General features: G+C 40.1%; 2 protein-coding genes across 17 annotated transcripts; both read right to left on the reverse strand.

Moving 5' to 3' along the window:
- Positions 1-20,793: 20,793 nt before the first annotated feature.
- Positions 20,794-36,545, reverse strand: RRM2B (ribonucleotide reductase regulatory TP53 inducible subunit M2B). Its single transcript, XM_085221520.1, has 9 exons — positions 36,387-36,545; positions 32,601-32,750; positions 30,886-31,002; positions 29,864-29,997; positions 28,776-28,870; positions 26,715-26,848; positions 24,465-24,569; positions 23,365-23,478; positions 20,794-22,918 (listed from the first exon to the last, which is right to left on the reverse strand). The coding sequence occupies exons 1-9, from the start codon at positions 36,438-36,440 to the stop codon at positions 22,766-22,768; spliced, it is 1,056 nt and encodes a 351-aa protein (XP_085077646.1). The 5' UTR covers positions 36,441-36,545; the 3' UTR covers positions 20,794-22,765.
- A 5,757-nt stretch (positions 36,546-42,302) lies between these two features.
- On the reverse strand, positions 42,303-121,253 carry UBR5 (ubiquitin protein ligase E3 component n-recognin 5). Of its 16 annotated transcripts, none has more exons than XM_085221514.1 (60): positions 120,898-121,253; positions 108,079-108,123; positions 107,475-107,556; positions 107,215-107,291; positions 106,326-106,445; positions 102,896-103,085; positions 100,702-100,861; positions 94,630-94,779; positions 92,445-92,656; positions 88,466-88,582; positions 88,274-88,384; positions 87,381-87,535; positions 85,138-85,255; positions 84,047-84,231; positions 83,191-83,300; positions 81,680-81,792; positions 78,523-78,666; positions 78,318-78,429; positions 77,973-78,127; positions 76,920-77,117; positions 75,352-75,562; positions 74,668-74,712; positions 71,957-72,083; positions 71,200-71,351; positions 70,717-70,812; positions 70,211-70,334; positions 69,762-69,859; positions 68,465-68,613; positions 67,982-68,073; positions 66,820-66,966; positions 66,604-66,722; positions 66,385-66,511; positions 66,156-66,285; positions 65,453-65,613; positions 64,709-64,948; positions 63,776-63,899; positions 62,963-63,074; positions 61,727-61,858; positions 60,575-60,832; positions 59,929-60,197; positions 57,672-57,883; positions 57,089-57,319; positions 55,835-55,908; positions 55,153-55,325; positions 54,940-55,053; positions 54,182-54,402; positions 52,313-52,433; positions 52,130-52,228; positions 51,595-51,838; positions 50,936-51,047; positions 50,275-50,419; positions 49,859-49,989; positions 49,566-49,626; positions 49,071-49,246; positions 48,641-48,725; positions 47,170-47,325; positions 46,669-46,782; positions 45,366-45,510; positions 44,692-44,777; positions 42,303-43,497 (listed from the first exon to the last, which is right to left on the reverse strand). In XM_085221514.1, exons 1-60 carry the CDS (start codon positions 120,957-120,959, stop codon positions 43,285-43,287), a joined length of 8,442 nt encoding a protein of 2,813 aa, XP_085077640.1. In that variant the 5' UTR covers positions 120,960-121,253; the 3' UTR covers positions 42,303-43,284. The 16 variants fall into 16 exon arrangements, with proteins under 16 accessions (XP_085077640.1, XP_085077639.1, XP_085077633.1 ...); XM_085221513.1 differs by having other exon boundaries at positions 54,940-55,074; XM_085221507.1 differs by lacking the exon at positions 120,898-121,253 and adding an exon at positions 120,396-120,544 and having other exon boundaries at positions 54,940-55,074; positions 92,445-92,638.
- Between the last annotated feature and the right edge of the window lie 15,867 nt (positions 121,254-137,120).

The raw sequence follows: 137,120 nt of genomic DNA on the forward strand, positions 1-137,120 counted from the left end.
GTCTGAGAAGATCATGCAACAGATCCTCCTGGAAGAGATGTTACAGCATATGAGGGATGAGCAGGTGATCTGAGACAGCCAGCATGGCTTCATCAAGGGAAGGTCATGCCTGACCAATCTGGTTGTCTTCTATGATGGAATGACAGCAGTATTGGACAAAGGAGGGGCAACTGCTGTCATCCACCTGGACTTGTGTGAGGCCTTTGACATGGTCCTGCACCATATCCTTATCTCTCTAAATTGGAGGGAAACATGAATTTGAAGGGTGAACTATTTGTTGGATAAGGAACTGATTGGAAGGTAACATACAGAGGACTGTGGTCAATAGCTCTGTGTTCACATGGTGATGAGTGGTGTCCGCTAGGGATCTGTCTTGGAACTGGTACTCTTTAACATCTTTATCAGTGACTTAGACGATAAGACTGAGAGCACCCTCAGCAAGTTTGCTGATGACATCAAGCTGAGCAGTGCAGTTGATACAGCAAAAGGAAGGGATGCCATTCAGAGGGACCTTGACAAACTCAAAAGCTGGGCCCACATGAACCTAATGAGGTTCAACAGAGCCAAGTACAAGGTTTTGAACTTGGGTCGGGATAATCCCAAGTATCTATACAGACAGGGAAAAGAACTCCTTGAGAATAGCCCTGCTGAGAAGGACTTAGGGTAGATGAAGAACTTAACATGATTGAGCTGTGTGCACTCTCAGCCTGGAGGACCAATGGTATCCTGGGCTGCATCAAAATGCATGTTAGGTGGCCAACAGTAAGAAGAAGGGGATTATCCCTCTCTACTCTGCCCTCTGTATGTGTTCAAATTTGGGGGCTCCAACTCAGGAAAGATGTCGAGCTTTTGAAGAGGGTCCAGAGTAGGTCACAAGATGCTCAGAGTGCTGGAGCACCTCTCCTATGAAGATGGCTGAAGAGGCTGGGCTTGTTCAGTCTGGAAAAGAGAAGGCTGCAGGGAGAGCTCATTATGGCATCTCAGTATATAAACAGAAGGTTAACCAATTTTTTAGACTGGTAGATAGTAATAGGACAAGGAGGAATGGTTTTAAACTAAAGGAGGGGTGATTTAGTATAGATGTGAGGGGGAAGTTTTCACTGAGTGCATGGCGAGGCACTGGCACAGGCTGCCCAGAGAGGCTGCAGATGCCCCATCCCTGGAAGTGTTTAAGGCAAGGCTTGATGGGGCACTGAGCAATATGATCTAGTACTTGTTCCAGCGGTTGGCAACCCTGTCTGCAGCAGGGAGGTTAGAATTTGATGGTCCCATCCAACCCAAGCCATTCTATGATTCTATGATTTACAGCATAGAGAATATTGACATGTCAAGATCAGAGCACAAATGAAGAAGCTCCAGGGCATTTTAATTAAAAAATCACTGAAATTATTACAGTTTGATGACATTTTGAAGTAAAACTGTAAATATGTCTTACACAGTTGACTAACCCCAGCGATGAATGCCTTGAAATCTTATTTAATTCATGGCAGTTTAGACTTCTTAGCATGATTCAGGATCACTTCGTACTTTGGCCTAGAAACACGAGGCCAATTTTCATACAAAACAGCTGGAGCAATGCTAATGACTGTTCCTGTACTGAGCATTGGAAGAGTACTGTCAAAGGTTTAATGAAAAGCAGTGGGAACAAGTAAAATATCATACTCAAATATAGCATTACTTTTTGAGAACAAACAAATCCAAAAATCAATACAAAGTAGCAAATAGCTATAATCAGAAAAAGGAAATCTAAAAACCACCTTTCTGTGCTAAAATGTTAAAAAAGCAGATGCACCCATCAGTCTGGATTAGCCACACACTGCTAGGGACAGGACTGAAATACTAATGAAGACAGCTTTCTCTTGCTTTGATTTAAGTTTAATAGCAGTTTATCCACAGGATTTGGTAAGATCTGCGACCACATGCTGAAAACAGTTTTCACCATTGCCAGGTACAGCTCTACATTCACTGCAGTTTAGAGAAAAGAATCCCCAAATTTGAAAGCACATTGAAATCTTCCAGTAGATTCTGTTTCTAGATTTGTCCTGGAGCCAATAATATATTTTTTCCCTCTTTTTTTTTTTTTTTTCATCAGGGAGCTCTGCAGTTTTCCACAAGCACTAAATTCTACTGAAATTGCCACCAAGGCTTCATTTCCTGGTATTTCCACTCCATCTGAAGACAACAACCAAAAGGGAAAATAATACAAGGCTCTTGTAGAGGCTGGCATAAAATAGCATTTCATCTTCTGTGAGCAAGATGAGATATAAGAAAGAGACGCTGAGGGAGGAAGTCAAAGCAAGTTGAGAAGAGGTGAAGGAAAGCAGCATTAGTCAGGATCTGAAGGAAGAAGCTGCCCTGCACAGTGGGCAGACTGTTTGCAGGTGTCTTCCTCTGAGGAGCGCAGATCTCCAAGGCAAGCCCTGTGAGCCCCAAACCACACTGTTGAATATTTCTGCACTTCTCTTACTTCTTGATTTCCCATTCTAACTGCATCAAATTGACTTTTTCATACAAACACCGACAGAGATGTGCTTTGATTTTTCTGTTGGTCTGAAGAAGCACTCAAGAACAGCCTATTCACTCCTGCAGCAGGAGCCTTCCTCCACCCTCCCTTCTCCCTACATCCTCTATCCACCTCCCACAGCCTCTTCTCTCCCCTCAACCTGCCTCTTGGCAATACATCACTCGCCACATCACTTCATGAACCTGCTGTGCAATGGCTAAGCAGGGCTGGCAGTGCCACATGCTGTTGCGAAGCGCTAATGAGCATCGCCAGTTCCTGCTGACATCAAGGACGATGGCAAAAGGCTGATGTGCACTGGGCAGGTGGCACGGGGTGGTTTGCTCTTCCCCTCCTCACTTTGTGTTGTGGTGTCCTCAGCAGCCCCTTCACTGTGGCAGCTGGCTGCCCACCTACAGGCCGAAGGTTTTGTTCCATTCTGGTGGGAGGTTTCTATAAACCAGCAGTCAATGGCCAGTCTTTAAAACTTGCTGGAGGAGATGTGGATGGGAAGGAAGGGGCAGCCAGAAAGACATCACAGCGTGTGTGAAAAACTGAGCCATGACCAAAGAAAAGAAAAATGGATGAGGGAAGGATGATAACACTGATGGACTGTGTGAAGTGAAAGACACCAAGGCAAACAAAATGAACATTAATTTGCTCAAGGAAGGTAAGGACTGAAAGAGAAATTGTTGGGAAGAAACGGAAAAGAGCAGATCAAAAGATGACACAAAAATAAGGACTGAGAGATAATGCAGGAAACCATGAGTGGGCAAGCATGTGGTGCAAAGAGAAAACAATCCACGTGCAGGAACCAGGCACCAGAACAGTATGAAAACTGGTGCTCCAGCTGAGATAATCTTAGAGCTTTCCCAGAGACCATATGAACTGTCACGAATGGGAGGAGGAAAGATGTGTAACAGGTAAGTCGGCCTTGTTGGTTGGAAAGCACTCTGCCTCATGGCACAATAGCATCAAGAAGCATACTGGAGTAAAAAATAGTGTGGAGCATAGAAAAGGAATAACACGGCCAACCAGGTAGCACAAGAAGCAGCTTATCTGTGTAGATGTCAGCCTGTTTAACACTTACACTGCTCTGCCAGATACCAAGGGAAATGGAGACTGATCCCTTCTGGCCACCACAGTGCAGAACACTCTGACTTCATTAATCATCCGGATTTTTTTCAGTTATTAAGCAATATCAATCCTCCTTCAATTATAATATTTTTCAGACAGTCAAGAAAATGGATCAGCTGAACAGAAGCGACAACCCAGGTCCCATAATTTTTGGGACTGGGAAGATAACTTAAACAGACATCTCTTAAGTAGCATGAAAATCTGTCACAGGGAAATATCACACAAGAGGACTTTGATAAACTTTGGCACCAAATATGAGAGCACAACTGTACTGCAAGATGGCGAGTGAGAGCTATCAGCAGCTTGGCCTGATCTGGGTGCAACAAATAGAAACAGATTTTTGCCATCAACCTCCACCTTGGTCCATGTCGTGCTTGTTCATCAATGCTAGAGAGATCTTAGGGCCTGGGCAGGTGGGCTTGGGGCAGAAGGGCCATGACAGCACTCAGCCATGACACCTTCGGACACACTACATCATGTGTTTGTAGAGCTTGCCAAAACCACATCAGTAACAGAGGATAGTTTGGATAGTTTGGGGGTTGGTCTCGATGATCTCTAGAGGTCCCTTCCAACCCCTACAATTCTGTGATTCTGTGATTCTGTGTAATGGTCTTGCTTAATCATCGCAGCTCTCCTTTGGATCAGTGCACTTTGGACCTTCGTTCAAGGGAAGAGCCCAATAACGCCAGCAGAGTTTCTGATCTTTGCAATGGAGTCAGTGGAAATGAGATCGATTATTGCTCTATGACAGATCTCTGCTTTACCAGTTATGGGCCCAAGGAGCTCTCTCTCCGATATATTTCCAGATCTCCGTGTTTGCCAGGTAGATAAGGCAGGCCTGCATATCTTTGCTTATCAAGCACAGTGTTGCTCATCAGGGTGTGGATTTCAGATAATGTTTTCACAAGTTCTGATGGCTCCGAGGCATTTAAGTTCTGCCTGTGTCAGATTTACTGCCTTTTTTCTCTCTTTTCACAACCCGAGCCCAGTCTCAGAGATGGATGTATCTACCTCACAGCAATGAACAGTGCTGAGCTTACTTTGGTCTTGCTGTTACATGCACAGCAGGGTGCAAATAGGCAGCACCTTAAATCAAACTCTCCTCACTCTACAGCAGCTTTAGCTGTTCACTCAGCCATATTCAAGTAAAGGTGTTCAAAATGAAAGTGGTGCAAAAAAAGGAGAATTGTTGGAGAAGCTGAGAGTGAAGCCTTGCTTAGCCTAAATGAGCAAAAGCCAAAAGGTGAGAGGATACCTTTCTTTAAATATCACTGGAGGAAGAGGAATATCAGGGAATAAAAGTTCAGACTAAAAGATAGCTTTATCACAAGAGAAAAAAAATGATAGAAACTGGTCCCAAGTGTATCTTGGATGAAAATTATTTCTTTCTCTGCTGCAGCAATGAGGTTCTGGGACCAGCAAGTCTATGAGCTATGGACTGAGGTGAACCACTTGCTGCCTGTGTGGTAGTAACATCCCTTCTGTCCTTAACTCCTTCTGACAATTTAGATTCAAGGAAACTGGGGTGGAAAGGAGAGGAAAGGATAAGAGGAATCTCTTCCCTAAGTCAGCTAGGAAAAAAAGCCACTGTGGTCCTCAAACAACAAAAATGAAACTACTCTATGATTTCTTCTTCAGACACCCACTCTTCCCAAAATCAAATATGCTGAAAGAGTAACATCGACTAATATGACTACCGATCCAGAACTCATTTAGCACTTACTGGGTTAAATATTTTTTCCTCTTACTTACATTCATAATTTCAGAATTAATGTTTAATACAAAGTCTTCTTTCACCCCAAGAATAATAATCTTACCCAAAGATGCTAACTGCTGCTTCCAATCCTTCTGCCAACTTGAATTTGCCTTCATTTTTTGTAAATATTTGAAGGGCAGCTATCTCCCTGTAAATAAAACACAAGGCTTCCCCTGTTTGTCTTGGCTAGGATAATTGTGTTTTTGAACGTGGTTAATCCCCTGCTTTATGACTAAATAATATCCTTAGTTTTAATCTTTCTGCTGATAAACAAATTTTTTTTTGCATTTGGAAGGACAACAGGAAGACACTGCCAAAAAATAAAAAAATTCCAAAGAAGCATCTTCTGCAATTTCCCTGAATTTTTTTTTTTTTATCACTTCTACATTGCTTCTATTCATTTCTAAGACAACTCTGTGTAATTCTGAAGTTGGCAGGGAATGTGCTTGAAAGGTCACAATATGTCTTTCTAAACTAGAGATGACTCTTGATTTACAGCCCTTCACCCACATTCCAGAAAAAGAGACTTGCACGGCTGGGAATTGCTCTTAAAAGTCAAGTCTGAAAGCTTACGTGTGTTCTTCCCTCTCTCCCCCATAGACTCTGACAATACCCTGACTGTTCCAGGAGCTACTGTGCTCTATCAGGAATTGTGAAGTTACTTGCAACATTGTTATGCAGTGATCACTGCCTGCAGAAAAGCACCACAATTAAGCAACCTACATCAACATCGCTATGTTCATCAAACCACCCTAAATCCAACCATACACAGAAGCCAGAGCTTTGCCTCATCGGTTACACCATGGCATAGCATTAGGGGCAAGTACTGTGGCCTGAAATCAGAGCAAAGTCCCTGTGAAGACCAGGCTGATGGCTCTGCTCTCTGGGAGAAGTACAGCATCTGTGTGTGATGGAGAAGAACACAAGGGATACAGATGAAATAACCATCTTTGGGAAAGCTCCTGGTTTCAGGCTGGTGCACCTCAAACCACCAAGCCCTGTGTGGCCACCTCATGCTCCTCTAGCTTCAGCTGCTTAGGCCATGTAGACAAGTGGATATCATGAGCATCTTTTAAAGATGCTTCTTTGTGTGCCTCTCCATATATCCGTGAACAAGATCAAAACAGAGGCATTCTTAGGAGGTTGGAACTAGATGATCTTCGAGGTCCCTTCCAACCCAAGACATTCAAAATGTCATCATAGCCAGACTGTCTTTTTCTATGAACAACATATCTACACAAAGGTGAGCCTGGTTCATTTCTGAATGCTTACTGGGGAAGTTGTGCATCTGTGTGCTATTGACATGTTCAGCAATAGGAAGAGTCCCTGACTGGCCAGACAAAGAATGGGTAGGAGTCATTCACATGTGCAGTGTGGTATCTGTGCTTCTCCCACTTACAGCGACCCTTTCCCTGCAGGCGCCAGGCTGGGGACATCACCTCCAAAATCCTCCCTAGGGCAGAGCACCGCCACGTCATTACAGAGTAGAAATTTAATGACTCTCTGATGATTTACTGTACCAAGTGAGATTTAAAAAGTGTTCCTTGGAAGCTATCATCACATTATTAATACAGTTCAGACGGGTAATTCATTAAATCATTTCTGTCACTTCCTGTCACCTTTAATAGCTTTCTACTGCTCCAGACCTTAGCAGCTTGAACAGCCACAATCATCTGATCAGAGGTTTGAAAAATATAAGTGCATCTGATGAACATGCTGTGTTCAGCCTGTGATGAACTTCGGGGTCTTCTTAGTATTTATTCTGCATTCTACATTCAGCAAATCCAGTAGTATCTGTAGCCAATACCCACTGGGGTCATTCCCTACATCTGCAAGTAGTTTCTTGGGCAGTTTTCCACCAAAAATTCTTCACATAAAATGTTACTGTAAATATTTTAAGAGGGAAAAAATAAAGTTTGTACAAACAGATCTGTAGAAACAAAGTTTGGGGTTTTTTTTGTGTGTGTGTGTGTGTGTGTGTGTGTTGTTTTGTTCTATTTTGTTTTTTTGTTTTTGTTTTTGTTTTTGTTTTTGTTTTGCTTAAACAGTACAATTAGAATTTATAAGCGATGTTACTGCCAACACTGGAAGCTACTTTTGTACAGAAAGAAATTTAACTAATAGTTCTGGTTTTACTTGTCCAAATTTCACTCCATTTTTGCTAGCAACCAAATATCCATAAACTAAAGAAAAAAAATCACAGTGCTGCAGCCATTAAATTTTATTATAGCAGTTTTGAGTAGTTGCCATCTAGGGAAGGGGAGATGCTTAATCTAAGAACTGAAATTAATTTATTTTACATTATCCTTCAAACCAGAAAACTACTTTGGCATACTAAGATTATTTTCATGTTCCCAGAGTGCATATAAATGTCACTTTCTGAAAGTCAAAATTGGAAATGTAAACCACAAAAATCCAATAGTGCTACCACAACTTTTATTACGGCCACATATCTTTATACTGCAGTTATGGCTGTTACGCTGTTATTCCCTTACTTCCTAAACATCTGCTGAGTGCTGGAGGTACAAAGGAAGATGAGGTGTCTGCCTCGGGGCAGCCATGCGTTTAGACAGATACCAAATCCCACCAGGAATGCAGAGGAAGCACATTCTGAGTCCCGTGATTATAGAATCATAAAATCATTAAGGTTGGAAAAGACAACTAAGATCAGTTAGTCCAACCATCGACCCATCCCCACCATGCCCACTGAACCATGTCCTTAAGTACCACATCTGCACTTCTTGAACACCTCCAGGGATGGTGACTCCGCCGCAACTCTGGCAGCCCTGTGCCAATTCCCAGAAAGTCACCAGGGGAAAGTCCGCCCTGCTGCATTGTAGCTGTTCTGCTGTAACCTGCCGGCATAAACATTGGTGTGAAATGAAAGCTTACGTGGGGAATTATTCCAAAATCTCTTTGAGAAATGGTTATTAATAAATGGTTGGCTTGTTAGTTCAGCTCTGCATACTGCCTCTTAGTGCATGTGCATATATATGTGCTTAGGAAAGGAGAGTGATTCTTCACTACTGACCCAGGATATCCTGAGAATAGGGAATGAGACTGGGAGCCAAGACCTGAATGTTGACGGCAATTAATGCTCTTCAAGTTCTTTAACTAAAATCTGAAACATAAATTCTAATTCCTGCACCAGATATCAAGGCTAATAGATGGCAGGGGACTTAAGATTCTGAGCTTAAAGTATGGAAATGTCACCAGGGCTTTAAATGTGCTGCTCCTCTTTAAAAGACGGGCAACAGTAAAAAGGGTTTTTCATGCAGTGATTAAGACTTTTCTGTCATCTCTTTACGTAACCCTATTGCCAGGCAGGGTGGGCTGTTCACACAGGAATGTGCATAATCATTTCCGCACTGCTGCAAGAGTACATCTGATGTGTGTGGGAAGTGGTGCCATGGGAAGCTATCACAGTCACTGCTGAGCCGGGCACTGCAGCGCGGTGGGGACAGGCTAACTCTGAGAGGCTGCAAAGCACTGAGATGTGTGATAGCATCGCATCCTCTCCTCTACAGGGAGGGGACGAGGAGGGTCTGCAATGTCATCTCCTGCTTCATGTCTCGGGGCTGCTTTTGGTAACAGCTCTTTGCTTTGGCTATATTTGTCAAGCCAAAAGGAAAGTAAATTGCAAGTAATTTGCATTAGGACAGAGCTATGAGAAAACTTTCACCTACCCAGGCAGAGTTATGTAAGCCTTGTTTTTCTTCAAATCATTTGCCAGAAAAACAAACCATTTGGAAAAGGCTTGGGCTCTTTCTTCATGGGCTGCAATCTGCACTGAATCCACACTTCCTACCATTATTCCCTGCTGTGTTTTCTCAGCCTGGCAGAAGACAGGAATTAACTTCTGCCCTGGCTGGAAAGTAGAATGCATGGCTGTGCCAGGGGCTCAGTACTGGCTTGGGCAGCTCCTGGGGGCAGCTGCAATGCTTTGGCTGGTGAGATTTCAGCAGGAGGGAGTCGGGCTCCTGCTCCAACTGGCACTGGTGGGAGAGAATGTGCCTTGGTGGAACTCAGAGATGCCCAGCAGGGGAAGGGAGCAGGAAGGAGTTTGCCTTGCAGGAGCACAACAATGTGCATCCTTATAAACCTTCCACGCACCTGTCAGGTAGGTTTCCAGCATCACACTTGCTGTACAGAGAAGAAAGGTGTCCTCCCATCCACGCCCATGTCAGTGCCCACATCCATATTCATGCCCGTGTCCACGCCCACGACTATGACCGTCCCCAAGCCCATATTCCAGTCGATGTCCATGCCCATGCCCAGGTGAACCCCAAGCCCTCCAGTACAGACAATTCAGGCTCAGGCAGGGAAAGGCTTCTACCTGTACAGGTTTTATCACAGCACGGAGACATCTTTGAGAAGACAGCAGTGTGGTAACTCTCGCTTCCCACCTTTCTAAACATTCTCCCTGATCAAGGGACATTTTAAACCTGGAGCCAAATCTGACTTGTAAAGGCTCTGCTGTAGAGCAAGGTGTAGCCAGCAGTCTCCAGGACATCATGGGAACTTCTCTGGTGGTTTGTCCAGCCTGCTCCTCATGTTAAGTTGGTGGAGGCCAGATAATATAAATTCAAAGAAGGCAATTTTCACTCCTTAAAATGTTATTACACAAAATGTAAATACTGTTAACATTTTCACTGTTAGATTAGAGATTTTGCTATGCATTGTACGCATTCAGAGACCTAGTTCTGGCCAATATCATTAATTTCTTCTGTGAAAATTGCTGGGCTGGGGAATGTCCCTGTTTGTAGGCTGAAAGGGATGACTGCCTGATGAGAGCAATGGCTGATCCTTGGGCCCTGTAGTGCTAACTGACGTACATCATCTTGGGGAAATCAAGCTGGGAGGGCTGTATTTGGGCAGTGAAGAAGGGTAACAGGAAAAGGGAAACCTTTTCCTGAAAACACGGAAAGAATTGAGGGATGGCCAAAGCTGCCTTGCAGGCAAGATTCTTTTCTGGTTCTGCGAGAATAATTTGGTCAAGGAGTGTTCCAGGCTGTGGGGACTATGCAGGTGGAAATTACATGTACAGGTGTCACTCATCAGCTGATTTATGTTCCTAGGTCTGAGACTTGTCATTTTGATTTTGTTCATGACAGCTCCCTCAAAAACTAAAAATAAAAAAAAAAAGAAAAAATGGGAAAAAAAAAAGAGAGAGAGAGAAAGAAAGGGAGAGAAAATGAGTATTTATACTCTTTCATGTGAAAAAAAAATTTCTGGCTAAAGGTCAGTACTGCTAATGACTAACACCAGACATGTATGATGCACGCAGTGTGCCTGTCTGTAAGCAACTGCATTGCATTAGTTAGCAGACCCCTGGTAAAATAGCAGCATCCTGGCATCTGAGGTCATGGCTGAGCCTTCTTCATCAACTTCAGTATTTGCTCTGATAATACAAATTTCTGCGTGGACCCCTAGGCATCAGATGTTTCTGAGGATGCTTTCACAAGAGGAACATTGTAGGTGTGCTGAGAAGATGCAAGGTGAAGGTCCTACCGATTTTGGATAGAGTCCTGTTGACTGCCCTCTCCTCATGTACTCTGAGTCAAAAGCTGGAGAGGAGTCCATGGCACTGTGCAGCCCATAATGCCCTCTACACCTGTCCCCACTGCACCCCCCCAAACCCTGCAGTCAGTGGGGAAGGACGCTGAAAGCAAAAAACGAGCAGCATTAGTATGAGAAATAATGATACGGGGAATCCTGGACAGCATGAAGTAAACAACACAAAGAAGGAGCAGCCTCCCACTCCCAGAGACTGTATCTCACACTGCATTGTCTTCAATCATTACCCAGCAGCTATGACATGCAGTAATCTACTTCTTCAGCTTCATTTAGGATTTACATGACAACGTCTTATCAAAATAGAACTACAGGGAACGCAAAACAAACACTTAATTAAAGTAGAGTGTTTCTAATTAAATCCAGGAGGATGAGCACATTACATGAATGTCATTTCCCATGGTGTCCCAAGAAGTGACAAAGCAAAGTGGCTGTGAGGTGCACACCCTGTGGAGCACCACCACGCTCTGGTTTCTATCAGAGATGTCTCCAGAAGCTGCTGGCAAACCACAGCTGGCAGTGACCTCTGAGAGCAACACTTCCCTGGGTTTTCACTGTCACGGCCAGCTTCGTTCTGTGAGAGAAGCTGGCTGAAGGGAGGGATGAATGGGAAAGTAACCCACAGATTTCTTGCAGCAGTGGCTGAATGTGAGTTAAAGTGGCCAATTTCAGTGCACAGACCTGGAATGATATACACCTTGTTCTTGGAAAATGTGTGTTCATAGACTAAGAAAAGGGAGATTAGCTGCAGAGACAGGAACTGAGGCAAACTTCTGGGGAGAATCCTTCAGACATCCTTCCAGAAAAATACCTGAAATTATGTTTTTTCAAAAAAATTCTCTTGGTGAGGAGCCAGAGGCTGAGTAGGTCCAGAAGAATTAAGTCAGTTGTGTTTGTGTAGTCTATGACAATGGAGTGGTAATTTCTTTCAAAAATAATCCCCACCACCTCAAAAGAAGATCTTAGCAAAGGGCACTGGAAGCTGTACTTCTTTCCCAGCAAAGCACACATTTCAAAGAAAACCAGCCCAGGGTGCAGCCAGGGACCAGCTTTAGGACACTTGTAGTCATACAGAAAAACTTATTCTGGGAGATACATGTTTCAGAAGTTTTGTTCTGTCTCTCTGTTCATTTTTTTTGTGTTTTCCACTGTTTAAGGGATCTGGTGCTGGAGGCTGGGTTACCCTCAGGGAACAATGGTTGGCATATAGGAACAGCAGGAGTGCTCCTCACCCTGCCTTACTCCAAAAGAAGGATGGGGGAGGTCACAAGGCCCCACGAAATCCTATTTTTCTATGCCTCACAGTTGTTGTTTTTTTACTCCTTGTGCCCAGATGCAAGAAGACAACATCTTTCACTGCTGTTCATCTTATGCTGCTGTGTTTCTCCACACTGCATGTGAACTGCACTAAAATCAAGTCTTTGCTGATGACAGACTTGCCAATGGGACTTGAAGACTCCATACTGCTTTATTTGTACTGTAGAAAAGACTTGCAGCAAGATATTTATAGTAAATCTGTATGTAGAAGAATATTGTAATGCAGTGGAAATAGATTGCTGACAGAGAAATAGCCTTTATTCACATATTCTCTATCATAATCTTCACAAAACTGTCAAATGAGACCAACCTCTTTATTGTATTTGGCCATCAGCAGGCAGCGATGCTGTGCATCCTGACCAGGAAGATGGGATTGGAGCCACCATGGAGCCCGGGATCAGCACGGGACGAGCCATTTTTTGTTAAGTCTGAGTGAGGTATCAAACCAGCCACAATGTCTGGGGGAAATGCATGGTGAAGACTTCACAAGATTAAAGAGAGAAGACCATAACTACCGCTTCTGATCTTGGTTATCTGCAAGACACTAAGAAGTGTCTGATAGGTGGTAAATTAAACAAAAAAGGCACAAACAGATGCAACTAGATCTTGGAGAAAACAGCCCTGGGTATCTTTAAGGAGTGTAGATATAGTTTGAAAGCCTAAGCTGGAATGAATGAACTTTACGAAGTCAACAGGACTTACACATCAGCACAAGGAAAGAGGTCAGTCCCAGGGACAAGAAAGGTGGGAATTTCTGTCTTGGTAGCACTTATGCTGAGCAATTAATCACAGCATTTTGCTAAAAAGGTAAATGTGGCTTTCAAGGCAGGAGTTCATGCAATAACCAGGTTTTGTGGGACCCAACACAAAGTAAAAATTAAAGGTGTCAAAAACCATTCTTCATGCCACAAAGACCTTGTATACTAATTATTTACTTTGTGCTGAGATCTTCTGTGACCAAATGAAGAAGTGTTTGGACAACGGTCTCAGGTGCAGGGTTTGAATTTCGGATGGTCCTGTGTGGAGCCTGAAGTTGAACTCAATGATTCTTGGAGGTCTTGTCCAACTCGGGCTATGCTATAGTTCTCTCTGGGGCCTGAAGACCTTCCCGTTGGCAATTGGAAAGGACCACTACCAGTCGCGATGTGGTACAACGTGCTCTCAGCTCAATAGCTCCAGCTTTGCACCACCATCCTGCAACACCAAGGATGGGCCTGGGCTGCATGCACACAAGTTGGCACTGTAGACAAACCCAAATCTGACTCATTGTATAATTACTTCTAGGAGGTAAAAATCTGCTCTTAATGCAAAATTAATCTTCAGTGACTCACAACTCCATTGAACCTTATAGAAATCTTTGTGGTGGTGACATTTATTACTGAAGTAACAGATAGCACCTTGATTATTTAGTTAGAATAATCTTAATGAGTGCTCTTGTGTGCATTTCTTGGATAAACTTCTCTTCTCTGCACAAGAGCACTTCACACTTGCAGACCAAAATAGATCTCCACCAACCCACAGATTCCAATTATAGGCTTATGGTTTTGGACACTGCCTTGAGGCTGAGCTATCAACAGTTTTATTAGCAAATAGCGACGATAAACCTACACCTGTGTTAAAAATTTTTCTTTATGTATTTTTCTTTTCTACCATGTTATTTTCTTCAAAATAAAAGCTATCATTTTCCCTGTTCTTTCACAGCACATTGTTCTAGTCAACGCTGTTTACCTTTCCTTTCATCTATTTGCACCTTAGAAGATTGATGAAAACAAAAACTGTACTTTGCCAGATAACAATTGACAGAGAATAGTTTTAATTTAATAGAACCATGGCTTTATTAGTTCTGGACAGGATAGTTTAGCACCGGCACGTTCTTACCCAGAAGGGTTATTATGGACCCAGCAAAAACTTCACATATAATGGGGTAGATTGGATTTAATCCTATGAAGTTGTGCTCCAGTTGGAGCAACACTTCTTACTAACCTCTCTGATATCACTGCAGGAAACTCATGTTCAGACCAACACTAAACAGTTAATTGTATTTGGGCATTTTAAAAAACAAAAAACAAAAAACAGGCTATCTGTGCCACATTTTATCCAGAAAGTTATGTTCCAATTAAGAGTTTTAAGCAATAAATAAATAAATAAATAAATAGATAATCTCTAGTAGTCTGTTAGTAAGATAGTTCAGAAACATCTTAGGAGAAAGGAAAAACATAAATAAACATTTTTTTGATCCAGTTATATAAAATATTTTCCTTTTGGCATATGTTTTTTTACAAATAAGTAAAAATTCTATGGGTCTCCAAGAAAGACACCAAAGGGGATTATTCCCTGCTTGCCTTGTCCCATGGTTTGTGCAATGTATTTTTACCTTAACCTCGAAAAGAGGGAACATTTGGAAGATGAACTATAACAACTTTGAAATTTGTTACGCATGAGTAGAAAATTCATTTGAAGTCTAATGAGAAATTAAATTATGACTTGTTAATGCAATTTCATCTTGTTATCCAGCACACACAGTTCTTCAAAATTTAATCAAATACAGGTATTGAATTTTTAAAATGAATGCTACTTATAAGAGCTAATTTGAGGTTTCACTTTAAATTGTAGCAGCTTTGCAACCTTAAAAGCCACCAAAAAAGGAACAGTAGATCTTAGATGCACTTTATTTTCATTTTCCATTGTTTACATGGCTTGAGCTATTGTCAGTGATAATGAGGATGACTCTAAAAGCAGAAGCAGATAGCCTTGTCCCTTAGCCTGCAGGCAGTGACGTAACAGGAAGCCAAAGCTGAGGCAGTCAAAGCCTCACTGTTAGGTGCTCCTCTGTTGCTCAGCAGCTTATGCTTACCTGAGATCCTTTTCAGCTTACTGAAGCAAATATACTTCTGCAAATATCAAAACATTCAGAATCACTGCCTTGCTGTCCTCCTCACGCTTGTCTTCTCAAGTAGCTGCACCAGGAAGAGAAAATGGAACTGGAAAGGAAAAGAGATGCAGATATAGAAAATTATTTAGAAAAAGGATGTTTTGGAGGAAAGAATGTCCCTCAGTATCATAATAACAACCATCTTAGATTTCAAAAATGTATGAGGTGCAGCGTTATAGTCTTGTAAAATTACATACAATCTAGTTCAGTGATGCATACAATAAAAATCCTTGGATTTGATTATGATGGTGAATGGAAGCTCTGCATGGAAGAAATAAAGGTCTCCTGGTATTCCACAACATCTTACAGCTTATGGTGCTGTAGACAGAAGTGGAGAGGTTTGATAGCCAAGTATTTGATACATTTTTTCTCCCTCTACAGCACACCAATATCTTCACTTTCCAGAAGAATATGAGAATTTGGAGTTTTCTTCTCTACATGGAAGTGATTGCTCAGAATAGTGGCAGGTGACACATCACATGCAGAGGGAACTGCCAGCTCTCCTGTGAGCTCCAGCCCCAAGGAGCAACACAGGAGCTGCTGAAGTCACTGGGCTAAAAGGTAAGGGAATCACGAAGCTCAGGAAGAGCTGACAATTCACCATGATAAACAGTTGAAAGGATCAGACAGATAGTAGATTCCTTGTGTGAAAATCTATACAATCCAAAATAAGTTCCCTGAGCACTTTCTCTGTGCAGAGACAAGTCTTTGCCACGCAGCACATCTAACAGACCAGATGAGGCTGATGTGACAGAGCTAATGAGTTGAGATATGCAGCAGGAAACTGGGGAAAAAGGCATTGCCTTGAATGACCCAGGGTAGAGCTGTACTGTAAGAAGAGATTTGGGGCTTTTTTTTCTTTTTTTTTTTTTTCCCTTCTTCTTAAAGAACATTGTTTGCTGTGCAGAGGGGTCAAACCCACCTCCTTCCAAGCAAAGCCAGGAGACACACAGAGCTGAAAGTGAATTACTCCATGTACAATGCCCTGACTGCACTCAAGCCACTAAGACCTGGGGGAACCCATCAGGGGGTCACTGAAAGTTAAGCTGAGTCAGCCTTGAAATCATCATCATCATGAGACGTTTCTGTTTATGGAGGTTCTTGATCATGGACTGATACATTTTTAAACCAAATGCTGACCATCTGCTCTGATTTCCAGTATGACTTAGGTTCAAAAATGCATACAAGACATTTCAAGCCCAGTCCATCAGGTCATGATTAAACCCAGGTTGTTCTGCAGGAATCCATTCTCATCACTGGCTTGATGCAGAGCCAGTGCCAGGCATACAGGCTGTATACCTCTATGTACATAGGGAGTTGAACAGTTCCAAGCACTGACCTGAGTGTTTAACCACCAGCACAGATCCAACCCCTGCCCAGTAACAGCACTGAGCTGACCTACTTCTGGTGAGGAACATGGGCACAGCCCTACTGTGGTTGCGGGACTGGAGAAGGGAAGAGTTTGGCCATTCAGGCATGAGCCATGTTTTCTCATGCCCATGGAAGAATATAAACAATGTGTTAAACAGATAATGGCAATGTAATGTCTACAGAGCAACCATGGCTGGTATACTTGATACCTACAGCTCCTGGTTGATGTAGCACTCGGCAAACATTTTGTGATTCCTTCTGGATCTTCTAACACAATAAATGATTGATTGAACTGCTTCCTCATGCCGCTTTCAGGAATGGCAAAGTTCTGCCAGTGAACATCAAAGATTCTGTCAGAAAGATCGAAAAATGCAACAGCTTCTCCTCAGTGGTGAACAGCACCAGTCTTTCAGCATACCCAGGAAATACATATCAAATGTTCTGCATACCCACTGGTGCCCCAGCTTCCATCAGGCTCTTGCAGGATCCCTCAACCTGGAAACAGAGCCCACACACCATGCAGTGCTAGAGCTGTGCGCTGGATGTTGTCCACAAATGTGAGAGGAGGATACTGCACACCTCAAGAAAACAAGAGTTAATGAGCTGTAACTTCACCCTCATCTCTGTGTTGCGAGTTCCATAAATTGTATTCATCAATGGATGTGATTTACAGCAAGATCTTACTGCATCTTACTGACACTCCTGAGCTTGGAAGAACTGCGAGGATGTGAGCAAGGTGCCAAATACAGCAGGTCACATTGGGATTCCTCTCATTCACCTCTCCTGATGCTTGCAGAGCCAGCTTCCACTGCAGCTCCTGGCCCAGAGCTCACACTAATTAGGCTCCCAGAACAAGATTCACGTTATCAAGTGGGTACGAATACAGATGCAGCACGACTTTGTCCACTGGCCAGCCCCACCTCCGCCCCACTGCTCTCCATAGCTGCACCCTCCCCCCCGCAGCCCCACCTCTGGCTGCTGCCACCCTGATCAGGATCCCTCCTCGCCCCAAGCAGCTGGTGACTGTGTCCCCAGGAAAAAACAACGAAAAAATAACCACCCGTCAGCGGCAGGACCACTGAGACGCTGCTGCTGCGTGGGAGCAGATGCCAAGGAACAGCTGAGCAGGGGGCTGGGGTTTATTTTTAATTGGTAAATTTGCCTTCTGCATGATTCTCTCTTTTTTTTCTTGCAGGAGATGTAAGCAGAGTCAGTGAAAGGCACAGAATGAGCCCTAGCACAGAGCTGCTGCAAACCGCAGTGCTTGCCATCCCCACCTCACCCACAGACAGCAGCTGCCTTCATGCCACCCCCTAGGCTGACACCACGGCCCCCTCAGTCCTGCTCTGCCCATAGGTCTGTGCTTACTCTGTAGTGCTCAGACCACAGGGCATGGCCCCACACCACTATGTGCTTGGCCAGAGGGAACCCTCGGAATGCAACCCTTTACCTGACAGAACCACATCTGCGAGAGCCTTGGAAAGTTTATTGGCTAATCTAAAAATCCTTCAGATACATTTATGAGCCTGTAAATTTCCTGCCATGGAAGCGGCCCCAGGAGCCAAGAGCAATGTATGTGGGGTTTCCTGCCAGCATGCTCTGCAGGGCTGCGTGCCGGCAGCGGGCAGCCCCACGGGATGGACATGGCCCCAGTCATCCCCAGTCAAAGGCCCTCTTTTATGGCCTCATGTTTCTCCCTTTCATCCCAACCACCATAAAATCAGGACAGCTGCTGCTGACAATTCATCAGCTGCAGATGAGGTCTTGAGGATAGCCACTGGGAAATAAAGGAACCCCCTCCCAGCTGCCCTTTGGTAGCTGCCTGCCCTGTGGGGGCAGGGCCCACACGGCCTGGCATGGCTCAGCAGGGCCCAGGGCCGCTCACAGACTGCAGGCCTCCTCATGGGCTTCCGCTTCAAAAAAAATTCACACCTGTGCTCTGAAATACTGCTGAGACTTTGGAAGGGCAAACACAGGCCAGCGTGGTGCAAACCATGCTGCCATCCTAGCTTTGGTAGAGTGGGAAGTTCTGCTGATTGTGCCGTGGTGGCAGATTCCAGGTGGAAAGGTTTGCTGAGCGGGCACTGTGCTGCTCCTGCACCCCAGTCACTGCCTGACAGAGGATCCCCTCCTCATAACACAACTCGAAGGCAGTCCCTCCTGAGGCTCAGCTGTGCCCAACACTGAGCATCACAGGGAAGTACTTGGGCAGTAAAAAATCTGGAGTTGCACTAAGAAATTTCTCTGGGCAGCCAAAACATCTCCTGCAGCTCTGAAGTTCAAGTTGACTCCAGTGCCAGAAGCTTTCAGCAAACGAATAAAAACTATTTGCCCATTAACGCTTCTCCTGGATCTGCCAACTGCAAAGAAGAGAAAAAAATTCCAACTGCTCTGCTGCTCCCCCGCGGCCTGCTTTTTCCCCAGCTCTCACTTCAGATATATGCACTGTGCTTCCCTACCTGTACATACTGACATGTGCTTTATGCATGTGCTGTTTCTGCAGAACACAACGCAGGGCAGAGAGCCACCCCCATCACACAAGCAGCCCGCTGGCTAACATACTAGGCTATGGGTAATGTTATCACGTGGGCATCTTCAGCCGATGTTTCTCTCCCAGAACCAGCCCTGGAGAACTTAGCAGCTGATAAATGAGTATTTGCTGACTCGAGGGCTCCACCAGGAGGAAAACCAGCCCTGGTCAGCCCTTAGCCTACCTACCACGATGTACGGGAATGGTGTCAGCTTGCCAGGGCTGGCTGCACCTCCAGGTACGGCTATGCATATGGTCCTCACTCTGTTTTTCACTATTTTTCTTTCCAGCAAGAGCTGAGAATTATCACCCACCTACTGAACTCCACAGCAGTTTCATGATGGCTGGGAGTATGCCATCAGCTTGTATTAAGCATCTGTGGTTTATCTGTTTTTCCTCAGACCCATGTTCCTCTGCTTGAAAGAAAACGTGAGGAGTTGCAAAGGTGGCTGCAGATATTATAAAAGCAGGGGTTGTCCTTACTCAAGGCTTCTGAACAGCTGCACTTCAGCCCACAGAAAGTGACTAGTGTGGGACAAGCAGCGAGGCCTAGTGGAATGGCAGGGCAGAAGGTGATGCCCTAGGACTGCGTGGCGCCACGCAGCGCTAACCCATCCCACCAGCACAGGATGGAGCCCACAGCTCTCCTTTAGGTACCCTTTCACAGCTGGCAAGGCATAATGCTGCTTTTCTCCTGGCATCTTCTTGTAGCAGCAGCATGATATTTATCCTGTTGAGCTTCGGTTCCTTTCCATAGCGCTGCTATTGAGCCCAGCAGATCCCAACACTCCTGGATCACGCCATCCCAGGCACAGGCTCCAATGCTCGTCTTTGCTGACCTTCATATGGTTCTTGTTAGCTCACTCCCTCAACCTGTCAAGATGTTGCTGTAGGATGGCTCTCCTTTCAGAAGTGTCTGCTTCCCTACTTAATTTAGTGTCACCGGCAAACTTCATTGGGGCACATTCAATCCCACCATCCAGATAGTTTATGAAGACACTGAATAGCACAGGGACTTATATCAATCACTTGGGCACCCCACTCCTAACGGGCTGCCAGCTTGAAGAGAAGACACTGCGATCACAACCTCAGTCAACATCTCCATTTCCATGATATTCAGGTATTTTTCCCCCAACAAACACTTTTCCAGCCACTAAACAGGGGAGGAGTAGCCAACCACGCTAAAAGGTAGAGGGCTGCTCCCCTCCAGCTCCAGGTCTCAGATACAGCACAGTGAAATTACTTTCCTGGAGTGTTTCTTCTTTGAATCTGAAGGATTCCCAAGAGGTTTCTCCTTAATACAGAAAATTCCAGGACAAAAAATGTTCTCTGTTCCCTAAACTGCATACTCTGGAACAAGAAACAGCAAGTCAAGAGCTCACAAAGCACAAGACAGCATACAGACACGTTTAGCTTTCTCCCAGAAACCATCAGCTAAGAACAACAAGTTTCTCTGGCACAGCCTAATTATATCCTTTTAGACCACAATAAAGCACACAACTAGCAAATAAAGGCATGTTCCTGTCCATGTTCAAGTGTTATTGAAACTACACAGATATTTTACACACAGAGTATGAGCTGTGATCACTTTGGTATCTCGTGTACATTTAGAAAATCTGAGCACAGAATGGTTTCATCTTTAAACCATCTTTAAACCAACTCCCAATTGACAGCACTCAAAACAAATGCTTTTTATTTCTTTCAGTGACATCAAAACATTTTCCATTCCTCCAACAACTGAACCATTTACAGCATATTTTCCAACATCAATACAGTATTTGCAAAAGGTGCTGGATTTTAATTCTGGATTCCACAGTTCTCTTGCAGTTATAGAGCATTACTTATAGAACATTAGCGACAGCAGATCTATTTTTGTCTCTGCATTTTCCAGGTCTCCCTCTATCCCCACAAGTACTTTATGTCAAATGATGCAAGCTCTTCTCTAGGAAAAAACAAAAAGCTGTCCTGTTCATATGCTCACTACGTATTCCATGATCTTACTGCGGCCAAACAAAAAGTCAGTTTTGCTGCTAATGAACAGCTTTCTCTGCTGTGAACACTAGGAACTATGCTACTGCAGTGAACTCACTTCATGGAGCGCAGCTACCTGGGGCTGTGGCTAATCTAGGCTGCTGGAGAAACAGCCCTGTACCACCCCACCACCACTAAACGCTGCCAGCTCATCTCATGCCAGGTATATTTAGAGCAGCACAAGATGTTTGCAACAACAGAAAGGACTTATAAAAGCTCTTATACAAATTGCTTAATCTTGTGAAAAAATGCTTGGGTTTAATAAAGCAGAACTCTTTGTCTAGCTCATTCACACTTATGTCATCCTGGGGGAAAAAAAACCTCTCTATTTGCAAACAATCCACCTGTACATGAATAATATTCCTTCCACCCTATCACTGCCGTATTTTAATGTCTTCTTCAAATGCTCCATTCTCAGCAAGCAGTGTAAAGGGACTTCAAATCTTGGGGGCGCAAACCCAACAGCAGTCCTCTGTAAGATGCTGCCAATCCATGCTACTTCAAGATTTGTTTCTGTAAGATTTAATACCTTATTGCAGAAGTTCCACTGTGACAATGCTTTTAGTGGTTCACAATAAACACACAAGTTGAAGTGCCTCAGTACGTTACTGGTGCTTCTCCACAGCTCAAGTAGCATGTTTGTAGCACCTCAAGGAACCACCCCTTGCAGCAATATGCCTTCTCCCTCTCATCAGTGTACAATGAAATGGAGAAGGAGAGAACATCCACCTAACACAACAGAGAAAGTACAGACAACACCCAGTGCTTGCTGTTCCAGCTGTGCAGCACGGCAGAACCACAAACTGTTATAAGGCACTTGTTCATAGAAGCAGTGAAAAACAGCACAAGCCAGAGAACTACAGGATGTATTTTTTCTCCACTATTAACAGGCTTGCTTTGTCAAGGACCACTCAAGGTCTGCTGACATGCTTCACAACAGTTGCAATGCAAAATTCGTATGTATTTGTTTCATACTCCTACTGACAGCCAACTAAGTAAAACTTGCAAACTGAGTAAAAACTGTTCCAGATAGAACCCAGGTTAATGCAGAGATCAAACTGTATTCCTGGGTGTAACAAGTCCTACCTTATTGAACTCGTGTCTTCTCAGAATGCCCTATTACTCTATCTGCAGCAGGACAAAAGGGAAGAGCTTTTACTGTCGATCAGATTTATAAACATGAAAATAGTAACCATGAAAATAATTTAAAGCAACATATATACAGAGTGATACATCATCTGGTTTTTCAGACTAAAGTACTACAATAGGAGGTAAGTAAGCTGATTGCTTTCTTAAAACAGTACAGAAGTCTTTAAAAAAGTAGCAGTACCAAGATCATCTTTAAAGACAGCAATTACAGCAGATTAACCACATGAATATTAAAAAGGCTGTCCTTTTAAAAGCCCTACAATTTTTTTAAAAAGAATTCCTTTTTTTTTTTCTTTTTTTCTTAGTGACACAGAGCAAAATGCATTTACTCTTCAAAAAAAAAACCAACATGAAAACCCAGGAAAAAAATCCCAGTAGACTCCAACTCCAGCAGAGGAAATGGAGACAACTTCACGGCAGAAAGTGAGATGGGGAGAGGGAGACAGTCAGTGCTAATTTGCCAAGGCATCAAAAATCTGCATCCAGAGTGAAAACATTGTCCATTGTTTCTGCCATAACAGCAAAACGCTGATACTCCGAAACCCGCTTCTCAAAGAAATTTGTTTTTCCTTCCAGAGAAATATTCTCCATGAAATCAAAAGGATTTTCTGCATGAAAAACCTGGGGAAAATAAACATTATTACACTGCTGATTTTGAAAAGGTAACAATGTGTAACAAATATATGTGTATATATATATATTTCAGATTAGATTATCCCTCACTGTAATATGCTGTAGAATTTATGGGTGCAATGTAAGCAAGTTCAATACTGTGTGCCCCCAGAAGTTTGAAGCTCCTCTGTGTGAGATGTTTGTCAGCCTTCTAAGAGCACAGCATAATTTCCCAACACAAACCTGCAGAGCAACTGAAGAGAAACAATGGCCTGAACTATTCTTGCTTTTTTAAATATGGAAGCACATATATTAATGTTGTGGTTTCATCTGTCACTCACAGAAGTACAAGCACTAAAAGCAACCTGCTTGCAGGTACATCAGGAAAGCACTTTTGCTGACAGCTTTCCTGGGCTGCTCCAGCAGGCCAGCATTTCTGCAGTTTCATCTCTTACCTTTGAGAATCCAAGCTCCATTAGTAACCGATCTGCAACAAATTCAATATACTGCTTCATCAAAGTGCAATTCATTCCAATCAGACCTACAGGTAATGCCTCTGTGAGAAACTCCTGGAAGTTAAAATACAGATGACATTTAGAGAAATGAAATTTAAGAGGAGAAAAGGAGAGAAGACACCTGTGTTTCACAGTAACACAATTTGTGATATTCCAGGCTCCCCAGGCAGTTGTCTGAATAAATAACTTGCATCACTAAATTCAACAAGTATCTCCTGCTTCCAGTAGTTGCTTTTATCTTCCTTTATTTTTAGCACATTTTTCTGGAAAAGATACAAGAATTTTTATGAGTGCTCCCCTCCTTTTTTTTTCCCCACTAGATCCCAAGCTTCAGTAAAACCTACAGACCAGAGGAGTGGGAGAAGGAATAGACCCAGAAATCTCCAGTTCTCCTTGGCTTCCAGCCATTCCAGAACAACAAACCAGAGGACAGTGATACACAAGCACTGAGTTCAACCATATGCATGTTTAGGCACTGATGCAAGACCTTTCATGGCTGTAAGGCAAGACCAGGGCATGTGTTATCATCATAGCAGTTAGATGACAACAGAAAAGAAAGGGTAAACTACAGTCCTGCAAAACACTCCGCAATGCAGAAACACGTAGCTGAAGTTGGGTACCACTTCCTATGAAAGAACAGCAATTTTTTTTTAAAGTTGGAACACACTAACCCACTGTACCCACACCCAGAACAGACCCTGGGCTCTCACAGAGGACAAACAGGTATGCGTATATGAGTAGGGAGAAACAAAGATCCTAAAGGTCAGAAGTAAACAACTCTTCTCCAAGAGAGAATGTTTTCTTCTTTTTGGCTTTTGAGGAAGAAAGCAGCTTGCCAGCTTCAGCTTCTCACAGTTACTTGACAGCTGTATCAGAAAGTGTCTGCTTTTTATTGTCACAGTTAAGGAAGAGGGAAAGAATGGTACAACGCATCAGGGATCCAAGCATTAAATATGAAATTCCAAAAGTTAGAAGTTAATTTATTTTTGCACATACATTTCCTGCTGTGCTGCTCATGATATTGCCCTGGCCAGACTTACCTGTTCAATTTCAACAGCATTAACAATGATCTCCCGGACCCTCTCTTCTGATGGTCTGTTCACTAAATAATGGAACATCAGACAAGCAAAATCACAGTGTAGACCCTGAAATAACAGAGAACAACAACAACTAAGAGAGTTTTTCCCTACTGCACACAGTTTGCTCTTAATTAGAGGCAGCCTCAATTTAGGTTTAAGCTTCCTAAGTTGTTCTACTGCTAAGTAGAGTAGAGTAGAGAGCCATGCTGGGTTCCTGCCTCCTATCAGAGATGCTTTTGTGGAAAGACTCCTACACATGGACCTGCAGAAATATGTCAGTCAGCATAAACTCGCTAGCCATTCTTGATTTTGAGATATCTACGCATCAATCTTTATTTTCTCAGTAGCCTTTCTTCCCTTGCTTTTCCTTACAGCATTTTCAAGAGTAGATTCAGATTAGAGTCATCAAATCAGAGATAAGTCATCTCTCTCTCCACACAAAATGCAGTTAGTGTGAATGCAGTTAGTGTGAAGGACTTGCTACCAGGCCATCTATAGATTTGTAATATTTGTTTCCACATCTCAATTCAACCCACCAAACATAAGCCTGTACATTTTACCCAGCTAACCAACACAGAGCCCAACAAATTGCACTCATTCCAAATGAGCACTGTGATACCATGCCTCTCCTCTTGACAACGCAGTGATTAAAGCACAACGAGTACCATGAGGGCACATTCAGAGTGCAAACTAGTCAGCATAATCTGGCAGGCTGTGGGTAAAAAAGACAACCCACTGTCACCATGAACGAGGGTTAAATCAAAATCTGGAAGCAAAAGGTTTTTCAAAAAGGCTATGAAATCTGCATGCTTCAGGTCATGAAAGAGTCCTGAAACCATATTATCTGGCACACACACTCCTGCCATGGACACATCAGTTGTCTGCTGCAGGGCAGGACCACCAGCAGGAAGTGAATGGCTTCTTGGTCAAACCAGTGTGCTCTGCTATGAATGAGAGTTCTTTGCAGCTCAAGGAGTCTGCAGCTCAAAACCATTCTGAGCATCATTTATCTGCTCAGATGCATCAGAAAACGTTCATGTTGTAGTTTTCCAGTGTAGATTCTTTAACTGTCACTGCTTTTTAACAGTATTTCCTGTTTTTTGATGCAGGTGCAGTGTGGACAGTGCCTTACTCTTCATAATCAACAGCTTTGCTGTTGGAAATATGCCAGAAAATCCTACACCTTTCTGTGTTCAACACTGCAGAGAAGCAGTTATACCGCTGTAGTGGGAACCTGCATTCCATTCATCTGCAAGTCATCTTTCTAACAAAGAAATATTTCCTTATTTGAATGGATCAGCTCATGATGACTCACAGAAACAAAAGACACAAGGAAATCAAGGCTGAAGAATTGTTTGGCCTTATTTACCAGTTGTAGCAGTTTCTTCAACAAAAGTCTTTCAAATTAAAGACATCTCACAAGATGTCTCCTTTCAAATCGGTTTAATCTAACCCACAGAGATTACTTCCATTATGATAAAGCTCTTTATTCTTTTAGACCTTTAGAACTCTGATAAGTTCAATTGTTAGCAGATTTATCTTGCAAATAACACTGATCTTGCTGCTTTTTCAGTGCTGATAGTGCCATAAATTGTGTGCTGCCTTACAGACAAGCCTCAGCCATAGGGAACTGCTGCCAACTAGTAGGCAACAGTGAAAAGAAAGGGCACTCATGAGGACACAGTCTCACAGCCCACCTTCAGTGCACTGACATGCACCCCTCAGACACTTCACATCTGCAGCTTAAAGGCACCCCGCTGTAACGCGGATCTGCAGCTGCTTCCTCCCAGGAGATTTTATTCCTGTGTAGTAGGGTAAGGACACAGAGAGGACCAATATCTGCTGATTCTGCAGCAGCTCATCCACAGCTGGCCAGGTGGCTGTTTGCAAACTGTGGGATCCTTAACTGGGGGGACTTTGGGGTGGGATAAGAGACCTCGACCTCCAGTACTATCAGCTGAGTTTCACACTCCCAGACATGCATCCCCTACTCACTGCTGGATTCGCTCTTTCACCCATCCCTGCCCAGATGCTACTTCTGCACCCATTCACCTGCTTTGTTCCCTTTCTGCTTTTCAGCTTGCTCCAAGCTTACCCACCTCCACAGAGTTGACTTGCTCTAGCAAAACTATAGGATATTTATAAATGCAATTCTGCCCTTCTTGAAACTCACTTTTCTTCAAAGACAGTATGTAGGACACAATACATTACCTCATCTCTGCTGATGAGTTCATTGGAGAAAGTCAATCCAGGCATCAGGCCCCTCTTCTTCAGCCAAAATATAGCAGCAAATGAACCCGAAAAGAAGATGCCTTCAACTGCAGCAAAGGCAACCACTCTCTCACCTGTTTAACATAACACATTTTCCGTTAGACATGAAAGAGTGTATTGCCAGTCAGCACAGTGCACCGTTTGCATCAAACAGACTGATGCTGGAGGGGAAGTATCTGCTGCCACACCAGGTGCTGTAGCTGACCACATCTTTCAGCAGATCCTATGGCACAGAAGGTCAACATGTGCAACAGAACTTAGCCACAGGCAACCCCAAGCAGAAGAGAAACAGAGTACCCACTGAAACTGCTGCAGGAAAATGAGAAGTGAAAAGCCACAAGTGTCAGAAGCAGGTAAGGTATTAGTACAGCTTTATCTCTTTCTCTAAAGAGGCAGAAAAATGGCTGTGTAGCTAATATACAGAACGGGGAAAAGCTCCTATAAAATAAACAAAAAACCTCCACCATGTCACAAATATTTATGTTATTCCATCTTTCATCCAAGAAAATCAAAGCATTAACAGTTCTTTCTGTTCTCTACAGGAATGTGTTTCTTCAGACTACAAGACTATCTGATTGCATATGCTCTATTTTAAACAACTCCAGAAGATTCTTGAGTATATTTCAATATGCAGAACTTTTGCATTAAATGCTGCTGTCTTTTTCACCACTGAGAACTGCACAGACTTTTGTTTTTAAAAAATAAAAACAATGAACTCCAAATTCCATCTGTTCTGCTTCCTCAAATGAGATGCAAATGCCACCTGCTGGCTTATCTGAAGAAATTCAACATGTACTTAAAAGTATCACAGAAGTTACTAAGAAAGGATTTATCTGACAACACTAAAATTTGCAAGGTTAGCTCTAGACAGAGGGGAGATATGCTGCATAAACATCTCCTGGACACCAATGTTTTTTACTGCATTCCACCTGACTATCATTCATATAAATGAGTTATGCTGAAACCAAATCTCCTGTCAGCAGCACCACATGACGTCTGCGCACACTGGGAGGCTGAGAGTCCACAGAATAAACATAGCAACTAATCCCTCAGTGTAAGAAATCAAACACAGCTACCCTGTTGAAGGCCAGCCTTCCAGTCTGGAAGGAAGCACTAACACTAACTAAGCATGCCTCTTTCAGATAACATATCTCACAATCCATATGAATAAGGTCCAGGCCCCCAGAATCTTTTAAGATTGGGTAACTTTTCTCAGTAAGGTGAAAAAAGGAGAAGAATAGAAACACACTTTACAAAATTAGGAAGAGAAGAATTAAAAATAAAGAGAAAGAAAGAAAAAGGACACTGCTTTTACAGTCAGGAAACCTGATTCCTTGCACGCCCCATGCTGACAGGAGCTGAATGAAGGAGATGAGGAGACTCAACATAAAGCAAGCAAAGCCAGACTAAGGAGGCAGAAAGACACTTCAGGACAACAGAATCTACTGTTCTGAAAAGAACTACGCCCAGAACAAAAGCTGTGAACAATGGATGGTGCAAAACAATGATATGCAGAATGACATTCATTTTCTTAGTCTTGCCAAATCTCACCATCTCCTATACTTTCGTCAAGCATAGAGGATATTTCTTTCAGAAAATTCACCTGTCTGCCCACCATTCATTTCAGATACAACACATACTTTAAAGTTAACATTACAAGCTGAACATTAGCACGGATGTCCTGCACCCATTCTGATGGAAACTGACCTAGTGACCCAGCTCTGAGATGACACACAGTAGCTGGAAATCTAGTCACAACAGTGAGCCAGAAAAGAGAGAGAGAGATGACTCCTGAATCTTTTTTTTTTTCCAAGTTCATTCATAATGTTGCAAAAAAAGAAAAAAACGATAATATCACACACAAATTTGTCTATCTGAACGTGCACACAAAGAAAGCCTGGACTTACAAGGCTTCAGCTGTTCAGTTCTTAACAGTGGAGTACAAAATAGGAACCAACTTCATGATGTGCAAGAGAAACAAGTTTTTAAGAAGATACACACCAAAAGTGGAATGTCTGTCTTCAATCCACTTCAGAGCCCAGTCTGCTTTTTTCTTGACACAAGGCATTGTTTCAATAGCATTAAATAAGAAATCCCTACAAAAGAAAAAAAAGAGAACACCAGAATAATAAAGCAAAGAATGGATTTATGTATATCTGTCCTGATTGTCTACACCAGAAAGTGGAACCCATTACGTATAAGCTTGGAAATTACCCAAGTTCCTGCCCTGAAGGGATGATGATGTCTGACAAGAAGCAGAATAAGGAGGCAGATGTGCAGAAAGTGGTGTACCCAAGGTCTCAGAAGAGCTGCAGAGATGGGAAGGGAACACAAACCTTCAATACCAGTGGGACCATCCACCAGACTCTGCTGGCTCTCAGACCAAGACAGACAGCAGCCTGACCCTGCTCAAGGAGATAACCCTTACCTCTCCCTGTTCCACAAAAGGAATCGGACAAGTCCCACAAGCACAAGATCAGTTCCCATGCTAAGCACCTCAAAGAAAACCTCCTGCCAGCCCTGAACTGTGGGGTTGCAGGACACTATTTCAACACATAGGATGCCACCGTGGGAACTGAGCTCTGTCTGACCATCACCACAATTTGGAAAGTGCTTTTTTCCAAATGTATTATCTTTTCAACTAGGCACATCTGCAGACCACAAAGGTGTGGGGGCTCTCCTAACAAACCAGTTCTTTAAAAATAAGTCGCTCTTGTTGCATGGAAAAGCAACTGATGATAAAAAAGCTGAAAGGATGCAAGGCATTGATCAACATATGTTACAAACGGCAGTTGCAAGTACCCCTGGAGCACAATAACCACAAGGAGGCTGTTTAATGCTTAACAGAGTTTCACAGACTGCACTGCCTGCAATCACAAATATTAACCAGCCTTTTGAACACTCCTGTGGAAGGTCATTGGTCAGTAATACTTCCCTTCGTTTTGGGGGCCAGGAGTGATGGCCCAGAAAGCTCTAAGGAAGCTCTCCAGTAACTGTGAAACAGAAAATTAGCTGTTACCACCCAGCCACAGTGCCACCAGACTAGCTAAAAGATTTCCCTTGGCTCTGCAGCACATTCAGAAACTGACCTTTTCTCAGGATCTTTGATGTAAGTGTCTATAAGCAAGCTGTACATCTCTGAGTGAACGTTCTCAATGAGAATCTGGAAGCCATAGAAACAACGAGCTTCTGGGATCTGCACCTCCTGACTAAAGCGTGCCACCTACCAAAACCAAAAAGCATGACAGTGAGTACAGCAAAACTGGTCCTGCTTGAGCTGAATAAGAGAGACAACACACCTGTGCAACAGAGAAGGGAAGGGAGAAATTCAGCCCTACTTTATTAACAAATATGTCAGTAGGATAGGTGTGGCAAATAGAGAAAGCCAGCTAGAAGTAAAGACACCTGCTATGCACACTGTGTAAGAACAGCAGTGATGTGTGATGGCACTCACAGGAAGAAAAGAGCAAAACGATGCAACAGTAAAAGCTTCATAGCAAACAAAGCCTCATACTTTCTGTTCACCATTAAAAAGTAAATAGTATGACATGTTCATGCAATATACAAAAATTTATTGTCATATAATCTACGTTACAGATACTCAAGATCTACAATGAGCATTTCTGGTCTAACAATAACCTGCAGTGAGACATTCTGCAGCCCAGAAGTGATTTCAGCAGAAAGGTTTCCCCATCATTTTGACAGCACCCACCCATATGCCTGAAATATTCCAGGATGCCATTTAGTGAGAGCAACATGAGTTTCACCTAAATAAAGAACACAGAGCACGGCACAGCACAATCAGCTGCTACTTCTCATCTAATGCAGGTATGTGAAGAAGCATGGGTTCTATTAATTCACCACTAACTGCAGACGAACACAGTCAGGCAGAAGTCTGAGCTTCAAAACAGTGTTCAAGAGGCATCATTTGGAGTCCTGCTGACAACAGCGGCTCCAGTGTATCTCAGACAATGAGCAGAACAAGCTGCTTACTTCCTTTGGCAAAGGTGAGAAGATGGGAAGAAAATACACTCATTTAATAATCTTATGCATTAATATGAGAAAACCAAAAGCTAATAAAGTAAGTATTCAAACTGTAAGGTTTTCTCACCAGATTCTCATTTACAATTCCATCACTGGCTGCAAAGAAGGCGAGAATATGAGAGATAAAGTACTTTTCATCTGGTTTTAGCTTGTTCCAGTGAGGAAGGTCCTTTGATAAATCAACCTAATGAAAAGAGAGAAAAAAAAGAAAAAAAAAGTTACCATCCCTTTGTGCTTGTTATTCTGTAGGAACAAAAGTGGCCTCGTCAAATAACTGAGACAGAGCTTTGGCACTGGCTTTCACAATCTTTGCATGTACAGGATTTAAATATGTGCGAATATCAACTGCACTACTGCTGTCTCTCTGCAACAGCAACATCCTGTGTTTGCTTTGCAGTTTACGCTATTGTAATTCAATATACATTGTTTTTATTCCATGTTATGAATAAAGCAGATTCCAAAAAGCATCAGTATCTTAGTGGCATGAGTATGAACATGCAACAACAAGCAGATCTCTCTCTGAGACATTTACAAACCTACTTGAAATAAATGCTGGTACTGCAAGAAACCTGTGCCTAAGTGTGCCAAAAGATGCATGGAAGGCAATGTTGCCTTTGACAGGTGTTCAGCCTCCAGGACACCCCAGAAGAGCTTGTGTAGATACTGTGGAACTGCACTGCCACTTGGTTCTCACCATGGCAGAAAACCACAAGCTCCTTAGCATTGGCCACCTTTCTTTGTCTGTTTGTTTCTGAGGGATTTCTGAGCCGCAGCAGCAGTTACGCAGGGCCAGATGGGAAAACTGCAGCAAGGCCTAAAAAAGCTTTTAGAATTGTGTGCGTGCATACAATTTATGTATGTATATATATATGCATGCTCATGCATAAATACACACAAACCAATTTTACATCTAACTTTCCAATCCATTTGGAAATGTGATGACAGATGGGAGGACAGTGGAAGAAGGAACCAGTGATAAGTAAGAGTAGTGCTATTCAGGCAGGAGTTTCAGTGTTTCATAACTGTTTAAATCAACTTCTACTGACATCAGACAGCAACCTCCCCAGCAGACAGTGGAATGAAGTCTACACAGTATTGCCATCCCAGGATGCTTTCTGGACTATTTAGAGTCTGTCAGTCCTTAGCAATTGCAGAATTCTGCTCACAGATGAAAAAAGACTACAGAAACTTTGAGCTGCAACAAGCTGCTCACCTGGCACGTAATCCATGCAAATCCAGAAGTCTCCATTGCTGCAAGTGCAGTGAGCTAAGTACTGCTCAAGTCTGGCTAATCAGCAATCTCAAGGAAAATGACATGTCCTAACTCACAGTCAGTTCCAGCATGGTGACGAGCATCTAACCAGGGCACTCACCAGCAAATTACATGCACTGTTAGCAAGTATTTCTGATTATCACCACCTTTCTGAAAAATAAGTGCCTAATATTAAAGAGCAGCATTCTCATGAAATTGCTCAGAACCTTTTACATGAGCGAGGAGGTAGCTGCAGGCACAGTGACCACAGCAGATCACAGCCTGACACAGGCTCCCTCTATACCCAGAGAAGTGCCCCAGGATACAATCCCACCTGATCCTAAACCAAACACTCAAACCAGGCAGCTGAACCACCTGATGGAAGCAGCTTTCCTTCCACCGACCCTGAAGAGGGTCCTACTCTGGTGCAGGCGCCTCATGTTCAATAAAATTAACCCCCAACCCATACAAAACACAAGCCAGTAGCAGAGCTAAGAATGACACTCCAGGCTCCATATCCCAGAGCTCACCTCTTCTGCCGTCCAAAAGGAGGCCTGGGCCTGTTTGTACATTTTCCATATGTCTGGGTGCTGGATGGGGAAGATGACAAACCGACGAGGATTTTTTCTGAGAAGAGGTTCCTCGTGAAGTTTCAAGCCATTTTCACTTGGAGAGGAGCTCTGAAGATAAAGCACAGTCCTGGTTAAGGCTGCTGTTACTATTCCCTACTTTTCCCTCTGTCACAAAAATACAGCCCAAAAGTCCACTGTCTCAGGCAGACACTCACCCACTCCCCACAGGCAGCTGCATCACCCTTCCCTGGGGTGCTCAACCCTTCGCCCTCCATTCGTGCCCTGCTCAGGCGGCAGCACTGCCTTCCTGCCCTGCTCTGTCCTGCACTTCTCACATCAACCAGTTCCTGAGCAGCTGCACCTCTCAAATGCCAAAGCAAACACTTCTCTGCAGAACGAGGAGGAAACTGCAGCTGCACTTGCACTGCGCCCTCAAAAGATGCCATCAAACATGGTGGGGACGCATGCAAGGTGACAGTGCTGCCCAACAGCTCCTCAAGGACAGCCTGCACCTGGCATCACACATCCCCATTCCGCTTCCTAACCCCAGTGTGCTGTTCCTGCACCATTCAAAAAGCAGCACACAGGGCCCATCATGTAGAAAGATAACCTGGAAAATACTTCTGGTGTATAGAAGTGGAGGGAAGGCACAGCAAGAAAACTGGAGATTAACACTGAGGCAAGAGTGTGTGTCTTTCCCAGTGGCCTCTAACAGCATGCCAGTAGTGCTGTCAGCACACAGCACAAAAAGGTAACAGAAGAAGCAGGCCAGGAAGACTGGAGAGCCCCAGTGGCAGGGAAATGGAGCATGGCTTCCAGGAGTTAAAGGCTCACAGTGAGAGCTCCCCGAGAAGGACCACTCTGCAGAACTAGAAAGTGATAACAGTTTAAAAAATAGCTATAATTTTTAAAAATGTAAGAATGGGATGTGGCTCTGGGGAGCCTGGCATAGTTGGTCCCCATGGCAGGGGAGTCGAAACTAGATGATCTTTGAGGTCCTTTTCAATCCAGGCCATTCTATGATTCTATGAACAAGGAAGAATTGGTCCACAGAGAACACACCGTGCTGGGGACTCCCTCTCTGTGCACCCTCAATATCATCTAAGCTCTTCTGAGGATGGAGTACTGCACACATGCTCTGTCTCTGCGTTCACGGGAGGCAAATCCTGCTGTGACATGGTGCTGTCTCTCAGTTCTGAACTTCATTCCTACAAGCAAAAACTTTATCAGAGTAATACTTCCCACCAAGCCTGTTTGTTAACTCGGTACATCCCCTGGTACAACCCAGCTGAACAAACACAGATGACTCTCCGATTTCTACTTCTGTGGTACAGTAGAAGCTGATCACTGCCAGGGCTCCCTTTGCTGTCCCCTTGTGCAACAAGGGCATGACACAGTCCCAGTCCTGCCTTTCTGACCCCAAGAAAGCAGTAGGGGAACACAGAGCTGGGGAGGTAATCTTCGCACAGCCCGTACACCTCCTGCTTCCATTCAGCACCCTGGGTTTTTTCCTTAATCTCATGGTGTTGTACAAAGTACAGTCAGTAGGTTGTTCAAGGCAATGTCCAGTTGGCAGTCTGAGCATCTCCACTGATGAGATCTCCACAACCCCACTGTGCAACCTGTGCCAGTGTTTGACCCCCTGAACAGCAAGAAAGTGAGATTTTAATGCATAAGTGGAACCTTCAGTCACTGCCTCCTGCCCTGTCACTGGCACCAGCACCACTGAGAAGTCTGGCTCCATTTCCTCTATTTTCTCCAAGCAGACTGAGCTCTCCCAGCCTCATGGCGTATGAAAGAGGTTCCACTCTACATTCCCAGCCTTTCACCAAACAAACTCCAGTTATTCTGCAACTGCTGCAGGTTAAGTGCTGCTAGTGAAGTCAATAAACCCAACATATAAAGAAGATTGCCTAGTGGTACTGAAATTCTTTCCATGAATTTCATATTCAGCATACTAGGAAAATATTACTATATATATACAGAAAATCACTGCCCTACAGCAGTGCCTGCTGGACTATACATGCAAGTATCTCATAGAATGGCTTTGGTTGGAAGGGACATTGAAGATCATACAGTTCCAACTCCCTGCTATAGACAGGGACACCTCCCATTAGACCAGGCTGCTCACAGCCCCATTCAGTCCGGTCTTGAGTGCTTCCAGGGAGGGGACAACCTGTTCCAGTGTCTCACCACACTCACAGTGAAGAATTTCTTCCTAACATCTAGTCTAAATCTGTCCTCTTCCAGTTTAAAGTCATTTCCCCTCACTGTGTCGCTATATGCCCATATAGAAAGTCCTTCCCCAGCTTTCCTGTAGGCCCCCTTCAGGTACTGGAAGGCCGCTATAATGTCTCCTCAGAGCCTTTTCTAGGCTAAAAAGCCCCAGCTCTCTCAGCCTGTCCCCATCGAGGAGGTGCTCCAGCCCTCCGATCATCTCTGTGGCCCTTCTCTGGACCTATTCCAACAGCTCCATGTTTATTGTGTTAGGGGCCCCAGAACTGGACACAGTGCTCCAGGTGGGGTCTCACAAAAGCAAAGAAGAGGGGCAGAATCACCTTCCTCGACCTGCTGGTCACGCTTCTCTTGATGAAACCCAGGATATGGTTGGCCTTCAGGGCTACAAGTGCACATTGCTGGCACATATTAAATCTTTCATCAACCAGGACCCCCAAATCCTTCTCCTCAGGGCTTCTCTCAAGGCATTCTCCACCCAGCCTGTACCTGTGCTTGAGATTGCCCTGACCCAGGTGCAGGACCTTGCACTTTGCTTTGTTGAACTTCATGAGGTTGGCATGGGCCCACCTCTCAAGCCTGTCCAGCTCCCTCTGGATGACATCCCTTCTCTCTGGTGTGTCAACTGCACCACTCAGCTTGGTGTCATCTGCAAACCTGCTGAGGATGCACTCAATCCCACTGTCCGCGTTGCCTACAAAGACATGAAAAAGCACCAGTCCCAGCACCAATTTTAGCTATGTGCCTTCCATTAGTTACAGCAAAGAGAAAGAAGAGCACCGGCAGGGCTGGCACTGTGATACAACAGGCCCATGTCTAAAAAATCCCTTGGGATGCACAAGGAAACATGCCTTCCATGCTGCTGTATAAGCCACAGGCTCCCAAAGGCCTGGGGCAGCGCTGGGCAGCGGAGGCACCATGTGCAGCAGATGGGTTTACCTGACCAGGGAGATCCCCTGCACCCCAGAGGGAAGAACATAGCTCTGCTAATTGTTTCTGGCACGCTAGAGTAAGCCAACTGCATTAGGGGAATAGCACAATACTGATTAAAGAAATAAGTGTGCGTGTACAGATGCGTATTTCAGGCTTGTATTTAATACAGCACATCCCAGTTTCCATCAGCTCGGGTACGGCCAGAACGCAGCCTTTGGAAGGACCAGGTATATTCCTGCCCACACACCGGCAGCTTCACGCTCTCAGGCCCGGCTGTGCAGACCGTGCCCCGAGGACGCAGAAAGGGCCTCGGGCAGCTCCCCAGCAGAGTCCTTCAGGCCCGCAGCGGTAAGGAGAGGACTCTCCCCGCCCTCTCCTTCCGGCTCACACTTCCCTACACGGAGGCCAGCCGCGCGGGCAGCCCACCGAACCCCGAGGCCGGGCCGGAGCCTGGGGCCGAATCCCGTGCAGCCGCACACCGAGCAGCTGCGTACGCAGCCCGCAGCCACGCAGCGCACAAGGCAGCCTGCCGCAGCCCTCCCGCCCGACAGGGCTCAGCGCCCCGCCCGCCCTTACCCGCTCCGGCCCGGCCGCCTCCCGCAGGGCCGCTCGCCCCCGGCGCTCCCCCATGGCCCGCGGTGACTGGGCCGCACGAGCGCCGGCTGAAGGCTGAACGGCCGCGGCCGCCCCTCCTCTGCGAGGCGGAGCCCGGCAGGCGGCGGCGCAGCCTGGGCCCGGCCCGGCCCTTACCCGGCGCGGCGTTCCCCGGCCGAGCCGAGCCCTGCCTCCAACAGGAGCGCTGCAGCCAGCGGGCTTCGGTGGCGCGACAGCACTGACAGCCCGCTGGAAGACGGTATTCTTAGCTGGCGCCGGTACATCTCCTGAAAGCGTCAGCTAGTGGATAAACGCTAAAAAGCACGTGGCAGAACCCAACCAACCCGTGCAACAACGAAACCTACATTTTTTTTTTATCTTGATACAGACCTCAGAATACATTTAAGCAATCGTGTAACAGACGTAGTTGCTCCCAGCTGTAGAACTCTCGGCCCTTGCCCTGGACTTGCTTGCAGGGGCTGTGAGAGAAAGCAGCAAAAGTGAAAGCACTGCTAAAATGTTTCTGTCATTTATTGCAAGTCACTTCTTATGAACAGAGATTTCTGCAAGAGACTGTAATTGCCAGAGTTTGTTCGTTTCCTCATCCTTGTCTCCAGGCTGGCTAGGCCCTTGGGCTCCAGTTCCTGTGGATGCACGGGGCATTTGTCAACACAATTCCAGGAAGGTGAGAGAGAGAAAAAAGAAAAGCCTTGCTCCATACCGCAAGGAGTGGTTTGGTACAACGGTTTGAAATTGGACAAATATGAAAGCAAACACCAGTGAGAAAGAAAAATAGTTGACGAGCACCCAAGACAGTTAGCTGACACAGATCCAGGACTGAGCCACTTTGTAAAAGTAGAGAGGAGCACTTAAAGTGCCAGGAATAGACACTTGAGGAGGAGGAAGTGGAGGTCTGATGTTCCTCATGGGGAAGAGTCCGCACTCACCGCACCATCCCCATCACTGCTGCCTGGAGCTCTTGAGTCCGAGTGACTGCTGGTCCCAAGCATAGAACAGGTTTGGTTTCCTTAAATGGAGTTTTCTAACAAGAAACACATACCTAAGTGTCACATCACTAAACAGCGCACCAGAATATGTAACAGGCATAAAATGAGAAAATACAGTCTTATACAAACATTTGCTGTTATCCGACTACTGCTCTTTTTGAGTCAGTTTTAAAGTTTCATTGCCCAAACGTACCCATACATGCTGTCTAATGTCTGTGTTCAGCTATAGCTCCATTCTTTCACATACTGAGTACCAGGGATTCCATTTCTTCATCCAGAGCAAATGATGAGAGGAACTCTGAGTTGGAGCAAGCCCAAATGACCCATCAACACCAACAAATTTCATTGGTGCACCCAATACAGTGCTGATTTCCCAGGAACTCATGCTTCCCCCTCGACAAGGACAAGCACCAAAACTCAAGTACCAATCATACTATTCAGTAACACTGACCTGCCTATTGATAGTTCCAGCTCTCTGCCCCTAAATCCAGTCACCTCCAAATGAGGTACTGTCCTTGAAAAACCTTAGGTTTTTTAAACCTAACCAAACCAACAATTCATGTAATTAAAAACAGAAAGGACTTTGAATATTTAGGGATAATTTCTTAAAGACACACTTCTCCTTCTACAGATGCACAGTAAACATCTATTTACACAGTGCCTGAAGAATAATACAGAGGAAAAACGTGGCAAAGGACTTGTACCGTGAAAGAGAGGGTTAAAAAACAGCAGCTGGCTCTTCTCACATCTCCACAAGAATCCACCAACTTCTGTCAACTTCATAGAAATTAATTACATAATGTACATGGTAATGAAATATAGGAAAGCACTTGTGGAATAGTAAAATAGTTTACATCCAGATTAAATACACGTATTATTATGCACGGTTTTGCAAGACACAGATTACTGAGGAGAACCTGTATTGTTCTATTGAAAACATCATCGGGTGAATGGGATGTTTTCTTCCTTCTTCAGCTCCTAACCTACTTGGTGGCACAGCAGCTGAACTCAGGGTCATACCTGCTCTTTCTCAGGACAGCATACAAGCGCCAACTCAGTGTTCCTCTCATCACTGCACTGGACCAAGAAATGGAATCTCTGGTACTCGCGTTCACCAAACTTTCATAGATGTCTCCTTAAAGTGCAGGGGCATTATCCAGAGGAGCAGGATGTCCCTGAAATTTGTCAACAATAACATCCAAAATGCAGATCACAATTTGAGTGTCTCTTCCCTCCCTCCACCTAGTGATACTATTTACTTTGAGAATATTTGTCTGTATTTAAAAAATACATTTATAGAGACCACATTTTATATAAAGAATGCTATTTTTGGTAGGTTGAAGAATTTTCATTTATAAATCAAAGTCAAATCAATCTTCCTAGCTGAAAACTGTTCACTGTGTGCAAATCAGTATGTGAATAATTTCAGCACGTCCAAAATAAGCATTTCCTGGAAAACCACCTTAGAAGTCTCCTTGCACAGAAGCTAACGCGGGTTGTGGCAGCAATGTGTTTTCCAGTAAGTTCATATTGACTACTGTATTCAAACATACGCTGTGTTAGATGCTGTCATGGATGAAGGATACTGAAGTTTCAACATTATGGAGAAGAAAAGTTCTGAAAGACTGGGTAGCAACTAACTGCTTCTTACTAAACAGTGTATCACAATGGTAACTTGTGATTAATGACAAAAATGAGCATTACATTCAGAAAATCCTGGACAAAGAGACACTGTGATGCACGTCACCTTTAGAACAGATTTTGATTACAAAGTTCTCCATACAGAGCACACGCAAACTTCTAGCACTGAGGGGTCGAGATGCTCAGTGAAGCTTTTGCAGGACTAATCCGCACCCAGATTTGTGTGCGTGGACGGTCAGAGCTTAAGATAAGTGAACACTACACATGCTGAAATCCAGTTCTTTGGATTTGCAAAGTTTTATATTTCAGTTTGGCAGACTACGTACTAAAAAGAATTAGGCCAACTGAAGAGTTTCGATTAAAAGGTCAAATTATCCAGTTTAAAAAGAGAAAGCAGAACAAAGCCAGTAAGCTAGGCAGCTGCTTGCCATAGGAAGCTAGAGAAATGAAAGAGTCAGTGAGCGCAGAAAGTTTTAGAATGCCATTTACATAAACTCATGCACTGAGACATGATCTACAGCTTATAAGATGAAAGAGGAGAAGATAAGATTCCTGAAATTAGAATCACAGAAGGAACACTGAAGATTATCCAGGTCCAGCTCCTTGCTGTAGCAGGGCTGCCAGCCCCCAGCTCAGGCTGCCCAGGGCCCATCTAACCTGGCCCTGGGATGCAGTACCCACAGCTCTCTGGGCAGCCTGTGCCAAAGCCTCACTAAGGCCCCAATGTACTGAGCAATCTGACAAAGGCCCTAATATACTGAGCAATCTGTCACAGCGTTAGAAACAACCAAGTTGTGCTAAACTAGGCCTCTAAAAAGAGCACTGTGTGAAACAGACCTGCTAGGTACAAGGTGGTGTGACTCGTACGTTTCTGCCATCCAGAAAGCTGAAATCAGAAGCTCCTATGTGTTATTCTCTGTGCACTTCTATTTGGACACATGGTGAAGCAAACTTCTTTTAAAACAGTAGATCTGTGCACAACTGCACACATCTTTTAAAAGATAAACTAAATTTTTTATACCTCCCTGAATGACTGATTCTGTACAAGACGAGTAGCACTTTTGAGTCACAAGATCACCAGTTCACTTTTTTTCCAATAAATGCTACCTATAGCCAGTAACTTACTTGCAGGGAAGAAAAGCGACTCCCAAACCAAGTGGAAAGAAAAGGCCACTCCATAAGAAAAGTCCGTGTAATTTTTCATTTCAGGTAAGGTAACCAATCTGAAGCAACCAGTCTACCTTCTGGACTGGACAGAGTAAACTAGTCAATAGAATCTATCACTGAGGACTAACTATGGGAAGACCACGCTAAGGAGCCAGTTCTCTTTAGCTTAGAATAGGAACTGGCATGCTGGTAGCAACATTTTGTTAGTTGCTACCTCTATCTCCTATTTCAGCAGTTACAAATATAGGTAATTATCTGGACTATATAGAAAGTATTAGAGATTTTTGCTTTAACTTGTTTCTCTACCACATCTTGGAAGTGAACTAATAGAAGGGCTTAAGTCAAAGGGAGACGAGGTGTATGATTTTAATAAACATTTTTTCTTATTAAAATCTTGATATAGTTTAAATATACCATACAGAGGAAAAAAAGCTATTTATACACATTTCAAGTCAATGACCACAGCATAAATCAAACTAGATTCCCTCTCCACTTCTGTCATCAGAATGCCTTGTGTGTATATATGGTGAGCTACTATGAGTTATCTGCATAATTTTTGTCTAGCTATACATTACAGGACTTTAAAAAAGTTTAATCTATATACAGAAATATATATACATATAACATATATTTATATGTTATACATACACATACACTTATATACATATACACACAATACATATATATACACACAGTACTTTACATTTATATATGGCCTTTTATCCAAGGACCTTGAATACTTTTTAATACATCAAGTCTCACAAAGCTTTGTGAGGGAGGGAGCTTTAGTTTTACAGACTGTAGAACTGAGGCCTATTCTTAACAGGTTCCTGTTGTTTGCTTTTGTTTATTCCTGCTTTCTACTAACTTCACAACATTCCCATTAGAGGCATTTTTGATAATGAAATAATTAGACTGGTTCGAAACCCAGGCAAAAGACACACAATGCTTTGTACCTCTCTAACTGTATTCCTTAGTATATGAGAACAGTCATGCCAGTACAAATTTTCTCTGTACTGCTCCTTAAATTTAGACTTGCATAGCTCTACTGGGTTTTCTCTTTTTTTAAAAAAAAAAGCATTAGCATAGTGAAATCAGATATAATTTTGAATTTAAGATACACTGAAGATCACAAAAGAAAATCCAGAACAGACTCCAATCCTCAAACACTGAAACAATTCTTTTCTAGAATGAGTGATTTAGGAAGTGTCAGTAAATACAGAAATAATTCTACAGCTGTGTATTGATTTATCTGCAGATTAACTACAAAAGCCTGAAACAGTCAGTTTTATCTAGAAAATAAGATTTTCAGCATCAGTTTGGCAACTGGTGATTGTAACTTCTGATCTCAACCATGTTCCACACCTGTAGGTACTAAATAATGAAAACTGAGGGGAAAAAAAAAATCAAAAAAAAAAAAAAATCACAGACATAGGTAACTTCTGGCCATCCTCAACTAGTTGACCCAAAGGAAAATCTAGTGGAACTACAGAATTGAATTCCACTCAGATTTTAATGAAACATCAATTAACTCTCTCCAGAAAAACAAAACAAAACAAAAAATTTACTAACAGACTCATGGCATTGAAAAAGCAGGAAAGAGCCCTGTAAGCCCTTAAGCTTCAATTCTTCAGTCCGCTAAGCTTTCAGAAATCTATGACACAGAAAAAAGCAGCTCTTGCCTTTAGTTATCACCCCAAGTCTCCAAAGTCACGCATGCATTGGGAAAACCAAGACCTAGGTCATGTTCAGTGACTACCCTCCCCAAAGCAACCACTTCAAAAGTGAAAATACAGTAGAACCCACTACAACACAGTTTGAAAACTTTATTCTAAACTAATAACCTTGAGATTTTTCAGAACAAGCCACCTTCCCTTCAAACCAATACTGTCAGAAGAAGGGGTTGCCTGGCCCATTTGATTCAAGATTCTCTGCTAACTGTAAAATGTGGGTTGAATATCTTCTGCATGTCAATTTTTCAGTTACAAAATTCAGATTTGGATGAACAACTGTGCTTGGTGCATGCTGTTAGCTAAAATATAAATGGCTAAATAAATAAAAACTATTGTTTCTTCAGTATGACTTGGTATTTTGTCTGTAATTTCTTTATTAAAAAACTGTAACAAGATACTTAAAAAAATGCTAGATACAAAAGAAGTTAAGCTGCTCACGAACATTAAAGTTTTCCAAAAAAGTATCTTCGATAATCATGATCTTATAAACATTTTACAGTTACCAGAAAGTGCCCAGGCTGAGTTTACATAGTTAGACAATGTAGTACAAGTGTTGGGTTAGAACTGGTAGTGGAACAATCTCCTGACTGTCTGTTCACTGAAAAAGGGATACAAAATGTTGATTGTGAACTATGAAATACTGTGCATTGGCCTCAGCATATGTACAAAAAAAAAAACCCAAAACGCTGGAGGTACAGATTACATGCAAAATATTAGTGGTGGCATCTGATGTGCCAGAGTTCAATGCAGCTAGAGCAAAAATTGCAGTGAAAGTGGTTTCAAAAGTGAACGATCACAACTCTGGGATCTGAGCTGTCAGGAACTTTTTTCTTTCTTTTTTTTTTTTTTTTTTTTTTTTACAAGTTCAATATACATGGTACACAACCGCAGCCAACCACAAATTAAACACCATAAAAAAGTTAAAATAAACCACAGAACATACTTAATTTTTTATTTTGAAATTCCCTACTCCCTCTATACAAGAACCTTTGCTGAAACACTTTCCACAAAGGCAGCAGTGAATTTTCAGAACATTTTACATATTTTCCCTCAGCAAAAAGATAAATCACAGTGTAAATTATATTGTTCTGCTGTCATCTTTGGCTGGGGTTAGTCCAAGGAGTTATTGACTAGCAAACTGTTGCAATCAGATATTGCCAGTGCTCCTTAGGCCTTTACATTACAAATTTAGTACAGGAATGTCTGCATTTAAATCTTTAAAGTACCACCAGGGGTATGACAGCATTAGCTTTCATAAACTTTTATAGACAAATGGAAAAATCTACAAAACTTAGCTAGTAATATTACACAGCAATACACACTTTTTATACTCTACACAAAACCAAAATTCTTGGTCTTAATGGCGAGTAACAACTTCTGTTTCAAAATCTGCTTAGAGGAATAGAGTGGGACATAAAGGCGAGAAATGCAAGTGTTTGCTGTAGGAAGGTGTTGGTCATCTGGTGGTCTTATTGTGATTGATGGCATGGGCTGGAATCCCTCCTCACTGGCTGGCAATGATGGACTTGATGTCCAGAAGTAAACCTGATAAAAAGAAGACAGCATTTAAAGTTGTGATGGGCAAGGCTACAAGTCACACTGCATACAAATGACTGTTGTGACATAGGTTTAAAAAAAAAAAAACTGCACAGAATATTCGCAGTAGTTTGATCACAGTACAGTCCTGTCAGTATGCCAACTCAACTCAGTGCTCATGCTGTATACTTCTGTAATAGCTTCCTTCATTCCCTTTCCTGTGCTGCTCATTATATTATACCCTCCTGCTAAAACTAATGAAAGCAGCGCTCAAGATGATCCTGCATCAAGAAATCCTCAGTAAATATGATGCCCTCAGCTCCATTTGGGAAGATTTTAACTGTCAACAATATGAAACTCAAAAAAAAAAAAACCCAAAAAAAACCTCTCACATCAAAAATTGCTCCCTAGCTGGTTCATGACCAGGTGATATAGCACTTGTATAGACAGAAATCAACAATGGAGACTATTTCTCAAGGGTCAAATAATGACTTGCAGAGTAGAGTCACTACTAAAGTATAATTAGAGATATTCCTTAACAATTATGCTCCAGATTTTCCACTTTTCAGATTAGTCCTTGTTTCCTGTTAGCAAATCGTAAAGGAAAGATAGTACCTTAAGTAGTAAGTTAAATGCAAGGAGTTTTAAGAAGCGAATGGATACAATGTACAGGCAAGTTTTCCAAAGTGAAACAGAATCTTTTTCTTTCATGCTTCTCATCAGCTATTCTGAAAGGGCTTTGAGAAAAAGGAGATGATATCATTACTGACATCTTAGAGACAGGACACATGCATTGCCCTCAGGATACACAGAAGTTAAGAGAGCAACCAATCCAGGGAAAGAAAAAAAAAAAAAAAAAAAAAATCAATCAATGTCAAGAAATCTAGTATACCAGCCCACAAAACAGTTGACTAACAACAGTAACTTAGCTTAAGAACTACTTCGCAAAGAACGTGAGCATGCTTCCACATAACAGATTTGTAAATAAGGGCATGGAAACACCACATTTACTTCCAGCTGCAAGGTCTAGGATTCACACCTCATGTTTCCAGAACCCAAAGTTTAACCAATTCTTACTACTATAGTCTGCCACCTTACTGTTAGCATACAAAGTCTTTGTAGGTATACACACCGAATGAACAGTAATGATACAAAAGTAATCCCAGCTGTTCTGCACGTTTCCACTAAGAATGAACAACTTACCAGATCTTGTCTTTCTGTCATACTCATCTTCTCAACTATGGACCAAAACCAACGCTTGAACTGCAAAAGCTTCTCAGCATTTTCTCCTATGAGAAAAAACAATACACGTTGTGTATTTAGGTAATTCAGTTGGTGCACCAAACAATAAATATTAAGAGATCTGTTCTAAATATACTGCATGCAAGTTGAATCTCAGCCAGTCTCTGATACTGGAGACAGACTCATTTCAAAACTAATACACACACTTTTGAGTATAAAGGCTAAGTCTGTCATACCTCAGTGTATCACATCCTCCCAACCAAAAAGTCCAGTACAAGCTAAGTAGAGTTTAAAAAACTTAAGACATTAGACTGCATACATCACACTTATAGTTCTAGCATTAGCTCAGAACTTCCAGAAGGAAAGACGTGCTACCAGTAACATAATTCTTTTATCTCACACCAAGTGACAGCGAAGTTGGAAAAACGTGCCTTTTTTTTTTTTTTTGCCTTGACTCAAAGTAAATACTCTAAAAGGTATATGAAAGACCACAGAAATTTTGTCATCAATTTGAGTGACTTAGCAACTGATGACAAATTTTAAGAGGTAGTTTCAGCTTAAAGCTGGGAACTTCATGTAGAACAGACAGCATTAAAGTTACTGAAACAGAGTTGCAGAGATAAGTTGTTTCATACCTGACTCATCATTGAAAGAGGTAAAGCTGATAAGCATTTGCACATTTACTTCACCACAGCCATTTACCAAAAGTCTGAAATCTTCTGCTGTCAAATCTTCTAATGAATTCTTTGGAAGTACATCCAGAAGACCCTTCCTCATTGCCTTAAGTGAAAACCACAAGATTCACATTACAGTCATATCATTTACTGGACAAGTTCCATGTCCAATTCCCTATCAACTTAAATGTATTATACTCTTGGCTCTTCTTTTCTGTCAAAGCTTTACAATCTGACATGCCAATCTTCAGAAACAAAGAACTGCAGCAAATTAAGCAGCAGAGCAGTACAAGTATATGATTGCAAAAGAAAATAGTAATGGTTTGAGCTACTATTGCACTAATTACAGGAGCAGAAGCAAATTATATTCTATCATTGAAAATATCAGATATTTTACTGACCTATACTGAATCTAATGAGAGTTACAAAATGCACATCGCATCTTAATTCCACTTTGCTTCCCCAGTCACTCACATGGCTCTCCTGCTCTAAAAATGTAATACACATGCATGTGTGTGTACACATACATCCATGTTTCAATGTAAGTGTTACAATTTTCAACTCTTATAATAAAGAGAGTGTTGAAATACTTATTAATTCATGCAGACACGGAGACCGAGTGATTTAATTCCTGGAACACTTTTTTTTTTTGTAGAATTTTTGACCTAATCTGCACAGAAGTAATCTAGAATCTGCTAGCCTCAGAACTGCAGCAGAAATTACCACATTTAGGTGTAGTATGCCATTCTTATAAAAGAGCTTCAAAACTCAATGTTTTTAATATATTTTTACAGTCATTAAATTAATAGGTTTTTTGCTACACCAGTAAAACAGAACAAAGTTGTGTGACAGAACAAAGTTGTGTGTCATAACAGATTCTTCCTTTTAAAGCAAAAATACAATCAAGTAAGTAGTTCAAGGTGATTTATATACATTTTTGCCTGTAAGGCTAAACAAAAGGTGACGGAGATGACTAGTATAAAGTAGCTGCTAAACCCAAAGCAAGAATTCCAAGAGGCCATTTAAGCTCAAGGAGCAATCATATATACTTAACCAATGAGATCACATTTAAAAGGAATTATCTTTGATCATGTTAAAAAAAATTGGTCATTCTTCACAGCACCACATAACTAGAGGTGCAACTACAACCAAAAAAAGGTCTTTTTAATCAAGCTGTCACACTTCAAAAAGAACCTGATTAGCAATACCATACTGAGGAAAGAGAGGAAAAAAAAAAGCCCACAACACTCCACCAAGAACTTACATGCAGAGGCTGTTCTGCTACTACCAGCATTCGGTGTTCTGCGTATTTCCGGACATATTCATAAACATTCTGAGGAGTGACTGGTATATTTACACCATTGGAAATAAGTTCAACCTATGGCAAATTATCAAAGATCATTGCAGGAAAGAAGGACAAAAAGAGACTATTATTACAACAGACATGTACGTTGATCGGTGATTTATAGTTTAACATTTCTCCAAACTGAAATAAAATTTACTACTAGTACTGTTACTACTACATGCTAATGTCGTTTTGTAGGTTTTATGGTAGGCTCTACCTCACCGCCTTCAAGGAAAGACAGATAAACTCAACCAAACAGAACAAACCATACTTCAGTGTCTAAAGAGAATGCTGCATTTGAATCTAGAAAAAGGTGTAAGGTTTCAAAGCTGATCTTCTAAGAGCTACATTATATGTACAAGACAGCATGCATAAGTTATAAAATTCTGAAGTTACAGTGGGACAGCTTTTTGTCCTTACCTGCCCTCCACCCTCCTCCTTGCAGAGGTCTATTGCAAATGCTAAATCCATTGCTGCAAACACTGCATCAGCATCTGTACTTTGGGAAGCAAGTATAAGCTGCCGAAGGCTTTCATACATAACTGGATCAAAAAAAGCAAAGTCATGCCAGTTCACCTATTAAAAAAAAAACAAAAAAACCTCAATACCTTTAGTTACAGATATATTCAAAATCTGACCTGTGCCTAAACACTAGTATACAACAATGCACATGTAACAATGCAAAATAACTCATGTAACAAAGCATACAAACACTTAAAAATAACAGCAGTCAAGCTCCTATTTTCAGCATGCTGTTGAAGATGCTTAATAATACTCAATTCAAGTTCATGAGCAGAACATACAGACTTGTAAAGCCTTTCCTGCTATTATGGGCATAGAGCTTATAAAGAAATCTAATAGTTTGGGGACTTCTGTTTGTTTTCTTGTTTTTGGAGAGGTATGAGGGGACTTTGTTTTTAAGAAATTCTTCTACATACCACTTAGAGCAGTACAGATTTGATGGTGGCTGGTTGAAGTTGGAAGCAATTTGCATCAGTGCTCCAAAACACTGAAAGACTATTCTCCACTTAAGTATGTACTGCTGTTAGACATATAATGACTGACATATACTGCAGCTTCCAAAAATTAGTATAACACCACCTATTTGTTGCTGTTGCTTGCTTTGTGTATTATCAGGCTGTAAAAAAAAGTAATCCATTATTAACTAACTAAAATATCCTGGGGTGTACTGAATATTTAACTGGAAGAAATATATATTCAAAAAGAAAGCCCTCAAGGGCAACCTCTCTTGGAAGGTTTTGGGGAGACAACATATCTTCTTGTCACTATTTGTTAAGATCATACATACACTGAGTAACTGGTTATGGGATCAGAATTGTTTTCTGTTACAAAAGGCCAACATTAACAAACTTCAGCTTAAGTTTTTGCATCAGAAATCTTACAGTGCTCTTAACTAATGAATGAAATGTGCAGGATTAAGTGCTGGGTTTTTGGGGGGGCAGGTAGGAAGGGAAGCAGGAAGGAAGGGCATTTTTGCCAAATTTTAGATTACAATTAATCTGAATTAATTTATCCCTGCACTTGAGAAAAAATTCTAATTATAATCCAATTCAATTAGTTCCATCAAGTAGGAAAATGTTTTTGGGTAACACGTGATGTTGATACAGTCCAGAGGTACTGTCCTCTTCAAGTCATCAGTCTTAGGGCTAACTCAAAGGCTAACCTACTGCAAATCCTTCAATCTTAGTCAAATACATGACTTCAATTAGATCTACTCATTTCACAATCTAAAATAAAATAACTTCAAGTTAAAAGCATACTTACAGTTCCAGGACTAACTCTACAAGTCAATGCACACAAGGAAGAAAAAGCAGTTAAAGATGAGTTTCTACATGAATAAATCAAATTTAAGTTTCTATGATTAACTTACCTTTCTGCCAAGAAGAACTTTGATTACATGTCTATTTAATGTGATAGGACACAGCTCATTCTGCAACAGGCACAATCCCAAGATTCTGAAAATAAACATGATTTTTGTTTTAGTATGACACAAGTTACACTGGCAATTTTTCAGATTAAAAAATTTAAAATAAGAATTAAGCTTCCCAGTCCTATCGATCCACAAAAGAAAACTGTGGACATTGTATTTTCTGCAGTATAAAAGCTTAAGAAAAGATGAATTACAACACAAAAAGAAATATCCAGGTGTGCAAATCCTCCACTATTCAGCACCCAGAGCAAGATACAGAGCAAATAAAGTATAAATGAAGTTTCTGCAGCCTGCATCAACGGCACTCTTCCTTGATACTTTGAATACTCATCTTTTATATTTTTTTCAGACAAGTAAGTTAATCACATACCTGCCAATATTTCTGAAGCAATTCAGCCTTGCTTCTGTGTTTTTACCAGGTCTCGGTGTATAAAAACCTCGTTTTCCAGGTTGGTAGAAAAGTGGTGCATTATCATCCCCATCATCTGTATCATCTAATTCCATATCTACTACACTGCGGCTGGAACCATGTCGCTTTCTATTCTCCTGTTTTGAAAGCCAGAATAGTAATTCACAAATGTACTTCTAGCTACCAAGCCACTTCAGCAAGCTCTTGCAATCCAACTCAAAGATTACATTTTATAATGGTAATGTTTTATATTTTTTGAGTGATTACTACTTAATCTTTTCAAAGGCATAAACAAATAGCAAAAAAAACCTCTTTATCTGAGTAAAGATATATTCTTGATAACTCCACAAGATAATTACATAGAACTCTGCGCTGCATGATGAGACTACTCCAGCCAGTTTCTAAAATTAACTGATAACTGGATCTCCTCCTTCTATTTAAGCATCAGTACGTTACCTGCACTTTATCTGAAGAGTCTAGCATTCCAAGATCCAATATACTATCAGCACCATTCTCCCTTGACAGGGGAAAAAAAAAAAAAAAAGGCAAATGATGATTTAATTTCACAATAAGAAATATCCTGAAACCAGACATTTAATTAAACCAAAGTCAACAAGTCACTTATCCAAAGAAAAAAGTCTAGAACAAAGCAATGAGTAAGGTATATGTATCAGTTAAATTCAGCACAGTACAAAGTGCTTTAACCACAAAATCAGATTTCACCTCTTACAGAATCCTCAATACTTTACCTGCCATGTGCAATAATGAGTTCCATTGCTTCATCAACTCTTGCTCTAAGGGAATCTTCACTAGCTAATAACAGAAGCAGCTGAGCAGGGGACAATTCCAACAACATTCCTGTGATCTTACTTGCAAATGCCTGGAGATACAGAATGACACGTTACTATTCTCTGCCAGTTCTCTCATTTTCAAATACAGTTTTATGAAAGTTTAAGGAATTAAAATACAGAATGCATTACAAGATACCTTACAGGCTACATGACAAATTACAGAAGCAAAATCTGAAGAATATCCTAAAGAATACAAAGCAGGCATACATGTTCAACTATGTTCAGGTAAGTTAGTAATTGACTAGGAAATTAATTTTTCAATTGAATGATGAGGGATACTTGACATATCATTTAATGTACTAGCTAAGACATACTGGCTGCATTGCTTGCACTCGAGGGTAGAGCCTTTCTCCAAGCGCCTGTCTATGTGCAGGAAGTGGATCAGGATCATCACTAGGATTTCCTTCTGATGCTGGTCTAAAAGGCCTTGTGTCAATGGAAAGTTGTCTTCTAAAGTCCCTTAAAAAAAGTTAGAGCAGTTTATACTAATTTTAGAGGAAATAAAAATACTCTGGACTTTTTTCTTTTTTTTATTCCCCCACACACAAATTCTAAATAGCATTAGATTTTATATCAGGAATATTTCTCATAGCTATGTAGAATTATTCAGAGTCAGAGAATCAAAATAAAACAGATATTTTGATACTATCAGTACTTTAGATGAAGCAGTCAAGTGTGTCACCAATGACAATACTGTTTCTAAACCACCCCATAACTTCATGCTAGTACACAAGTTTGTTGTTAAGTGTTTTAACAGAGAGATTTATGGCATACTGTTGAGACTACCTATCAATACTAGTATCAACTACATAATCTTTTAAAAAAGTATATGTGGCTATTTCTTTAAATTCAATATAATTTGGTCTTGAAAGTGAAAAAGACATTTGAGTAAGCAGAAGTATCTTTCTGAAGATAACCCAGGCAGTTATTCCATTTGACCAATCAGCTCCAACAAACTCAGAATGTATCACTTACCTATCCCTGTCTCTCCGAGAACCAGCTCTTAAGCCACTACTTCTCCGCATTTCTCTCTCGCGCTCCCTCTCTCGATCTCTCTCCCCCCTATTTCGCAATCTCTGCATAAGACCTTAAGGAGAAAGAAAAAAAAACCATAACCCTCAGTATTTTTATACTTCTCTCTCCGTCCTAAATTTCAGTATAAGAAGGATGTAGTTTTGGAAGGCAGTTTGAAAGACATGAAAGAACGCAGTGATCCAGGCTCAGCCACGCTTAAGAAAGGAACCTGAAGTGTTTGTATGAACTTACAAATGCAAAGAGATCTCAAAAGTTTGCACAGTTTCAAAAACCATTTACAAATATTCGTGACAAGCCAGATGCAGCAGTCAACTTAAAAGTTTGCACTAAGTAAAATCTTGACATAAAATCTTGATAATCTACTGGAGAGAAAAATGCTCAAAAAAGCTAAGAACTTCTGAAGTGGACTCATTTCTAGAAAAACCATCAACTTCTTGTTCTGAAAACACAAAAAAATCCATTTTCTTGCCTCAGAGAAATAACATACACAATTTTCACAGTTCCTATGCTGACTGAACAGAAAGCATTTTAACATATAAAAAAAGCATTTGATGCTTTAATGAATACTATCTGTAAATTAACTGCAGTATTTCACTTACTTGTATGGGTGCCCTTGTTGGCATTCTGAATACAATCTAGATTTGGCAGTTTCTCATTTGACAGAAAAGCCTGTGCAATGGCTGTATAAAAGCTCCGTGCTACACCACTGCCTTCACCGGGCTCATCTTTAAAAGTAACTTTTACTCTGTGGACAGCCATCGGAGTGGTGGCACACCTGCGACCAAAATGATTGTTGAGCTGCCTCATGGTCTGCTGAATTAGAAGATCTCTGTCTCGATCAACCTAGTGAAAAAAAAAAAAAAACACAAAACTTTTTTTTTCCTGTTCTTTATAACCATCATATCGAGAGAATTTCAGCTTCACAAGGAAGCATCTGGACACTTCTGCATAGATTCAAAAAATACCAAATAGATAATGAAAAACTACACCATAATCACAACACAGCTCACATAGTAAGGTTTAAGACAACTGCTTGCAGATTCTGAAACATAGCTTCATCTATTAAGTTAACGCAACGTCTTATGGTTCAACTTCCAATGAGACAAATTTGGAAGAACAACTAACATTTTTTACCTCCAACGTTAAATCCCTGGACTGCTGGTTTCTAAGTTTTTCCATCTCCCTGCGGAACTTTGATTCCTTCACTTCAAAGCCACCTAGTTCAGTCAGGATCTTAAAATAAAAAAATAACATTAGAATAAGAGAAGTTCATAGTTAGTTGGAAAAATAATTGTTTTCCTACTAAAAAGTACATACCGATCCAGGCTCTGCTCCAACATCTTCCATGAATACTCTACCAAACAACTCTAAAGAAAGACGCCAACGTCCCAGCAACATGTCATGAGATATAACCATGCCCATGAAGCTACACTGTGGTCTGAGAAAAGAAGGATATAAAATAAAATTAAATTTAGATACATTTGGTGCACTTCTACTTTTTATGTAACATCTTGCCTCCAAGTAAGTTCTTGATTTCTGACAAACTAGTCTGTCACCCAACTACACTCTAGAGGAGTAGAGCTCAAAGGATCATGCTAATTACAAGCTAAGCAAGATGCGAGTTAAAACATTCTACACTGCACTCACAGATAAAACCAATACACTTTAAATAATAAAACCTGTTATCTACAGTAAGGTAATCTGATCATAAATCCTCTTGAGAGGTCTTTCCACGTACTGTACAGGCTTAACCAATACAACTCGGCTTAATATATATGGAATTATAAAACACTGAGCCTGGTTTTACAATGCCCTAGAGTGTGGCCAGTTAAAAATGGCTTTTGCCTACTGTGCTAATCAATTACTACGTATCAGCATATGAAGGAGCTAATAACTCGATATGCATTTGGAATGAACAAAGAATGAGTAAGACTACTTCGCAGCAATTACAATGGAGGAAAAAAGCCTTCAAAATAAATTGAATGTGAAAATCTAGCAGATTTACCAAGGAGAAAAATATAAAAAACGCTGACATAATGGAGTCTTTCCTCCTCCACTCCAATAAACAAGTTGTGAGCTCTATTTACTTAGATTAGACATTGTCTCCAGACTAAGAACTTTCAGTAATTTAGATCAGTTGATTTTTTCAATTCAGAATTCTTCTCAAAATGTGGTCATGAGAATGAAACATTATCCCACACGTTGTGCCACAGGTGAAAGAAAGATGAAAAAACTTTCTGGATGTCATTCCTCCTTTTATGTAAAGGTGCATTACAGCTCTCCTTTTTAAACAGGAAGAGCAGACAGGACATTCATACTGAAATGCTAATTATAAACCTTAAGATTTTTAAGAAGTTAGTACTTTTCAGTTCTATGTTATAATCCCCAAACTTCTAAACATGACTCCTTGCTCCTACAGCTATGCTTGAGAATCCTCTATTGAGGCTCAGGATTTTGTGTATTGTTGCAAATTTTAGCACCAATTTTAGTGGTTCTAGGTTTTAAATATTCACAACTACTTAAGCATGTAATTTTTATGAAGCCAGTCAAATGAACTTTAATTTCATAGAAAGTAATTAAGCTGGATGTCTACTCTCCATGATAACTTAATGGTTACTTCTCCTAATCCTAAAGCCTTTATTAAGTTATCTGTCTCCTATAATACATGTTGATTTAAACAGAGAAGTTAAATTTATGTTGGCTAACAGTTGCAAAAATAGAACACTACTACAGCTGAAATTCAAATCCTGCTTCAAAAAGATAATTACTCCAAAAGCATGCAACTTCATTGCTTCTTGGAATGCACTCTTCTGGGGCTGCCTTCAACTGAAAATTTTGTTTAAAAAAAAAAATAAGCGCTAACTCTAAATGAAGACTGTTCAATCCCTAGCTGCATAAAATGGAGCTGCTATCTAAAGACACAGATGGGAAGCTGTCAATTCCCATTTTTCACATGGCTTACTAATAAGTCATACTATGTATGCAGAAGAAAGTCAGGTAGTAAAGGGTTTTTAGTAGTTGAACAGTCTCGAAGTCTGTGCAAACTGTTCATTTAAAAGCTACTAAATACAAACAACACATTCAAACTAAATAAAAATACCCGTTTTAATTTAAAAGATTTTAGAGTCCTAAATATCCTTTTATCAGTTCAGTAGCATTTCAGATAGTAATTTTAAGTCCAACTACCTGAAAGATGTGAGAGGTGGCCCTTCGCTTTCTGTCAGTCCTATCTCTGCCAACAAGCTGCTTTTCAGTTGTGCTGCAAGGTCATGAGCTGAAGGTCCTGGTTTTGAACTCTCTGATTCTTCTGTAGGCACATTTTGCTCTTCTCCTTCTCTCTTCTGCCGATTTTGCATGCTCATAACATTTTTTAAGTTGGCTGCATAAGACATTTTAGTTGGAAGAACCTAAACAAGGAAAAGTTAAAGTTAATTACAGTTTATTGAAAGCAAAGGCTTTTTCAGGAAACACATTATTCTTACAACACAGAAAAATAACTGCAATTGCTTTGATAATACACAAACTCAATGGTTTCAACAAATAGGAAACAGTTTCCCTGTTTTACATTTATATTTCATATACTTATTTCACTATGTTCAGTCTGAAGGTATGTCAAATTTACCCCACAGTAATATTTCTTATTACAAATCAGTACTCAAATGGCATTTCAAAATTAACATAGATCATGGTGTAGCCTTTATAAAAATATTGCCCAAAATCTGCTATTAATCAGTAACTATACAAATTATTACATTTCAAAAAAAATTAATACAAAAGTAGAAATTAAAATAGAAGTCAAAAGTTTTCACACTTAAAGTGCTTTCAAATTATTGTTCTGAAAGCTACTTAAAATTTTTACTATAAATTGAAGCATCTTTTTTGGGAATTAAGGTACTAGTTTAAATTATCTGCATTGTTTAAAATAATAAAATCTTTAAGTCTACCTCAAGGCAGTTTCTATCCACTGTAACTTCCATTAAGCACTTCCCACTGTTGGCAGAAGATGAATACAGACCCTGGCTTGGTCGACCAAACAGATCTTCTTTGCGAGCATTTGGCTGAAAATTAACAAAAGCATTCTGGGTAAATAATATACTTCAGTTAGAAAAGAAAAAGTAAAGTTCAGTTATCTTCCCGAATGCTATCTCTGGTGTCACCTGTAGTAAGTGGGGCTGGTCTGCCAAGGGAATGGCTTCCGCCAGAGGAACTTCAAAAGGATTGGGTGGAATGCAGCCAAGGAATGTCATCGAGTCTGATCGTCTGAAAAATGGATGGTTTTGGCCAGTTTCTGCTGGAAGGGAGTCGTCATCTTTGTCATTGAGCGTGGCACCTAAACATCAGAGAGATGCCACTTCAATTTTCAGTTATAAAAGCAAAAAGAATATAAATTATCAAAAATTAAGCATCCTTCTTAGCTATCTGACTGGAGGAGCAGGAATGCAAGCCACCTCCCAATAACTTTAACAGTTCTATACGACATTTCTGCTGATCCACCCCCCCCCCCCCCCCCATTTTTATTTAAGTTGTTTAGTTGTCATTTTTATACCTTTTACTCCAACAAATTTTACTGAATGTGCACTGCTCCCCTATACACACTTCACTACTTTTGGCAACATTTTCAACAGATCACAACTGCTACAGTTCAACTCAAATTCAAATTCTGAATTCTGCAATTGTGCAGAACTCCAAGTAAGGGCACAAACTGCAGCTTTGAGAGAGAGTAGATGAAATAGCAAGTAAAAAAAAAATTTACTCAATGTCTCAACTAGCTAATTGGGTCAAAAACACTACAAAAGTGTTGTATTTTAGCATGCTAAAGGAGCATTTCTGTATACTAACTTTGATTGGTGTCGTCATCGTTCTCATGTTCTGAATCTTCATTGTCAAGACCCAGCTCCAAAAGCTCTCGAGTTCTAAAAGAATAAAAAGCATTTACAGCTGTAGAAGTCAATAAAAAGCCAGACCCTAAACAAGAGTTATATCTGCAAGCTATAAATAAGAACTCTGAAATGACTGGTGAGTAAGTAGAGCTGTTGCATGAGGAGGTGGTGTTCAGAGCTGTAGAGTACTTTTCATTACATAATCACTACATTACTTACACAGTTACCCCATTTGACCACCTCTAGAGCTTGAGCTGAAGTTAAAGCTTAAGGCATCGGTGGGTACGTTCTTTTTTAAAGACTATGCCAATATTAAAAAAACCTGGGAACCTTGAATTAGGGGAAGAATTACAGGTGAATAATAGTCCATAATATATTCACTTGTGTAGAACAAGCTAGATAACCTAAAAAAATAATGCAAATCATATCAAAATTAATCAGGTTTCTGAATTGTTTACCAGAGAAATGGATTCTACTGTATTATAAAAAGGATCAAGAACTTTGATTAGTGTTCATTTGTGGCAGCACATGGATTCTCAAATATGTTCTGAAATCACAAGGGCTGTCCAAAAGTAATGCCTCCTATTTCATTACAACCTTCCGGATTTCCTGGAAACCAGATTAACCACCAACTCCGATTGATGCACTGTGATATCGACTAAGCTGAAGGCTCAAGCTGCCAGAGTCTCTCTCTCGCAACACAATTTCAGGCCTCATACCAATCTGAAGATCATAGAGGACACTATCAATTTTGGCTGGACTGTCCTTATCATCCCACCGTATAGTCTGGATTTGGCACCTTATGACTTCCATTATTCAGGCCAATGAAAGATAGGAAAATGTTGCTACACAACCTAGCAATGATGCCATCATAGCAGCTGTGAAAGTGTGGGTCATCTCCACTATGTCAGATTTTTACAAGTGTGGTATGCCCTGCTTTTGTTCATCACTGGCAAAAGCACACAGGTAATGGTGGTAACCATGTCAAAAAAGCGTTCTGTAGCTGAAAATCTGCTCTATCAATTAGTAATACTGTGCTCTTTGTATCTGTTGTAGTTTCCACAGAAATAAATAGGAGGCATTCCTTTCAGAGTCACTTACGTATATAGACAAACGTAAGTATTTGAGCTGCTGATTACCACCTCCAAAGATGGAAAGATGGGGGCATGTACAACATTTAATAAAGTTTGTTTCTATGAGTCAGACTTGATACCTTTTCCGTTCCAGCTGAGGAGTATCCAATGTTGTCTGTTGATTCATCGCTTTAATCCAATAAATAAGGGCTTGAAAAACATAAGCTACGTGCTTTAGTGAACAGACATCAAGAACAGGAAGAACATCTGAGTGCTCATCATTGTGAGAACGCATCAAAGACAGCGCATAGTTCAGGAAATCACCACGTGCTGACATCATTCCCTGACGGGCACTGAGTAAAGTGGCACGTCTGGTGAAAGAAAAGAAAGGAATACAAAGGAATTAGGCAGCACAGGCATCCTTTCCAAGTTAGTCTCTGCATCTGAAATACAGATGTCAGAATTCAAAGAAGTGCAATAAGAGTAATGATCACAATGTCATGCTTCACTATGCATTAGTGGCTCAAGTGCAATATATTACTAACAGTTAATACTTGAGATGAATCTAGTAAATCAGAATAAACTAAATTGTAACAACACAAAAAGCAAACATCAAAACTGCTGCTATGTTACCAAAGTAAATCCTTAAAAGTCTGCAAATGTAAAGATTTGACTATAAAAACAACACTCATACCACATCCAGCAAACAGACTATTTTCATACCTTCTTCCCTCAAGTGTTCTTAAGCTGGCTTCCTCCCGGGCTGTCATTCTTTCCCTTCTGGCTGAGTTCTGAGAAGCATGGAGAGGATGATTTGGATGCCCAGGATCACCAGCAGATGCTAATGCAGAACCATAACGCAGCTGAGCTTCTGTGGAATCCATTATACTAACCATCCAATTCCAAGTAGGAATAAGCTTTTCTTCTACATAATTCTATACAGAATGAGATTTAGTGAGTTTTACAAACAACACATTTAGATGATAAGAATGCAATTTCAACATAAGCCCTCACCCATGGCTTTTACATTTACATCACTTCTCCCACAAAGAGGTTGTAAAAGCCCATCCAGGAGTCAAAAAATTTAAAAATTCTGAAATCTTTAGTGAAACAGTTGATTTACTGTTTAGGTGTACAGATCTCATCACTTACTAGCCTGGTGTCCGTAAAGCATTCTCACCATCCCGCTCTTTTCTTTGGGCACTTTTTCTAATTCTCACCTTATAACCACACAGGACCTCCCAGGTGTACACATTCTGGGGATTTTGGTTTAATTTCCACTGTTTTGGTAGCTTTTCAGTCCTCATCTTGGAATGCTGTTCCCCAGCCTTCACCACTCACAACTAATTCCGTTAAGACAGAATTAAGACCTACGTCCAGATCTATGCCTGCATGCAAGATTTCCCTTCCTAGTTCAGTCTTTTCCTCATTTGGTCCCAAAATTAGCTCTGCAGCCTGTTTTTCTTGCCATTTCCTAACTCCACTGTATTAGTTTTTATTCTACCTATCCCCTCCTCTATTCTCCTCTCCTCCCCCCCCCCTTTTTTTTTTTTTTTTTGATTCAACACAAATCTTCTTTATATTCTGGTCTTTAAAAGCATCCCTCATGCTTCAAACATTTTCTTATATCCAGCAGACTCACAAAACCCTAACTCAACCCCCATTTTTGTTTCTACATCAAAGTTCAGCTCTCAGAGTTCCACAGACCAATACACACCACTCACTGCTTCAGCTAGACAACACTCCTGTGCACTTATTATGCCATCTCTACTCAGAACAATACTTTCCCACAAAGAATCTTCTGCACAGAAATTTATTTTGGCCCCGTCAGTAGTTAATCTGGGTTCTCTTCTTTCTTTCCCTACATATTTATTCTGGAATCACTGAAGGACAGGAACATCCATGCATCAATCCTCTCCCTAACAAAAACCTTCCACTGCATTGTGAAAATACAGCCAATACAGATACCTCACGGCACAACTACAAGTAATTACATTGTTTCCACACCCCAGAACACTCTACTATTAACAGCAAGAAAAAAAAATATCACTGCTTGAATTCCTGAACTCTCTAAAGCAGCAGTAATACTCTTACAGCTGATTTCTGTACTGAAGTCTGTATTGATTTGCCTTTATATAGTATTCCCATATTCAAACCTATAAACACAGTCAAAACACTGAAGTTCCTCCTTCAGACATTTTTAGTGTCTGAGACTAGTTTTTGCCTATGCATGCCAGTTACTAATTCTCCCTCCCAATTATTTCTCTAAAGGTGCATTCTGCATTTCACATGTACTTTCAAAGATCAACAGTCAAGAGCACAGTACCAAAAATATGTAAATAAGAGGGAAGAGATGATTATGTCTCTGCAAGAAGCAAAAGCAAACAAATACATTTTGAAAATTCTTTACCTCAATTATTTGGACCTTGCTAACTTGCATATCTTATGAGACTCAATAACTCAGGTCAAACAAGAATATTGATATAATTAAAAAAAATACACAAACAATTTAATGGAATTAGTAAACTAAACTAGAGTTACTTCAATCTATGTTCTCTCTCAAACAAGAGCAACCCAGGAGAGTTGGTACCATTTAGCCTCAAGAAACTGACTCAGTAGGCTCTTAATGACTCTTTACCTGATGAAAAGGTAAAAAGCCTTCTCAGCAGTATCCAGTGAATGGACAGAGAGCAACAGGTGCAAACTGAAATACTTGGAAAACTCATTTAAACATAAGAAAAAACTGTTTTCACTGTGAGATCTGTCCAGCACTGCAGTAAGTTGTGCAGACTAGTTGAGAAGTTTTCACTTGTGGAGAATTTCAAAGTCCTCAAAAGCCTTCTCCACTTAGACTGCAGTGAATTTGGACTAGCTAGTCTCCAAAGGTCCCATTCAACCTCAACAACCCATCATTCTACCTCAGAAAAAAACTCCACTATATTGAAATTATGCTTATCTGCAAGCTTCCGGATATTCTTACCTGCAAGTTAACTGCATCTTGATAAGTCAGCTTCACTGCAGCTGGGATCTGGGAGTACACTAAATGATTGTACTTGGGAATGAGACCCATTAGGTCAGATATCTGTCGTATCACTATACTGTATGCTCGTGCTAAACTGCTTGCAGACGTTAAATAGCTGCTTGCATTGCTGGCTTCAAGTGCTGCAGCTGCTGCTGCAGCGCTCGTACTGATGGTACCACTCCGGCGTAGGTTTGATGGATCAATGTAAATCAAGCCTGCTGAACTCGCTAAATATAAAAGTATGACATTAATTAATTTAAGCTTTGCCATGCATTTTATGTATTGACCAATATAATTAACATTTCTAGGAAAGAAAAAAAACTTGTAAATATTACTGACCTTAACAACTACACCTATTAAAAAGTTACTACCTACAAAAAAGAATTGTAAGAGTCTGCTTACTGTAGATAGTAACATCTCAAGAACTAAACTAGATCCCTCCTTTTGTTAAATTCAAACCCAGAAATGGAACAGGCAAGACATATCATTGCTATCCTTCTGAAAGAAATACATAACATTTCATTCTTAGGAGAACAAAAGAAAACAGAAGAGAGTAAAGCCACAAGTTAACTGACATTCACGCATGCATTTTGCTCATACTTGCCTGCTGGGGTAGATGTGCCGGAAGGAGCAGTGCTTGGCGTTCGCTGGTTCTGGGTACTACGTACAGCCCACTGCATCGAACGGGGCGCCTGGGCAGCACCAGTGGCATGTGAGCTATTTGTGGTTCGCTCCAGAGGCTCATCAAGCATGAAGGTCTCCTGTTCCATGTCATCACTCTGACTGCTGCTGCTATCCGAGTCACTAGAATCATTTGATTGAGAGTCATCTTCAGAAAAAAATGCCGGAACACTGCTAGCTCCTATTAAAGAAAACAAGCAATGAGCAGTAATTGACAACTACAGCTGTGTACACACATGCACATATCACGTAATCACTGTAAACGTTTTCACGAGAACAAACTACACACACTATAAGGTGCCACAACTACTAATTTAACAAGCTATCCTTACGACATACTGTACATTTTCCATAGCAGGTTCACAACAAACCACTAAGATTACCTGAGTTTCAGAATAGAAATTAAGAAACAATTCAATTCTTAAAATCTTCACTGATTTTGTCCCCAGGCAATGAGTTCAAAAATTGGGCTTTCAAACTGGACAGCACAGCAGTTTCTTTCAAAGAAGCCTTAAAATGGCTGGCCAAGTTACACATTTTCTTTTAAACCACAGCTAACTTCTACGCTAAAAATGAGTGAAAACATTTCATTGCCCTCCACAACAATACTGGATAATTTCTAGCTAACACAGGCAGAAGCTTCGTAAGAGTAGAAAAAACAGGTCTAATTTTAGCACAAGTTCTGAAAATGTCTGCATAGCTTTTTCCAACTACAGGCAAAGGAAAAGCAAAGGAAAAACAAGAAAAATGGAAAGATGGAGGTGGGAGAGAAGAAGGTGGGTGAAGAGGAAAAAGAAAGGGAAAATAAGATTACAAGGAAAAGGTATTTGTTATGAAATGTCATAATCAAGTAATTCTTGCTCTGCTCAATCTAACTACAAAATAAATAATTTCTCCAGGGCATCTTTGGAATGCCAGATAGAGTCCAGATCCGAACATGAAGGATAACGTTTTTTTAGATGAAAACAGCCCCGCCCTTATTAAAGCTGAATTAAACCACTAGCATTTCTTTCTCCTGAGTAACTTAGTTTTAACACCTCAACAGCTAGATGAAACACGAGATGATGTGGCATACCTGCTTCTGACCCAGCAGTAGCTGCAGTGACAACACTTCTGCGCCCACTAGCATTGTCCTGATTACTGTGGTTACTCTCACTGTCACTTTCTGTTTCAGCAGCAGCTAGCAAATCCAACTCCATATCACTGCCTACAAAAACAATATAAAAAAAAAATCTCATGTTTAAAAACAGAAAAAAACAGAATGGCTGTGGTGGATCAAAGACATTAAACTAAACCCAGAGCCTCTTGCTATAGCAAAAACTAATAGATACGCAGGGAAAGAGCACAGAGAGTGCAAATATGCAGCAATACTTGTAGCTTATTTCCTCATTTTCCAGCAGTTAGCAATCCCTGGCCTTCTCACTCAATACTGCACATATACATTCAACACACACATGCTGAAAATTAAGGCTTGAAGGATTCAAGGCATCACTAAAACCAAAAGACTTCATGACTTTTCCCATATGTATATTAGGACAATTAACCACATGCTGTTTCAAACAAATACCCAAGAAACATCTGAAAACTGAAAAATTTCTCAAGTAGATCTACCTAAAAATACAGGTTCTATTCAATTTTAAGTTTTGAAATTGAGCGTTCTGAATACTCAGCAAGCAAATAAACTCATTTCCTGTCCTGTAAATTAGCTAACTGGAAACACAAGACGCAGTAAGAAAGGTTATTTTTTTCTTTATCATAGCCTTGGGCAACCTAATCCCAAAGTGACTCATACAAGATAATGACATTAATGGCAAAAAAGTTTCATACATAATGGACGAATTTTATCTATTAAAAATTTGATCCAGAATTTAGTGTTATATGACTGATTTGAAAACCAGCCCATGATGCTTCAGATCCCTTTTGAGAACACCTACTATAACCACTACTCTATCATTAGCCATTTGAGAGTAAACTATTTTTCAATCCAAAGAGTTTGTGTAAGAAACTGTACCCATACAGTCAGCAGCAGCAAATACAAAAGGTAAAACAGAAGTTGGTACCAAAACTTTTTTTTTTTTTATTTTTTGATACTTCAATATTCTCTGCTCGTGCATGAAGAAAAACAAAAATGCTTCTGCACGGTCCTAATACGAACTGTACATAATTTTGCCCTAAAATCATCTAAACCCTTTCATTCTCTCTGCTCATGTCAGTCTCATAGATCACGACCTCTGGTGGCAATGAAGATCTCATTTTTGATGCACAGTTTGTTAACCCAACCAGCAATGTGCACAATGTATGTTACACATACCATCTTCATCGTGCTCATCATGCTGCCCTTCTGCTTCAGCATTTTCTTCACCATGTTCTTCCTGCTCATCATGATGGTCTTCCTCACCAGCTACCCCCTCAACAACCTCAACCTGGGAAGAGTATTTTAATTTTATGTTACAATAAATTCCATATAGAACATGATTTACATATTTTCAGAAACAAACAAGTGCAGCATTTGATATAAATAACTACTGAACAAGAAAATACATTTCAGAAATACATTTCAGATGGTCTCACAATTGAATTGACATAAACAGAAAATGAACTTTCAGCCACAGTAGTTGTTTACAGTTGTTGATGCCACAGCATCATAAAAAAAAAAAAATAATCCATGCCCACAAATGAGAAATAGCTTTGGATATTAGATTTTTATGCTGAAAGGATAAAACTGACTATAAAACCCAGAAGTCATTTCAATACATTGAAGAGTTACCATCCTCTAGTAACCATATACCTTCGAAGTGTTTTAATGGGAAGATCTAATACAGTGTAAAATTACATACAAAGAATATTACAGATCCATTTATTGGTAGACTAACACATATTTGGCCAAACTGAAGGCACATCTCATACTCTGAAGAGACTACTGTTGAATACAAAACAATGCTTATTACAAAGTTCTGTGAAAGTAAAATGCTTACGGCATTTCATGGACTCAACAATACCATAAGGGATAGTTTCAGTTTTGCAAACTGGAGGTCCTGATGTATGCATTTTTGGATCAGGTGTTAAAGCATATGCTAATGCATCAGGTGCCATGCTTAGGAAGTAAAATAATTAGAAAACTGACCTCTTCCACATCTGCTGAAACTATATCATCTTGTTCTTCATCCCTGCCACGAACTGGCTGCGACTGGCTGATTCGTCTTTGCTGAGGATTCCTTATGATGTAGGATGACTGAGACTGACTAGAACTTTAATTAATAAACACATAAATAAATAAAATGGGGAAGAAAGAAGGTGTTATAACAAATAAACATATATATATTAGAAAATCTAAAACCCCACTGAAATAGCTAGACAAAAAAAAAAAAAAAAACTTATGTAGCTTTATCACGAAAGTATGATCAACTTTGTTCCTAGATGGGGGGCACAGGAGGCCAAATAACTTGCTGATAGCAAAGCCAAACTGAAATGATAAGTTAGCACAACTGGAACACCAAAAGCCAGTAAAATCTTTTAAACTAGTAAGAGAAACTCCAAGCTTCATATGTAAATACATCCAAATTCAGTAGACCAATTTCATTCAGATAAAAGCTGGCAAAAACATTTTTTGGTATTTTTCAGAGGTAAATAGTGAAAGGCAGGAAAAAATTACTGTAAGTTAAAACAAGAAATTCCTGTTAGATTAAAAAATAATATCTTAAAAGAGTTTTCATAATTAGGCAGTTACCAATCTGAAAAAATTACACTAAAACATGGTGTGGAATTTCCACTCTTGGAGAGATTCAGAGCCTAAATGGACAAGGGCCTGAGCGATCTTACAAAACCTGAGTGGGAACTTTGGGGGTACAGGCAGGAAAAGGGGCAGGGTTATAACTTAAGATCTCTGGACATCACTATCTGTCAAGTAGGAAGTACTTCCAAAATGCTTGGCCAGAATAAAAAGCTTCACCACTTTTCTGTTAGCAAAATGCTAACAATAAAACAAAACAAACAACAAATCCACCCTGAACATTCTCTGAAAAAAAAAAAAAAAAAAAAAAAAAAAAGCAAGCTTTACCTGCTAGACTGGTCAGATGATGGCCTTGGTGGTAGAGGCTCCACAGAAAACAGTTCTTCACTTCCCTGCATGGCATCTATACTAGTGCTAGCTAGAGTAAAGGGTGCTGTAGGACGTGCAATTCCCATCCTGACTGGAATAATTAGAGATTCTGCTACATTGCACAACTCTTCAACAGCATAAGGCAATAATGCCTGGAATACACGTTTACATTTCCCAATTGGCTGTGGGATAAAATTGCTAGAGGGGAAAAAAAATTTTCAAAAAAGAAAAATAAAGGTTAAGTAGGTTGTCTTTTAAAAATTCTTCGTATCAATTTTTTTCAGAAAGTTGAAACAGTTATCTTTAATACATAGTGTTGCTATATGTTCATATATATGCAAAGCTACTGAAGTCAGTTAAAAACACTCATTCAATAACGAGATTAGGGCTGGATATTTAAATTACCACTGACAAACAGTCATAGATTATATTTTATTTTTTTTTAAATCAACTTAAGAAAACCTACCAACAAAAATCCTGAAGTTTTAAACACAGAAGTTCAGCATTTATGTTAATAAGAAAGTAAACTTAAACTACACGATAGCAGCAGTTCAGATGTACACACATCATAAACAATGCTGTCTACAGACTGTAAATTAATTCAAATGTTTCTGTCTCTTGGTGATTAGTATCAACTCACGTTGAGAGAGAATTAAAATTAAATAAAAGCAAACAATGAAAACAAACACCCTCCACACTTACTTTTTCTTTTTGGAAGAAGCCATTTCGACACTAAGAATGACAAATACCCTTGCCACAGAGCGCAGGAATCTCATTGTGACAGCAATAGCTTCTTCTCTGCGTCCTGGTGTATACTTGTTTTGTAATTCTTTTACAAGAGTACCCAGTAGAGTATCTAAGAGCTGCAGAAGCAGATCATTAGAGTCCAATAATGGTATGTGTGAAACAAGCCAGATTAAGATTCAAGAAAACAGACCACAGCCACTGTGTGATTTCAAAAAAAAAAAAAAAAAAAAAAAAAAAAAAACACCACTAATTTCAAGTCATTTTTAAATTAGTCTCCAAGTGTTTCACCCAAAATATTGTAGAATATCTTATTATATCACAGGGACATTATAAGAAAGATGGAGAAAGACTCTTTAGCAGGCTCTGACACAGTTGACAGGCAATGGCTTTAAACTGAAAGAAAGCAGATTCAAACTGGATATAAGGAATATATTTCTCATGACGAAGGTTGTGAGACACTGGAACAGACTCCCAGAGATGTTGCATACAGCCCGTTAATGGAAGTTTCTGAAGCTGCAAAAGGCTATGAGCAACATGATCAATAGAAATATGTCTGCCCATGGCAGGCAGGTGGAGTACATAATCTTCAAGGGTCCCTCCCAACCCATGCTGTTCTGCAATTATTCAGAATTTATGTAAGATGGCTAAGCCTGCTTACCAAAATGTCAGCTGTGCACTTAACAATAAGGCAATGTGTAAAACAGTCCAAGCGAATAGTCCCACTCTGCTGATTGAGGTAAACTTGTTCTTCAGGCAAAAGATGGCCTATCCTACTGCTTGCACTAAGACTTGGAAAAGAAAAACAAAGAAATTAAATAAAATTTATGTAAGTCAGCGGGTCTCAAACATTAGATCAAATTTTACTTTGACTATTTGTAAATACACACGGGTCCTTATTTTCTTGGGAGCCAAACATTATCATAGATTTCAGTGCATTCCAGTCTTGCAAAACACGTTCCAAAGCAAGCTGGGCAAATCGAGGAGGTTCTAAATCGTGATCAGGCATATCAGAATCTAAAGAGAGAAAAAAGCAATATAAGAAGGAGGTACTGGAATACAGAATTTGCCTTTTATTATAAATACCATTTATTAAGTTAAATCCTTACCCTCAGGATTTGCAGTTTTACGATTGCGATCTTCCCTAATTCTAGGCGGTCTGTATTGGCAGTGTTCCACAGTCTGCCTGGCAACTGTCTGTACTAAAAACAGCAGAAGATGTTCTCCCCTATAATGAAAAAAGTCAGTTAATGGAGATATGATATATCATGTATTTCAAAGTAATAAAGATTAATCTGCCCTAGTCACTGCACGTATGAACTTGCCTGCTATTTGGCATAGTTACAAGATTTGTGGTGGTAAGCAGACGATAAAGGAGATCAAGGCGAGCAGACTTCTGTCCTGCAATTAGTGTTTTACACTTGCACTTTTCCCAGCAATCACAGTAAGCTGTAGGTGATGTTCGTTTCAGTCTACAAGAAAGAAGAAAAAAAGCAAAACAGTGTTACAGCAGTCCACAAGGTATCAAGTACCTGGTGTAGGGAACCTGCTTTGGCAGGGGGGTTGGTCTCGATGATCTCTAGAGGTCCCTTCCAACCCCTACAATTCTGTGATTTTGTGAAGTATTTTCTACACAGGCTGGGGTAGAAGTGTAAATATTAGAATTCCTACTAGAATTTTCCCTTATTAGCAAGATACCAAAATATGGCTTAAAAGAGCAGTGCATTTCTACACTTGGCATTTGCTATTCTTGTTTCTTATGCTCACTTTATGAAGGCAGTTTCACTAGACAGCTTTTCACAGTGCTTTAAAGCTCATCCAAGAAAGCAGTCGCATCCAAAACAGCATCCAGCTAAGAAAGTTAGACTGACAATCTCTTCTAAATGCAGTAAAATCTCAGTAATTTTATAATGTTGAGAAAAATCTTTATAATTGAGTCTGTTAGCACTGTTATTACAGCAAAGATATTAAGTGGTAATGTTTGCATACAGTAACAGTGGTATAAAACGTCTGCAACTTCAAAGCTGTACTAGGCTGATCAGACATCCTGCTCATTTAACTGCTAGCTCATTCCTCCCTTTTTACATCTGATTTCAGGGATGAATATACTACACTTCTTTCTGAAAGTTCACAGAACGAGCTGTCACTGGGATTCACTGGCTTCAGAAAACTTTTGGAGATGCCCAAAATGAAGAATATTGTTCTTATATAATTAAGCACTTATGGATGTTGGACTTGCTCGTTTACTCTGAATTTTATGAAGTGGAAAGTAAAAGACCACCCTATGTTATTATTTCAATTCCGACCCATAAAGTCAATTTTACAGAGAAGAGAAGGAAAATAAAGGCATTTAAAATAGCTTATTAATCTTATCATATCTGAAGACTTTAACCAAGGAAAAAAACGTAACCTAAACCAATTAATCTCTGAGAGAGAAATGAAGCCACAAGATTAGTTTTATTATAAGAAATTGAACAAAAGACTTACTTGCAGTCATGTCCTTTGTGACACACCCTTGCACACTCTGTGCAACAACAAAGAGATTCTAATAGACCACATGTTCGGCATTCAAATATATCCTAAAAAAGTTAACCAAAATATTATGTAGTTCTTTCAGAACATCTGAGGTTAAAAAAATTGCACTTGTTCAAAATTATGTCTTCACTTAGCAGTCAGTCAGTTCTAGGAAGTGCAACTGTTGCTAGAATATTCACTGTTTTCAAAGAGCAGTTTCTACTAAAGTTTTTGCTAAAGTTAGTGAGGGGAAAACCACACCCATTAACAGCAGTATTCTGACCAATACTGCCAGCCTCAGGAGTAAGAAGCAATTAGGGGAGGCAATGACAATATACAATTAAAAGTTACGATAATTAAAACAATACCCCTTTAATCATCTGAAAATCAGATCACTGGACTAATAGAATACATGGCTGAAAATATAACTTAAATTAAAAAAAAAAAAAGCCTTACTTGGTTAATATGCTCTGCACCAGTCCAGGTAAAACTGCAGGTATCATTACAACACAAAACATACAAAGGAGAGTCATCTGGATTTGTACCAGAAGGACAAACCATTCCCATAAACACGTCGTCTTCTTTCTCACTTGAAGTTGCTTCAGCTAAAGGAACGGTAGAATACCAGTGTTAAAAAAAAAACAAAACAAGACAACACACCACAATAAAAATCACCAACAGTACCCATAAAAACAGAAGAATGACAGTACAAAATCATGTACAGAATATTAAGTTTCACTAAAGTCTTCTTTACAGATTTTTGAGAAAATCTTTTTTTGTCACTGCTTTAGTTTCAGCTGGGACAGTTATTTTCTTCATAGTGCCTGCTAGGACGCTACGTTTTGGTTTTAGGAGAAAAACACTGATGTTTCTAGCTGTTGCTGAGCAGTCCTGCACAAAGTCAAGGTTGTTTTAGTTTCCTCAGCTTCTCATGCTGTCTTCAGCAAGAGGCTGAAAGGAAACAAGGAGATGGGAAGTGACAGAATCAGGACAGCTGATCTTAACTGGACAAAGGGATATTCCATACCATACAAGATCACATAGAAGATGCAGAAGTCTAAAAAAAAAAAAAAAAAAAAAGAAAAAAGGGGAGGAGTTCATTGGGCTGGCTGCCACTGTGCAGGAATTCGTGGGGCATCAGTGGTAAGCAATTGCTTGTGCATCACTGTATCTATCTATATATCGATATCTATATAGGTATCACACTGGGGCATGGGGGGAGCAAGCAAATGACTGTGTGGTGCTTAGCTACCTGCTGGATTAAACCACAATAGTCCCATAAACAGTATTTAGAAGCTGCTACCAGCAACAACTCTTTCCCTGTTTTAAATTCACTGATACTCTGATCAGTACAAGAGATCACCACTTTGAAGGATTTAAAAAATTATCTATGAGCAGTATTCTTATAAAGGAACACACTCAGTCTGAAAGACACTGTCACACATCAGTTCTAATCTTCTTATGACCCTCAAGTTTACCTTCATACATAACTAATTAAACACTGCTGCTTAGAAGTTACAAAGTCTGTGTTTGCCTAAAAGTCTTTTCTGTAATAGCATCTAAGTTGGCATGAAATAACAAGATTTCCAAAACATGCAGCAGAATACACTGTTCTGTAAAGGGAGTCCAACTATCAGTTGCTCAAACACACAATCTCACATACATGATACACTGTTAGCAATGAATCTGAATACATGCTAGGGCCAAACTTCAGAAGGAAACAACACACTAGTAATTTGTGAAACTAGCATACCTTTAGCAATTTTCTGTGCAGTTTCTAGAATTGTAATTGCAGCAGGATATGCGCGGCCACTAACTGCCGACATGAATGGTGTCATCCCTCTTGCATCCCTGGGTGGTGGGAGGAAAAATTAAAAAAAAAAAAAATCAAACAGATCAAAACACTGAATTTATTTCATTTTAAACAGGAAAAGTACAAAAAATACAAAATAAATACTCAACATTGCTAACTTCAGGCAAACCAGAAAAACATTCAGTGAGATTAAATACTCTTACTCGTTTTAATTCTATGAAATAAATCTAATTTCAAAGGATGTCAAGATACAAACACTGACAACTTTGTAGCATTCTCCATTTTACGAAATGTGCCTTTAAATAACCTTTTTTAAAAGGCTTCTGCGCAATACATTTAATGTGATATAACATTAAAAAAATAGTGAGGATCTACTCGGAAGCACTTACTTGGCTGAGAGCAATTCTCGAAGATAAGGTTGTAAAACAACGCTATCGCACAGTAATTTCAGTATGAAATGAGCATTTGCCTTCCGATCTTTTGATTCCACCACAGATGGTTCAGTAGAAGGCCCTATAATGACAAAATGAAAGTGCACAGGAGTCATTTTCCCTCAAAAAATGACTACCTATTAAAGGCAAATAATTCAGTGTTTCACTTGGGTGATTAATCAGTAGGACTATTCAGCAGTTTGCTAGGTGCAGTAACATTTCACTGAAGTACGAGAACTTCAGTCCTAAGTTACATTCCTAAAAAGAGACAGTAAGCTTAATTTTACTGAGCTAAGAATAATTTTTGCATAAAACCAGGTATTCTGCACACTCATGAAGTTCTGCTTCAACGCAATCTTCATTTGGTAAGAGGCATTTGCATGTGTAGAAGGTGCGTGCAAGCTTTTTAGCTTTTCAGTTCATTTTGCTCCTGAAGCATTATCAGATAAGCACAATGCTCTCACCTGGTATCGTGGAGGTGCTCGGTCCTTGGCCGGTGCCGGTCGCTGCTGTGGTAAGAGATCCCACAGCGGGGGCCAGGATAAAATCAATGTCACCATCTTTCAGTAAACAGAACAGCAGGATGTATATCAATATATCAAGACATCCCTAACAACATGCTCTTTCTGCAATGCCTAACACACTGCAGGTTTTCTGTATTTAACTGGTACTCTTTCCTACAAAAGGGCACGTTCCTAGACTAGCAATCAACTACTAGGCATATTTTACTAAAGCCTGACATCAGCACTAGAAAGACACAAAAGACACACTGAATGTAAGAAGAGCATTTAAGTCTTCAGTAAAACTCTTAAAGCACTTCTTGCTACCTCACTGACGTTAAGAGTTTAAGTCTCAAAATGAAGTCTTATAAATTCACCTTAAATGCCATCGGTTCCTTCAGTAAATCTCTCATTTTACAGTTCAATTTATTACAACAGCAGACTTGCCTGTATCTATCGCAGGAGGATCTGGAACCCAGCTGGGAGGAGCTATTGGTGGAGAAACTGGGTCCTGGTGATCACTCGATGAAGCACCAGCTTCCTGTCTGCCCAGTCCAGCAGCTCTCAAGGATCTTCTCATCATTTCTCTTAACCTCAGACTGAATAATTAAATTAAAAAGAGTAAAGATAGTAAAATTGTAATACACAATTAGAACATCTTAAAGCAAACTTTCATGCTGGAAAAAGAAACCAAACTCTTCTTCAGCATGGAGTAGAATGAACAAAGAGGTAAGCCTACCCTTTAGAGTCACCTCAATAAAAACAACTATATGACAATGACTGTTTAGGATAAAAAGAATCAAGTTCAGTTCTTCCCCTCTCATGTTCTATTTATCTGAATAAATAACCACTTTTCCACAGAAATTCTCTTTAAAGAAAAAAACTTGTTCACCATTAAAGTACTTCCAAGATACTTAATTCATCTTGAAGAACATGAGAGCTTATCCTTAAATTCTCTTTCCTCATAAGGAGAAACATTTCCAATTTACTACTGAAAAACAACACCTAAACCCCAGAAAATGGAATTAGTTTAGAAATATCCCACCATTAGCTACCAATCCAGAAGGACTATTCGAAAATGTGAGATCTGACTTCAAATAAGAGAGACAATTTTTGAGCTATACTGAAGGAAAGAAGTAAGAGATTGGTAGTAGTATGAAAAATCAGAATACAGAAAACAAGAGAAAAATGTTAGTCAGTTTACCTTCTGCTACTTGATGATCCTGCTCGACTTCCTGGACCATTACTTGACACAACTGAAATTGCATTTGCAATTGCTTCCACAGCTGAGAGCCTTTCAGCAAATGTATTCCTTTCAGAGCGCTCTGCTTCTGAAAAAAATAAGAAAAAATTTAGGGTCAAACTTTTACTTTGGAAAATTATAAGGAAGGAGTGTAAAGTAAAAATGACACTAATTGTAACACGTTCCCTGCAATTTATTTTATTAAGATTTAGAGGGACACAGTAAGCTCAAGTAGTTACTTTGGGTTTTCTTTTTTTGATTTTTTTTTTGTTTGTTTCTGTGTTTTGTTTTTTAAATGGACAAGCATTAGCCATGATTTTGACAGGGTTTGATATCTGAAAGGAAGGAAATACAAAGTACACACATTCCAGAACAAGTTTTCAGTATCATCAGACAGGGATCTACTACAGCTAAGTACAAGGTTCCAAAGTAATGGTAATTAAAAAAAAAAAAAAAAGAACAAAATGAAACAAAAAAAATAAAATACTCCACAATGAGCAGCAACACAGGCTTCTAGGCTTCTAAGATGTGCTCTACTTATAAGCATGCTTAGGAAGATAAACTGTGGTGAGAATATAATACGATACTGCTACCAGTTTAACTTCAAGTACGAGCATTATTTCTGGTATCTAAAATCTAAGCACCACAATACCTAAAAGTCCTAGTCATAACCAGGATTGAGTTGTGCCAGGTGCTGTACAAACTATAAAATCCTGCCTAATTGTATACAGTATAACTCGAAGCAACCACTTGAACAAGAAACCAAATTTCATTGCACAATAAATACACAGATAAAGTGGTAAAAAGTCAACTGTGCACGATTAACAGCCACCCCTTCTTCAGGATTCCTAGTAAGGATGTCACAGTCATTAGATAGCAAATTATAAGTCACTGTTGCGATGGATCCAAAAAGAACTGAAGGAGAAACTACATTTAGCAGAATAAAGGCCAAGAGAGGGACAACTATCATGCCAACAGCTATTTTTATTACAACCTAGAAGGAAAGGGTGCCTTTCTGACTAAAAAGAAAATCTTTGAAGTGAATCTGATCGTTCTTTCAGAACACTTACAGAGTTGCTACAGCTACGGCTCACTCAAAAAAAAAAAAAAAAGCCACTCAGTTCATGGGTATTCATTAAGGTTATCTGAAATTCACTATCATAAGCCTTCAAGTATATTACCTACTTTGGACATTCCCTCTAGACCTGTCTTTCCTAAGTCACTTCTACTGGCCAGAATCAGGAAACATCAAATCACAGAGAAACGCAGTAACCTGTCCCCAGTTCTGTATGGTCTAGGTCCACTTCTGTATTCCTTTTATCCAAAGCAGGAGCTGTGAGACAACTAGACACAAGATCTGAGAAGACAAAAAGCTTATCCCTGCCCTCACTTATTCCCCTTCTGGCAGTTCAGGAGGTAGAGAGAAGGGTCTCAGTCAGGCACCACCTGAGAAGGGACCTTAGGTTCCATAATTGCCAAGGGACATCAAATCCAGAGCCTGGAATTGAAGCCTTTGTCCTACACCCATCTTCCTTCAGTTCAACAAATGGCTGCATAACTTACATACAGTAATCACTGCCCTCCAGATGATGCACAGAAAATAAGCTTGTCCTAACATCACTCACTAGCAGTTACAAGTAGAAGGTGAATGTGAATTGAATATGAAGACATGAATACCCTTTTATAAACATTTGTGAGAGAGAGGCAGAGGGGTGTTAAAGTCCATCAGGTTCACATTTTTTGTATTTCAGAAAGTTAAATTACATCCAAATAAAATTACTGAAAGAATGCCAAGGTTGCAAAGACAAGCACTCAAATTAGGAAAAGTCAGATTAAATTTGCCCATGCATCCTTATTTCAGCTTCCTCATGTGCTTATAATCAAAACAATCTTCAGCTACATAGATAGCTTTTTGGTGGTGGCGGTTTTCTTTTTTTGCTTTGTTTTGTTTATTTTTTCCCCTCAACAGGACCCCTGCCTCAATCAGTGCACAGGATGGACGACACACTAGAGATGAAGGGTTGTACAATGAGCAAGCTGTTTGTGCCTTGTTTGCTGCAATGTCTGATCAGCATGTAGTAAAGCATTAACAGCTTAGAAAGGAGAGGGGAAAGCACCATCCTGTGTTTAACACCATTGAACACCACTCTGGAGAATGGGATCCTACTTCCATCACATGTAGCAGCACAGAGAACTTTGTTAAACACGTTTTCATAAATTACAGCAATACATTTATAACTCAATTGTGGACACATAAAAGGTGCCTGACTCACAGAAATAATTAACAAGAATTAAATAAGAACAAATAAAATTATTATTGAATCTATTTCTGGAATGTTTTGAAATAACACCTACACAAAAAGGTGAGATTATGCCCTGGTTTTTCCAACAAAACTCTCAAAATTAGCCAACAGCTTTGAATGCAGAAAAATGTTAAGCTATAACCACCTTCAAAAGATAAGAAATCCGTACTGTTATTCCTATCGTATAGATAGGGATACTGAGAAACAATTGAGGTCTACAAGTGACTAAAACTCAATGACAACACCATACAAAAAAAATCTCACAAGAGAGTTCATTCATTATTCAGTGCAGGTTTGTATGGTGTGCATAAGTAAGGAATGGGGCCACACACTGAATGATGAGGATAAAAAGAAATATTGAATAGCTACCCATTCGGTGAGCACCGTCCATCTTGTGCACTGAATGAGGTAGTCCTGTGGAAAAAATAGTATGACGGTGTAATTAAAGACCATTTCACAATGCATACCCACGTACAGCACCTGGGTCAACTTAATGCTGGCATCTCCTAGTTTTTATTTTTATTTTTTTAGGGTTTTTTTTTTTTCCTGAGTGCTTGACTTAGCAACCTTGTTGTTCTGTTAACATATTTTATACATAACAGTATTTAATAGACATTTTTAAATGGTGTCAGTGATTAGCATTAACAAAAAGTCTCATGTCTCTTACTATGTCAACTGCAAGTAACATTGGAAGCATTCATATAACACTTGAAAAATATTAAATACTGTTCCTTTAAAAGCTTGCTAGTGATGTAACAGGGATATTAGCGACAAAGGAGAAAAATATTTGCTTTCATTTAAAATTAATACAGGGATGCAAAGAGCTTGCCTTTTATAATGAATAAAAATAGTATTCCCAACTACTGAATTCTTTTAAAATCTTTAAGACAGTAATATAAATGTCACCTCATCACCTTTGGCAGGTTCAGAAATATCCTAGGTGCTAAATTTTAAAGCTACTCGTATCTGAAAAATGCAGCTTTTAAATCAAGTTATCTGGACAATGCATAAAAGTTTACTTTCAAACTATTTTCATGACTCTGTTGAGCTCACCCTCTTCCTCTTTTGTTTCTTTGTTGCTGGTTGGAAAGCATACAGACACACAAGCATGCAGAATATTGCGGTTTCCATCACATCTGTGGCCAAGGAATGTCTGCAGCACTTGTGGGTTCTGATCCAAAACAACTGCTTGTTCAAGATTCATCAGGTATTGTCTGCAAGCCTCAAAGTCACATCGGAGAATGTGTTGCATTAAGGTTTGTTTCTGTACTCAAAAGAATAGAGTAAGTTAAATGAAAACGCAAAAACCATAAGCATACAAGCTTCATAAGTACTTCTCATCTTTAATTTTTTAAATTAAAAGAATAGCCTAAACATAGGACATTCTCAGCAGGAACTACCAAAAAACGCAAAAAAAAAAAAAAAGGAGCCAGGCACAGGAATTAAAAGGAAGGGCAGGTTCAAGTAGCAGAAGTTATCAAGACCTGCAAAAGCATGCCTCTGGCTTTGCAGATAAGTTCTTAAGACAAATCACTTCCATTTAATTTAACATGAGAAAAGTGGTATAACTGCAAAAAAAAAAAAAAAAAAGTCAGCATTAACTAGCTTTTATGTATTTGTTTTAGAGAAATGATAATGCATGCTGAGGAGTAAATAACTAGAAGCTGCTGCTGAAGGTCTGGGAGGCTCATCCCTAGTATAACATGATTTTATTCAGCAGCTGAATACTCCACTGTGAAATCAGTCGCAGCCTAATGGGTGCATAGCAGCACAGCACAGACTTAACTAAAAAAAAACAAATCAACGATTGGTTTATGTGAGCACAATAGATAAACTCACAGCTAAAACTGTTCATACAGCACCACAGGAAAAACTTCTTTACTGAAACGGATGTTAAGCACTGGAATAGGCTTCCCAGGGAGGTGGGGATGTGTTTAAAAACTGTTTGGACATGGTGCTTGGGGACATGATTTAGCAGAGGGTTGTTAGAGTTAGGGTAGTATGGTTAGGTTGTGGTTGGACTCAATAATCCTTAAGGTCTTTTCCAACCTGAGCAATTCTATGGTTCTTTGAAATTCAAGTGATTTTTTTTTTTTAATTTTGTTAATTATTTTGATAATTTATGGTAAATACAAAGGTACAAAAATGTGCTACTTTCATAAGAAAATAAGATGCCTGGACCTCTCAGAAAAGCTTTGAGCCCATGAAACAAAACTGTATGAGTTGTACACAAGGAAAGAGTATTTATTAAGACCTGATAAGAAGCTATGGACTACCAAAAATGGATCTTCCACTTCACTACATCAATTTGTGCTTTCATGTTTCTATGAGAATCTTGGGCTGCCCAGGGAGGTTGTGGAGTCACCAACCCTAGAGCTGTTCAAGAAACGTTTGGATATTGTGTTGAAGGAATATGGTTTAGTGAGAACTCTTGGTGATAGGATGGTTGGACTGGATAATCTAGTAGGTCCTTTTCCAACCTTGGTGTTTCTGTGATTCTGTGAAATTGTTTATGTAGTAAAAACACAAGCTGGTATCTAAACACAAAATTGCCTGAAGCATAATTTCATAAAAGCAAGAGAAAAATAGCATATAATTCTGTATTATAGAAAGTATTTTACCTCAACAGCCATAATAATAATTGCAGCTTTCTTTTTGATGGTTGAGTTGGCAGGAAGATTTGTTAAGGAATGAACGCCCATTCCGAGACTACTAATAGGTGGAAGATCAAGCCAGTCAGGGTCTCGTATCCCACCCATACAGTCTTTTGCCATTGGATAGATTGTACCATTTCCATCTCTAAGAATAATAGGCGATTCCTACATTGGGGAACAATATTTCAGAATTAAACTCCACAATTTACAAACATTACACTTCACAAAAGGGTCCATTTTACACTTGATTGCCAACAGAGACAAGAGTTGACCCAAAACTCTCATTTATGTCATTGTCTCCTATAATTCCAAACAGGGCAGCAAAACATAGTAAATTCCTTTTTTTCAAATGCCCAAGATTTGCTTAGGACAGTAAATATTATTTAGAGTAACTATTTTACGACAAGTGTTCACAAAGAAACATCACTAATGAAACACATATATAGTACTTACATTACACTTTCAGATTACTTAAATATTCCCAAGAAAGCTGAATATGCTGAAATACAACAAAAGTTCAGTCCCTTTACCTAAAAAGTTTCTTTCAACTACCCTAAGTTTATCACTGAAAGACTTCACTAATTTTTTCTAGAATCAACACATGTATACCTGCACAGTGTAATCAGCTGTATAACCAGATAAAAAAGGATATTTAACAATAGATAGTTAAGAGCTGTGCAAAACCTTAACGTATCCTTTTTGTTAGCAGATTTTTTTGTTAACATTTCCATCTGAATATTTCTGAACTTCCACCTTAACACTGTTATCTGTCTCACTTCTTATTTTTTATTCAAATTGTATTTTAAATAATATAATTAAAAAGTTCTTAAGTATTAGACTTCTATTCCACACGTCCCTTCAAAAATATTAATGGTACCAAGTTTTTCATAATCCACTCCTTTAAAAGCTACTCTTCACCAGTAGTTAGAGAAGCCTTACAGAAAGACCGTACCATTTCACTTAAAGATGACAAGAGTGAAATGCAGTGAGGTTAAACGATCGAAATGCAACACCACAAACCTGTCCAGCTGTAAAAATAGCAACACTTCTCTCATTCTGACCCAGGAATGCAATGCTGCTAGTAGGGAAATTGTTTTCCTGTTCAGCCTTTCCAGTAGCAAGGTCAAATATGCAGTATCGAACCCAATTCCCAGTTTTCAGGACAGCATGAACTCCTTCAGAGATACATGAAAAAAAGTGTTAATGCCTTGATAGTATTCAGTAAAAACTCTTTAACTACTAGATTACTAAGGTCAACGAAAACAACTATTTAAGCGAGTCTGACAGTCACAATTTCCCACTAAGGAGAGAGAAGGGAAGTAAAGGACATAATGGAGTATCTTTAAGAGGTTAATTCCTAGTTACCTTTTGAATCTACATTTACTGCTAGAATCTCTGTTTTTTCAGGAATACACAGCTTTTTAGGTGTCCTTTGAAAACAGTCCGGAACTTTCGGAGTTCCCCCAGTTTTCACAACCTAGAAACATCCATAAAACATTAAGATGCAGTAAAACACACACTGCTGACTTTTCAGAACACTTCGTTTATTCAGTATTTCACAAATACATACCTGTAGTTCATCTATCCTGAGTAGCCTGCAATCCTGGAGAAGAGAGGAAGGATCTGGATCTGAATTAGAACTGCTCTGACAATTTGCATTACTGGAGGTGCCTGGAAATTTGACAGCAACATAAGCACCATCCACTTTTAGCACCTACAAGCAGAAAATAATACAGTTTTAGTAAAGGCTTGGAATAGACAGTTTAGCCTAACATCCTTCAAAATAAACCAGATTTTTGTCACTAAAATAAAAAATAAAAAAGTTGACCATCAGTGATAAAATCTTACAGCTCTTGGTCATTAGCCTTGCTGTTCTGCTGAAGTTTCTGAACACTTAAAAACTGTATTTCTTAATTATTTCATAAGCAGGTTGAAAGCCCCTTCCCTTCAGCATCCTACCTCCAATAGAAACCAATGTAACTGACTGGAGAAGTTCCTACTGTTATTCTATTAGTACATCTTTTCATCTACTGGAAGCAGCAGTAACACCTTCAGGTTTAATAGCCTGGATACATACTTCTCTTACTGATTTGTTTAACCAATTTTGGAAACACAAACTATCTTTTGGCAGTGAATTCCGACCATTATTTAACAGCTGAATAAAGTCGATGAATAAAGTCGATGTAGACTTCAACTGCCTATTAGCTCTTTTACTACAGGAAACAGGAAATCACTTTTTTTCTGCCATATTTTTGGGTCTTTGTTCTTAGCCTGTTCTGTGTCTTAGAGCTCATTCCTCAAGGTGAATGTATTATAAAAAAAAATTGTTTATGGTTTTACTTCCCATTGCTTATACTCAGTGATAAAGTTCTCCATTCAGTCCCTTAGGACTGAAGGATAAAGTCCATCCAGAAACACTTCACGTGTATTATGTCTTTCTCTTCTCCCCAAGGAAATGATTTTTTTCTGTCTTGCACCTGCACAGTTATTTCTGCTACTGTAAGCCTCTCTGAGGCATTGCTGCCATGCATATCTAATCAGAACTGTCAAAATAGTTTTCCTTGACAGCTGAGAATATCACCAAACACTGAGAACACTGAGACCCTTTGAGTTTCCACCTGAGACTATAATCTTCCCAAAAGAAAAACAAAGCTAAGTAGCAGTCATGAACAGAACTAGATACAAGTAACTATCAGTCTCAACTAGGCTCTGATTTCTCAATACTTCCTACATAGAAAGTGCCTACAAAGCAATAAGAACCTAACTGTAATAAGCTTACCATCTTAGAGGTCCCCCTGGAATAAAAAGCAACTTTCAAGATATTGAAAACAATAAAAATCCATGCATTTCCTTGCTTTTCCCCCAGTTTTTCTAGTTAAGTGTAACTTACCAAGTACACTAGAGAAAAGGATTTATTGACAATCATGAAGGTGTTAGAAGATTTCTACTACAAAGAGTATTATGGATAGTCACTTAGTAACTACATAATGAAATTTTATCAAGTAGCAGAGTTGCTAGTTGTATCAGCAGAGCAACAGTGCTAGCTGCAAGAATGCTACTGAACCTCTGCAAACTCAGACCTAGTCACAAGATTCATGAACACTAACTCTGATCTACAACATACAAACATTTGTTTTGGGACTAACAAGACTCTAGACAAAGGTCATAGAATCAGAGTATATTGACTTGGAAAAGATCCACAAAGATCATCAACTCCTGGCTCCACACATGACCCCTGAAAATTAAACTATACATCTGAGAGCACGGTCTAAATGCTTCCTGTTTTGATTAAATTTTGTAATCAAACTCATTTAGATTTTATTTTTTTCAGTCAGTCAAACTAACTTGAAAGCCTAAAATCACATGCCAGTTGTTCCAACACAACTTCCAGTTTAACGTGCAGAATTTTTATTTTTATTTTTTAAATGACCAAAGCTGCTACACAAAGCTTTATAAGCTGAGGTTACCCACAGCGATACATCAGGGATGTGACTTTTTAGAATGTCATTCAGTAAACAAATGGCTGTGAAAGACCAGCTGAAAGTATATTTACGACTCTAAAAGGCCAGTATTTCTTAACCCAGAAAGTTTTAAATGACTCCAAACCCATTTAAATACATTTCTGCAGACAAAACCTCTGTATGCTTCAGAAGTTATCTACACACTGACCAGCCTGATTCTTTAGAAGTCAAATTATCTTTCTGCTTAATTCAGCTTGTTGTGAGCTAACTTAACTGTTTAATAATGAATAGAAACAGCGATCTGGAAGTCTGCAGGAAAACACTGCAAAGAGCATCCCTTTGGTAGACTGAGGTGCCTCCAGTCTTTTTTTCCATAATTGATCCAAATTACAGGTAAAAACACATAATATGGCATGAACTGTGTTTCTCTCCTCAATAGGCACCACTATGCTATTTTTTTGTAGTGGTTTTGCCTGCAGGATTTTATTCAGTCTTCGAAGATGAAGTGTTAAAAATGTGACAGGAGGAAAGTGAACAACCATATACATCACTGAAAACAGCAGCAAGCTCTATGAGAAAAGAAGCATCTTTATCATAAACAACAGTTACAAAATAGATTTGGAATCAGTTACTGTATTCAGAAGACAGCCTACTCACTGTTTTTTCTACTTATTGGTTTAAGCATTTCAGTGAAAATATGAAAACATCAAAATTCAAACTGCTCTCTATTTCTTACAGTACTTCGTCTCGAGGCATCTCACAAACACCATTACAAGTAGAAGTAAAAAGCTTGTGTAAGAGACAAACAATGATGTCAGTGACTTCAATTAGACCTCAAAATCTCATTTACAAAAACTGAAGTGTTTTAGTGAATTAATATGTTCCCCTTTGAAAAAATTATCTAAAACACAAAAATTCATTGTGGGTCTCTTCCACTCAAAAGTACTGCTCAAGGCACATCTTCCACTTCTGCACAAGTAATACCACTAAGTATGGAACTATAATAGCCTTGGCTAAATCTACTGCCTTCTCTTGGACAATAAGTTCCTATTCTGGATTTTTATACAGTTCTTAATATGTTATGTATGTAACCCAACCCAATCTTCAACACTTGTGGAAAACTTCTCTGGGTCTTCCCATTTTTCTTGGTTTGGAAAAGCTTAGCACTGAACTGCCTAGAAGATTTGACTCCTATACCACTTGGAGAATTAGTTGTCTAAAGTAATTAAAAAAAAAAAAGAAATCAATGGTAGATTCCAGACAAACCTTGCCAACAGGAACATTCTTAACGTCTTCCACAAACACAACTTCCCTCAGAGACCACTGCTCCTCATTCACTTTCTCCTCCTCTTTTGGAGCAGGAGTTGATCGTCGTCGCTCTGAGACAAGAAAAAGTAACTACTGAAAAAAGAGTAGTAACTCTTCAAGTAACTACTTGAAATATTTAATCAAGGTACCAAAAGGCACTGTTCACCAAACTCTGTTTCCTCCGCAAAATAGCATCAGTGTTCAAATCTAGCAGTTAAGGATAGGTTAACAGAAAGCTGGATTTACAGACATTAGAGATACCTAACAGCATATTACGCCACTTCAATGCTTTCTTCCTCCTGTGATATTAGAGTAAATAAAGACATTGGATGAAGAAAGCTAGTTTTAAATACTTTTAAACAAAATAATTACACGAAATTATTTTGGCAGGGCTCAGACATTTTAGGTAACAAGACTGACATTGTAAGACTCTTCATTCAACCCTGCTATGGTGCTTTCTATCACCCTTGCATAAAGTCTGTTTGTCCACTAAGTTACGGATTATTTGGTAAACAACTAACTGAGAAGCACATGAGGCAGACAACAGTCTCTTAGCAGCAAACGCTGTTGTCCAAATAGCTATCTGCACATAACAAGAGGAAGCTTAAATCCACTCAGGATCAAATTTAAGCTTCTACTGCTAAATTAACACTGACAAGAACTTTTATCTACTGAAGTTTCTCTAAGTGTAATTAAGACGATCAAAATATTGAAAGCAAGAAGCAGAGAACAAGCTATGAGACTTCAAACGCTACATCAAAATCCCTAGCAAAGTTTATTCAGTAATTAATTACAGATAGAAGCACGTAGCAGAACGCATCAGTAGCGAGCACTCGTACTGTTCAATAAATTAGTTCTGCACATCTAAGCATGAATGACTCTTGGTGTCACAGAATGAGGCCATTTAACTCTTTAAGTGACACTTCTTAAAATTGCACCGTGTAGATGAAATGCAGGCAAAAAAGATTCCTTCCATTGATAATATTGTAATTAACGACTTATAGATGTGTGGATTTAAACGTTAAAAACAACAAAAAAAAACCTGCTAAGTACAGTTGATGCCAAACTTCCCTGAGTGCTTTTATACATTAGTGCATAATGTCTAGTTTTATGCATTTTGTGTAAAAAAAAAAAAAAAAAAGGACAAACTTCACATACTTGAGTTTATTTTATTATGTCCCAAAGATACTTTTGATACTGAGAACTAAATGTATTATTTGCTTAGATACACCTTGCATCAAGTAGTTACTGCTAGTCCTACTACATTTAAATTTAACGGTGATAATTCTCTGCTTATCTAAAGACTATTAAGCCTTTACACGTACTGCGGGTCAGACTGTAATATGAAAAGCATTTTCACTTTTAAATTAGATTCTTAAGTTAGTACAGTATCTTTCTAGAACTGCCTTCTACAAGAGCTTCTTATCTATAGAAATATTTTATGTTATTATGAGCTATACGCTACTCACTATATGGCATGGATGCGCTGCTTGCTATTGAAGATGCATCACTGCAAGTGGAAGCTGGGGAAGGTGGAGGACCCATCTCTGTTTTCACTGGTTCCTGTTTACTTTCAGGCCTAGAATGAAAATCATTACTTAAAATTAAGAAAGAAAAAGGTGGTCTCTTTCATGGTAATGGACGAAGTGCCACTGCATCCAAGAAACCAGCCATACTTTAAGTAGCAGCAGCACTTTTTTTAAAAAAAGCAAAGCTTTAGTGAAATAGCTTCATACTTTGGAACAAACATCTTAATTTACATGGTTATGCATCCAACATTGTTAATGATGTTCTGCTTCTTAAACATTAAATACCTTTAATAACATTAAAGGAACATATAGATAACATTACAGTAAATAAACATCCTTTGTGCTTTACTGGAGACAAAGAACTACTAGCTTTATTCAATAAGCTTAAACAGAAGAACTGCTGTTCAGGTTTTTCAACAAGAGTTAACAATTTATTTTGAGAAACTGGCAATCACTGATCCAAACAACCATCCCAACTTTGGAGGGGCTGGAAAACTATTTTTTCAAGCCCTCAAATTTCATAAACAAAACCAATTTCAGTTATTCAAATATAAAACCTCAGAAACATCGGAGGAAAAATTCTCATTTAACAGTCCTTCTGCATTTCAGCTTTTCATAGTGCTTCTACATCACTGACACACCTTTCCAGCAGTGAGCATTTCTGTACATTCAGCAGTTTGAAAGAAAACTAGAAACTGAAAAACATGGCCTCCCTTAAGTCTGCATCAATCAGCAATTCAAAAGAATATCAAATACATGTTCTGTGTGTGTGCATTCTCAATCTAAACACACTTACTTGGCCTCTGTAGTCTTGCTAGCTTTCTCCATATTTTTCAAGCTCTCTGGTGACCGAAGCTGAAATCGACAGCTGTCATTCATGTTCCAAACAGATTCCATTAACACACCCACTTTCGGAATTCCAGCACTGATTGAAAAAGCAACTGCTCCAGCATGGTATAGGGGGTTATTTCTTAAGCACACCTACAGATAGAAATATTCGTTTCTATGAGAAGAATGTATTATGCCAAAGGAAACCACATGTGTGCATTTTCTTGGTAACATATGTAGTAATCAAAAAATAGGAAAGAAACCTTATGGAAGCGGGTGAAAAGAGAAATCAGCATGATGTACTATGCACTTTGCTAGAAGAAAGAGACTACTGTGCAATTCACAGCTGAAAACAACAGCTTTAGCAGTGTAACTGTTTAATACACAACATTCAGATGCTCAAAAACAAAGGGAGTGATTCAGCCAAAAACAAAGACTCATCCCAGAGCTGACTAGAACGGATTGGGAACCAAAAGAAACATGTTCCTGAGGAAGGGAGCTTTCTTTCACACTAGTTCTAATAATAATCACAAAAAAGAATGCTCTCTCTCTGAATCAGCTATTAACCGTTTTGATAAAGGCTTCAAATTCAGTTATTCATTGAATATGTAATAAATCCCAGGTCTTGATTTTGCAGATACCTGAACTGAAAAAAAAAAAAAAAAAAAAACACAAAAAACAACCCACAACCAAACAAACAATCAAACAACTCACACACCTACAAAGCCAGGTACCACACTGAAAGTCACAGTATTACTAAAATTTCACCTTCTCAAAATACAAAATTGGTCATGGAGTTAAAAACCAACAAAATCTCCCCCGTCCTGTATAGGTACAGTTAATTCCTCCACATTTGCAGCAATTACCATATCACTAAGAAATAACATTAATTGGTCACATCACCTCACTTCAGAGACGTGTAATTGAAGTATACCACCTTAACAGCAAAGTTACTGATATACTTGTGCACAACAAGAATGGAACCTGACTTTTATATTATTATTATTTGTAAGCTCATCATACAACATTGGAAAAAGATCAGGTGATAGTTGCACTTGCCTGGGTTCCAACAGTTATATTTGGCATGGAGGAGATACCAGCACTGGACTTAGGCTTTTTATTTTTTGCTCTGGCCTTTTCTAGCATTTTCTTTCTTTGACTGAAAGGAACTACACCCCTGTGGAAAAATACATATTTTTTAAAAGGCAGCAAAAGAAATTTTATTTCTATCTTTGAACAACTTGTTCCTTCTGCTTCATGTACTTATGATTCAATATACAAGCCTTTGTCACTTTCCCCAAAAACCTAAAGAACTGCAAAAATGACACGTTTCTCTCTTCATCCTCACTTTCCAAATACACCTCCAACAGTCACTGTATTGGAGAAGGAGGAATAGAAAGAGTCTGCAAACACAAAGCTGTTGAAAAGTTTTCATTTTAGTTTGAAGTGCTTTGAAATCTCCATCTCAGATAGAGATCTCCAGTCACTGCCTTGAAGTTGTACATTCTCCTCTCCTATCTTGACAGCATCCTTCCTTCCTATGACTAGTGGGTACTGTCAGAATTTGCAGTTACTGGAGAGGTGGATGTGCTTTTTTTTTTAAAAAAAAAAAAAAAAAAAAAAAAACAACTTAAAAGCCTCTCCTCCTCCCTGGGGATATGGCTGAGGGACTTCAGACTCCTATCACAGACAAGCTGATACAAGACAAAAAAAAAAAGCAACAAAAACCATACAATAAACCAAAACACTGTTTTTATAATGATATCCACTCAGCTGAAAATAACACTTAATGCACAGTTAGCATGCTTATTTTGATATTACAGAATTGCAGCACTGCACATTAACCCTCCTTCTTCATGGTAAGTAAAAGATGAAAAGCAACAACTGCCAGTGTTGAAGGGACCAAAAATCTTGTCTAATGTACTACAAACAACTTTAAATACATTGTAATACATTACTAGTAGCAGAAGGCTCTCCCTACATCCGATTAGCATAAAACCACTGACAGTATTTCCAGAAAGGACACACTGATTAATAAGTAAATATAGCCTTTTAAAGAAATTTAAATGATAAAATCCTACAGTGGTTTGGGTTGAAAAGGACTTTAAAGCCCCCCCAGTTCCAAGACCCCTGCCATGGGCAGGGCTACCAACCACCACATCAGGCTGCCCAGTGTCCCATCCAACCTAGCCTTGAACACCTCCAGGGATGGGGCACTCACAGCTCCTCTGGGCAGCCTGTGCAAGATTCTCACCACCCTCTGAGTAAGGGCTAGCAAGCCTTTTTATAAATTGGACCAATCATTCTAGAATTCAATGCTTTTACTGTTTCTAACAGGCAAGTATCTCCAATGTTATCAGAATAACAACTCTGTAGAAACTAAGCGAGGTATGTCAACAGTGACATAACAAGAGCACCAAGAACCAGAAACGTAATTTTGTTATCTGAGACCAGAAGTTAGAATAAAATATAGCTGTGTTTAACTACAAGCCTAGTTACGACTGCCCAGAATAATGAGAATTTAGTAAGAAAGCTATTTCATAGAATCAATTTTAAGTGCTCCAGTTCCCAACTTATTTTCAAGCACTTAATTCAACCCATGTCTAAAAAGCTACTGAAGCTCTGGGTACAATGTATAACACAGTGTGCTACTCCTAACAATCTGACAAAAATAATGCATACAGACAACGTATTAGTAACATACAATAAATTCATTCAAATTACAAATAAGTGTCAATTCTCTTTTGAGTATCTTATTTCTGAGGATTCTATTGAAAATGTTTTAATTATTAAGATATTTTAACATTCTATATATTACAATGTTTATGAGTTAGATAATTTCACCAGCAAGTTCCAGAGGGAGCATTTGATGTTATTCCTCTCTTCTTTAGAGTGGGAACACAAACAACGGACTAGAACTTCTAACAGAACTGACAGAAGAAGGTGGACCTTGGGTAAGTTTCACATTTTTAGTAAAAAAAAAAAAAAAAAAAAAAAAAAAAAAAAAAGCATGAAAAGCCTAAGAAGGTTATTTTTTTTTTTATGTAGTTCTGATACAACTAAATGCTAAAACACTTGTGTGCATCCCCTAAAAGACTAATCTTATTCTCTTAAAGACGGTGTAACTCAGCTAAAAAGCTGTAGGCGTGAAAGAAGAGAACAAATACATTATTAAAAGGGAATCTAAGCTCAAGAGGAGAGCTTCAGAACCTAAAAGAACTGCGGTCCAATAATTTTGCAACATTTCTCACAAGTAAGGACATGAAGACAGCTGCTACTACATGTAAACAATATTTACTTACCACCAGTACAAGTTATTCTCTAGCTGAGCACATGTATAAAGAGCACAACAATGTAAGGAAACAATCCGTTCTCCCTGAAGCTCTGAGTATGTCTGTGCAGTGTGTTCTAATTTAGATGCTACTGAGCTTAAAGTTTCATCCACCCAGGTAGCAACCTAAGGGAGAAAGGAATAAAGTAACAGAAGATGGAAAGAGTGTGGGGGAGATAAATTTAAAAATCAATACTGTCACTTAAAAAAGAAAAAAAAAAAATAATAATCAGAAAACATGACATAGAAAGATGACAAAAATACCGACAAGCGTCATAAAAATACAGCAAATTGCTACACTTCACCAAACCAAAAGCTTCAGAGTTTGATATTCACTCAACTGGGTAGAAAAGTGAATTCAGATAAATTCATTTACAGTACTGAAAGTTTCAACGTCCTTAGTTTTTCCAGTACTTACAGAATGCTAACAAGCATTTTTGCTCCAGACTCCACATCAGTTTCTACTGTAATAGCAAGAACTCAAGCATTTCAGGTAATGAGGTTAAACAGATATGCTTCAGATATTCTCTCAACTGTTCAACTGCAAGTCTATCAGATCCGAGTGGTTTTGGTTGCTTAGTTGGGTTTTTGCTTTCATTGCTTGTTCCTGATTGTTGTCTTGTAACAGTGCAAAAAAGTTATCAATTGGATATTTGCTCTGTTTTTTTTGTTGGTCTTTTTTATACCACAATAGGAGAAAACAAAGAGAGATGAACAAATTAGTGAAGTATTTTCCTACTACTACTGAAGCTGAAGGATCACCTTCTCTACGATACACTGCAATAACTGGAAAAAAAAAAAAAAACAAACAAACCAAGAACACCCCAGCATTATCAAATTCAGAAACCAGTGTATGTCTCCTACCTTGTTATTTTCAGTGGCAACAGTTGCTCTAATACTATTTGCAGAAAGGAGTACAATCTTTTCATTGGTTAATCCCAAGAACATGGCGCGTGGGTGGTGGAGGGAAGGATTCTTTGGAAACAACAAAACAATATTTTAGATATTCAAAGCATATAAAACATTCTGAAGGTAGGACTTAAAGACAAGTAGTACCTGTGCATTTCTATAAGGCTCCGATTCACTCCATTTCCATTGATAGAGTTCTCCTTTACTATTAACTGCCACAAGCTCAGAATACAGGGCTCCAATGGAGATAAACTTTGTTCCATCCTGCAAAAACAGACATATGAAGTCTGTTGAACTTGAAAACATATGTATTCAGCTTGTCTAAAGCTCAGCATTCCCTCAAACAACAAGAAAACCTGCGGTATTGCCGTTGATAGGGTGAGGAAGGAAAGAAAAAGTGTTTAGATATATTCTATTGTTTAATTGCAGGAAAATATTTGGCAATTAACTCTGGCCATTTTTTAAGAATTTCCACAATATTTTAAGAATAAAACACTATTCATGGAATTAGAGATGGGAATATCTCTTTATTTCTGGTATCTTAAAAACAGATTGCTTCTAAAATTCTAGCTTTCTGAAATGAATAAAAAAGCAATGAAATTCCATTATTTCATTCTTGAGCATTCTCATGAAAGTATCTAAGAATTTTCAAATCCACTACCCCATTAATAATACAATTCTATCTTCTACTTCTGAATAGAAATAACAACAAACAAGGTCAAATTTAAAAAAAAATTGGTGTGCTAAATATTATTTTAATGCGTCACTAATATCTAGCAAGCCAGTTATGTGTTTCAGTTACGGGTTTCTTCCCTCTTTTTTTCTTCTTGTTTTAACAAATGTCATACAGCATCTTCCTACTATTCAGACAGCATTGCTTTGCTCAACGCCTTGTACTGTACACCACTTGGATATTACAGGCCCCTTTTTCTCTTGCATTTGGTTGTGTATCTGTGTTACATCAACTATTCAACAGTTATAACCACACCTCTTCAAGTTTCAGTTTCCCCTTTCAATGAAAAGAAATTTCAAGTTACAGATTTGTGAACACAGATAACTTCACAAAAAATTTACTTCTGCTTATTGAGAAATATTTGCAAGGCCAGAGCATTTAACACTCCTCAGCAATGGCAGCTACAATACTTTTTTTTTTTCCAAATTTCTCTACTGGTAGGACGTAAAAATTCACTTGGGGAAAAATATAGCTCTTAAAAATAACCTAAACTAGTATAAAATCAAGCGATAGAACATTCTGTCTTCTACAGCTTCAAAATCTGAAGGACGTGCACATGATAAGTAGTGCATGTAATCTGTAGTAGAATAGAGATCTTCCACATCAGCATATTTAACTGCCTCTTTTGAATTGAAAGATAAGACATATAAGCAATTCAGCCATCTGATGGAAAGCTGAACCCACGTCAGACCCACTAACAGAGCCCACCGTGCAGTACATTCATCTGCTCCCTAAATTACAAGGCTTTCCTTTCAGCTTCAGAAATTCACCACTGGGGAAAAAAAAAAGAAAACAAACCAAAATAGGTGGTGGTTTTTGTTATCATAAACCTGGATTCACTTTTTTGTGAAAGAGTATTTATTTATTTCACTATTTTCATGCACAGAAATACAGACACTTCAAAAACTACGAGCATATCCCTTCAATAACAAAATTTATTATGTCTCTTATCAATAGTTCAAAATGCTCACCAATATTTTGGGAAAGAGAAAGATGGCAACAGACAAGGATAGAAGAAATCATAAAGAACTCTCTTTAATAATATGATAACAGAATCTAAAATTAGTTAAGTGATAACAGTTTTGCTCCAGAGGGCATCTCCCAATGCAGCACAGAACCAGCATGTGAATCCAAGTCATGATTAACTGCTGTCATATAAGAATTGCATATTCCAAAAGAGAACCTACTGTAGTCTTAACAAAACATGCTTCTATTTCATCAGCACAAAGGAGTCTTCAGAAGTTCAGCAGGAAAAGCAATTTTTCACCATGATTTTTTATTCTTGCTAATCTGTTTTATATTTTTTTTTATAAGCAGGTCTATATGACAAATTCAAAGAGACTCATTCGAAGTCTTTTCTCCCATTAAAATATCAACAGTTCTAATCAGGACCATGGTTACACACAACCACTGGTCTGATGGTTGGCAACCCTGCACATAGCAGGGGGTTGAAACTAGATGATCACTGTGGTCCTTTTCAACCCAGGCCATTCTATGATTCTGTGATAAGGCCATTCAAAAGTGTGTCAGCATGAAGATGCACAAATGACTTGACAGCCCTGGTACCATAACTGGAGTCTCATGTATTCAACTATATTCTGAGTCTGGATCAGAAAATAGCTTGAAAATGATTCAGAATTCAGACTGCTGATTAAAATCTTTACATCTATTATCTAAACAGAACATACCCACTTCCAACAAATAAAATAAAGTCCAGTTTGCACCCAACTATAGTCAAGGAGGAAAAAAATCACCATACTTTGTTACAGAACAGAGTGGCCCTGCCACAGATGTTACAGGTTTTCAGTGATAAGAGACACAGCAGTAACAGTTCTACTGTCCAATAAGATTTGATCTATTAGTTTTTTTGAATTCTTGGACATCTGACTTTACTAATTTGGTGGGAAAAAACTCTGTATGCAACATATTTCACTACATTAGTGTTTTGTTGGTACTCTACCTCTCATAAACTTAAATTTACCGTCCATCCTTACCACAGAATAATACAGCTCTGTCTCAGATGCTAAATGTGAAAGTAACAAAAAATGAAACCAGGACTGGTCATTCCGAAGCAATTTTTCACATCCTTGAATCTTTCATCTAACTTGCTTTTAACTTCCATTACTATCTCCAGCATCTCCTTTAGGACTCTCGAACCAGAAGAAATACTTGGGATGGCCTTTCAACTAAATCATCTCCCTCATGATTTATCATGGAGAACTTCTGTCAGGAAATACCACCAACAGAACTTAAAAAAGGGGTTATGAATGTTCAGCTGAAGGACAGAATAGAAGGATTGACTAATGTTGCACAAAGATGAGAGGCCCTTCCAGTAAGGCACACCTTCATTTAACTGGAAGCTAGGGATTACAAGAGTGCATACACAAAAATGTCTGTGGGAAGAAGTTCCATATACTTAAATTGCACAACTATGAAATTACATACTCTAGCAAGTTAATCCCATAAAATACATCCAATAAAAGACTGCAGTAATTATCCTAGGGCATAACTTGCTGAGTCTGCAAATAAAAAAAACATCTTGGGTGGAAAAAAGAAGGAACGAAACAGGACAAACATCTTGAAGTAGCAGAGTAATAAGACAAAACAGTAATAATGATGATAATAACGTTACGTTTTAAAAACACAACAGTGTTTTATATGAAAAACACAATACAGTATTCCTAACATGAACTAAATCTATTCTGTTATGCTAAAAACCCTAAAATCTCTCCTCCCAAGCTAGATGACCTTTTCATTCAACAATCGTGACAAAGGGAGAGGGACAAGAACTGCTAGTTTTCACTGTCACAGAAGCTCAAAGCTAATTGCCAGACAAGATCTGGCTGGGAGAGGAATCATTTGACCAAATACTCTTTTTTTTGGGTATCTACTTTTCTCAATTCGAACGCCAAAACCAAGGCAGGAATTAGAGGTGAATGGCTGTAAACAGAAATAAGATTTGAAGTTTACCTCCCTCTTCAATCTATCTATACTGTGTCTAAAGGGAAAAGAAAATTAAAAAAAAAAAAAAGGAACAGGAAAATAATAAAGCATTAAACTGAATCAATTGCTTTATGAGTTTCCTACTGTCTATTAAATTTTTTTAATACCTACGAAAGAAAAGGAAAAAAAAAAAACACGAATCTTATGACTTAAGCAGGGATGCAAAACATAAAGAAATAAAAACAGGATTAAAAAAGAAGAATTAACTAACAAAAGGAATAACTAGTTATTTATAATCTTCCTAAGCTTATAACAAAGAATATACTTTATTGCATTCTCTCTCACAAATTAAAATGAAATATTCAAGAAGAAAACACAGTATTTATTTAGGAAAAAAGAAAGGCAGGTTTATTGCAAACTGCAAATAGAATAGACAAAAATTTTCAGTACCTTATCTGGCCACCACTGTAAGTCTTCTCCTAGAGAAACAGGACTTTGAACAGGTGCATTCTTCTTGTCCAGGTTTGGCTCCCCTTCCTTACTTGTAGAGCCTCTTTCATTATCAAATGAGGCTCCATCAAGCCACCTTCGTTCACGCAAACGTAAAACGGACTCACGTTCACGCAACAGCTCAGAGTCTCTCTCTAAGGGAAGAAGGAGAACTGGTATGCAATTGGGTCACACCAGTGGGATAAAAGTAAGCCACTCTCTAGTAAAGACCCTTCAGGATGCAACTAACAGCAGTTAAATCTACTCACAAAGATTAAAAATAATAAAGTCCTGACATGCAACATTCAGTATAATAACTCTTCCAAGCATGTGTACTTTAGAATTATTAAATACAAAAACAGTAAGCTAAAAATAAAGAATTCTCACAGTTTTGTGTGCTATCAAAAATGCTATAGCACTTTTACTTGCATCGTAAGAAGCCAAATACTTGAAAAATAGCAATTTAAAGTTTTATAGTATAATATGCATTTTTGTAGTATTGTTTTTAATCAATGAAGAAACAACAAAAAAAATTCTGATCTATACTGTCTGTTAGATTCATTTATGCAAACCAAAAAGAGTATTTATTAGAGAGTTTCATAACAATCTTCCCCCAAAAAACAGTAATTTGAAAAGGTTAAAGAAAGCAAGCATTAAAAAAAACTCTTGGTATACAAGCTTGATAATCCAACCCCTTTGTTTAAAGCAATATTCTATAGGACTGGATGTAATTAATTAAAGTGCATCTGTTTTGAGTAGATCAAATGAAAACTTTTCAATAGTCAGACAAGTTTTAAAAAGGATCCTTGTAGGAAAACGTTCCTTACCAAAATGCTTCCCCTCCAATTGGCCTACAAACTGTCTAAAGGCAGTACTCTGCAGTTCGCTCATGCAGATAAATTTTTTAAATCAGGTAATCAAACTAACTTTCCAAGAGTCAACTATGCATGGAAAATAAGGATTATAAAATTCGTGGTAACGTCTTTTATAGAATAACCTTAGGAAAGGAAAAAAAAAAAAAAAAAAGGAGGAATTTAGAAGGAGTTATGTCAGATGCTGAATATTTCTACATGCACATAATGCATTTAACCTATTAAATACTTCACTTATGCTTACACAAGTCAACTGGAATTATATGCATGAGATGACCACATTACTGTATCATGGTTTCAATAAATTACGCCAAGTCTTGGGTCTTTTGCAGTATTAGAAAACTGGCAAAGTTTTTACATAAGCCAAACACAACAGCTTGTCTTACAGATATATTACATAAGATATTCTACTTCTCTTCTAGCAAACATCACTCTGACCCCTTGACTAATCATTTTGTAACTGGAACTTACTCATTCAACAATTAATATACTGAAACAGGTTCGTGAAAGGCAATAAAGCTGTACTAAAAAAAAAAGCACAGGAGAGGTTGGATTAACAGTCTGGAAATACTCTAGGCATTTGTACAATGGGTTCAAAAAGGTCCAAGTTGCTGCATGTTCTGTTTAAATGTTGTAACTCTAATACGTTTTACAAAGCAAACAAAAAAACACCTTAGTATTGATCAAGGTGTTTATATCAACAGCCAATAGTTCTCCCAATCCAGCTACAAAAACAGTTTCAAAGGAAAAAAAAAAAAAAAAAAGAGTGAAAAAAATTAGGTTTCTTCTCCCTCCCTGACAGTTAAACATTTCTTCTCATTCTACGAAGTTAACTTCTGTCATGGATTACCTCAGGAAATGTGAAAAAACACTATGTAAAGAATAACCCAAAACAGGAAAAAATTAAGAATGCTGCATGTCATGAGTTGTTGCTTATTTTTGAACCAAACTAAATATTTGTATCACATAATATATATTAGCAAACACTACAGAGTTTAAAATGAAATTTAGCATGCAGAAGTTTTACACCTTGTAACATCAACAATTAGATTTTTAACACATGATAATGAAGGTTCTTACAGAACTTACCTGCTGAGGCTCAGAATTCAATAATAATTTTGATGAGTAACAAAAAATCTACTTGTCTACTCTATATCTGACATGACATCACAGTCTATTTTCATGTTAAATTGGAATCTAAACCACCACTGTGTACTACCACTAGCTTTGCACAGTAAACTACTTATTACAAAGAAAAAAAGGTGCAAAATTACCTCTGGATGAGCCTAGCCTGGAAAGTGATGAGCGCCGAAAGGATGGATAACCAAAGTAACTAATATCTTCTGAAAACATAGCATCAGCATCAATAATGACACTTGGGTGAGCAGAATGTATGTCAGCATCCAGAAGAGACATAAGATCCTCTATAAGAGGAGACAAGGGTCTTAAGTGAATAATCAGCTACTTAAAACATCAGCTAGAGAGACCATCAACTAAATAAACATAAAAAAAACAACCTATTAGTTTAATTTCTGCTCTTCAGATTCACCAGTTCCAACTCATGTGCCTCCTACACACCCACATTTACAATCAAGCATGGTGGTCTAGTGCACAGAACTAGTTTCCTTACAAAAACTGCTCTCTGTCTCTTATCCAACCACATTTCACAAACAAGTCTTGCCCAAAACATTTTTTTTTTTCATAACCTAGGAATTCAAATTTTAGCCTCTCTTAGAAGAACAAAGACCTGGAGCGAGGTGGACACAAGTACATAGATATGCACAGCACTTGTGCACATGAAACTCTTAAAATGATCTAGAATTAAGGAAGGATGGTGAAAGCCGGCCTTTGCAAAGCCACATCTTTGATTTCAAAGACTACATTTCCTCCACTGAATGTTTCTTTCAGAGAATTACATACTTAACTCCCAAACTTTCAGCTCTTCAAATCCTCACATGGTAGCTACATTAAGAACAACAATGGTTATCTGGAAGAAAGCATTTGTTTTACACCACACATTTAAAAAAAATACCCAGGAGGATGAAAACTATATGATTTTTTGACAACCCGAGCTACTCTTAAAAACCCAAATTTCTCTAAATACTGAATTTCACTGAATTATCAAACAACTTCCCTCTGCTTACTAACCAATAGCTAGCTACCACACAAGGCTACTGAAAACGCACGTAATTTAGCAGAGCCCAATGAAATTAGCTGCCCAACGAAACAAGTAAACCAGACGACCACCTTGCCTCTACAGAATGAACAGTCCTAATTCTCTCCTTTAGCTCTACGGCAAGGGATCTCCTTGGGCCAAGGTGGGAAATCCGAATCTAAAAAAAGTCATTTCAGGCCATAAAACAAGCAAGCACCAACATACAAACAAGTGGGTATCCAGAAACTGAAAAGTTGCCTGATATCCTCACTCACGGTGAGGACTCAATTGTTTCCTTTAGTGACACGAAAGGTGTTAAGAGACATTCATACCCCTGCAAATCACAACACTCATCCTTGCGTGAGTTTACAGAGAGAACTTTAGAACTTCAATACATACCAGCCATCAGTTGTGCCCAGCAGAAATGAGTTAACATAAAAACAGAGCTATAGAAGTGAGCTCTGTGGACTTCAAAACATGCTGGGAGAGATTTTTGAGGAGGAAAAAAAAAAAAAAAAGAAAAAAAAAGTTACCCACTAAAAGCAGAGTCTGTGCTAGAAGCACAGCGTTTGGAACTGAGTGGCCCATGCAGTACATTTTAGAAAGTCATCCTGCTCATGAAGCCTCTTAAAAGAAAAAAAAGTCCTATCTGGCAAACATGCTCCACCTTACTAGAATATTTTAGATGTCTCAGGGTGGTCTTACCCTGCTGCTTGTTTTATCCATTTTGAGCCAAAACATTGAAGTAGCAGAACACCTCACCTTGAGAGCATCAACTTGTAAGATCAATAGTTCAGAAGTTGGAAAGACAGCCAATATTTTGTTGATGTTCACACACTGCTTTTCTTCCCTCTTCCCACATTCAACCCTATCACTTATTCCTAGGTACACTCCAACCTCCATACAGTCTCACAACTTGTTCTTGCACCCAGGTATGAACTAAAAAAAAAAAAATCTTGATCTCTATTAGGAACAGAATTGGTCAGCACAGAAAAGAACTCACCAGCCTTATTCAAAATGCATGGTATGTGCTTTACACTAAGCTAGAAATTCTAAGAAAATACACGCTAACTTGGAACACTAACACACACACACCCCTGGAAGTATTTTAAACATCTGAGGTTAGCCTTGTTTCCAAACAGGAGAGTTAAAATTCAAGCAATCAGATCCAAGAACCAAAACTATGCATTTTTAGCTGCATAAGCATTAATGCAAGTGAAGAAATCAAACCTTTCTTACCCTCTTCTTTCAGCTTCAAATCAGATTTTAAGTTTTCTTCCAATATTTCTGCAAGAGATCCCCCTTCTGCCATCCTCTATACCAGCAAACAAAGGTGCTAAAACCAGTAGGGATAAGAGCCAAATCCAGTCCCCTTCGAACATCACTGGAATTTTTTAGTTCTGTGAAAACACAGATACTACAAGGCTACATCCAGTTTAAGAATCCAGGTGTGGGGGCAGAGGAAGAAAAGAAAAAAAAGCCCACTAAACCTTTTCTATGACTTCTTTTTTCTGCTTTTCAGGAGAGTCCCATAAGATGATATCATTCATTTCCTGTGCAGTGAAAGATCAGAATCAAACCCCTCAAATACTAATTTAGATGTGATGATTCTGATCAGTCCATTTACGTAAGGAAGTACCTATCATTTCCTAAGTAAATTTGATTGAAAATTGGCATGAAAAACATAGCCAGGGCAGCAGAAATGGAAAAAAAAAAAAAAAAAAAAAAAAAAGGATGAAGAAAAGACATTTCCAATAAGTACATAAACACCAATTTAACTAATGAAAACATTTCTATTTTCCAATAGCTCCATGGATAGCATTAACACCATTTCCTATGGATCCATTATTTCAAGGCATTACCAACACTGATCAGGACATCAAGCAGATCTCACATCAGATATTTACACTTAAGGAGGGAATCATGAGGTCTTCCTTATTCTCAGCTGTATATTTTTACGAAACATGCAAAAATATGTCTTCAGTCTCTCCATTTCTTTCAAACTGGCAAAACTGTGACACTAAAGACAAAATTTTTGACATCAGCAGATGCCAAAATTTTTGACATCAGCAGAACTCCCAAACTCATTTCTTGATAAGTTACGTTTATTCAAGATATTACTAAACTTGACATTAATCCTCAAAAATCAAGAGGAAAAATAAAAAGCAAAATAAAAAAAGCATACTAACAAAACCATAGCAAACGTGCATGTAATTGTCCTTGCTAAAGGAAAGCCACTGAACGCCCAGGTTTTAAACAGATCCCTACACTTTGTTCTGGTTCCCACCTCTCCTCATTGCAAACCAATACAGTAAATACTGTTGATGCAAGCCAGTCTCTTCTCCTTTCCAATAAAGTGGATTTTCATTTTTTATTTTGAAACAAATCATCTCAGATTCCAAAAGTCAAAGTAGTCTGGATACTGCCAAAACCAAGTTTCACAAACTCCACTAGTAAGATCCTAATACGTGAAGTAGAAGTTACCAAGCAAATACGCACATATCTGAATTCTACAAAACCAGACACTGATAGCACAAAGCCTGGAAGAAGCCTCTAGCACAATTTGAAATGAGCAGGAAATTTTTTCTACACAACTTTGAGTCTTTGCTATGAAAAATGATTTTGTTCTATGCAGCTTCTTCCTTGATTTTTCCTCTTGTATTTGTTATTTATGAAACAAAACTCCACTCTGTTCACATTACCACCATAAAAAAAACAGGACTCGTCAGAAAAGTCAGAGTACATAAGGCTCTAGAAGTAAAATTACCAGGAGAACTTCGTTAAAGAATTTGTACAGAAAGTTTTAAGACATTTTTTATTCTCTTAAGACATTTGTGAAGAATTGTTTCTTTTATAAAAAACAAAAATCAGATGATAACCCTTACAAATACTAACAGGAACTCTAGCACAACTGATATACCAATGAAATTCTGACATAATAAACAAGAACTTATTTTCCAGCCATAGTGAAATTTCTTTCATTACGTTTACTTTAAATCAAGTGTAAGTTTCTCTTTAAAAAGCACAACAAACTTCTCTGCCTTGGGAAGTTTAGAAGAGTAACCCAAAGGGCTTAATTTAAGAAAAGCATCAGACATGCAAAAGGGAGAACATAAAAATTAGCGTACTCTTTTTAATTAAAATGCAAGAACTTCCAAAACCCCAGGGCAAGGAGCAGCCTTGTCGTTTACTTTTGTTGTGTTTGGAAGGAGTAAAACCTTTTAATTTGACATCATAAAAAGTTCTTTACCTTTCAGAATCATTTATGGATACCTGACTAAAAATAGAATGCACATAGCAGTTATTGGTTATCTACAGTTTTCTTCTATGAACTTGGTTACAGGTCCAAAAAGAACATCCAGAGGCAAGACCATAAGAAGAATGGAAATTTTATAGAGCAAAAAACTTAAATTGGTTCTATGTTGTTCAGAAGGGCAAAACGTTGTTGGTTTTATTGCTTCACACCTATAGGCAAGGTTCTCTAGCCACCAGGTTTTCTTGCAATCACATGATACAAATAGGGACTGGTAATTTATACTATGACATATACCAGCTGCGGAGTCACAACAGCACTGACCACTGCTCAGCTCCACTTTTCCTCATGTTTTGATCACATTCAGTTAAGTGCATTTCTGTGCAACAAAGTTATTTGAGTACTATAGGCAAAAAAAATAACAGACACAGAAAACACTGCAAGTTCTACAAACTGTGAATTACATCCTTGCAGACTGGGACTAAGACGTAACAGCTCTCATTTCAATTGAAACTCCACCTCTTTTCCCACAAAAACTGGGAAAATTTAGCTCAGTTGCTCTGTGCGATAAAAGGGAAAAAATATTCATACTAATCTCGTAATATAACAACATTCATCTCTTACAGGAAAGATTAGCCTAAAGAGGTGAGATGCTTTAAGAATTCAACCACGAACAAAGTCGGTTTCTAGACAGCTACCAAAGAGTGAAACTCTGCACCCTGGTTTAACCTATCATCTCAATTAGGAGAGGCAGTGCAGCGCAGGCACCTTAAAAATAAAAGCAGCTAGTTACAGGTTGTCAGATGGTCCCCTATTCACTGACTTCTATGACCCCAAGAAGTATTAAGACAACAGCTAGTGCCGTAGAAAGCTGGTTAGAATAGTTAAAAGGAACATTTACTGTGAATGCTTACTAGCAGTCATTAGTCTTTTGAAGGCAGGACCTGGTACAATTATAGTAGTAACTACTGCTTTGAATACATGCAAAGCGTTAAGAGAATTCAATTACACCAAGGTACCTAATGCTAAGAAACTGACTGCTAAAATAAAGACCCATCTTAAGGAGCAAAGAGCTGCAGCTTTGCAGCAGAACAAAAAACCTTTGTCTAATCGCATGATGGATAAGATGAAGGAAGCCCATGAATCTTCCTGGTGAACCAGATGAGCAGAAAAAAAATATCTGTTAGAAAAAACAGCAAAATGTCATTCTGACACACAGAAAGAAAATTAATATGTAGCCAGAGTTTAGATGTGCTCTTATCACGCAGTACACCTGGTACAAACAGTAGATTTGGCTGCAGTTTTCAAATGTTTGCTTGGCAAGAGTCAAGTTACCTTATTTAGCCAATGAAAAGACTGAGTCTTTCCTAAAAAAACAATTGCATGGGACAGACAATATTTCAAGAATAGCTGGACTTCAATTATAGCATTAAATCCGTATTGCCAAATACTACAGTGTTTATGAGAGGTACTTGAGATGACAAATTTTCAGTCTAACTGTAACAACTGTAAACCATTTTGCCCTCACTTAACTGCTGCACTTTGAGAGTATGTGTTAGTAGTATAAATAACATGCAGGTGACTGACTGGAAAGTTTTAGAATTAGCTTTTACAAGCAAACCACATAGCAGTCTCAGCATCTCAGCAAGCAGCAAAATACAGATGTAAGAAATGCTCATGTTACAAAGCTAGGGGTCTTAAAAAAAAAAAAAAAATCACTTTCATGCCACCCATGGAATCAACAGTTATTCTTTAATGCCTAATCTAATCCCTCAAAACATCCCACTCCATCTTTTGTTTTGTGCATCTTTACACTTTGTTCCTGAAATAATTTCTTCATTGCATACCTTGCACAGCACAGAGCATGCTGTGAGTGTTTAAATAGAGAAAAATAAGAACATACTGACATTTCCTTATCAAAAGTTACAGGATACAAACCTCCAGGAAGGTATGATTCACTTGCTGTGTCATCCCCATCATCTCCATCTTCATCATCACGACTTAACAAATTATTTACAGCCAGATTTACATCAAGATTTGTTCTCTGGAGTTCCCGAATGATAATACTTCTGGACTTCCCTTGTAAAACAACTTGTGCCTGTAAGTACAGAGAATAATTATTACTAACTATGGTCAGCTCACCATTTTTCCCTAAGATAAGGATGCTTAATTCTAGGTTTTAGTCTAACAAAAACCAAGAGAGTCTCAGAAGTTACTGACAGTACATACATGGAAAGGCTCATTTCTTTTCTCAGCATCTTGTACTAGATATTTTACTTTTTATCATTTTAATTTAGGCTGAATGATTCCAACTTTGGTGCTGCATTTCCTTATGGGTCACCTTAAGATTTACTTACTGAAACGCTTAATGTGGTAGGCAAGGAAAAACACTGAAACAATCTATTTCTGAGAATCTCCTACAGAAAGTTTCTACAGAAGAAGTGTTAAAGTATGTCAATCAGCAGATTTCTGCTGATTTCTGTTTTCCAAAACTACTCTTCAATCCCTGTCTTTTTGACACTCGATTCTCTTTCCAGTGTCCTTCAACATATAGCCACCTCCTCTGCTTTTCTTACCATTCTGTTCCTACAGGCTCACTTTCAGCAGTTTCTGAATCTTCTGGGTTTATACTAGAAAGGCATAAATATGAAAGAAACCTTCCAAATATTAAACAGAAGCATTCTGGTTTGTTCCACAAACTTTAGGCCCCAGAGCATTTTACATTTCCAGACTGACTACTCGCAGAAAAGATGACAGACTTCTGGAAGGTTACAAGCAACATGAAGGTGAATACGGAACTACTACTGGATGTTCTCATAATACTGTAAAAATGAGGCACCAAATAAAATAGTTTGGTAATAAGAAAAAGAAGGGAGGGAGGGAAGAAAGGGAAAGAAAACAAGATTTTACAGGGTACAAAGGCAAACTTTGTTGTAATATTAAATGCCAGAAGTTATTCACAGATTTCTGGTATACAGCAGAATGTGTGTTTTATACACCAGCTTTGGAGCTCTCTCCCACTAGTCCGTTTTAGACATTTTTGTTCAAAAGACAAAAGTATGCTTTTTAAAAAATAAAATATACAAAGAAAGAAAAAAAAAAGGGAAAAAGATGATAGGAATGGAAACAATGCTAAGACTTTACAAACAAGCCACATATTAAAATACAGAATAGAGTAGTGTTTCTTTTTTATGTATGGTATCAAATACATCCAGAAGCTCTCAAAAAAAAAAACAAAAACCCCACCTGGATACGAACAAGGTAGACAAAACAAAAAGCACAGCTTAAAGAAATATCTGGAGGTCACATAACTTGCTGAAAGCAGGGCTAAGTTCAGGCAACTAACACCTCCAGTATCGTGCCACTGTGCAGACAGAAGCTGCCAGGTTTTACTAGGTTTGCAATTAAAGAAGAGACAGGATGTCAGTCTGCCACTGATGTGTCTGCAGATACTAAGCCTGCTGGTTCCTATCTCATGCCAGCCATGCTACAGGCCACAGAAAGCATGTGAGCAGATTATCTTTGGCCTAGAAACTTAGCATACGTATTGTAAATGTAGCAGACCAGCAACTTGTCTTGAACTAAGAATTAAAATGCATTAATCTGTATTTTGAAACAATTTTTTCCTCTATGCTTCAAGAAAATACGTTCTACAGACTACTGAATCATGAATCACACAAAATCCATCAGTTTATCCAGGTTGTGGTGCATTGACAGGTAAAAGCAGAACAATTTATACAAGAAGATAATCAGTTCCATTTACTAAACAATTAAAGTGCAGGTTTTCATGAAGAAAATTTATTTATAAGATTAAATAGGTTGACTGTTTTTCATCCAAATCTAAAAAGGACTGCTCCTTTTACTAAAAAAGTCAGCCTGTCCCCTTTCCTTACACTCAATCAAGAAACAACTTTGTTATCTACACACTTTATATGACTTTCAAGTATTTGACTTCTTCAAATGAAGAACACATGACATACCTCATAAACACTGAACAGTCTACCAATATACCTTGTCTTAGTGAAAGTTTGGGAAAGGAAAATGCAAACATTATGCACCATTAGTACTGTGCTTTCTCCAAGGGCTATTAAAACACTTTCCTGCTCAAGTTTTTGAAAAAAAGCTCAGGTACCTGTGAAATGAGTTCCTCTGGAATGACTGATGCTGGAATCACAGGTTGTGGCTGACTCCCCAGCAGACCAGATCCTCTGTCTCTCCCTGTGCGTATAACTCTGGTCTGCCTTCGAGAATCTCGAGCTCCAGCAGATGATCTCCCAGAAGATCCTCCTCCACTTCCACCAACCCCTGAACTCCAGCGACTCCTAGAAGGATTTAGATATATTTATTCTTATAGCACCATTTCAAGAAATACGGCATCAGTGTTACTATTAATAATAACTTGTAGACTGTCTGAAAAGTACAAGAGATTGACTTCATAGGCAGATATTACTAAAGTCTCTCACAAAACTGATAAGAGCACAAGGTTATTTGATAAAGTTCTGAATCAGACAAGACATATAAAGCAGGACTCCAACTGGAAGATGCCCAGGCCAATTCCCTGAGCTTCTAAAAGCAATGATATCAGAAGTACAATATCTAACAATCAGCTTTTTTACTATAAAAGCACAAAAGCAAAGCTTCAAGGTCAGTGTATTGACATAAGGTCTCTGTTCTCCTATCTTCAAAATTCTGAAACTCGATTCACATTAATAAACTGCCTTAGACTACACTGAAAAAGATCAAGTAACAGTTTTGACTGCAAGACAAACCTGACATGAGATAGTTCTTTAATTCACATAGGTTTTCAAGAGATACTCTATTCTGGCTCTATTGTTACTGGAGAAATCAGGACGAACTCTACAGCAAAGTATGTAGAAACTGACTAAATAAGCAGCTTTTTTTTTTTTTTTTTTTTAAATAAGTCAGTATTAGAACAAGATAATAAAAAACAGTGATTTGTGGAAACAGACATCTCACCAGCATTACAACTTTCTACTAATCTTAACACCATAGAACTGAGTCAAATGAATCTGCTCTGGAAGTAAGACTAGATGTTCTGTTGTCCTGAAAAGCTAAAAGAGACTCCAGTTTGTCCTCATGGTTATTGCACAAATCAACTGTAAAGGGTATTGCATATGGTATTATTGTTATTTTAAAAATAATTTCTAAAGATCTAGTATGGAAAATCTATCAAGACAAGAGAAACATTCTCTGAAACAATATCTAAAATTCACATTAAAAGTGTATCACCTGTAGATGTAAAAGCTAATTAAATAAAAAATAACTGCCTTACATTCTGCAGTTTAAGTTAATTGCTAACATCTTTCTCCTTCCTTCTGACAAGACTACACAGAGTAACTCCAGCATCTACCTAAGGTGAGGCTCTTCCACAGACACAACCACATTTTCAGGATTCTTGTCAGCAAACACACAGACAAGAGCTCAGTACAAGACAATAAGCAATACATTGATGACATCAGCAAACGTCTTATCTCACGATTTAGAAAAAGAGCTCACAAAAAGATACTAGCAGGGGAAAGAAAAAAAAAAGAGAAATCTTATTTACAGTAAGCTGGTTATCTTGCTTCTGCAGGCTGGTAAAAGGGCTGGGGAAAGATGAGTCCTTTCTAGACAAAAACTTCTATTTCAACTCTTGGCAGGGAAGGCAGGTTTAAGAAAAGTTTACGTATTAGATGTTAATACTTGACTAGAGATGCATCTCTCTACCTCAGTGTTGATGCCAGTTGAGAGATCTAGAAGTTGAAAATATTTGTATATATCTAACAGCTCAAATAATCCAAGTGTGTCCTATCTTGACAACTAAGAGGCATCAGAAAACTCTTTTCTTTGGGGGGGAGGGGGGGGGAAATAAATAAATAAAATCACACCTACCAGCTAGGTACTGTTCTAGCTCAAATTAGATCAGGTCTGGGGACATCCACTGACTTAGTGAAAATTGCTATTTTCAGGCATTAATTTTAGTGTAACTAAAAGATAATTAAAATGTGGTTGAAACCTGTTCTTTAAAGAAAAAATGACAGGAGACAGGCTTAATTCCTTGAACTCTATAGTGTTTAATACACACACTCCTTTATATAACCTTGGTACAAAAACAGCTTCATAAAATTCACCTCCCTTTTGTTTGCAAAGTTTTTTTTTTTTCTTCCCCCCTCTATCCAGACACCTTTCAAGTAAACTTGCATTCACCTAACATACTTTAAATCCATTGTTATACACCTTTAGCTTAACAGCTCTGTGTTCCCCAACAACAGTGGAAGAAAAAAACCAAACAAACATAAGGACATAATTCTGACCGAAGCATTCTAACCTAAAGAGATTACTGACAATGAACCGCAATCCTCCTGTTCTGACATCTTTCCACTGCCCACTAGCATGACGGCCATCTTCCAAATCCCATGAGCTAATTTAAGGACTCCACCATTTCAATGTTTTAAGATTCAGTTTATTATGACAAGCACTCCCATTTAGTAGAGAAGTTACAGTATCCACTGTTACTCTATGAGTTTGGTGTGTGCATAATTTTAATGGTTATGGTCAGGTGAAAATAAATTCAACACATTCCTGATCTGAGGAAAAATATCTTGCACTTTCATCAGCAGGTTTTTAAACACAACAGTACTAATATGCCTTTAAAGTTTAACAAACAAATTTAGATTCAGAAGTACGAAAGTTTCACAGGAAGCTGGGGTGTGGGGTATCTTTCATGTAACTAATCTTCCAGCAAAATTAGCTTCTGTGGTAACAAATTCACATTGAGGGAAAAACTGTAGTTCTTCTCCCCCTTTAACAAGATGTTCATATGCAGAAAGCACAGATTCTAAAAGCAAAGTTCTTTATTATGGTTAGTTACCTCAGAAAAGCATGTTCAACTTCTTCTAAAAGTACGTAAAAATTCACTGTGATTACGTACAGATGATTTAAAACTGTTATATGGAGGGACACCATCAATTTTAAAGCTAACGATTAAAAAAATTGAGTCTATAGAGTTGATTCGGTACATAGTAAAACTTTAAAGGTCCTAAGTGATAACCTTTTAAAATGTTTCCTTCCTATTAATATGGATAAAAACCCCAACTAACAAAATGCAGTTTATTAGTTAGGGCAGGAGTAAGGGAGGGCACAATAAAACTGAGTACACAAGCCCATAAATATATGGAATGGAGACTCTTCCTGCAGAAGTGCACTCCTTTTACTTTACAACACAATCCTATTAGATAGCTTAAATTGATTGCGTCCCTCTAAAGAAACTGTATTTCACAACAAAGCAACCAAAAGAAACAGTCAGAAGACGACAACATGGCCAAAACAAGTTACTCTCCACACATACACGAAGAATGCTCCATATCCTAAGTACTGAAGGGTCACTTGCATTTCTGCCATTTTAACCAAGTCAATAATGTTTATCATTCCCTATCTATACAACTGCTGTATCATTAATGATATGTTCCCTTACACATACTGCATACAATTTATATATGTGTATACACATATACTCAAATATGGAACAAACAGATTGCAGCCTCAATCCTATCAAAACTTACCCAAGGGTGTTGCCTGCCAGTCTGCCCAGAGTTTCAGAACCAGACAGAAACCATGGGGAGTCACTAGTCCTGCCTGGCCTGGATGTCCTTCCTGCCCCTGAGCCACTGCTCAACTTTGAACTGAAAGTAAAAGATGGTAAATCAGTCACAAAACAATCCCAAATGGGTTAAGAACAAAACCTGGAATCCCAGGTCTAAATTCTCAGGGACTTAGTCTGGTAACATACCAGCTTAAGCAACACCCTTGGGGAATATTCCAAACTAATCTAACTGTATATTAAGAGGTAAACTGAAGAAAGAAAATGGAAAGCATGTCTACTAGTTCGTATGTACACCAGCAATCCGTAACAGCACAGCTGCAAATACACATTAAGCTAATCAGTGATTTGAGATAGCCACTGTGTTTTCAGTTAGAATCAGCAATTATCATTTGTACACATACGCTACGTAGACCTGAGCCTGAATTTGCTTCTTCGAGATTAATAAGCATTTTACATCCAAACAGTAACTGTTACATAGTCCTGTTGAGGACTTACCTGGAGCTGAAAGTAGCAGATCTAGAAAGTCAGCCTTTCCAGATGGGACCGCTTTCAGAGTAGATTCTACAACGGGCTTAACACTTTAAAACAATTTCTTTCATGATGACTATTTTTGGTGGGGTATATTTCTTTAATTTACTGACACCCTGTCTCACTTATGTTTTAGAGCCAAATCTAGCGTTTATTCCTACACCAGTTTGTCAAGCTAGGCTGTTTGGCTGCATCACTGTAACTGTTATGTATCTATCAAAATACCCATTCCATAGGCAAACAAATACCAAACCAAAAAAGCAGTCAAGCTGCTTATACACTTCAAAGAAACATTTAATATAAAGGAAAGTGTTTCTTACCCATCGCTATTATCAGGTTTACCCAATTCCAATCTGTCTGGCTGAACTGAAAAACCAATCCTGCAGACTCTACCATCCTATATTTAAAAACAAGAAAATCAAGCGTCCAAAATTGAAATGCAAGACAGCGTTACAGGAAAAATAAAGCAAGCAAAAACAAGTTTCCGGCTGCTGAAGAATATTTATCAATTTGATGTCTGAAGAATTAGTTTTAACTCTACAGTATCAAATTAGTTATCTGAACAGATTGAATCATTTACCTCAAGAAGAAATGCAGCATGATTTGGTCCCACCACACACTGTTTAATAGTAGCCTGTTCCAATACATTCAGAGGGGGGTGGCTGAAAACAAAAAGTGAGCATGTATAATATTTTTAAACTTTTGAAGCCTGGAAAAACAAAACAAACAACAAAACAACCACAACAAACAAAGAAAGCAAACAACAAAGAAACAAGTGGCATATGGGAGGAACAGTGTGTAGCAAAGGTCACTGATAAATGCATTCAAGAATGACTAAATGTGTGTATCAGTTGAAGCAACTGCGATGTGTTCCCAGGTATTAAGAACAGAAAATGTAGAACAAAACATTATAAGATGACAGATTTTTCATTTAATTTGACCATTAATAAACAGTAAGTGCTATACTTCAAGAGTCATTTGATAAAGTGGGTATTTAATAATTTAGCTTGTCATAACTGAAAATCTAACATATTCACCTTAATAAGAATTCTCTTACGTAAGGCATTTCTGAACATTAGTACTAGTACTGAAGCTTTAAGGCTACAGATACAATACAGTCTTAATTCTTGTTGGAAATATCATACTTTCCTAAATTACTTACAGCATCGTGTAATACACCTTACCTGTTTAAATTATATTTGTTCAGCTTTTCTGATACTTCCCTTAACCTGAAAAAAAAAAAAAGAAAAAAAAAGGAGATGTTAGATGTTATTTGAGAAATATCCTCTATTGTACATAACAGCCACTTAACTGGCACAATTACAACATGATTTTGTATAGTTGGCAGGGATACTTCAAGATACTACACATTGATTAAATAGAACATCTAAGTCTCACATTTAACTATTAACAAATAGCTGAACAGTAAACAAATCTGATGACATTACAGTAGGGGACAGTGAAAGTGCATTATTGGAATCAATTTACTGCAGATGCAATGAAGCTTAATATAAATGCTACTCACTGCTCGGAGTCTACATCAGAAATGAGGGTACTCAGTTTCAAGTTAAGTTTTTGTTTTGAAGATTTTTTGTTTTAGAGTGTTACCCTTCTACCTACTACCTTGCCACAGAATCCACGTTCTCCTGCATTTTGGTACCTTTTACAAGTCACTATCAGAACAGTGCCTTGTTACAGTCATTAATAACTTCACAAACAAGCAGAGGAAGCAACAAGCACTAACTCTAGATACGTTTTTACTTCCTTCTAATGAGTGCCAATGCAGAATCCCACAGCAGACATGATTTCCATGTTCTAAGGAATCCAAGTACGTGGCATGTCTGAGCTAAACAGTAAGCTCCCCAGAACCAAATGGACAGGAAAGTATATACAAAAGCCAGCATCAAAAGGCACAAATGAAAAACTGACAAGCAGAAAAAATAACTCAGCCAAAACTCATCATCTTCTATGGGATTATTAAAAGTATTACATTTATTAAAAGGGAAACTGTTTTCCAAAAGAACCTCCAGCTCACTTGTACGGTACGTCTGCAAAGTGGAAGATAAGAACCCAAAAAGTTGGTCAATCCAAAGACCACTGGCTGCTTATCCAGTACAGAGTCCCAAAATAGAAACCAATACAGTAATTCCTACCCTTACCACTGACCTAGAAAAGATGTTCTCATAATACCAGGTAGGCATTTCAGGTAAATCTTGGGCTTCTGCCTTCCAAAATACAAGAGATCTGAAAGAGTTCCTACAGATCTTTCAAACTTATCTAGAGCATTTGCATTATAGAAACTAAAAAAAAAAAAAAAAAAAAAAAAGAGATGAAGCCTGTAAAATAAAAAAGTCTTCTTAATGAAAGGAAAATCTTCCTAATAAAAGACTCTTCTTTGTTATGTTTATCTTAATGCCAAGTTATCAAGTTAGGTTATCAAGTAATCAACTCCACAGCAGCTGGGGGGAAGATGGAGAGGTGGAGGGGAGAAAGAAACCACGTGTCTGTTAGAGAAACAAAATAATTTATGCTGACAGAAATAGCTTTACACTCAATACAAGCACAAAATAGAAGTATCCCAGTGAAAGGGGAGCAGGCAGGAGGCAAACACTGGCAGCCACGCTCTGCACTCCCAGCCAAGCTGCTGCTCTGTAAGGGGGCGCTGGCAGCGTCCCAACTACCAGCCACAGCTTCTTCACACAGAGAAGGGAAGATTCCGTGGAGGCCACGTCCAAAAGGCAACTACTGAACGTGAACTTTATATCCCACCTGTGTAGAAGGTACCCCATACAAGTTATGAATTACTATGGGATACTGAATGAAACCCCAAAGATGAATGCCACATAGTTCACAAACACTGTGAAGTCCTATAAACAAGCAGGGATCTGCTACATAACATATGGCTAGGTAAACATCCTTGAGGTTCCACATCTTAAGCGTATCACCAGGAGTTTCCAAGGAACACTGACTAGGTCTCTGTTAGCACTCCTCCTCTTGGCAAGCAGGAATGGGAAAACCACCTCTAAGTTCACAGCATTGCCTGAAGAAAAGCTGGCAGCACATAAAGTAATGCTTCTCTGGGAACAGTTATTAATGGTCTACCCGCAACATCTAGCTCCTTTATGAGCTTTATGTCATGACTATAGTAAGAGACTTATCCAATTTGTAAAAAATCATAATCACCCTTTTTTAACTTGTTACAAAAAAAAGTGATAGGGAAAACATTCAGCAAGGTAAGAGTTGCATGCTCTGTGAGACTGTCAGCAATGCCAGTCTGAAGAGCAGATCTACCTGCAACAAGTCAAGATCAAAAGAGAGCTAACTTGGTTAAGAGAGCTTGCTGACAACACCTAGAGTGAGAGAGCTGGTTATAAGCTACAATACTGAAAGTATTACACTTGCACAAACCTCCCCATCTGTTCTGCAGCTGCTGTAACAGGCTTGAACCACAAGGACTTGCGTTTGTTACAGAACGTCACTAAGTTTAGAAAATACAAAAGCCCCGACCAAACAAAAAGCCAGGGGGAGTTCAGTGCCCTGTCCCTCATCCCTGTGCTGCCACTGGGGTCTGTGCCAACCACAACCACAGAACTCAGCCCACTGAAAGGTAAGCATAAAAACACCATGTTGGATGTTCTATGCAGAAAATGTGTTTGTGCAATTAAAATTCTAAATCATTTCACAAAAACTGTTTCCTGCAGCAATCCATTACTCTGCTTGCAGAGCTGCTGAGTATTATGCTACAGACCCTTCACAGGACAAATGTTTAGTGCAGCTTTAAGATCGGGTTAACTGTAACAGTGAGATTCCATCATCTTCTCTGATGGTGTCCTGAAAGCAGAAACAGAGGCAGAGATGATTTAATCAATTCCAACACTGAGATCTCTTATTCAATCTTTCTTATCTCTGATCTCCAATATGAATGTCCAGAGAGGTTAAGCCTTAAAAAGCAAAATCTCACTAAAGGCAGTTAAGCCATTTCAAAGGATAAAGGCAGAAGCACTGTGTGTTTGGCTCACAAGCATATTTTTGGTGAAATACACTGGACAAAATGTCAGTGTCAATGGCTTCTGAGTTAAGATGCACGTTCTTTCAATAGTCCAGCCAAAACTGATGCAAAATCAGTTGTGAAGAAAGACAAGCAGTCAGCCTGCCCCAGCCATGTCAGGATTTCCTTCATTTCCGTTTGAGCAGCTACAACTTCCAGCTTCTTCAAACTTATCAGAAGAAAAAGGAGCTACACTCACATCAAGCAACCCAAAAGGCTCCAGGTCAGGACCACAGGAGTTCAGCCTTCACATGGGGCTCTCTATGCACCAGAAGTTGTTATTTCTCTCAAAATACACTTATCTTTCCAGAGAAATTTATCCGAGGAGGCTTCCATCTGTGCCATCTCACCACAGAAAATCAAGCAAGGCTCAGAAATGCAAGAGAGCTGCAGAGCAAACTCAATTCATACTACCATGTACAGTAATGAAGTTCTCCTGTAAATTTTAAAGCAATTTTACTTAATTTACACAAGTGCTGAAATTCACATAAGTTAAATTTCATTTCGTAACTTTTATCCAGTTGATAAGAATGGAAGTTTTCTTCATGAAAGTATGCAAGCCATCCTAAGATTTAAGATAGGCTTTCACTGTAAAAATTCACCACACTCAGCTTTCAAAAGGCATCCCTAGCTGGTCATCCTTGGGGAACAGCCATCTTTCATGAGCACTTTCATCACACCAGGCTCAGCTCACTGCCCAACAAAGCAACCAGAGAACGTGAGCTGAACTACCTGACCACTCTAAGGTTTTTTTTTTGACTTGTTCCACTTATGTATGTCTATCTTCCTCTCCAAGCCATGTGTCAGGAAACTAGTAGTTAAAAAAAAGAAAGGAAAAACATTTTTGACACTCACTAGACATGTGCAAGACCTTCTTAATCTGGTAAGTATCGTGAAAGCATGATGCACTGTAAATAGAAACCTCACCCAATAGCTGCAGCAAGAATTGCATCATTTTCTCTTCTTACTCAACACTGAACAGCAACAAAAAACATTTACAGGTGCTAATATCTCATCTGACGTGTTGCAGCTTTAGGCTAATAAGAGTACATTAAAACAATTAAAGCAACTTCCACCATCTCCAAGATGAAAACCTTTACTGGAGCAGAGGAAGCAACTTTTCACTTGTCTCTGTAATTTTAGCCTAAATTTCTAAGTGTCGACTGGGTATTTAAAGAACATACCGTAAAACTCACTGCAGTGAAACAATCCAAACACGGCATTTAAATACAGAGAAGTAAAGTAAGATGTTCACACGCTGCACATCTCCAGAAAGAAGAAAGCCTTTTTGCACTCTGCAAGTAACACGGTGGAGTCCCAGACACAGTATCAAAGGATTCCCTTCATTTTTTTTCCTCAAGTTGTTCCTTTGCAGCATTACAGTATAGGCAAAATCCCTCCAAAGCAAACTTGGCTTTCTGAGGTGCACAGCTCATCACAGCCCTTTTTCTGCATTGCTGAAAAGCAGATTCTCTCTTCTCCACCCGTACTGCAGGTACAGCACTCCAGGTGCTTCCCCTCAGAGCAGCTAGCATTTTGGCTCCTCTACAAGAGCTCGTAAAGCAACACAGTACCTCCTCCTTCACATCTGGCCTACAGCAGTCCTGTTTCAGGGCACAGCTTCACTCAATACAGCTTAGTGCCACAAGAGAAGCAGACAGCACACCAGCAAACCCCTGCTAACCCCCCACACCCAATGATCCAGGGAGGGCAATCCCCAACACATGATCTGTCCCCACAGTATGGTTCACCTCACTGGAATGCTTCATTAAGGACCTTTAAATCCCTGCTGTAGAGACAGATACAGTTCACCAAAGTCAGCAAATTGCGTCAATGTCTTTTGGTGGCAGGGAGGGCTGCAGGTAGTGATGCTTTAAGTGAGGTCAAAGCTGAACAGAAAGATCTTCATGTCTTCACTGAAGGTCAGACAACACCTCTGCTCTCTCAAGAGTTTAAAAAAAAAAAAAAAGATTAAAAGTCAAATTCTTTTCTCATTTTCTTTCCTTTCTTTTTTTTTTTGAAGAGCTTATTTGTATTTACCAGAAAGAAAAAGATGTACCTCTGATCATTTTCACAGTTGATAGAGAACAGCAAACCTTCATGTTGAAAAAGAAAAACATACACAGAGACGTTTAAAAAAACAAAATCTTGCAAGATGAAGAGAAATTCGATTGATCCCACCTCCACCAAAGGAAGCATCACAAATCTGCAACTTCCAGCGATAAGAGTAAGGCCTACAGCTCTCATCAAAACCACTTCCAAATCAGTAAATATTTCTTTTCCAGTTAAAGCTTTGGTAAAAGACAGTGTAGAACAAATACTTCTATGTATAAGCAGTGTCAGACACCACAGAGAAAAATACGCAGTGAAATGACAACGTGTAATAGTGTTCAGAGGCCCCAGTTAAAACCCACCTCACCACAGAGATGAAGGCAAACACGCTGCAGAAAGCACCACCACAAAGTCCTGAGCACAGAGCGCTGAAGCTTCCCTAGGAGCTGCTTTCCAGCAAACTGCAGCTGTATGGCTATCACTGGATGCCTGGATCACTGTGATATTCCCAAATGTCTACAGTGATGGTTGGAGCAAGGAAAAAAAAAAAAAAAAAAAAAAGAAAAAAACTAAACCAATCAAACAGAAAGTAAGCTCCTATGTACTCCTTTCCACTCTTTTTTCCTGAAGACACAGATTTCATAAAGTGGTGAGAGCCTCCAGCAGCCTCCATGCAATCATCTGCCGAGTTACACTACTGCTGTCACAAAACTCAGTTGGCAGACCTCACGGCTGGCAATAAACCAACACTGATAGTTGGTAGCTCCAACACAGTCAACTTCCAAAATAGCATTAATCATCCGAGTGTTTCTGGTTTTTATTTCACATTCTACATTGTAAGATTGAAATAAAAAGTTAAATATCCGAAATGCAGGGGATCGAGGCTATTTTGAAGCATCTTTTCCAGCAACAGGTAGTAACTGGCTTACTGAAAAAGAGCTACCCTAATTTCATCTCTTTTTGGATATACACAATGTAAGGAGTCTCCAAGAGACACCTTATGGTACAACATAACAGACTTGGGATTACAAAAATAGCCACCGAGCATGTCTGCACTTCAAGAAGAGGCAAGCTCCATACCTCTCTATGGGTACAACTTCTCTGTCAAATGTACCAAAGATCTTGAAATCAATACAAAACTGCTCTTTTTTTTTTTTTTTTGTCTCTAGAAGGGAAGAGTGAAATAAGCAGTACTGGGGAACACCGACAGACAAACTCTTAACTCTGTGCTCTACATTTTAACTGTCAAAATAACATTAAAATAACACTAGGCCAAAAAGATACCGAATTTAAGATGTGAAAGGTGAATAACTGTTGCTATAGTGGACTAATCTGTACTGTGGCCACTTTGATTTCAACTGATTAGCTCAAAACATTGCCCCAAAAACATGTATACCTTGAAAATTACATTTTCATGCTTAATTCAATACTTTCTTACCTCCAATTTTTAATTTCCCACTTTAAAAGCCTCTAGCCACTGTAACTAGGCCTTGGCCCCACATCCTCTGGGGCACAGAGATGCCTACTAAGCGCAGTCTTCTATGTGCGTTAATCAAAACCAATCCCATACAGGAGTTCACTGAATTCAAGTGTAAAACAACCAATGGAAAAGCACACGTATTTTTTCTACCTGATTTTGTTTCCCTTGAAGTGGCTGCTGTGTTGATACAGGGAAAGATAGAACTTTTTACATACAATACCTTGTAAAATTAGCTACCAAGATTGCAGACAGTGTAATCACCACTATGGAAGGTACTCCAAAGCCCCCTCCCCATTTTCAAACACATCCCACATTCCATTTCATTTAATTCAAGAACAGCTGACCAGAAGTGTTACAGCACAGTTAGAGTAACTGCAGAGCTTGCCGTGCTCCGGTACATCTTCGGTTGCTTTATTCAAGCATTAAGTAACTTCTTACATAACTGTTTGTACACAATCACATTTATTTACTCAAACTTCAGAAAGTTTAAGAAAAAAGGTATTATGCACATTCATTAAACCCACGTGGCTTAATTATATATTTATGACATATCTTCTTTGAGTTTCCACAAAGCATACTTGTGCAAGATTTAATAAACACACTTACTATACCAGAGTTGCCTTAGAAATATGCAATTGATCACAGATTTTAACCTTTAGAAAATTATTAGAATGTGGATGTTGACTGATTTAGCTTAGATTTCTCAGAATTAAAGTTGTTTTCTGACAGCTCTGACATACACTGCCATCCCTAAAACACAGCTATCAAGATATTAATCCTTACTTTTTCATTGGTAGAATCAACAAAAATGCCCAAACCGCACAGATAATTTGAGAATGAAAAAAAAAAAAAAAAAAAAAATGAGGCTATGTTTGCAGCCCAACTGCTATTTTCCTGAATTCCTCGTGACTGGTCACAACTACTCTCATCCCAGATCACATCACAGTGCAGTTTCGCATTACAGTAGCCAAAATAAACTTGATGCTTTCAAAATGGAAGGAACTCAATCCTGTTTCCTCTTCCATTGCTCTTTACTCCCATCCTCCCTCCTGCAGCACTTTCCAAAATCCTCCCTTGTTCAGTCCACCTACCCTGATGTGTACCCACTCAGGAGTTATACTCACCAATCCACAAAACCGTGCTTACTGCACAGTCTACCATCAAGCCAGGTTCACTGCGGGATCAGACTCACAGATGATGCAACGTGAGAGGTGAGACAAACAAACTTCTCTCATTCTGTGAGGGCAGTTACTTTGATTTACACTTCCTCATCAAAGTCCCAGCAAGGACATTCGCAGCCAATCGCCCGTGAGCTCAAAGGAAACAGCCTTTGGGCCACAGCACAAAATACAGACAGAAAAGGACCCTGGCAAAGCAAAGTCCAAACAGGCACGGACAGTGTATGTGTAAGTAACCTCAGACAATCAGCCGAGTATCAAAGGATGCTCACAGGTAAATGCTGAGGAGCTAGTGAGAAATTTGCCTTGGAAGTTATGAAGTATACATACACGCAATTTATTTAAGCTGTTTAAACAACAGAAGTTACATTAGTTTCAGTGTGAAATAAATCCCATTCTTATTTACCAACTAAATTAGAATGAGGCTGCCCAAAGATAAGTCAGATTTCTTATTCAGATCTACAAGGGAAAATTAAAAAAAAAAAAAGCTTCACACATTTAAGAAAGTAAAGAAAGAATGTGCAGGCAGAATTTCTACTGAACCTACTTTGGTTCATAGATGAAGATGATAATAAACTGAGGAACATGCTCAAGTTCCCAAATTATTATCCTTAAGCAATATTGAAATCAAGAGATCAAACATTAATGCCCTGCTTCCTACTGTATGAACCATCACTGGTGGTACAAACCTAAAGTCTGGAATAATAACACCTTGACAGCCCTGCCATTCCCTCACTCCAGACTAGAAGTCAGCACATCTCCAGTCACTGAAGCTCGTGAAGCTGTTGTAACTCGTGGAATTCAAATGCCACATTAGCAATGTTTCCCCACAAACAAACACCGATTTCTCTTTGAGGTAAGCTAATTTCACTTGTGCTTCATTAGATTAAGAAGCAATTTAAAGCATACCAAAATAAACCACTGACTGGAGCTCAAGTAAGTACCGAAGGCTTCAGTACTGCACCCCCCCTCTCCTGGGCAGGAGATGTCCCACTAGGACCAAGGACATGGAAGATGGAGCTCTGGACTTCAGACACGTGGAACATTCCCTCTCCTGCAGGCGTCTGGGGCCAGGACACAGCTCCTCATCCCTGCTGGCTTCCTGCACAGAGCCACACCACACCCTGCCCCAGCTCTTTCCAGCAACATCTGCTTGGGATTTTTAACTGATTTGCTCATCAGTATATGCAGAGGGGATAGAAAGTCTGCTGGAGCAGCAGCCCACATATCCATTCTTCACTTGCCCATTACTTGGAAATGATGCTTTTGGGTACCCAAGCAAGGAGACACACAGGCACAGGCTGAAAGAATCTCTCTTGCCAGGTACTTTTTTCATGGAAGTTGATTATCAGAGAGTATAAGCAACATGGACTACGTAAATTTAGAATGCAAGTTCATTTCTCAGTTTAGACATGGCCTAAATTAAGTAACGTTCAAATAACAGAGAAAGGCACTGAATGTATTAAGGGAGAATAAACTCACTTAGAAGCGAGAGACTCCTTTTTTCCCCCAAAGCTGACTGCGCATAAATACCCACAGAAGCCCAGAATGAGCTTTCTCAGTCCCATTAATTACTTCAAAGAGCTTACCGTGAGAAAACATACTACATACCACTCACCTTACATTCAGAATACCCAGTTTAACTAAATTCATTAGGTCTCATCTTCACAGGGGAGAAAAAAGCCCATTAACCATGCGTCAATAACCACTTCAGAAATGGCATCTCACCTTCTTTATACTGTAACTTGAATGGCTTAGCTGATGAGAATTTTCTTGTAAGAAAGTAGTAGCAAAGGCAAAGCCTTAAGACAAATCCTGTCCTTAACGGGAGTTCATGTTCAGAAAGCCACAAAGCCTAATGCAAGGTGAAAGACTTCCCTTTCCACACAACAGCAAGTTCAGTTGCTCCTGTGAGGTTTCATAAAAGCCAAGAAATGGTTATTTGTCATCATTACACCCATTTCCTACCCTAACATAAAATAAATAGGAAACCAAAAAAAAAAAAAACCATTAACTAACACTTGCTATCTATCCAACTGTGTGCCACGCTTCCTTTACAAAGTGCGAAGTCCCCAACCCTGAAACATCCATGGAACAGGTGGATAACCAATAAATATATTTAACTCACGCTGCAGCAGAAGCTCGGCATCTCTTTTTCAAAGGTTAAAGTAATTATTTCTGTCCCAAATGCTTTATGAAGTTGTTTCTTAAACTGCAGGTCATACTGATTTTTCCTCACATTAGGGCTTTCATATTCAGTTCAAATAGAATACACTGCAGGGGTTGGGGAACCCCAAGCTGCCCATTTTCCCAAATAAAACTACCAGAATAGGCTTAACTACTTCATCCAAAACCCAAGCACAGTTTGTCACTCATGGATGGTTGGATGGGGTGTTCCTATGGGTCTTTTCCAACCTTATTGATTTCATGATTCTATGATTTCAAACGAATGAATCCTAACAGCTTCAGAAGCAAATCTAGCAGTGCACTCCATGGGCTTCTTCCAGTGCAGCTAGCTTCTGGACATCTGAATGAGCACCACGAACAAGCAAATGTTGGAAGCAGAGAGAAGTCCAGTGACTGCCATCAAAGCACAACACTAACCATTTCCAAAAATGCTAATTAAGGAGTACAGTCCCGTTACACCTCTGCAATCAGGCATCTCTCAAATTGTTGGGTTCTATAGTTACTTTTTCACTGCAATGCATTTCACTGTTCTCCAAGTTGCTGCATGAGTAAGAGGGATACCTAATTGCATAGAAAAGTGAATAAAAACTGCAAGACAGAATGACATAAACTGCACCAAACCAAGCTGAGGAGAACTGCCTCCTCATATTGTGGAGACAGCCTAAGAGCAGAACAATACTTCAACAGAAGAATGCTTTCCAAATTCAATTCACCCACTTACCATATCTACACAGATGATTAAGCATAGTGTTATCAAATACTTTCTTATAAAAAAATTGAAAGCCATCAAGTATCCTGAACACATCAAGACCACAGGTTAAACGTGATTACTGCATGCATGAAAGGAATATAATCGAGCATGTTCTTCGTGCACTGCTAATGAACCTATACAACGAAGAGTTATAGTTCCAAAGTCAGATTTTAAGATGTGATCATTATTCAGAAAGCAGATAGAAAACAAGTCAGGCTATGGCCACCATCTGCAGCACTAACTGCAATGGGCAAAGGGTGGAAGAAACATCACAGAATGAATCATAGAACAGACTGGGCTGAAGAAGACCACAATGATAACTAATTTCAATCTCCCTGCTATGCGCAGGGTCACCAATCACCAGACCAGGCTGCCCAGAGCCACATCCAGCCTGGCCTTGAATGCCTCCAGGGATGGGGCATCCCATCATACAGAAACGACAAGTTCCAAGATCCTAACTGCTACTTGCACAAATATGAAAATTCATTAAGCTCTCCTGATCCTGATCTATAGGGACAGAACAGTTACTGCTAACGCTGACCTGGCATTTCCAGCACCCTATTTATGAATCGTTGCAACTTCACCGCACTACAGGTTCTGATGCACAACCACCACACTTGTAAAATTACACTTATGAAATGGAAATGTATGCCTTGCAGCTCAGATCAAGAGCTACCTGATTTTTTCAGAGCAAGTCACTACTTCAGGGCACCTCTACTGCCTTCTCCACATATTAATTACCACACCTGATGAAGCTTCCTGTATCAAGTAGAAGTCGCAAGTGCTGCTGCTGCACTAAGGAGCAGAAAAAACAACTTGAGAAGCATTATGAAGACTTCAGGGCCACCATATTAGATAGTAAGTCAATAAAACACATAACATTAAAGAAAAAACTGACAAGTTCTTTCAATCCGAGCAAGGTATGATAACTATATGCTAAATGTTTTCTAAAGAGTCAATCAACATTAAAAAATAAAAAGAAAGATAAAGAAAAAACACTGGGGTCCTTTCAAGTTCAAAGTCCTCAATCACTGCCCTAAGTGAAAACAGCCCAAGGAGGAAACAAAACTCCTAGCACAGCATCACCTGTCTGTCTGTCACTCTAAGGGAGCAGGATGCTTGCCAGAGCTGTGTGGCAGCCAGCAGGCAGCCAAGCAATCCCTTACAAATGGGCAGGCCTTCTCCGGGTCGGGTCCTGAAAAACGCATCAGCAGGTTAAGAAATAAACAAACACATCACATTGAGATGTTGCAAGCCCAGGACCCATTTTATGTACAGGAGTTTCCTTTCCCTCTGTAAGGGCAGGGATGATGCAGTTTTTGGCAGAAGTTTTATCTCTATGATGACCTATTTTCCTCGCCATAAGCTCTGGGACCTCAGCTGTGCATTAATGGAGATGTCTCAGCAGAGATTTGTCGCTTCTCCTAATGCAAAATGCCAACAGCAGCAAAGTTAGCTGGACCCTGACCTACCCTGCAGCCTGGTGAGATGAGAAACCAGAGGAACGGCACTAAAAGCCTGCACTCCTATAAATTATAAATATCAAGAAGATATTTAAAAAAAACAAGTAACACTTTTCAGCAGTGTAAAGAAAAAAAATAGTAAATGCAAGCCTCTATACATAGCTCAGGATTTTTAATTGTCTATCTGCACATACGTCTCTAAGAATCAAAGATTAAGACCCACACTTTCTTAAGAACGACGAGGTAAGTGCAGTGGTGGCATTTACAAACTACGATACGGGCTGACCGCGATTACTGCAGGAAAACACTGGGCTGCAACGCAGAGCGCTGTCAAACCCGCACCAAGCAGGCAGGAGAGCTCGCTTCCAAGATGTACTTCCTCCCGAGCGCTCCGCTTTGGCCCCATCCGCGGCGACGAACAAAGTTGGCCGCGAGGTCTCCCGGCCGATCCTCGCCGAGCCGCCCGCAGCGGCCATCAGGAGGAGCCGAGCCGTGCCTTTATCACCTCAGCAGCCGCACGGCCCGGAAGGCAGCGCGGATCAGCGCAGCGCAGCAATCCCCCCGCACCCCTCCGGCCGCCCCGCATCGCCCCCCCGCAGCACAGAGCTCCTCTGGGGAGCGGAGGGGGGGACAAACTTTGGGGCCGAAGCTGCACAGACACTGGGATTCCGCTCGAGGCGGGCGCCGAGGTCCCCCGGGACGGCTGCGGGGCGGCCGTGCGGGAGGAGGGGGGATCCCTCCGCGCTGCTCAGAGCTCCCCGGTCCCTCCCCCGCCCCGCCGGGGGCCGAGCCGCGCCGGCGGCCCCTCCCCTCCGCCCCCCGCCGCGCGGGGCCTGCCCCTCACCGGTCATTGAGCTGATCCTCGGTGCCCGGCAGCGGGTGCACCACGAAGTGGATCGAGGTCATGGTCGGCGCCGCCGCCGCCGCCCCCCCCGGCGGCGGGAGACAGGGAGGCGGGCGGGCGGGGGCCGGGCACACAATGGGGGCGGGGGGGAGGGGGGCGCTCGGCCTCCGGCCCTCCCCCGGGGGTGCTCGCGGCCGCCGGCGGAGCGCTGGGCTCGCTGGGAGACGCGCAGGACTCGAAGGAGAGCCGGCTAAGCTACGACGGCGCCGGGAAGAAGCTCGTCCCGCACCGCGCTCACACACACGCCGCCATCTTAACTTCCAGCGGGCCCTTCTCCCTCCCTCCCTCCGTGCGCCGAGCCGGGCGGGGCGGGGCCGCGCCGCGTAACCACGCTGCAACGCTCGCGCCGAGTGGCGGACGCGCTGCCGGGCGGGGCCGTTCCACTAAAACCGCCGCCGATAGGTAGGCGGCTCGCGCCGTGCGCGGTGACGTCATGCGCGGGGGACGTAGGAGACCACGTGAGGCGGGGCGGCGAGAGCCTGGCCCGCGCCTCGGGGAGACCCGCGCGCCGCCCCTCCCCCCCCTTTCCCTCCCCCCGTTTTCCTCCCTCTCCCTCCCCCAGCGTCCTCTCAGCCGCCGCGCCTGGCGGGCCGCCCGCAGTTCTCGGGGGCGGGGTTCGCCGCCCCTGTGGCGGCCGAGGGGTTTCCCTGCCCGCTCGCTGCCTGCGCTGGGACGCTTTGCGGAGCTGACGGCGTGCGTGTGACTCGCGGCGGCGCGGCCCGGCCGCATGACGAAGCCGTCCCTCACACGGAGACGCCGAGACCTCCTTCCCACAGCGCTGAGGCGGCTGAGCAGGGGAGCCGCGCGTAACGCGTTGCCGTCTCACTTCAGTGGAAATTGAGCAACAAAGTCAGCAAAACGGGCGCTTGTCCTTATAGGAACCAACACCTGGGCTGGGGCTGTACGTGTAAGCTATACAGACTGTCGTTAAGGCAGAGCCTAACAAGTTTCTAGCAATACACGGGGCGTTGCTGTGATTGATTCTGCTCTGTGCCGAGACAATACAGTAGCTGTGCTTTTAGAAACGGGCAGATCCTTTTCTTTTTTCTTCTTTTTCTGTTAGAATAGAGCTAGGACCTTCTGGATGACTTAACTCGTAGCACAGTATTTGTTTTACTCTGCTTTATTACCATTGCTAACGATTTCCCTGAAGTATTCCCGTTGTTTTCTGCAATGGGAGATTTCTTCTAAATCGTCTCGACCTCAGCCATTTTATCACAGTTTCTGGTGTGTTCTGACAGTCACCTGAAAAACTTGGCAGCTCACTTTGTATTTATTTTATTTTCGACAGACAGTAATTGCATATTTGCTTTTAGCAGTCATTTTTCTGTTGAGATACTGGGCTAAGTGAAGTCCTGTGGTAGGGCTTGCTGCTTCCTCGGGGGTGTTTCTACTATATTTAGAGGAACTTGGGAAGATACAGTTAATTTATGTTTGTTCCCAGGATTAAAATCTAGTTTCCAAAGCATTGACATTTCCAAATAACGTGACTTGTTCAATGGAGTTCTCTTAAGGGTTGGGCATAAAGATGAGATTTCAATTACTTTCAATTACTCTATTCCTTCCGCCCTTCACAAGCAAGTCTTAAAAGTTAATGGGGTATGGAAACCTATTAGATAAAGGACAGAAAAAGAGCTGGAAAAGTCCAAATGGAGCATATGTCTGTTAGGGCTCAGCAGTCTGCTGCTGGCATTTCTAAGTAGTCATTTTCTGCGGCTTTCTTTTCATGATGACTGAACCTCAGTTTTAGCCATTGCCTATGGCTGTGCCAACACAAACACTCAGCATAAGCAAAAGGGAAGAAAAAATTGATTCCACTGGAACTTGTGCTCAGATCCAGAATAAACTTCAGTAATGCAAATCTCGGCTTTTATTGTTCACCCCAAGAGTTTATACCTTGTTTCAAATGGCAGATAATCCCAAGTGTAGATGAGAGGACATTAATCCTAATGTTTAGCTGACATCTGTTATTCTGATGTGAATGTGTAACACAACGAAAGGTTCAGCATACTGTCAGAAGCACCTCAGAATAAGGGTGAAAGACTACATTTCAGCTACTGACCTCTGGAATATCTCCCATTTGGTGTATTTCTTACGTAAGAATCACATAGGTGATGGTGTTTGTTGGACCTTTCAGTCTTCTGAAATGAATCCAAATAGAGTTGCTTTCTAATCGTAGGACTGTTCATTCAGTCATGTTCATTAAGGACTTCAAAATAAATGACTTTTCCTAAGACCTTTGGGTTGTCCAAGTCTGTTGGATGACAACATAAAAAAAATTGTATTTACTAAGTCATGAAAAAAACTCAAGAACACAGCCATGTTTTCTTGCTTTACGAAGTTTGTTTTTAAGATAGGACTTCTGTCTTGGCCTAAGAAATTCAGTACCCTTTGTTGCACAACTCTTCTGCACACAAATGTTGCTATTTTCAGGTCTACTGATAACAAAGAAGCTTCCTTGTGAAGGTGCAGCTATAAATACACCAACACCCAACCAGCAGAACAAGTTTCTTGCTGGTATTTTTGTCTAATTTGAATTTTTGCCAGCTTGGAAATGCCATATAAATTAACTCCTGTGGACTTACTGTGGTCATGTCTGAAATTGGAACTTTGATAATCATCAGCATCTGAAGTTCTTGGAATCTGAGAAACACGTGGTGTGGAAGGGACTTCTGGAGGCCATCTTGTGAAGCTCTCTGCTGAAAGCACACCCAGCTCAAATGGATGGTTTGGGAAATTTCCACCAATATTCCACATTGAAAAATGTGCAATAGGGCAGGCTTATTCCCAGCAGCTTGCTTAACTCACTCCACAGCTGCAGGTCTGGTGGTTTCTATTGCAAGTGTGTTAGTCCTGAAGGGAGGGGACTTGGTAGAAGTGGGAGGATTGGGGTTGAAGGACTGCAAGGGACTTTGTTCTGTAAACATGGAAGCAGATGGTGGCACGTGTGCCATTGGCAGTGGTACCCATGGCTGATGCAGCACACTGATGTAGGGGAAAGAGGCCCTGAACCAAAGTAAAAGCCTCAGGCATCCAAGGAGGACCTTACTGTGCATTTTCCAGGCTGTTAACTTCAGATGTCAACAGAGATGACATGAGGCTGGCAGCTTAACATGATATTTTGCCATGGAAGAAATGAGGCCAACATTCTTGGACATGTCAACATGAGTGCTCTGTAGAAAACTTCAGCTTCCAGATGATTCCCAAGACTGAATGGAAGATTCTAGAGTGATCAGCAAGGCGCACTACAAAGAAAGAAATCTTGTTCCTAGCACCTTGTGCTACAAACCCAAGCAAAGCAAGTCCCTCGCTACTTCTGTCTAGTTACAGAGTAAGAGTATTTTGTTTGGGGTGAGAATACAAAGCTTTTAAACCACATCAGTGTTTTTTGCAACACTTAAACTAGTTGTCCATTGTTTGCGAATTAACTAGGAATTAAAGAATTCCAGGTGTGGAGGTCTGTGCTGCTTGTCATTTGCTTTCTGCTGTCTTGGGTTACATTTTATCATGATTTCATCTTAGATTTTAATAGCCTGATTTTTTTAATATGTTCTGATTTATGATAGCTGAAGCATCATCTTGATGCCAATAGATGCCAAGTATTGTTTATAATCTCTAACTTTTTGACTTGTATCTGGCTGTATAGTGACAAGGTTGCTGTAAGAGAAAAATCATTTCTTTGTTCTCTCATCAAAATGATTCTGGTCTTGAAGAATTGTTGTTTGAGGCCACAAAAAAAAAAAAATAAGGTAGTTTAGTAAGGCTCAGAGTTGATGAAAACTTGTTTTTCTTACAGTGGGTCTGGTAAATCACATGCCATGGCTCTCTGCTCTGTGGATTCTCCAGTAACTAAAAAACATTGAAATCTGCTGCATTCTTTCCCTTCATTGGGTGAGTGAAGCTAGCAGAGACCTCTGAGACCAGCCTTATGCCAAAATTTGGCTGAAAGAGGCTTAGATGTTCAGAAATTAATGTGGTGAGCCAGACACATGTACACAGTCTGCTCATGTAGTGCTTGCTACCACACACAGACTATAATGCATCAATTTGAAATCAAGTGATAATGCAGATACCCAATCTCCTTTCCCTTTCCTTGTCTCATCTGCTTGGCATTTCCTCCCCCAGCTCTGCAGTGAAGGACTCCTGGATTAAAAATCAGAATTCTGCACCCATTTTGTCTTTCTTTTGTGTGCTCGGAGTTTCTCCCAGTTAGGGAGTGTGTCTGGAATTGAGGAGAGGTCTCTGCCAGTACTCAGTACAATTTGTAGATCCACCAGTACCTGGCAGACTGCAATTTTGTTTACTGCCCCTAAGCCTTCACTTGGCATTGCAGCTCACCCTTGTTAATGACCTCTTACCTGCATCCCCCTCTGCCAGCTCCCACAAGGACACATCTAAATACATTTTCCTTCCGAGCAGGTGTCCAGGATGTCTTCTTGTCCAGGCCCAGCCACAAAGTTCAAGTGGTGTCTTCCATATATGATGAACTGACCCATCCACCAGCCAATGTGACTGAGCCTGAAAAAAGAAGCTCACCAGGCTTCCTGGACATTTTGCAGGAGCTGAACTCCCCCAGAACAGTGGCCACGGACAGCAGTACTTTGAGTCTGTGCTTGGAAGGTAGTATGTAGAGAGCACATAGACACGCTGTATGTGGTGGATATATTTCTGCGGCTTTGTGTCACCTGGGCAGATGCTTCTATGCAGGCAATGAAAAAGTGGAGAAAGTGGGGTTTAGCTAGTTTGCATCAAACTGGATTCCTCTAAGCTTCCACTGGGTTGGATTCATTACTCTTGCCTTAACCATATTTACCTTCAGAAATGGCACCTTTGAAAAAGAATCACCTTGATTCGTGTACTGTCTTTAGAAATTATTGCAGTGTCAGTTTGTTACTGGCAGTGGAGACCTTGCAGTGCAAAATCAAGTGAATTATTCCACGGGCTGTGGTGGAGCCAAGATTTAACTTTCTGTGTGCTAATCTATTTTCTGGCCTCTGGTCCTCTGTCATCAAACAATCACCTGCCACTGACAGCTAATTATAATACAGAAAGAAAGAGTAGGTGATTCTCACATTTGTTTTCACTTTAAAAATAATTGAAATTCCAGAGTTCCAAGAGGAGCCAACAGTAGTGACTGAACACACACCCCACATGCTTTTGGGGTGCTCATGCTGAGCAGTCCGGCTGTGCCACCCACAACAAACACCTGCCAGCTTCTCCAGAGCGTTAGTTGCCTTTCTGAAGCGTGGGTTTCTTTCCAGTTTCACCCCAAAGGAGGCTGGGCTGAGTGCTCAGACAGATTGAAATGGCAGCAGGAAGAGTGAGCTGAAGGCCAGCTTCAAATCAAGACTCCTGATGTGAGCGATAACACAGGCACACGCAGAGGAAGCTGAGCTGCTTGTGGAACAGCTCCTGAGTAGCCTCCGTTTACAGCTGGCATTTTAAGCAAACCAGAGACAGTGTCATTTGAGATGTGATAAACAGAGGCTGTTCAGGAGAAATATGGCCTCTGTAGAATGAGAGTACACAGAGGCTGCAAATTTGCATGCCCTTCTGAAATAACTCTTCTATATTTGTCAGCCGGAGGCTTTGGCTGAGGGCATACAGGTATGGTTTCGAACACAGCACTCCAGCAGTGAAAAGCTCATCACACGGACCTCTCCATTCTCTTTAAATGATGGGCTTTGCTTTCAGGAAAGATCTCACCATTCTGCTAGCAATTTTGTGAGCGTTTTCTTTTCCCTTAAATCACCAAGGACATTTACACAGAACGGGAAGGCTGGTTTTTGAATGTTCCTCTATCCCAGTAGCATATTCCCAAGCTGAGAACATAATTGCACCAGGTCATCTCAACCAGTTGCACAAGCGATTAAATGTCAGAAAAATATATGTTGATTCCCATGAAGAGAGACAGCTCTAACTGATGGAAGTCCCATGAAATGAAGCTTTAGGATTTCTGTGGTAATGATGCTGAAGAAAAAAAATGCAGAAAGAGAGGCAGTACAGAGAGACCAGAGAACTGCTTCTGCAATTACTGAAATGAATGGGGTAAAGCAATCCTAAATAAATACTCTGAGAGGTTTTTGGGTTTTTTTCCTTTGCAATGGGGAGGGGCACTGTTAACTGGTGGATGAATATTTTATGGTGGGTAACAGCAATTACAACACCTGTCTGGGGTTCACACCTGTGTATGTGTTGGGTGTAGACAGGTGGGTAGTTAACAGGAAAAGGCAGGCAGATTTGCAAATACAGAATTACCCGCTAGTACCTGAATATACACCTGCAATCAGTGTTGCCTCATGTTGTAAACTGAAATGAACTGGGGTATTCATAGATGTATCAGGCTTTAATTTGGGCTGAAATTCTTCACACTGTGTACTGCCATTGGCTAAATTTTGGCTGGAGTTTCAGTTAAAAGGGTTAGCTGTTGCAAAAGGTGATGATAGACAGAGATGTCCCTAGATCGTCTCTGAAGCATTTTATTAAAAATTGTATGCCACTGAAGTCTGAAGGAGGGCATTCAGAAAGGACGGCATCACATGAAAGGTCAGAGTTCACTTGAATTTGGGTTATGAGCACCGGACAAAAGGAAAGCTGAGCTAAACGTGCTGTGCAGAAGCTTGTTAGCATTTGACAGATCTATTCACTCAGGATTACATATGTTCTCTCATCCTTTTCCCCATATATAGCCTGCATGTGCTGCCCAAACCAAGCCAGATCTGCCTCCAGCTCTCCGCAAAGCTGTTCCGTGTGCCTGCAGGGAGGGGGCTGAGGCTTTCCTGCCCCCAGGTGCTCCTCCAGGCAAAGTGCCAGAGGAAGAGGAGCATCATGGAGAGAACCTGCGTAAACTGAGAATGTTTTTTTGGTGTTGCCTGGTTTCTAGGGCTGGGAGTGCAAATGGGTACAGTGGGCACTGACGTGGGATCAGCTGATGATGGTGGCCATTCAAAGTTAAATGTGTATTGGAGCATTCGGTTTCAGATTTCTTAGGCTTTCAGCATTTAAAACATGCTGAAATACCAGGTGAGGCATCTCCTACACAGACGAGCGTCACTGCAAGAAGATACCGTTCTTTACATCTGTCTCCTAAAGCGAGGGAGCAAGGAACTTTGAGGCATGCAGCTCAGCCAGCAGCAAGCACCTCATAACTGCCCTCCAAGCTGGGGGTGGGAGTCACAAGCAGACAAGAGACTGCACTCAGGTGTCTGATCTTCCATAGATCTGTCAGCAGAGCCGGAGTGCAGTTCAGCTGCGCTCCCGGGGAGCTGTGACCTTCCCTGGGGTCTTTGGGGGACTGCGGGACACCTCAGTGTGAGCACAAGAGCTGGCTGCGGGCAGCCAAGATGGCACCGGGGAAGAACGCTCAAGGCTCTGCAATAGCAAAGAAACAACAGCTCCCTGTAAAAATTGGTTTTGCAAGCCCAGTTGAAGACTTCAGACAAACACACTGAACTGAACCTTCTTGTTACGTGAAACGTTAATATCTACCACTTATTTCTGAAGCCGTGTTTTAGATTTTATTTCCGAGACAAAAGAGTCATTTTAAATTATGCAAATGAGCTGCCAAATGCGAGGCATTATGCAGATTTCTGGAGGCATGCAGCAGAGAGTTAACTCTTTGTGCTACAGCTCGCTGCCAAGTGCCTGAACAATAGTACTGTGTGAACACTCGTCAGACCTCGCAACTGTAATTATGATTGTCCTACAACAGGACTCGTGACACGAGGCTAACCCTTGTGCACACGGTGATTAACTATTGGTTTTACGTTGACATAGGAGACAAAATTGCTGCATTCCTGTCCAGCATAAGCTATATCCAAAATCGGCCTGGAGAAGTGTCATGGCTGTTAGCCACTGTCTAATATGAGTTGTTTGCGGAGTATTTGAAGTGACTGTCACAGGAGAAAGATTAAATTGCCTTTTCAACCATCAGCAACTCTGAAAACAACTGGCAATATTGAGAAGTCATCCCGGCTCTCTGCATTGGCAACACAAGATAAAGGAACAGCTGTGACTTTCTGGAAAGGAGGGTTATTTAAAGAGCTGCATGTTGTGGTGGTTCGTGAGTTTAATAGCTCATCATCCCACCCAGATATAGAGGTAGTGAGACTGACTCTCAACCAGTAACAGATGGATTTTGATAGAAATCCAGGTCCTGATCTGCTTTGGAATCTTGCCCTGGTCTCTGCAACTGATGCCAACAGCTGACATAGCTGCACTGGTGCAAACATTGGTCTTAAGCAAGAAATACAATGGTTTAGAGCAGTGAAGCATGACAAATACCAGGATTTGGCAAATTCCCAATGCACACAAGGGTGTATGCACAGCTAATCTCTGGTAAGGATGCCCGCTGCAGAGGTAAGCCAGTCATAGCAGCAGCCCAGCCTAGTTTCACACGGGGTGGCTTTGAAAGGACTGCTTCCAAGCCCAGCCACGCTCAAGTGGGACAGCAAGCTCCACCAGCATGTGTGTGTTCAGTGTCAGGCAGCTGCAGTTCCAACGGAGAGCTGCATGCAGCAGAGCCTGACCTCGCTTTTCCTCTGGCACAGCAGTTGCTCACAGCTGAGGGAGAGCTCCCAGAACAGCACAGGGCCAATGAATACACAACGGCACTTGCCATTCATCTTCCAGCTGCTAAATGATGCAGGGATATTTTCCCCCTTTGTTATCTTTGAAGAAGTATGTATTTGTGCAGTGAATGATTTCAGTAGCAAACAATGTCTCAGAGCTCCTCGAGGAGACTGGGGCAGTTTGGGTTCCTCTAATTTGCATGCCTTCATGTCCCAACTCAGATTTGCTATGCACACACAACTGCTCACTCACTTCCTTTTTAGCTAAAGGTGTCGGAGCAAGCTGTTAGAGCTGGCACAACATTCTGGATAAAAATTTCAATGTCTTCAAACCTGGATGCTATCAGTGCATTGACAGACTTAAGTAAAACCTACTGACAGTTTTAAACTGAATGCACTTGTGGCACAGAAAGGTTAGCAGGATTAGCTGCTTTGGTTTGCTCTCACTTATTTGGAAAGAGTTGTCCAAAGCACAGAATCAACATCTGTTATTTCAGACAGGCAAAAGGAATAAATGCAAAGATCAGAGGAAATATTGGTCCCATGTCTTCTTTAAAAATTGAAAAGAAAAAAAAAGAAAAAAAAGAACCTGGAGTTTTTCAATTGCTCAGCAATTTGAACAATAGAACTGGTTAGTGAAAAAGTAAGAAACCCATCACTTCTAATAAATATTTCGGGGATTTGTTAGTTTTGGAGGGAGCAGCTGAAAAGGATATAAATCAGACAGTAGTGCTGCTAACTGTGCTTGCCCTGCCTGCTGAAAAGAACTGAACTTGTTTAAATAGGCAGAAGTGCTGTTTTATGAAAGCCCACATCTCAAAACAAAATTGAGCACAAAGACCATGAAAGGAAGTTGCTAGGAAACCTCTACATTGCGTTTGTGAAGTCTGCAATGCAGGCACCTGTAAGAGAATTGTAACCACCTGTCAGCCTGTGTATTTCCCAAAAAATAGTGTGCAAAATTAGTGTCCGCTTTCATTTCCTTAAATGAAACCTCAGGAAATGCCTCACAGTCCATGTTAAATCCGTGCAGCTTCAAGGGGCTGTAAACCATTCCAGGAGCCATCACTGATGACCAGACATGAAGGTCCCGCCCACATTGCTGCCAAAGCCCGGACCTCTGTGTTCAGGAAGCTTTGTCGGCTCATGCCTGCAGTCATCATGATTAGGTTCTTAGGAAAGATCCTTGTTTCCTGGGAAATTATGCTGTAACCTTGCCAGTGCTGAGATTCAAATGCGGTAGCCTTCAGCCAGGGCAGCCCTTTGGAGGCAAGCCCTCGCAGCCCCATCTATGTGGCACTTGGCCTCAGGATGTTTTTTGCCAGCAGATGTTTCATATGAGCTTGTTGCCACCCCTGGTATGGCTTTTTCCTGCATGAGGATGCTCCAGAAAGCTAAGGTGAATGAACTGAAAATGGTAAGGCTGCAGGTCCACTAAGTCAAATGGCTGTTATTGCCCAAGTTTCTACAAAGTAGCCATAATTATGAGATCTTAATTGTCTTAACTCTGGATTACTTTCCTATGGCTACATCTTAGCTGAACATGATCATTCAAGCCTGTTTTTTCAAGGCAATTGATATCTGAAAGATTGGGAAATCATCAAGAACATATTTTTCATTCATCATTAAGTAATCTGTCTGTACGACTTGTGACTGGGATAAGACACGTCTGTACCTCAGGTATTGCTAGGATTGCTCATCTATGCACTTCCTCAACAGACTTCCAAAGATATGAGATGTGAGGCACGTGAATGCTGTGAACACCATAAACAAAGCAGGCTGGCCATGGCTGAAGTCTCAGTGAACTTCCCATGTGTGGGACTCCTGTGATACTGCAGCCCTGGCAAATCCCCTCCTGCCCACATACATCCTTTCCACATCATCACATCACCACAGCCTGCCCAGCACGTTCCCTAGTCCTCCATCTATTGAGATGACCTGGCACAGCTGAAAGCCCTTAGCACGCAAAAGCCGAGCCTTGAGATCTGCACTCCTTCAAAGAATGCAATACATTAAGAGAAACCAGGAATGTGTGCTAGGCCTGAAGATGCTCTTCTGAAGAAAGTTCCCCTTCAAAACACAGAGATTCACTTCACAGCAAGGAAGGCACCCTGGAGGAGATGTGCTGATATGCAGTATGTGAAGTGCAGCTGTAAAAGGATTCTGCGTTCTGCTTTGTGTTGTCCCTTGACACATAAAAAAAGAAAGACCCAAATCTTCAGTTTAACTTAAAAAAAAAAAGCTGTTAGGAAATCCTTTTTTACACAACATATAATTAACACATAGAATCAGCCTTGGATATTACTGACAGGTTTAGACTAGCTTTACACTCGATAGTCTAGCAATGCTTCTTTGCTGTGTGACTGTGTTGCTGGGTAGGAAGGACTCTAAGACATTATATAGTGGCAGAAACCCAGCTATTAGTTATAAAAAGTATATATTTTTTCTTCCAATATATCTTCTGGAACATCAACATTTTGCAAGATCTACAAAAACATCTGGAGCTTTCCTAGTTCAGGCCAGGTTTTCTGCATGTCAAAAAAGATTACATACTTACACAGAGAGCTTTTCCAATGGTGTCAGCTAGAGGAATACTACATCCAGAAACTCTCAGCTCCCATATTTTGGGACACAGAAAGCAACATTCATTTCACTTGTTTTGCAGTATGATTGCCCACACCTGAGCTGCTACTCGGCACCTTCTTTACAACCAGCTGGGAGAAATAGAGACCTGACTGGCTTAGCTGCACAGGGATTAATCATGCCCTGGGATCACCTCTCTTTCTTCATTGCCTCAAAAGAAATTCAGATGGGAATGGATGTGTGTTCTATAGAGGTTTGATGGGGACTCATCGGCCTGGTCAAGGTGATTGCTGGCTGCAGGTGGGAGCCGTCAGTCCCTGCCCAGCTGGCTGTGGTGCCCCTTCGAGAGGCACAGCTGCCCTACAGCAGAGTTGTGCTCCTGATGTGAATCACCTCTGCAGTCACCTGGGAACGTGCCACCATGCACCTGCCAGCTCCCCACATTCACCTGTTGCTGAGCAGCACCCAGGCAAGTTATGCTTCCAAGGCAGAACTGCTGAGAAGCCAGGAGAACAAGAAAGGCAGGCTAAAATGCAGATGTTGTAGAAGGAAGAAGTGACTGGCATAGCAGCAAGAGCTGCTCACGTAGCCCAGCAGCACCCATCCAGCTCACATCAGGATGCAAGGCAGCAGCACAGTCCTCCTTGGAGAGACTCTTTCCCTGAGCATTCAGCACAGGCAGTGGCCATTGGAGGCAGGATGCCAGAGCGACCCCAAACCTTGTTCATTTCCACAGCATCCATGTGCATAGGCAGCATTACCTCTTTCCTCAGGCCTGAGGTACTGACACCAGTGGGTGATCTGGGAGATCAGTGCTGCCTCAATACACTGCGATCACTTTGGTTCATCAGGGTGTGGGTTTTATTTTAAACTCCTCCATAACATCAGAGGTCGCACGCTGGCCCTGCCTCGTGGGCCAGCAGTGTTCCCAGGTGGCCAAGGCCAATGGCATCCTGGCTTGTATCAGAAGTATCACATCCAGAAGGAGCAGGGAGGTGATCATCCTCCCTGCTACAGCCCTGGTGAGGCCATACCTCAAGTACTGTGTTCAGTTCTGGCCCCTCACTACAAGAAAGACATTGAGGCTCTGGAATGTGTCCAGAGAAGGGCAATGAAGCTGATGAGGGGTCTGGAGCACAAGTCTTATGAGGAGCAATTGAGGGAACTGGGATTATTCAGTCTGGAGAAGAGAAGGCTCAGGGGAAACCTTGCTCTCTACAACTGCCTGAAGGGAGGTCACAGAGGGATGGGGATTGGCCCCTTCTCCCAGGTAACAAGCAGTAGGATGAGAGGTAATGGCTCTTAGTAGCATCAGGGGAGATTCAGGTTGGATATTAGGAAACATTTATTCTCAGAAAGAATGTTGAGACATTGGCACAGGCTGCCCAGGGATGGTGTTCAAGAAACTTGTAGGTGTGGCACTGGGGGGACACAAGTTTGTGCGCCTGGGGGGGATGGGTCACAGTTTGAACTAGTGATCTTAGTGGTCTTTTCCAACCTTCCTGATTTTATGATTCTGTGATTCTATGTCCCAGCAGTGCTGCTGCCAAAGGCAGAAGGGAATAATTAAAATTGTACTCTGTGGCATACAGAGGGATTCAGAATTCCTTGACAGTGGAGTTGATCAGAGCAATGATTTTATCTGATCTTTGATCTGTTTCACAAATAAAGCCGTCTGGATGTGACTGGAGAGGGCTCATGCTGTGAGCTGAGATTTTTATAATCACAAGTGTCTGGAAATGCTTTTAAGCCTGATTTGTGCCTTTTTTCCAGTCTAATGTATAATACAATTAAATTATAATTCTTGTGTTATAAGAGAGACTTCACAGGTTTCTTGGGAGAGGATGCTAAGCTCTGAGGCTACCTTTTTTTGTCTCTCAAAGAATTTTTCTAATTTCTATTCTTAAGCCATTTAATTTGATAATTACCCACAGAAGAAGAAAATCAATTCATACAAGTCTTGGATAACAACACTTCATGGAGACATCCTGTGCTCTTTCTCCTCTGTATGTAACTGCAGTTCAGTAATGTGTTTGCCTGTAATGCCACTGCTGAAGCTCTGGCCTGTTTCTGTAAGATCCACAGCATGTAGAACCTTCCCTTGTACCTTCGGATCTGGCTACTTTTGGGGATGATTCAGTTTGTGTTTACGCAGGTGTTCCCAAAATTAGAAGCCAGCAACAGAAAAAAATATGATGAAACAAAAATCCATAAATTGAGGAGCCTCTTTGGCAATGCTGAATCTTTCAGAGCCCAGCCTGTGCCCAGCAGTATTTCCACGACCATCAACCAGCTGTTCCTTCAGCTCACCGCTGCTGCTAGCGCTGCAGAAACAAGCTGCCAGGAGCTCTTCAGTTTAACCACGAGGTTATTTACCGCTGCTTTGGGGATACCACAGATTAAATTTCTGTGCTCCTGGGATATACTTGGTGGAGAAGCTGATACAGCTTCCAGTTCACCACTAGCAAGGATGTTCCTGTCACCAGGTAGGACCTGTACTGCTGAACCACTCACCCTTCGTCACTGCCATCACTACATCTTGCTGCAACAATCCTTACTTCCTGTGGGCAAGCAAGAACTGCTCACCCTTCTTGGATCAGGGAAGAAAACTCGAGAGAATGAAGGCAAAATTAGGGTGTCTATTTATTTATTTATGTTGCCAGAGCCCATGCCTTTTCCGTTCATAGAGAGAGAAGCTGTCACAGAAATGACATGAAGTAGGTGCTGAGATGTGACCACCAGCAAAACATGTCTTTGGTAGTCCAGAGTGCTTGGCCAGTATTGATGAGTGACATCAGATTATTTCATAACTCTGTTCTCATTAAAACTGGTTGTTTTTTTTCAGTCCTTAACAGAAAAGATGAGAAATATTTCACATAATCACAGCTTTTACTAAGATATAACAGAATTATTAAGCACCTTCGATGTTTTTCAACTTCATTTGAATCACATAAAACATCAAAACACTGGCACCTAAGCAAAGGGCTTCAATAATCGTGTTTTGGTATTATACTAAGTTTCAATTGGAGTGAAAGGAGGTTTTAAATAATCAAATTTCTCAAGAAATGTGAGTTCTGAGATTCCAACAACCTCAAGCCTCCTTGTGCAAGCCTGGAGAAGCACAGTGATGCTGCTGGCAGGCACATCTCTGCCTGCAGTGATTGAGGGCAGCCAGCCTAGCCAGCCTGCTGCAAAGGGAATTCCCATGCACATCCCATCAGATGCTCCTGGTCCTCGTCCAGAAAACACTGATTGAAATGCAAAAGACTTCCCCAGCATTCAAGTAACCTTGGCATTTCCCTGACAAGTGGTTAGGCCTTACCTCTATCATGCAGAGAGAAAAACAAAAGATGGCTAAGCAAGTATGTACTCTTTTCCATTGAAGTAAGCATGGACATTGTAGAAATAAAAGTTCTTTCTTATATCACATTAGCACATTAATTTCTACACCAGCAGCAATCTAGTTCATTTCTTGAGGAGCATCCTGAGTAGAAGTGCATGTCAGAATGGATATCGGACTACTAACGAGCAACATAAAATGCATTTTTATAGAGAATAACATCTTCTTTATTTACATGTCGGTAGAAAAGATGCCTAAATAGTAAGAACAAGATCCAGCAAATACACTCTGTACTAAACCCATTGGAGGCCACTGGTTCTTGGCACCTGTTACTAGTCCTGAGCTCATGCCTTCCAGGGCGAGCTGTGCACTGCTGCATAGCACCCACACATCTCTTCTGCTTACCTGAGAGCTGGAAAGTACAGATAGCATTTGTCTTCAGTTGTTCCACACTTTAAATTGCTTCTGGGTTCCAGACTTGCAGTTTGCTGAGCTATTTGAACCAAATGGGAGCAGCTGGAATACTGAAATGTTGGCTGAAAACAAAATTGGAAACAAGGGGATTTTCAGAGCAGCTTTAGGGTCTGAAAACTACTGCTGCTGTTCTGTTTGCACTACAGAAATGTTGGCAGCCTGGATACGATTCTGTTTGAGGCAGAGGAAAGGCATTTCAATGTAAGCAGCAGGCTGTTCTCTTTAAGCTATACGACACCTTTCAGATGCTGCCTCTGAGAAGGACAGACTAACTGGAGGGAGAGAGAGGAGCCTTTCTGTAGCATCACCCCCACCTAAGTCCCCATGATGTGTCAGCAGGAAGCTGTTGCTGTGAGTATATCTTCCAAACAGCCCACACTGCACAACGTAGACTGGTAGAATCATTAAGGTTGGAAAAGACCTCTAAGATTATCTAGTCCAACCGAGCTGAGCTGTCCCAGAGGCTACCACAGTGAACCAGCAGAACTGGAGCTAATGTGGGGATGTTGAGACATTTGGGGTTAGAAGAGGCTCTAAGGACAAGCTTAGTGAATGAGTGCAAATGCCATGATGAGATGGGTACACCACTGACTTCTCTCCAAGGCACAATGCAGCAGGGTGTTCCAGTCACAATCCCATGAAGAAATGAAATAATGCATCTTCAGCACAGATGCTGGATTCTGCAGTGACCTGAAATCTTCTGGAGAGAGACTTGTCACTCCTTTAAATGTGTTCAAATATGCAAAGGTAGACTGAAAATACCATTAGCAAGTCAGCAATTAATTAACTGTTTTTCTATAAATAGGGAAGGCAACATTCATTTTCTTCTGTCTAGGGGCTAGACCTTGTCAGGAGGAAGAATTGGCATATGGAAGGGTGTCCCTGCTCTCAGATCTCACTGCTAAGTCTCTGTGGGAGTGCAGAAGTGAAAGAGAGACCGAGATGTCAGAAAATCAGGGAAAGGAAGCCCTTCTAACACTGACTGAAGATCTTTTAACATTGACTGAGCTGCAGAGTGAAGAATCACTATTAAATATTCAACAAATCATTTAAATTTGAATTGAGGGAACTCAATTGCTCCATTATGAATTTTAAGTGGAGAAAGAATTCCTTGAAGAAAGACAGAAAAAACAGCTCTTGATCTAACGAGAATATTTTTTCCCAGGAAAATTAAAGAGTGTTAAACATGTTGGTAA

The sequence above is a fragment of the Meleagris gallopavo genome, chromosome 3 (genome assembly GCF_905368555.1).
Source record: "Meleagris gallopavo chromosome 3, MGAL_WU_HG_1.1, whole genome shotgun sequence".
NCBI classification, from domain to species: domain Eukaryota; kingdom Metazoa; phylum Chordata; class Aves; order Galliformes; family Phasianidae; genus Meleagris; species Meleagris gallopavo.

Bases quoted from the DNA above. Each gene is read 5' to 3' on its own strand.
- RRM2B (XM_085221520.1), bottom strand. From the start codon at position 36,440: ATGGGGGAGCGCCGGGGGCGAGCGGCCCTGCGGGAGGCGGCCGGGCCG. The intron at 29,998-30,885 runs GTGAGAAAACCT...TGGTTTTGGTAG, and splicing joins GAATTGTAAATGAGAATCTG to GTGGCACGCTTTAGTCAGGA. The intron at 26,849-28,775 runs GTGTGTATCTTC...TATGTTAAACAG, and splicing joins AGACAGACATTCCACTTTTG to GTGAGAGAGTGGTTGCCTTT.
- UBR5 (XM_085221504.1), bottom strand. From the start codon at position 120,529: ATGGCCGCTGCGGGCGGCTCGGCGAGGATCGGCCGGGAGACCTCGCGG. The intron at 75,563-76,919 runs GTAAAATACTTT...TTTTGAGTACAG, and splicing joins TTATTATTATGGCTGTTGAG to AAACAAACCTTAATGCAACA. The intron at 65,614-66,155 runs GTAAGCAGGCTT...CTGCTTCTGCAG, and splicing joins AGTGCACAGCTGACATTTTG to CTCTTAGATACTCTACTGGG.